This window comes from Myripristis murdjan, chromosome 1, assembly GCF_902150065.1.
Source record: "Myripristis murdjan chromosome 1, fMyrMur1.1, whole genome shotgun sequence".
Classification (NCBI taxonomy): Eukaryota; Metazoa; Chordata; class Actinopteri; order Holocentriformes; family Holocentridae; genus Myripristis; species Myripristis murdjan.
This window is the reverse complement of record NC_043980.1, coordinates 10,715,656-10,843,052: the sequence shown is the minus strand read 5'-3', so window position 1 is coordinate 10,843,052 and position 127,397 is coordinate 10,715,656. Positions and strand designations below refer to the sequence as shown.

The following is a 127,397-nucleotide window of genomic DNA, read 5'->3' as shown; positions in this document are numbered from 1 at the left end:
CATATACACTACTTTTGTTGTACTGTTACTTTCTGCTGCAACAACCAAGCTTCTCCTCGGGGATAATTAAAGTTCGTAATCTAATCTTATACAGGGAGGTGCATGCAGTGCAATCACAGCCAGGCCCATAATGCTATTTTCCCAACGTGGAGCCGCCATTTGCCTCTAAAACTGCCTGATAGTGTTACAAACTTGGTAAGTCATTTATGTAGGACATATTAAAATTGTTAACGGAGGTGACAATCAGATATGATAGAGATAGGCCAGTAAAAACTGAATGTTAGATGGTCTAATTTGGCTGGGAGACTATTTGCGAGGTAAAACAAAAAGCATAGGGTAGGTGCAGTCACCTAAATGCAGCTCCAGCCGGGCCTTACACGATGGAAATCTGTTACAATGTCACAAACATCTCCCTTTGTATAGCCTCCATGTACTAACTGAGTGAATAAGACACTAAGGGAGGGCAGAAACCACCCAATCTTTTAAAAAGAGAGCAACAGACGGAGCTTGATGGACTTTGGTACCTGCCCTATACCGGCAATGCCTTTGAACAACTTTGACTCTCTCTCTTTCTCTTTGTTGTTCTTTACCAGTGAGACAGCAGAGAGAGTGTAAACATGGGGACAAAAGACAGAAAAGTGCACGGTATGTCAACAGGAGGGCAGATAGCAAAGTGACACTGAGAGGTAACAAAGGATAATCTGTCTGTCTGAATGCGATTGGGTTTATCTGTGCATGTGGTTGTTTGCTGTTGTCGTCTTCTCCCTACTTATCCAGGGAAATCCTGTTCTCCTTCCCGGCTGTTATCGCACCGTGCTGCTGTGATAAGCAATTCCCTGCACCCAAACCTGGTTGGTAGGAAAATACAGCTGGGGAATTCTCTATCCTGCTGGAAAATTGAATGTGTGTGTGTGTGTGTGTGTGTGCAGGGCTAAGAGTCCACAGAGGGAACCTGAGTATTAAAGGATGATACCAGTGATTTGGACTGTTTGGCCCATTTACTACAATTTACCCACATTTCATGCAGCAACAAATATTTTGCACATCATGTGGGGGTACTAAAGACTTCAAAACATATAATCAATTTTTTTTTTTTTTTTTTTTTTTTTGGATGAAACACCCACCTTACACAGTAATATTTGTTGCCATTCCTCCGGGGCCATTTTCATGCCAAACTTCAACTCATGAAAACACAACAGTGCTGCTGCTTGTAGGAAAGTTAACATAGATGACTTTATCACAGCACTGGACTACTGTTGTGAAGAAAGTGAATGGAGGTGAATGGAGACAGACTGCCTGATGAAAAGTCAGAAAAATGATGGTGGAATTCTAAAATAAAACTTCTTGCTTTGAGCAAAGATTAGCAGAAACGTTAAGTATGGTGTATAGATTTTGTAGATATTTGGCTAAAAATGCAAACTTAGTGGTCTGCTCCTTATAGGGCAACAAAGAGACAGAGGGAAGGAGAAACAGCAAGACAAGAGATGTCTGCGATATGTCCTGCATCCCCTGATGTTGAGTAGGGAGGGTAGCATTTATACATGGCTATCAGATGGACATGTTCAGTTTTTTTTTTTTTTGCTATTAGGATTGGGCGAGATATCAATATTATATCAATATTGTGATTAGAGACTAGATCTCTGGGACTGTTTATGAATGTGTTATGTGAAAATACCAACAATCATCCCCACAATATTAATATTAAGGTATTCAATCAAAGATGTTGTGTTATTTGATTTCGTCAGTGTCGACCTGCTATAAGCGCTATCTGCACACTGGGTCCAAATTTGATCTTGATTGTATTTATCGTTATAGTAATAAAAAACATAGATCAAGCAAAAAAAAAAAAAAAAAAAAAAAAAAAGAGAGACATGATTTGAAATCTATGGAAAACAAATCACATCAGGGCCGATGTCCCTTGTAAGATGATACTTTGCTTAACTTGTTTCTGTGCTTTCAGAGGCAGGACTTACAAATGAGTTAATATTAACCTGGAAGTGTGTGGAGCCACAGCTTGTGAGCATATATGTACCACACATACACACACAGATATTGCACATGTACTTATACACATCTGTTTTATTTTATGTATTATTCCTGTTTTATTTTGTGTATGTATTTCTTTCTTTAATGTTACATTCCCTTGTGCTGCTGTGTCAAACTGAATTTCCCCTTCGGGGGATCAATAATGGCACATCTTATCTTAATATACAGTCATACTTCACTTCTCCCCCTGAAATTTAGTCTATTTATATTATCAAGTCCGGGGATGTTGACAAATGGCATTAGCTGCTTAGGTTTTAGTGAACTGATTTTTATTGCTATTGCACATGACACAAAAAAGCCTTTGGAAACTGACGATCAGATGTTCAGATATGTACAAACTTCACCATAACCTGAAACTGCGACCGCAAACTGGTTTCACGTCAGCTTGCATCCTGCTTCCTCATACATACATAACACCTGTAGGACAAACACCAGGACAAAAAAAAGCGGTGATGGTGTGCAGGATGTGTACCCTTGTATTCGCCTACCTGTCTCGTCGTCTCATTAGAGCCTCAGCCAGCCTGGAAGATGCTGATCACTGTCTGTGCACACACTCTGTGAATCTATAGGTTTCAGTGTGAGGTATGACAACATGGCAATATGTGAATTAGTTGAATATGTAGGGTTCGACATTTATACATATATTTTTTTGGTAATAACATTATTATAACATGAACTAGTAAAGGCATTTTTTAAGTCATATAAATTGCTCAGCCAGACTTTGACATGTTTACTGCACTTTATATTTTGCTCAAGTCTAACTCTGACTCATAGTCTGCCAAACAGGAAGCATTCTCAATTCAGACCTTATGACAGCAGTAAAGTGCAGCCACTCCGGTATTGCTGAGCCCCCCGGATACACTTTCTGTTTCAGCGTATCACCGTTTTTTTTTAATTTTTTTTTTTTTTTTGGTCCCCCTGTCCCATCACAGCTGTTCTGTAATTCAAGGAAGGTTAAGGGAAACGAAGACAATGCTTCATTCATTTTCACTGCATTTTCACTGGAAACTTACAATGCACAGCGTAAAATCCAGCTCACAGATAACTTAAGAAAAAAAAAAGAAAATCTGGATAATATGCATTGACTTGTTGTTTTTTTTTTTTAAACTGCAGAACAAGCAGCTTATAACAGCTAACAAATAGGATGGACTCTTCTGTTTCACATAAAAACATCATCAGGCTCATCAAAAAAGTGGATACTTCTTCCTACTCCTTTTTCGAACAGGATACACTATTGTTTATCTGTTTCTCTTTTTGCTGTCTTTTTTATCTTTTGTATTTATATATGTAAAACAAACATATATATATATATATATATATATATGTTTGTTTGTTTGTTTGTTTGTTTGTTTGTTTGTTTGTTTTGTTTTGTTTTGTGTTTGTATATTTGTTCGAAAATAAAATCATTCATTCATCATATATTGATCACACACCTTACAGTCACTCTTTAGACGTGAGGACATTAAATACAGAGAAGGCAGGTTACCATGTGGCAGCAGTTTAGTGCTGACAGGTTTCATTGACAAGGGAACAAAACAGTTCTTATCTTAATTTTTATTTGACAGAGTGATGAATAAAAACCCCAATGAATATTAGCAGCAGGTAATTTTGACGGACAGGAAGCAGTTTCACTGATGGACGTGTCTGCAGAGGACAGCAGCCAGTCCTGCAATGCAGCCTCACTGTTAAAGCAGAGTGACACAGAGCTGTGTTCATTCAAGAGCCCCCCTTCCCTCCACACATACACACACACACACACACACACACTGCCCTGGCCAAGAGTATTCCCCATGGGTGAGCGCACACACACACACACACACACACACAGTAATGCAGCAGTGTTTTTGTGATATCTCAGGCTTGAGGGGAAGGAGGAGAGTAGAGCAGAGAGGGGCGAGATAAAGTGCATTCCAGTCTCAGTGCACGTCCTACTGCGTCACACCATACACACACATACACACACACACACACACACACAGACACACACACACAAACACTCTCTCTCTCTCTCTCTCTCTCTCTCCTTCGATCTGACTCATTCTTTCTCTCTCACCCCCCCCCACACACACCTGACCATCTATCCATCAACTCGCTCGTCTCTCTCTCTTTCTGCTTCCCTCTCCTCCTCAGCTCCCTCTCTCGTTATCAAAACTTTGTCATTTCTTTCCTAACTCTTTTTTTTTTTTTCAAACTCCTCCTCCTCACCCACCTCCATCTCTCTCTCTCTCTCTCTCTCTCTCTCTCTCTCTCAGGACTCCTCAAAATCACCACCATGCCGTCAGTTCTTATGCAACCCCAGCCCCGGTTTCAGGGAAATAGCCCTGCAATGCAGCACAGTTATAAAATAGCAGTGGCGTTACAGCAAAGCAGGGGGCTGCAGTCAAGACGCCTCACTCATTCTGCTGCTGCTGCTGCTGCTAAATGGTGCAAGCATGTGTGTTGGAGTGTGTGTGCATGTGTGTGTGTGTGTGTGTGTGCACCTGAGAATGGAAATTATGTCCAAATGATGCTTCATTGATCACAGAGCTTTTCTCTATGTTCAGTTCAGTTGTAATGGCATGACTGTTAATCAAAAACAGCCAAGCTCTCGCATTCACATCATATTAAGATGCCATATTACCTTATTACACAAGAGTACATAATTACCAACATTATTATAACAGCTCCAAAATTAATCTACCTATATGGATGCTTCCTGTAATACTGGAACTGCACCTTAACTTCAGACTGTCAGGCTAAACTAAAACGTGGTGATTTGTTAGACTGCATCTCAGACAGCAGTGCTGATGAATATTGATCAGACAGGCAAGGCAGCTTTATTCATAACACCTTTCATATACAGTGGTAATGCTTTTTCAAAAGAGCACACGTGTAACTCGCACAGATTATTCATTACGCTGGCAGCTTCACCACTCCTGCTCACTGACTCTGTTTTCAGCGTTGTTGCCTGGTTCCCTGGCGTATCCGAGCGGCAGCCTCAGCAAAGTCAAGGTGACCATATTTCCAAAACGAGCGCCTCCGGTCCACGTTTGATACTGACAAATATGCTTTTTTATGTGCCTTTCACGGACTATTTTTTAAGCATTACCAAAGTCACCCTACGTGTAGATGCTACTCCCGCACAAGCATGGTTAACGTATCATATTTTATCGTGTAACTTGACATGTGTATATATATATATTTTTTTTTTTTGCTCTTTTTTTGATCTACCATTTATTTCCTACTCTATTATGACTGTCGCTGTAAACATGTTTTTCTACTCCTCCTATGCATCTTATTAGTGCTCTTGTGACAATTTCGTTTCCCGTTACATATTAATACAGATTTCTTTTTTTAAACTGATGCTCAACATCACTTACGATTGACAAAAGTATAAAGATTCAAACGCCAAACCTTTTTTTTTATTATTTAATATTTATTTCAACTCATGGACAAAGAAGACGACAATATTTCTTACAAATATTTAAAGCGTTAAGACAATAAAATATAAAGTAGTGCAAAGGAGAGAGATACAACAAAACGAAACAAACCAAACAAAATCGTTGTTCCCTCACGAATACAAGGAATTTAGTTTTTTGTTTGGTAAATTTGCATTTGTCAACGTGGAATATGGCAAGAAATAAAAATTAAATGAATAAGAAAATACGCATTATCATCTTTGTTCCTATAAACACGGCAACCAAATATCACGTCTCCTTAGTAAAGAGTAAAACCTGAGAAAATGCTGTTAAATATAAAAAATATTAATATCTTTCCACGGGCAGACGAAAAACCTTCAGACAAGGCGGGGTGTCTACCGCTAACTTTAAAGTGTTTTATTTTGAAGGAATCAACGGCCATACATCCGGTCCGCCTCTGTCTTTGTGCGGCAACTTGACGCAGACTGCGAAACGGTGCGGAAACCGTTACCCCCGTTGTGAATTAACGTTAGCTGGTGAGGGAGTAAACGTAGGCAGCACTCAACATATCACTATATTCGTAGCAGGACGTAAAACGCCATGGTTTTGGCATGAGATGAGGAAGACGTCCCCTGGATAATTCAAGGTAACGCATTTACGTTACTCTGCTTTCTAACCGTACGGCCGCCGAGAGGCTCGCGAGAACCGTTAAGTTAGTCAACGTTACCCGGCTAACTTAGCGATAGGCGGCTAACGTACGTTTCTGTGGTCCGGTAACAGATTGAGATGTTAGCGAACAGCTGAATCAGAAAAAAAAAACTTACCGCACTGACTCGGGGGAATTGAATCGGTCCCGCATAAAACCAGAATATCGCGGTGGAATCGTCCCCCAGCCGCTAGCTAAAGAGACAATGTTGGCACAACTTTGTTAGACCGTTTTCTAACTTCAGCTAATGTTAGCCAGTTAGCAGGTTAGCCTCGCCCCCGCGGCCTTTATATGATCATCTCGGAGTCCCTGCTTCCCGAGTTGCTCTCAGCAGTGCAGTGAAGTCTCTTTGTTCAAGGGAATGACATGAAGCAAAACCAAAACATACAGCAGAAATCAGTACTTTGCGCGACGAGAATGAGCATCGGCTGTATGAGCTAACATTAATCGTTGTGTTTATGTGTTGCACCCCTAGGAGATGCGTTTGTACACACATTTCATCAGAGTATGGTTCATCATCAGATGCTATGCCTCCGCCCTCTAAGCGTCATATCTCTGCAACTCGGGCATCAGACGGTGCGCTCGTTTAGGGGCCCACGGCAGGCATATAGCGGCTTGGGCGGTGCTTGTAATGGACCCGAACCGGGCCGCAGTGTTTTTTTCTCCCCTGAGATCAGATGGAGAAATTATGACCTAATTGACATGCATCAATTATCTACAGCCTATTACTAATCTTAGCCATAACCAATGTATGCGTAACCCTAACCTTCACCTTAACCTTAAAGACGATGCCCTCCATACATGATATTTTCCTTCATTTTATGTTCCAGCCAGGTCACTAAGGTCACTCCGCAGCTTTTAAATGTTCTGTATGTGTCCCATAAAGTGCTGATGAGGCTGGCCTCTGTTTTTATGGTCCTTAATTGGGCCACGCACCGCCCCTGGATATCAGTATGGCAAGCTGGCTTGGTATTTTTAAAAGGAAACTGAAGATCTAGCTTCTCCATCTGGCTTTTATTTTGGAGTTGTGCTATAACCTCAGTTTTTCAGTTGAGTCACTGGTTTTCATATTTACTTGTGTCCTTGTGTTTATTGTTTTTATTTTACTTTTATTTATTTTTGTGTTCTTTTAAACTTGCAGTGTGAAGCAGTGAGTTGAGTGGAATAATCCAAAATGACCACTGAAATGACTTCACCATCTTTTGTGAGGAAAAACCAAAAAAAAAAAAAAAAAAATTGGCAACCAGACTGTACTGATGTCAGACTCCTGCCTGCCCTGCCCTACGGAAACCTCTTAGTCACCACAATGAAATCCACATGGCAGACAAGTAGAAGTTGACCATCCACAATAAAAATGTATCACAAGACATTATTTTTAAACATTCATAGTCAATATCTGTTACTTTTCCTAATTTGTCAAGCCAGAATTCATCTATAGCTTGGGTTTGTTGATGCAAGTTTGATCTAAACGTAATAGCCCACCCTGATTATTCCCCCACAACTGCAGTAGTGTGGTACATTTCACAACATGTAACAGCTCACTGTCAAGAAGTGAGGACACCTATGCTCCTCATATCATTGAAGTACAATGGTGATAACCAGCCATTGCTCATTTATTCAAGAACAGTCTGCTTCGACTTTTTTCTCCTGCTTATGTCACCACCATTGATAACTGTACTACACTGGTGTTTTGGTCTTTGCTCATTTACTGCTTCTGTGGCGTACTTGTGTAGATGTTTGAATACTTTTTCCTGCCCTCCAGGAAGCTATTGTTTTCCATTGTTTTTTCTTGGACCAGCAGAACCCTGAAAGTCACTTAAGAGGACAGTCTTGCATTGTGAACCTCCTTCCCATGGGCATATGTACTTTGTGGTTGGGTGGTAGCTTTTGTGATGCAAACATTGATTTGAATTGTCTTGAATTGATTTGAAATGTCACCTGCTGGTGGGATCATGTAGGATCAGTCAGTCTTGCTGTCATAAATGTCATAGCATTCCTGGATGTCCTCCAGCATAGGCCATCAAGATAACAAAAAAAAACTTTAATAGTACACAAAAAATGCTGTGGAGCTTCTTCCTGATAAAGAACACTAGATGGTAGCATTTCGTTAACAGTAGAAGACAGTTTTTATATTGCTGGGTTGTTGTCAGAGTCACCCAATTAGACATACCTGTACAAGGTCATAAGAAATATGAGTGGATGATAATTATATTGAGATCATGATTGGACAAAAGGAGATGAGAAGAAAATGCCAAAGCTTAGAGCACATATATTTAATCAGTTGTAGGGTGTTTTAGTTGTTTTTTACAATAGCAATTTTTTTTGCTCACAAATTTGATCAAATGCTTCCCACCTTTTCAACCTCTGCACACCAGTCATTGGCTGTATGTGAACCAAGCAGTCAATATCTATCTATCTATCTATTTATCTATCTAGATAGATAGATATAGATATCTATCTGTCTATCTAGATATATCTAGATATCTATATCTATCTGTCTATATAAATAGATAGATATATTGTAATTGTGCTTGGTGAAAATGAGGCTATATGAAACTCTGTTAGACCAGGTTTAGGTCTTTTATTTGGCTTTGTCATTGAATCCTGTGTGCACCAGGATATTTATGCTGTGTCAACAAGACAGTTAGGCAACTCCAAGTTCATACACAAAGGTTAAGGTTTATTTAAGTAGTCTCAGTATTGACCTTCCCACATGTCAAATATGTGTTATTAATCATCTGGATTCTGGAAAGCCATAGGCTAATTATTTAAGAAATTCAGTAGAATCATTATCAAATGAGGAACAGCCTTCTTATCACTAACTATATTGACTTGTCACTCTAAGAATTTGTTTTCCCCACTTCTCAATTCTCAGGAATCAGATGTAGTATATATATAGTATTTGACATCATAGTGTTGCACTCTTAATATCTATCAGCCTAAAAAAAAATTGTGCGCACTCATGTCTGTACCATGAAGAAGCTTTTGTGGTTGCTGTGAGTCAAAACCTTTGCAAAACTTTTCTGTTGGGTATTTCCACTCTCTTACCATTTATTGTCTACCTCTCTTGACCTTTGAAGTAATTTTTAATTTTAATATTTTATTTAATATTTTAATATTTTTTTGAAACCAGTTTCTGTCAAAAGCCTGTACTGTACTGTATTACATTTGAATCATACAGTAATTTAATTTGTATTTGGAAAAGCATTTGCAAATACAATTAGCTAATTAGTCTCTCCTGAGTTATGGTCAGCACATAAGGTTGGTACAGAGCCGGGTAGCCAGTAGATATGCCCACCGGATATCTGCACTTTACTGAGCGTACTCTTCTAGTTAGCATTGTTATCAGATGAAAAAGTGCCTTCCAATTGCAAAGCCATTTACATAGCAAGATGAGAGTTAGTTAAGATTTAGACAGTTTATACATAAATGTACTAACAATTACAATGTCTAAACAAATGCCTAGCATCTTTTAAGAAAAGATCATCTGTAAAGCAGCCCAATAGAAATTAGTATAATTTAGCTGCACTTAACCCCTTCTCAGTGTCAATACAAATATCCTAGCCTGCAGGCAGGACTCCTAGCATTCCAGTGTTTTACAGGGGCACTTTTTCAGAGAAAAAGAGTTTGCTCCCAGACACAGATAGTCTTTTCACTTCAAAGCCTGAGCCCTGTAGCTTTACGATATGTATACCCTAAGTACTTAGTTTAGCAAATAAACAGTCATTTTGTTAAGAATTAAGAAGTATATTTATGTATTCATCAATGACAGATGGGTAGTCAGCCATTTACTGATAAGCTGTTTAAGTGATGTAAATAAATATGCAGTCTGCATCTCTGATGCATTAAAATCTGAACAAATGCAGTAAACTCAATATGCACGTGTCCAGGGGATGCACCCTGTTTTGTCCCTGATGATTCTACATTGTGAACAAGTCCATGTTGAAATCATAGAAATAAACAAAAGAAACTATACTGTTGACTTTTGTCCATTTTCAGTTTATCCACTGTTATTCTTCTGCGATAAAAGCGAGTTGATGAGAAAAGAGCTGCTGCACTGAGATCTCTACTTATCAAGTACACCCGTCTTCCTGCCCAAAAGCCAGGTAAGCCCTGCCTGTGAGCCTTAATTCGGCCTCAGGCCATGGTTAACCCTGTCTGGCCTATGGGTATTCATTGGGCCATCAGCACATGGAAACTGACCCTGACATAGCCCCATCTATGTGCAATCAAAGACCAGAAGTGACAATGGAAACACAACTGGCCTTGGCACTCACAAGCTCGCCCACATTTGTAGCAAGTTGTTCTGACCACTGAGGTGAAGGCACACGCAGGGTGCAGTGTCCTTCACCAGAGGGAGCAGAGTTCAGCTGGAGAGTAACTGTGTCTCTGTATTTGTGCATTTTTGCATGTGTGGGAGTATGCATGTGGGGTAGAGTTTGAGGTTTCCTGAACACAAAAGATAGCTATAAGAGATGGCAGACAGAACTAAGGTCATTACGCAAGTTCTTTAAGGCAGTGCAAAGGAAAACATTCACCACAGAAGAGAAGGGGAGAGAGACTGAGTAATTGTAATTAGTTTTACAGAGACTACTATTGCAAAATAATTCATGATTTTATAAGGAATAAAACATTTTAAATTACATTTTTCACTTTCACTTAAAAAGATATTTAAATGATGATGGTGTGATTTTTGTTGGGATCTGTACCAATCAAATATGTTTTCTCACATCTAGAAAATACAATTTGTAGGCCAGGACATCTCTGTCCTACAATGCACTACAATGTTTTGTCACACATTTTACCTTTGTCAAAAAATTGCTACTCCTGCAATTTGGATTTTGCACCTGGCCATATTGTAATTTCAATCATTTAGATTTATTCGAAATTTATTTATTTATTTTGATTAATTGTTGAGACGTAACACTGATTAACACTGATTAGCCACACTTCTGAAGACCATTCTGTATTGCAACCCAGAGTTTAAAAAAAAAAAAAAAATGTGGCAGATGAATGTAGGCAGCATCATGTTAAATAGGTTTGTTAAAAGATGACCTCTCAGCTGTGATCAGTCAGATTCAGCGATTTGGGGTCACAAGGGCCCAGGAGTTGTTCTAACCAATGAGGTGGGCACAGAGTGCAGTGCCCTTGCACCAGAGGGAGCAGAGTTCAGCTGGAGAATAGCTGTGTGTCTGTATTTGTGCATTTTTGATTGTGTGGGAGTATGAGTGTGGGGTAGAGTTCAAGGTGTTCTGAACACAGCAGATATCTAAAATGATAGAACTAAGGTCATTTTGTGAGATTGTCAAAACAGTAAAAAGGAAAACCTTGACCACAGAAGAGAATAGGGGAGAGATTGGAAATGCTGAAATTGTTTAAAGAAAATCCATCTGTATATTGGGTACCTCTGTGGTTACCCTACTGTGTGATTGAGAACTGGAGCATGCGGATACTGGGGCAAGGGAAGTGGAATGGCTAAGAAAAAAAAATGCAGTGTATTGTATATGTAGACAGATGTTGTGTTTGTTCATCAGAGGAAAACCTTCTATTACAGTCTTAGTCAAATTTCATGTTTATGATAAACATTTCACATTGACTGACTCACTTAATTTTCTTACTATAACATTTGATTAACCTGATATACTGACACACATGGTATTGTGTTTATTAACCCAGAAACAAACTATTAGCCAGCATAAATAATGTTTGACAGGACTAGATCAACTCAGGCTAACAGCAGCCTGTAAACAAACAAGTCTGTTAGTGATTGATTACACAAATGTGTGAGCAATCAATAAAAATCAGTCATTTCTTTATAGCCATCATATTAGGGGCTGACGAGACTTTCCGTTTTTTAATGAGAGGCTTATTGGCAATCTGATTTATCCATCTACCCCTAACTGTATTTGCAGTATAAACTCACTTATCCTGTAGATTAGATCTTTGCCAAAGTCATTCAGATTTCTCTATGGCATTTTCCTTCCTTATGCCAGGTTGCTCACATCACCACCACACCTGGTCTCTATATCTGTGACGGACTTCATGTAGCAGTAAACACTGCCTCCGATTCACTAGCCAGCCACAAGGGGGAAAAATGTATTAATATCAATATAAGCGATGTAAGGCCTGATGCTGAAAACTTGTGTTTTCAGATGCCTGGCACATAGTTGCTTCTAATTAAAGATACAACATAAAACTTAAAGGACAATGGGAAGTGACTTTGGGAGTAAATTTTTTTATTTTTAATACCTTGCAATCTTGTAATGTGCCATCAATAAACTGAAAACAGGATGTCAGTGTTTACAAATTTGCTGCTGTTTAGTTTTGATTTGTCATTGATTTGTCTTTTCTGTGCGTGAAGTGACCAGTGTTTCATTTTGATTGTATGATGTCTCAGTTATTTGCTCTTTTGCAAACCTACAGTGCATTATTACGATCAGGGAGCTGTATTTCTTTCACAATAGTGTGGCTTTTGCTATTTGTTTGTATTCTGTTTCATTCTATATTTTTTTGAAATTAGGATAGATCACACAGGAAGCACGCACCTGCTGTGTCTCCTGTCTAACTGCAGTGTGTTCTGCATGTATGCAAACTTGTACTGGATGTACTGTAGCCACTCCTAGCAGAGATGCTGCATGTCAGATGGGAAGCCACATTTCCTCTTCCCTCCCTCTCAGCCAATCAGAATTGAATGCAAATGAGCTCCCTCACAGCACCTCCCCCCAGCTCTATGTCACCCTCCCTCTCTGTCTTCCTTTCTCTGTACGTCTGTCGCTTTGTTGGCTTGGACTGGGTCTCTGTGATTCAGGGTAGCGAAGCTGTCTGGGGTAGAGTGAGATATAGATAGATATAGGATAGACGGATTGTTAACGAGAGGAGAGTGATTTGGCTGGGAATCCACAAAGGTGTGGGATGGAAAAGCATCCGGGGTTTGTGGTCAGAAACCCTCATGTGAGTCAGATGGCTTTTTTCAGTGTCCTCACCCTTTCCTTTTTTTTTTTTATCTCATATCTCTGCTCTTCATTTTCTCTCTGTCTGTCTGTGTATCATTGTCCTTCCACTTTCTCATTTAGTCTCTCCTTCCTGCATGCTTCCCTGCCCCCATACCGTAGTGCTGGCTGCTGATGCTGTCTTGTGATGCTTGATTAGACATCACAGGGTGTGTGTGAGAGAGTCTGCGAGACAGTTTGAGAGAGAGAATGGGTGGGTGGGCACGCTGAATGCGGTTTACGCTAAACCACAGGATTTAGCCGTAAGAGTTTCTGGAATTATGATTATTTTGTGGTGTGATGTCTTAGCTGAGAGGGTCGGAGAAAGGCATGATTACAAGGAATGGGCCTTAAATGCTTTGTTTCCTTGTTCATATTTTCCTTTGGCTGTAATACATCATCAGGATGTGCTACAGACACGTAGCACACCCTGAGTGCATTGCCTTCATCCGGAGGATGGACTGGTACTGTTTTGTGTGGCAATACAGCATATTTCTTGTTTCATTCTTGTAATAGGAAACATGCTTCTGAAACAGCATTTAGGCCATTATGGTACAGTAAAACTCTCCATTAAAACCTTTGCCAATCAAATTCTTTAAGTCTAACTTTGGTATTAAGAAAAAGTTTGGCAAACTGATATAGCTGCCTAACTCGTTTCAGCAGCTGTGAACTGAAAATGAGATCACATAATCACTACTTGCTATGTCATCACCTACAGGGCTAATAAAATACTCTAAAATACGCTATCTCTGTATCTATCTCATATTTAGAACTGAATTGGGGTAAATTTCCACTCCTTTCCTGGAGTAAAGACCATGCTAAACACCAACCTGGCTAGTGCACTGAGCTAATGTATGGCTACTCAAGCATTAGCTTGCACTGCTTCTCTCTGCAGTTTTGGGTGTTAAACTTTTTTCTTGACAGTTTTGCCTCTTGTTAAGGTCGGGCAAGACTACATGATTTTCAAGATAAATTTGGCAGCGAATTGAGATTGGGCAGAGTCCTGGGTAGTCCAGGGAAGTTGAAGGTATTCACTCTGCAGAGTTGAAGCTGTAATATTTGATTTCATTGGGCCTTATCTTTCCATAATTGTTTAGTGTGTGCATGCCCACATATCAAATCTTGACAGGAATATTCAGCACCCAATGAAAATTGTGAGTTTGCAGAGGGAGGAGGATGGAAAACAGAACCTTTGGATTCACCTGCTGTCAGATTACCACAGGGTATTTGACTGTGGACACTTAGCATGCTCTGTCAAACTACTGATCACTGACGTTAACTAGCTAGCTAACGTCAGCTATCAGACCCTAGTGCACGCTACTTACTAGTTGTCAAGCATAAACGCACATGCACACACACAAACACACAGAAATTGAATGGGTAGAACCGGTATAGGCCTTTGGTTCACAGCAAATTAGTACATTCAAGCAAAAATACACATCCATGCTCATGATACTGTCCTTTTTTTTGAATTTCCTTTCAGGGATGAATAAAGTTTTATCTACCTATCTATCTTTTTATGCATGGTACCTCCATAGCACAGGCAGTACAAGAGCTTCAGACTGCAGCTGAGTCCTTACAAACTGCTCTGCTGAATTAAAATTATTTTTAAATGCTGAGAAAACAAAGTTCATGGTCCTCACAAAAGCAGTTGCTTGATGATTTTAGCATTTTCAGGTGCTATGGTAAATCCAGTGAAAGGGTACTTTCAGTGAGCATGCTTTTATTTAACGTGCATATTGCAAATGTAGTTAGGAAGCTTAAAGTAAAGATTTTGAATATCAAATTAACATTTTTTATTTCATGTTTTAATGATACTAAAACATTTTTGCTGACAAAACCTGTTTAATGGAAAAAGTGTAATATTTATGTATTATAACATATAGATAAGAAGTAATGTTAGGAAGTTAAACAGATCATAACTCCCTCTCATCTATTTTATATTGCTGTGAAAACATAAAAAAAAATACTTTAAACAACTGCATTTATTCACTACCAAAAACAGAATTTTTCAAGACTACATTTAAACACATCATGAAAACATAATAATGTGTATTTGCCTAAAAATAATTTTTTCTCAGTCGAGCTTGAAATGCACCATAATGTAACTCAATGCAACCTTTGCAGCCAGTTATTACAACAGTAACATCAACAGTTGTACTCAGCCCCAGCAGTGGCAAACACAGGTTCTCGTCGCTGTAGGTCCCAAAGTTTACACATTTTCTGCCATGTTCTACACGAGCCTGCCTCTTCTCACTCTTTGCATGTGTTGTCTCTCCCTTCCTCCATCTTGCGTCTATTGTTTGCAACTGACGCTGTCAAATCACTGGTTTGTGTCACAGTCATTGTCTTCCATGTGCTTCACAGTCTGTTGTAGAGTTGTATACAGCAAACTTGTAATCTCCCGACTCGGCGATTGCAAGATGGAAGATGGAACCACATCTTGAGACGGTGGCCACTTACAATGTCGTTGTCGATTAGGCAGAGATAAATTAATCAGTGTGATACTTGGCACAGGTGTCGCTCACTTGGAAGAAGCAAATCGTTTTTGACCATATGTCAAATACTTTTTTTTTTTTTTTCTTTTTTTTGTCTCCAGGAGTTTAGCTGGAAGTGGATATAGTACACATGGTGGATTTAGAAGACAACAGTAATTCAGTCAACAGTGTCAAGAGAGGCTGTAGTGAAATAAGTACAAGAATGTGTTGCACGAGCTGTACAATAACCAGTTTTCAAACGGGTTTAAACTTACATATTAAACGTCTTCTGTTCAGCAATGAACAGAAGTAAGGGGTTCAACCTGTCAGTTGAATTACAAAGGATAAATGGTATTGTTATCACTATGCTCCTGCAAACTGGGCAAGCTGCCAGTGACGCAAGTTCAGATGACGTGATTTCAATCTTGTTCGTCAGGCTGTCATAAAGTGAACACCATTCCTCTCTGAGTTATTTAAACCATTCAGGAGCCTCTTATGTGTATTAAGAGTACTACTCATTCAGTAAGTTTACTTGATCATTTGTCTGACAATACACAAAACCTTTTCGGCCATCCAGCCTTCATCAGTGTGTACAATTGCAAGGGTACAATCCCTATTTAAGTAGGCCAGGGAGGTTAATAGGTGAATGCACCAATTATTGTGACTTAATGGAGAATGCAATCACATAGAATCTCAGCGTCAATCAACGCTATACATTGAAACCCAGTTTATGGCATTGATTGATTGATTGCAAAAGTTCTCAGTCACAAGCGTTCCTGGGAGCAAATCATCCCTACTATTCAGCAGCTGCGCTGGCTCCCAGTTAAGTACCACATTCATTTCAAAGTCTTTCTCCTGTTTATAAATCACTCCATGACTCAGAATTTCTTCATTCATGCCAGTAGGATATAGAGTTCTCAGATGATGAATCCAATTCCATTCCATTTTTTTTTTTTTTCTTAAAAAGATTATCACCTCTGTGGTTGACCACACATCTTCAATCCTAATATTTTTCAGTTTTATGTCCATGTTCACAGAAATGTTGGGGTGCAAGTGATATTATATCTGCTCATGTAATGCCATGCCTGTGCTCATTGATCCAAATTTTTACCTTTTGAGATGTTTGAACAATAAAATACTTATTTCTTTGACGTAATAGTAAATAAATTACATTGGTAGTGTTACAGGTAATTAAGGACCTGTTTTTGTACTTCTGTGTGTATCCTTGAATTTGTCAGCTTTCACCATATTGCTACGAGGTTTATGATCTACAAGGGAAATTTCCCATGATAAATGCCTTGGGTCTACCCGCACGTGAATCCGCCTTCACAAGATGATCCCTCCGACTTCTTGACCTTTTGTATATAAACAAAGGAGGCTGCTTTAAACTGTTAACTGTCCGGTCAGATGACAGAATATAGCCTACCAGTGTTTTGTGACTAAAGATTTAATAATTGTAGGTTAAAACAAAATTTACAGAGTTAAGGTCTTTCTGTTTTGTTTTTCTTGATGGATAGGTGTTTCCTCTGTGTTTTGTTAACAGTCTCTATTGTTGAGTGAAGGCATGATTCTGGATAGATCTTTACACTGAACCAGTCAAGCATGTTTTTACTTTGCGAGGTGAATTAATCTTCTGTACTACAGAAGCGTGTAAGCCTGTCGTTTACTCACAGGTAAGCTTCTTTTCAGGGAGAATGGATGGTTGCTCTCGAATCTCAGTAGATTGTTTGTTAGTGGGACTGTTGTGGTTATTTTGTCTTGATCTCCTCCAGATTCTTAGCTCTATTGAAAAAGAGATTGATTTGATCTGTCAATTTAAATGGGAAAGTAAACTTGAAAGTTCCTTGTCATTGCCTGACCAAATCATAAAATTGTTCTCAGTAAATATGGAAAAATGTTGGTCATATTTACTGTAAAATTTTTTGTTGTAAATCGTCTTTCTGGCTGAGCCATACTGTTGTTGATAATGATTATTGTCAAATAGAGGGACGGTTTTTATTCAGGATATATAATGTTTATACATATAGCAGTGTATCACATGGCTTGGGTTTAAAGTCATTAAGATATTTCTTAAACAAACGTTTGGAACAGATAAAGTTCATCTTGAATAAAATTATCTTCCTATTTGAGAATTATTTCTGTCAACAACAATATGGTTCAGCTATGGATTTCCCTGCATGTTCATACGCATGCTTTTTCATGGGCAAGTTTGAGGAACATTGCAGCTGGGCTGGCTGAGAGTTAAGAGGAGAGGGAACTTGGTGGCAGTAAATCCCACACACTGGGCTATGCCACATTACAGAACAGGTATTCTATAATTAAATCCTATACTGACAAATACCTGACTCCAACTTGTTCTGTGGGAATGTTTAATATATTCCATCCAAACCAGTCTGACTTGTTTTCTGATATGTGAAAACAATACTAGAGATACTTGGGTGCCAGGACCAGCAACATTATGCTTTGTGGAAGCCCTTGTGATTGCCATGCTAACCGTCAACAGTCATGTCAAGCACATAGTTGAGCTATGGAGATTGTTTTAAAACTGCATAATTTAGATTTTTACCTGAATCAATTCTGTGATGTCGCGTAAGCCAGCAGTTGGCAGTTGGCTGTGTGTTACCATGGCTGTTAGTAAGCTCTTGCCCCCTTTTTGTAGAGTCTGTCAAGTAGTTGTAAACTGACAGTGCAGAGTTTTATTTTATAATCGCAACATCTCTAACAAAACCAGTCTGTTCTGTTGTAGTGGCAATAAAGTATCGGCGTATCAGAAGTAGGCCAATTTTTAATCCTTGCCCCTGTAGTCTATGCCAAAGAGTTCATTGTTATAGTCCTCATAAATAAATTACCTGAACGAATCACATAACTACAGTTTAGATGCTATCACGTAGAAACCTTATTCTATGGTGAACGTACAGGACCAGATTGGTTACAGAGACCCATAAGCAGAACGAAATTCTCGTTTCTTAATGATGTCCCAGTTTTTCTAAATTTGAAACTAGCTCCAACTCAGAACTGGTTTTCAATGCCCATCCCTAGCTGAGTCTTGCTTAGAACATAGGGTAGCCTGTTGTCCGGAAAAGGGGAATTACGCCCGGTAGAGATCTGCAGTCAACTCAGTGCACCCTCTACACTTAAGTCCTGTGAGCGACTGGAGAGCAGTCCAGGCTTTCACTGCCTTCCACCCAGTGCATGCTGGGATAGGCTCCAGCTGCACTGTGACACAGAATAACAATAAGTTGGTAAAGACAATAAATGTTTGACCAGCTGGTTGTGATAAAGATTGGCCTGGTCATGAAGTCTCACTAGGCGTGCATTTTAAAACAGCTCAGGTTTTAGTGAAAGCACTGTTCACTCTGTTTCTCAGAGTAAGATATTTAGATCAGGGACACAGGAGAACACTTTAAAGCAGTATACCACAAGTGTTTTATAACTTTCTTCACACACTGACTGCCGAAGATGGTTTGCACCCTGACTGTAGTGGAAATCAGACAGTAATGGTATCAACAGTTGACCACAATGACCTCTCTTTTCTGATATTTGTTGTAAAATTAGTGCTCTAACTCAGTGAAATTGGTGGAATTTTATATCAAGATGACCCTTGCCTTTGTACCCCTAGAAGTGCAAAGAAAATAAGTAAGGCTGGGCAGTTAATCAATGTATGATCAAACTTGCTTTATGGCCAAGTGCATTATGCAAGACCACCAGTTGCAATTTTTAAAGGTAAAGCTGTTTATAAATGAAGTATTGTGGTGCTACAGAGATGCTTTGGCCTACAAATCATAATCTCCAGCTATAAGAAAACATGCTTGTTTGATACAGAACCCATTTTATTAGTATTTCCAGTAAGAATTAAAATAAAAAATAAAAAGCACCACACCAAAACTGTGACTCATTTCTATTACAGTATTTCATATCAATATCTCAGTATCATACGGTCAGTATGATTTGTTTAGCCTGTCATTCAACCGTAGAACTAACCTTGACAGAGTTAAGGTTAGTTCTAGGGCGTCACTGGTGAGACCAGTGCACTCTTTCATTAGTGCTTGTGGACATAGCTGTGCCCGTTTGTGCCTGAACAGCCAATAAATTGCTTTTGTAAACTTTGTCCTTGTTTCCAAGAGCTTTGAGAGATCTGTGACTTTGCCCTGCCATGTGCACAGTCCCATGTTTGAACTGCTGGAGGAAAGTGTGTCTGTATAATGTGTCTGATTCATTTGACATAAAACGTATTTTTTAGCTTAGCTTTGTTTTGTTTTCATACCACAGCGCCTCCATAATAGGAAAGTCCAAGTGAGTATGAAATGTATTTGTGTCTTTGCATTCTATGTGTTGGGTATCATATGCTTTCCAAAGCATTAACTACTTGTCTCCACTCTTTTCTGTTGTCTTTCTTTGTTTGTTTTATAGGAGCTGTACTACCTGGCAATGCAGAGGAGTAAAGAAAAACTTGAGAGGAGTTTGATGGATGAGCAACAGCAGGTAGGACTTTGTGTCTGTGTGTGTAGCGCAGTCGTTGGTTGTTTAGAAGCACACTCGCATGTGTAATCACACAATAAAATGTTGGCGTGAAAAACGTGTACATGGTAGTATTATTTCAGTGGAACGTAACTTCAGGAGTATAAAAAACGTTGAGTATTTTATTTGAACGGACCATTAAATTCACAAGAAGTAGAAATAAAAATGACCAAAAAATTACATTTGAGAGAATACATATTTGCGAGAGAAAAAGAGAGCGAGGCAGCAAACAGAAAGACATCTCAGTGTCTGTCAGGTGTGTTGTGCGTGGGTTCCTGAGACTAGACAGTTTTCACAGCAGCTGTTTTGAAATGAAATGGCAAATAAACACAGGTGTTGCTAATGACATTAATTAAGGTTCTACTGCTCCAAAATGTCTGCTATGAAAAAGGAGAGGGAGAGCGCGTGCGAGAGAGAGAGAGCGAGAGAGAGAATCAATTAGATAAAGGTATCAGTGGTTAGAGGAGGCATAGCTGAACATTTTGTATTTTTATGTGTATGTATGTTGAAAATTGTGGGAACAGCTTGACAGTTGAAACATTCAGTAGCAAGTGTGTGGAAGTAGCTGAAATCAGTGCAGAATGACCAGTTACACTGAACTGAAAATGGCACAAACTCAAACAAATGCTCAAAAACTGAATGAGCAGAAAAACTCTCAATATTTTAATGATAAATATGTGTGTTTGTTTGAAATTTTGAAAGTTTACACAGGAAAACAGCTGTTAAATTGTGTAAAATGGCTTAGCTAATGAGTGTGTATGAGAGAGCTGACATCACCCCTTCAAGACAGACACAGTACACACCCATTATAATCTAGCTCTGTAAAAGTTTAACTGTGATTTCTCAAAAACTTAAAAAGATATCAAAAAGCTGCATAAGAAGTTCATATGTATGCTTTGTGTAAGCAGCTAAAGTAATAATACAATATATAAACATACACATGCATTAAAAGTGTTATGCATTGTGTGGCAGTTTGGAGTAGCTTGGAGTAGCTTAGGATTTGCTAAGTCCCTAACTGTAGCTTTTTTAAAAAAAATCTGAAACATGTATATACACTACTCACAAAAAGTTAGGGATATTCGGCTTTCGGGTGAAATTTCAGGATGAACCTAAAATGCATTACAACCTTTACAGGTGAACTTAATGTGACCTTCTGTAAACTTTTGAATGCACATGTCCAACTGTTCAGTGTTTCAGTACTTTTTGCACAAGTTGCTGTTCTCTAACAAGGAGTTTAACGGCAAAATTCACATCAGGTGTTTGATGCTCCAGCTCATCGAGGTCGTATCATTAGGGAACGGCTGCTGGAGACTGGGGTACCTCAAATGGAGTGGCTTGCACTTTCTCCAGACCTGCATCCCATAGAAAACCTATGGGATCAGCTGAGTCGCCGTGTAGAGGCTCGGAGCTCTGTACCCCAGAACCTCAATGTCCTGAGGGCCGCCCTTCAAGAAGAGTGGGATGCCATGCCTCAGCAGACAATAAGTCGACTTGTGAACAGCATGAGACGTCGTTGTCAAGCTGTAATTGATGCTCAAGGGCACATGACAAGTTATTGACACTAACATTTTTTGTTGTGGTATATCCACCACTGTTGTTGGCTTTTGTTTCAAGAAATTGTTTGAGATGAGGAAATCACCAGTGTATGCTTCTACTTAAATGCCCTACTTTCATGATATAATATCACTGTAGCGTGAACATTTTATATTTTCCATAAATTTCACCCAAAAGCCAAATATCCCTAACTTTTTGTGAGTAGTGTATGTTGAATTAATCATCTTATCAAACGACAGAAAACTGCTCACCATTTGGTGACCACAGTCACCAAGAGACAATAGACAATAAGTTGACAATAGACAATAATGGTCTATTTGTGCAATTGTCATCTTTTGCAGTGGTGCATCATGTGCTTATGGATGCATGTGTATGATTTCTGTGTATTAAATTCAGATAACATTTATTAATGTATGTGTGTGTGTGTGTGTGCATGTGATTATTATCTCCAGATAATGCAGTCTAAGAGGAAGCTAAGGGTGTGTGTGGCGACATGTAACCGAGCAGACTATTCCAAACTGGCCCCCATCATGTCTGGGATCAAATTCCACCCTGACGAGTTTGAACTGGAAGTGGTGGTACTCGGTTCACATCTCATCGACGACTATGGGTAAGATCAACTGGTAGTCCTCTGAAAAATTAACAAGAATTGTTAAATGCAGAACCTTTAAATCTAAACTCTGTTACATAGTGTGTTTTTTGTAATAAATTGGGAAAATAATAACTCACTTCCTCATGGTCTCTTGTATCATCTGTTCTTTTGCCTTTGCTACTATTTATTTGCTAGTTTTTCTTGGCAGATGTTACACATGTTCAGCCGTCCTGGTTAAGGATACATGTATGACCTATTTCTACTTAATTAGGTTTTCTTGGGAGTTTTCCTTGTATGCTGTTGGGGGTCTAACAGTAATGGTAGTGGTGCAGGTTATATAAGGCTTGAAATGTCTCACACACTAGAGTCTGGATACCTGAAGGGATCCAAAGGGTCAGGTCAGGCTTGGCTTGGGTTCAGATAAAAGTCTGCAGCCCGATCTGCACTCTAACACACACACACACACACACACACACACACACACACACACACACACACATGCAAGCAGACAGAATGATTTTGCAACTATGGATTTAATGGTAGCGAATAGAATTGTCTATTTGACTTGTTTTATGGAATACTTAAGCCTATTTCTAGTATTTCTTTTTTCACTCATAATTCTTGTCAATTCTCCACCTTATTTAAGTGTTTTTACGCAAACTATTTCTGACCTTGTTTTTTTCCTTTAGTTCTCCTTCCCACACACACACTGACTTCTCAGATCTCTGAGAACACACATACTGGCTCCGCCCCAGCTCTATCTATCTTTCTAAGAATGGATATTTATCATTTGTTTCTTCTTTCTTCTTTCTTTTCTGTGCTTGTTATTTTACTTTTCCACTTGGCCTCTATACAGGAATACCTTTCGTATGATTGAGCAGGATGACTTTGACATCAGCTCAAAGCTCCATACCATAGTCAGAGGGGAGGATGAGGCAGCCATGGTGGAGAGTGTTGGGCTGGCGTTGGTCAAACTCCCTGATGTCCTACAGAGGCTCCACCCCGATGTCCTGATTGTCCATGGCGACCGCTTTGATGCCCTTGCACTAGCAACTGCTGCTGCTCTGATGAACATCAGGATACTGCACCTGGAGGGAGGAGAGGTAAGGAGTAAGGGGTGAACAATACTATTGATTATTTGTGTGTGTGTGTGTGTGTGTGTGTGTGTGTGTATATATTTATACATACATACATAGATATAGATATAGATATAGATATAGATATATAGATATACACTAATGGCTCATGACTTGCTCATGGACATTCCCAGAAGTAAATTCAGGCCAGTCCAGCAGTGTCAAGCCTCATGGTGGTTTACAGCACTTGAGAAAATCCTAAACTTGAAACAGTTTTTACATGAGATTTGTTTCTGAATAAAAATACAATTTGTACTTGGGACTAAAGTTTTGGCCATCACTGTAGTTATCTTTGGATGTCTTCTCTCCCTCTCCCTTCCCCAGGTGAGTGGCACAATTGATGATTCAATACGCCACGCCATCACTAAACTGGCCCACTACCACGCCTGTTGTACACGCAGCGCCGAGCAGCACCTCATCGCCATGTGTGAGGACCATTCTCGCATCCTGCTGGCTGGCTGCCCCTCCTATGACAAGCTGCTGTCAGTTCACGACAGGGAAGACTACAAGGACATTATCAAGTGCTGGCTGGGTAAGTGGGTAAACAGACACGAGCAGGAAGTGTGTGTGCGTGCTAAAGTGTTTTTTAAGGACTGTTGAAACAAACCAAACGTGTAAACATTGTGCATGCTGTACAATGCCATTATCAAAAATGTATTAATAAGTACTGCATTGTGTATGTGTGTGTATTTGTGTGTGGTGTGTAATGCCTTGTCTTGCAGGTGATGAGGTGCGTGAGCATGACTACATAGTGGCTTTGCAGCACCCGGTCACCACAGACATCCAGACCTCCATCAAGATCTATGAGCTGATGCTGGATGCGCTGCTCTCCTTCAATAAGAGGACTCTCATCCTCTTTCCAAACATTGACGCCGGTTAGTTAAACCTCCTCAAATCTGAAGTTTTGTCTTTCTTCTTCTTTTTTTCACCCTTTTTGTCCGTAGATTTTTTCTTTTTTCTCCCATATGACTATTTTCAGAAATTGGAGTAGGAATCACATGCTTAAGGCAGCAATAATAAAATTAATAACAACTAAATTCCTCATGTCAGGATGGTGTTGAATTGCTGCTCTCTCTGCATTGTGCTGCAAGAAAACCGAGTTTCACTATTCTTGGCAAGTCATGCCAAACCCACGGGAGGATAATTGAATTGGAATTTCTTAATCCCTCAAAAGAATTCCAAGCAAAATCCACCCTGCAAAAAAAAAAGTGTTTTTTTTGTTTTGTTTTGTTTTGTTTTGTTTTTACTGAAAGAAAGTAGGGAAAAAATGTACCAGTGCATTGAAATCTGTTTTGAATGAAAATCAGATTGCTTCAATTGTTTGATGCAAGATTAATTTCCTTCTTACTATTGGAGAGATTTGAGTTATTCTTCTAAAAAAAAATAATAAGAAAAAAGTCAAAAAGTCAGTTAGTGACATTCAAATGTCTAGCAATAACACAGTTTGGTCAGGCGAGACAAATTTATTGAAGGTAAGGAAAATTCTTGGTTGACAACAAAGATTAGTGAAGATGAAGTCTCTGATGATGGAAGTCTTTGGCACTTAGACTCAACAGGGAGATTTTCAAGGGGCAGTAGCTCCACGCAACAGTGTAATAAACCCCACATGGAGTACAGACACTGGTATTAATGGTGACAGATGAATGTCATATTTAGACATCTGCAAAGACCTGGAGGTGATGGGGAGGAGAAGGGACAGCCCATGCCCAACTGCAAGCACAAAGAGAAAACTTTTTTTTTTTGTTTTTTAAGATGGAAGGATAAAATCAAGGTGTGCTGGTATGCTACTGGATTCATGTGAATAGCTGACGTGAACAGCAGCTCTCGCTCAGTGACAGCCCCAGACAGCGTCAGTGACATGCCTGAGAGAGTAAATGGCAGATGACAATAAAACATAACTATGGCATGTGCAAAATCCAGTTTTCCTGATTGAATTTTCACTAAAGCTCCACCTCTGTATTTGGCATTTTGTCATGTACTGTGTCATATGTACTTTTTTGGCAAGGCAGAACAGCCTCTGAATCAACACTCATACCTTTAAGTCACCACTAATACCCCCTAACATTTGAGTTATAGGCAGTTGACAGCTCCCCATATATACATATGGGGATTATGATGTTTTTATTTGTCTTTCATGTACAGGGATCTTAAACAGAACTGGAGGTGCACCAAGAGCACCTTTAGTCTCAGGATCAACACTGATCCAGTTCCCTTGTACTTGTTTCAGAATTAGAAAATGAATCTCATAAAATTTTGAGACTTTGAGGAAGTGCATATTGGTGCAGGGTAAAAATTTTGAACAGGATGATGAACATCTTCTAATGTGAAAATACTGCCTACTGCTGTTTATGAAGCCACAACCTCTATTATTTAGGAGAGGAGTCTTTACTACATTATGTTTTATTATCCATAGGCCACCACACTGTCCACCATACTTTATCTGGCCACAATCTTTATCTGTTAACCTGTTTTTCAATAAGCAGTTTGTATTTGTACTTGTTTATATCATCTAGCTTATTTTATGTAACATGTTTTTTATTTTGTCATGATTTTATTGTTGTGTGTAGGTCTTTGATTTATTTTATTGAGGATTGTATTATATTATTTTTATTTATTTTATTGAAGATTGTTACACAGTGGCCAGTACATGATTTGATCAAATCAATTGATGCATGTTTTGCTTTAGTTGTTCTAAAAAACAATATTTTCCCAATTTTTGATATCTGCTTCCCGACTCTTGTCCTGCCCCTTCTCATGTGAACAGGAAGTAAGGAGATGGTGCGTGTGATGCGGAAGAAAGGCATCGAGCAGCACCCCAACTTCCGGGCGGTGAAGCATGTACCCTTTGAGCAGTTCATCCAGCTGGTCTGCCACGCTGGCTGCATGATCGGAAACAGCAGCTGTGGGGTACGAGAGGCTGGGGCTTTCGGCACACCAGTCATCAACCTGGGAACGAGACAGACTGGCAGAGAAACAGGTATAGGCTAGAGAGATAGACAGATCCTGTTGGAAACAAAAAGCAGCGTATATAGACACATTGCTCGATAATACAATGACAGGCGTAGACGGGGTGGAGGTGGAAGAACTGATAGTGACAAGTGGAAAAATAATGACTGACATCTGTACCTGGCCAACCTGTTAGTCAAAGCTAGTGAATGTAACCTCCTATACAACTCTGATGGAAGATTACTGCTACCTGATCTCTCCAGTTTCTTTGTGGCTCTGTTTACACTTCAGATAGAGCAAGAAATTGGAAGACAGGTGTGGATAGACAGGAGGAAAGAGACAGGTATGAGATAGTGAGACAGGCACTACTCAGAGAAAGCACTACAAATTTAGTAAGGTGCGGCAATGCACTGACGTGGCACTTTTGAGTGCTCTGCGTAATGCTTAGCATATTATTCAAAGGCAGTATGTATCTTCATCATTGGTCGACCTAAACTAAATAATTACTACATAATAATTTAATGTTTATGTAAATGCATAAATGTTTCAGCTGTAGTAAATGAGAACAGCTGTGGAGGTTTGGAATTGGTGATTGTTATGTCAAATGAGTAAATTTTGATATTTTGTAGTTAGTATTTATTGCTGATCAAGTGTGCTAGTATTAGCATGCCTAAGACACTGGCAGGGAATCAAGTAAAAGTTAAATAAGTACAATTAGCTACAGTAGATACAGCGAAGAAGCACAAGACAAGAAAGAAAGGAAGGGTAAACACCAGCAATGAACTCTTCAGGACTCCAGTGAAAAAAATCATTTTTTCTGTTTCCTCCTACTGAAGGGGCTCTTCTAACCTTTCCTGTTCTCTCAAAAAAATGACGTCCTTGTCTTGTCCTTATATATTTTATTTTTGAGAAACAAAAACATTACATGTTCTCTCCCTTATTATACTTCTGGGTTGAAAGTCCACTCTGCTTCTATCTGTTGGCGGCCAAAGCATTTACTTCTTTCTGAACATAAGAAGAGGATTGTCGGGTTGTGTGAAAATTTTCTGCTAAAGTGTTCATGGATTCACAGACACAATACAAAAAAAGACTGCCCTCCCTATCCCCTCATTGAATGTCCTGCCTTTGCTTGTGTATCTGTACCATGATTACATCATCTGCCTCTCTACCAGGTGAAAACGTTCTCCATGTGAGAGATGCTGACACTCAGAATAAGATCTACCATGCACTAGAGCTGCAGTTTGGAAAGAGATACCCCTGGTGAGACCAATCTACAGTTTATCTGTCTCTCTGTCTGCATTTGTCCTCTGTTTCCACGTCCTTGAATCTATCGATCCATTTTCTCAATGACTATTCAGGTCAGAGTCACAGTTGCAATAGGGAAAACAGAGCAACACAGATGTCTGTTTTTCCCAGGAACTTCCTCCCTATTTTCTCCCCTATATGTTCCAGGTCTTCTCTTCTTCCTCAGTTGTTGTTGTTAAAGATGCTATGTGGAGCATTTTAACTTCAGCTAATCATTGATCTAACTGACTGAGCTTAAACACTGCACAGTCTCAATCAGTATCAATTCAGGTGGTGAAAACAATGTTTGTTGTAATGTCTGTTACATTGGCCTATTGTGTTTTTTTGTTTGAGCAAGGCAGGGAAGACTTTTTGTGCTAACCAGAAATGTATATGCAACGCCTTGACTCACCACGTCTGGGGGCGGGGGTAGGAAGTGGCTTGAAAAAAAAACAATGGAAAGAGGGGAGGGGGATTGTGAGGAGGCTACGACCTAGCAAAGGGACCTTTTGCATTGCTTTGCCTTATGTCACTTTTATGACTATGATGTTACTATGCCTTCCTTATCCAAACTAATAATTGATCACCAAAATAAGACTTTCTGCACCAGGTTTGTCCATGAGACACAGGGCCAAATCATCTGCATGCATACTGTTTGCCACACAAAAAATATGGCCTATTTCATGTATACACTTCTATAAAGTTGAACTTTTCTTATCATATGAAAGTTGTCTACTCTTCCAGGTGCAGCATATCTCCAAGTATTCTGCCCTCTGTCTATATTGTAGCCAGTCCCCATTAACTGTGATGACTGTGTTAGCACAGTTTGCAGCTGGTCTCTGTCTAGTTTGCAGTTTTAAAGATGTGATAAAGTGGGCTGGGAAGTACAATTAAACAGGGATGTGTGTCTATGATAACAGATTACCGATTTTTTTCTCGGGCGTGGTAACAATTCTACTCACAGTGACAGTTATTGTCATCACTGATTGAGATGCTGCCCATATGCCCATATATGTTTTAGCCCATAGAGGGAGATGCAGGGCTGTTGTGTTAAAATTAAGTTCATGATTAATTAATTCACTTTCGTAGAACAAAGAAATGGCTGTCGCAGTATAAAAACTGGTATAATGTGAACACAATTTTGAATTGTCCCAACACATATGCCTCTCTACCACCAGCTCTAAGATCTATGGCGACGGTAATGCGGTGCCTCGCATTCTCAAGTTTTTGCGGACCATCAAGTTGGACGAGCCCCTCCAGAAGACTTTCTGTTTCCCTCCGGTGAAAGACTCTTTCTCCCAGGACATCGATCACATCCTGGAGACACAGAGTGCGCTTGCTGTTGACTTAGGCGGGACCAACCTTAGAGTGGCTATTATCTGCATGAGGGTAGGCAACATGAACTCTCACATAGACAGACACAGTGACAGATGCGCATTGGTTTGATCATTTTGACTGCGCTTGAAATGTCTGATCTAAATCAAGGCTAGGAGGTGGCTCTAGGCACAAGCAGTCACATGGGTTCTAAACACAGTAAAAGGACTGGCTTGAATACCTACAAGCTGTAATACACACACCTGTTATGCACATAAAGGACAGGTGGTGGCAGTAAGACCCTGATGAGGAAGTTATCTACTGTTAAAGAAAGGATCATGGTGATAAGCAAACCCATGCTATGTAGAGCAAAAGATCTTATTCAAAGCCCACAAAACAATTTGAAATGTCATCTCACGAGTGTGCATTATATAAATCATTTTGTTTTGTCTGTTGTTTTGTTTTTTTGGTCTAAAATTGTCAGTTGCATCTTGAAAATATGTGTTTCATCCCAGTTTTTTACAACGGGTATTGCCTCGTCAACCATTACTCCCCGACTTACACACAGCCATGATTAAATTTCCCTAGTTTACTGAGTCGCAGCTGAATTGTGTCATTCATGACACATTCTAATTTGTCTATCTGAATCTTGGACGAGGCTGCCTGCTCTAAATGCTACCAATTGAATATACTGGGTAGCCATGTCTCTCTCACAATATGAAAATCTGCAAGAACCGACTGCCTGGCTAGGCTAGTAGTCAAGCTTTACAAGGACTACAAGGACTTTGTTTAAACAGCAAACTTCAGCATGTGAGAGAAAGCTGAAATAAATTATTCATGTATGAGAAAATAAATAAATACAATTAAGTTTATACAATTAAGTTTAAAAAAAAAAAACCTGCAGCACTCCTTTAAAAAAGTAACAGTTTTATATCAATCTGTAATGATAACAAATTGAGAAAAGCAAGCCAAGCTTAGCAACTGTAGAGCAGCAAATGTTTGGCAGGATAGTACACATTCCAATTTCACAACAGCGTTCAAGTTCAAGTCAATACAATACATCAATAGAGCAATTCATCATCATAGTAAAACAAGTCAATAAAAAGAAGACAATAATAAATAGTGATGTTGAAATGTACACTGTCAAAATGTTATATTATAAACAGTGAGAATTAGTTCCAGTATAGTCTGATGGTTGCACTCTCTCTTCTGCCATTCTCCTCTTTTTTCTTCTTTAACACTTTCTTCTCCATCCCTGTCTCCCACCACTGTCCAGGGTAACATAGTGAAGAAGTATACGCAGCCCAATCCAAAGACCTATGAGGCCAGGATCCAGCTCATCCTACAGATGTGTGCAGATGCAATAAGGGACGCTGTTGTCCTCAACTGTAGGATACTGGGAGTAGGTATGTGCATACACACACCAGTACTCGGGACTAAAGGTGTTTGGGATGGACAAACTCTTCAGTCTTTATTTAGTTATTCTACTCAATGCAAATCAATAGCGGCTGCAACCTTGTTTGCACTGGGGCTGAAGATAGCTGCGCCTGTGAATTGTGTGTTTTTATGCAAATAAGCACTATAGATGACAATAACAAAGTAAAAGGACCACATCTAGAATTTTGGACAGTTTACAATGACTTGGGGACAGTTGAAATTATTTTTCGGCATGATTCCGGGGGGAAAAAAATTGTCTGGAGCCCACACACACACATACACACACGTACACACACACAGTGTATCTCTCTGTCTTTCTCAGTTTTTTGAATCTCATTTTTAATGTCTAGTACTGTTCTCTTTATTTCCTACATTCATCTTCTCCACAATTAATCATACACTCCGTCTCTCTTTTTTCTCTTTTTATCCACATGCTCCATCTTTCAGTAATATTATATTTAATGCCACCATTTACTGTACTCCTTTCTTTGCTGTATCCTGTACCTAGGCTATTTGCCATTGCTGCAATGACAAAATTTTCCTACAAGGATCATTGAATTTGCAACTTGCAGCATTGTTTATCTAAAATTCCTCATTTCCATTCCAGGAATATCTACAGGCGGACGTGTCAACCCCCAGGAGGGTGTGGTCCTCCACTCCACCAAGTTGATCCAGGAGTGGTCCTCAGTGGATCTGAGGACGCCCATCTCCGACGCTCTGCACTTGCCCGTCTGGGTTGACAATGATGGCAACTGTGCTGCGCTGGCAGAGAGGAAGTTCGGACACGGCAAGGGGGTGGAGAACTTTGTCACCATCATCACTGGAACTGGTGAGGAGTCAGGATACGTACGATTTCTCCTTTCAAAACTTGGTTATGATTTATTTCCAGTTTTTAATTCCATATTTATTGAGACGGTAGTCTTATTTTGCCATACTCCATTTCCATTCAAATTCAACTTTTTTTCTGCCTCCCTGCTGTTGTTTCCTGTTTTGCTTGTTTGTGCCGTTTGCCACTGCCAATAAACAGCAAACAAATTACATGTAATGAATTACTGTAATCTAAATATAAAATATGCTAAGAGACAAGCTCCTGGAAGATTTGCTTGATATTAATGCAGACAACCATGAAAAAAAACTAAGACACTCTGTCTTTGAATGAAACAGTATGTTTTTTTTCTTTGAAAAAGGCAAGTAAACAAATCAACGACTCTAAGTCTTCTTCAAGGTCTAACAAACACATAATTAACTGGAGTTATATACCAGCTGTGGGTGGCATTCAGTCCCACAATTTAAGGCTTTGTACATAATCCCAAGAGGGCGCAAAATCAATAGTATTGCCCCAATATATACATAATTGCCAAAGAAACATGAATGTAGTATAAAATGTTAATGTACATTAAATTAATGTACAAAAATAGTTGGTCACTTATTGGTTTATTAGAGACATCGGACTTGTGCAGGTGATCTGTATTTGTGGACATGGTTACAGTGACCTTCCTCTGTGTGTGCAGGTATTGGCGGAGGGATTATCCAGCACCACGAGCTGGTCCATGGCAGTACCTTCTGTGCGGCCGAGCTGGGACACATCATGGTTTCATTGGACGGCCCAGAGTGCATGTGTGGTAGCCGAGGATGTATTGAGGCCTATGCATCCGGCATGGCCCTGCAGAGAGAGGCCAAAAGACTTCATGACGGTGAGTGTGTGTGTGTGTGAGAGAGAGAGAGAGAGAGAGAGAGAGAGAGAAACATGCAGAAGCTCAGCTGCACACTTGTGACTGAGAGTGTCTGTCAGCTACCCAGGGTGTCTGCAAGTCCCAACAATACACCCAGAATCATCTAAAATCAAGGCCCTAAAAGTTTAAAAATACAATTAATTTTAAGCTTTAATAATACTTTTAGAAGGTTTTGATTTTCACCCTAATAATAATAAGATGTGGTATGCTGTGTATCCTGTAACCTGTGACCTGCATGTTGTGTGTGCTCCAGAGGATTTGTTAAAAGTGGAGGGGATGGATATGAAGCTGGTGGAGCCGGTCACTGCAGTCCACCTCATCAACGCTGCCAGACTGGGAAACTCAAAAGCTGAGGCCGTTCTCAACACAGGTCAGGGCCCAATGAAACAATCGCACACACTCACATACTCACACACACAGTATTCTTCCATGTGACTCTCTTCTGAAGTTTATTGTATTTCTTAGGTTGTGACAGAGAGAGCAGGGAGAACACAATTGGTGATGACACTGTAGATCCAAACAAGCAATGATAATAAACTGCTAAGGATATTTATCTCCAACAATAACGCATGTCTCCATTTTCTGTGTACCTTACACAAACTGCTGCTGGGGCTGTAATCTTATTGGTTAAAATCCGATTGGGATAACTCAAACAACCAGTCACCTGAAGGAAGCGGTGCTATCTCTGTCCGATCACATTTTTCACACGCACATGCACCACTGCAGTGTACGCTTGCTTCCCCTCCCCAGAATACTCTGCCTAGCCTACCTTAAATACAATAATTTCGTTCAGCATACCATAGCTATAGCTGGCCAGTTCCTACTTCCTAATTGCATTTACCACACTCACAAACATGCATGTGGGTGGAGTTTGTATGAGGTACTGAATCATATGTGGATACTGTTTGAGCTTCTTTCAAATTTATGATGACAGTCTGCCAACTCTAAAAAGTTACCTACACAATCTTTAAGTAAAAAGATCCCCTCTGGTCCCATAAGAAATATCACCTTGTTTTGTCCTACCCACCCACACACCCCCAGCCCTGACAATCTGACATTGAGGCTTTATTTGTATATCACTTTGCAGTATTCAGTTCAAAGTGCTAAATAGTTAAAAGCAGAAGCACATGGAAGCAAGGTCAATCAGTGTCCATCCTGTGAGCGGCTCATGTATCACTGGCTGTCCACAGAATAATTAAACTTTTGTCTCTTTGTCTTTTCCTCTTGTTCTCTGCAGCATCCACGGCTCTAGGTGTGGGCATCACCAACATCCTCCACATGGTCAACCCTTCCCTGGTGATCCTGTCTGGTGTCCTGGCATCTTACTACCAGGCCCCGGTGCAGCACATCATCTCCAGCAGAGCTCTATCCTCCACCCAAGGCATCAAGATTGTCAAATCAGACCTGGAGGAGCCTGCTTTACTCGGAGCAGCCAGCATGGTGTTAGATTATACTACTAGGAGAATATATTAGAGGCCTTCAACTCCAAGGGCAACAAAATCCGCCTGTTTTACTGAGGGCTGCTGCCAACAAGACAACTGTGAAAGTAGAAGTACTCTTTGTACTGTTCCGTTAAATTCACAGGCATATTCAGGAAGACATCTTGAAGGCAATTTGAAAGCTCATGTGCTCATATTAATATGTGAAGGTTTGGCAGCAAAATGCTTAGAATTTGATAGAGTGTTCACTGAGGAACACTGATGAAAGACGTTTTGGTGATGGTGCCCAGGTGTACAAGAATAATGGATATTCTCTAGCCAGTAAGTCAAGTTTTCATGCTGAAGCACACAGCCTACCTGGATCCATGATGAGTGCGGTGCGGTTAAGGCTGCAATCATGACAAAGTAATCACATCCTAATATTTAAGACTGTTGACACCGCAGCAACCACCAAATATGTACAGGTCGGCACTGTTAACACTGTAACCCCCCCACCCCCACCCAAAAAAACAACAACAACAACAACAACAAAAAAACAAAAACACAGAAATATGCTCTGTTAATGTACAGTGATGAACCTATCCACTGTGCCCAAATCATATGGGCACTACAGATCCACGATGCCGCCCCAGCAAACTGCCATAAACACCCTGACACACTTTACACTGTGGAGGGACCATTTAAGACAACAGATATCTTAAGACATGGGGCCCTATTTTAACCCTTTATTAATTTTAACAAATGCAACAAACAACGCTAAGCACTGTGTCCAAGCACGCGGTCAGTGTGGACGAATCCAAACTCCCTCACTGTCCTAGTTCATTTGTCCGCAGCGTTGCCCACATGCGCTAAGCATAAAGGGGTTGCATGAAGTGTAATACACGAAGATAAACTATCAATTTCACGAAATTCATCATGTAAGTGGACTAAGATTCATTACAATTCATTTTTATTTATTTTTTCCTTTTTTCTTAAAGTAAAGAATGTAACCAATGCAATAAAGAAAATCCAGCCCACAGCCACAAACCCTGTCACAATTAGTCATAACACTGCTTGTGACAATCTTTTTGGCAGGCCCACAAAAATAGGGCCCCCAGTGTTCAGAGATATCACCACAAGGGACTGAAGTCAGCATCATGACTGTGAACTTTGTATGGACCCATAGAGTATCAAATGTCACAGGCATCTGAGACTGTTGAGGACATCTTTGAATTAAGATGATTTATTGGAATGCTTGCTTATGTGAAGCCCCTGGTTTCACTGTGTGTATCACATACTGCAGCTGATGTAGCCTTACATTTGATCTTCCTACAAAAGGTCCCTCTGTTTGGTAGACCTGACCCCAGTGACTAATGTGCTTCCAAAACATTAATGTTAGCTTTCACGCTGCTGTTGACTGACATGGGAGAGTTCTGTGGAGAGGACCCACATGGAATTACATTTCCCCTGATCCTATAGAGAGGAACCCAGCCTGACAGAGTGACATTTAATTCATTTTACTTTAGACATTTTGTTTTATATGATGCAAGTGCTGCTTTGGAGATTTTTTTATTTTTCATGCCACCAAGAAAAATATGTGGCTCAGACACACTTTGTGTTACATGTCCTGTAAACATTCCCAGTTTATAATATAGCAGCAAATGCTATAGTTCACTCACTGGTCAGAGAATAAACAAATATAGTATATCCTGACACTATCACTCCAAGGTACATTTTTATAAAATTCTACCATATGATGCAGGGTAGTGTAAAGCAGATACTTAAATCATCCACTGGTGAAAGACATCAGGATTGAAAGTCCAGGTGATGTCACATTACATAATCAAGATTTAATAAAGGTGTAGAGCTGCTTTAAAAAAGCAGCTTTCAAGGACAGTGAATACACTCACCATCTTCATGCTGAAATGGCCAATACGGGCAGGAAGCCATCCTCTGTTCTGAAAGTATGGCTCAGTTTTACGTATATCCTTGATTAGAGGAGAGGTTTTAGATGTGAGAAGTTTTAGCTGTGACCAAAATATCGATTAAATATGATCTCTTGCCATATCGTTTTAACCCCTTAGTTACTTTCTCACCCTTTTCTGTTGGTCTTGATGTATAAAATGTACAAAATGTTCGCGAAATTATGAAACATCTGAAATCACTGCAAAATGTAAATGTTAAATTTATCTTATCTGTTTCAAAATGGAGAATTTCATGTTACATTTATTTGTTTTTTGTTGTTTTACGATACTATTTAAAGTAATCAAGTGCTTTTAAGAAGATATCAGGTGACGAGAGTTGAGTTTAAATACTATACATGCTTATTATATGCCTTCAAGAAAAATGATTATTATTGTAATTATTATTATTACCATCAGAAATGTTATCTGCTGCACATATTACAGTATGTGACCTATACATCATCTCATACAATTTGGGGGATTTTTTTAAATTATTATTTTCATTATTATAATTATTATTATTATTATTTTCATGTTAGTGGTTTATTTGTGCAAGTCCGTTTAAACACATCAATGCAATCATCTACATGTAAACATTTTTTTAACATGGGAACAATTTTTTTTTTTTTTTTTTCCAGACAAGTCACTTGAAAGCTGCTTTATAGCGTATAAATGCTACTGACAATTGGGTATACATTTTGGTATATCCTTTTAATTTGAATTAAATATGGAAATCTATTTTTCATAACTGTCATAATGCACCCTAAGACAGAATACCGTTCTATTTTACTTTAATGTTTACAGCTGAAATAAATGTGAAACTCATGTTGGCCACATGTTGTCAGGCCTTGTGACAGAAGTTCACTCAAAGAATTTAATAAATGCTTCCAAAGAATCAGAGGATAAACAAAGGTGTGATTAGGGTGATGGTGTTTCAGGGGGCTCGATATCGCAGTTTCACATCGGGGCTGCAGCAGCTCCACATTATAAAATGATTCCGGTGTAGTGCCTACTGTTTGAATATTGTTCTGTTATCATATGTCACATCAAGGGCCCATTCATTGTCAGTCCAGTTAAATCAATTACATGAAACTCTTCAGTTTACTTTTTTTATTATTGTAATTGTGGGGTCCCTTCTTATTCTTGCAGTCTCATGCTGGTCTTATGTGTTTATGTGCTCAATCTATGCTGAACATAAATTGCATGTTTACTTGCATGTTGCTTTTTTTGTCTTTCATTTTAATCATTCCTCTGTTAGTTATAGATTTACAGTTTACAGAGAGTAAACTGTTGAGATCATAAACAAGTTTGGAAACTGAATCAAAATTGAATTGTTTTGATTCATTTTTGTTTGAGTCACCGCAACACAGATTTCTGGGACAAACTGTGCTGAATGGTTTCCCCTAATGGTGACAGACAAACAGCGACATTGTAATGCCTTATGAATTTGCACCATTATGTTAAATATCTAACCAGTGAAGCTACAATGAATCACCTCAAGTGTTGTTTATTTTGTGTTGCAGAAGAACAGACGTGTCTCTGTTTGCCAAGACTTTTATGAGGGGCTTCTTCCAAAATGACAGTTTGATCACTGAAGAGTTTTAGATGGATGTGAAGACTGTGTAAACCTCATTCCAGCAACTAGATCTGAACCCAGCTGCATTCTTGGAGTAGATTGTGGAGCAGCACTTTACATGTTGTCTTTTAAGGTGTCACAGTGAGGAATTTCAGCTGTTGGAACAGTGCCAAGTCCCTCCAAAAGAATTTGAATCTTTGCTAAGTCACATTAAAGCTGTTCTGGGGCCCAGTACCTCGTCAAGACGTGTAGTGTTGGTGTTTGGTGTTATTTATTTCAGCTGATACCTGGATGTTGAAGAGCTGCTTTGTGATCAGTAATACCTGGTAAATTACACAGTGAAACAAGATGTCATGCTAGCATATAAATTGCCACTGTACTGCAGATGTTCCCTCATTTGTTCATTTTATTTAGTTCCAAACTGGTATTCCTGTTGTTAGATGCATGCCTTGAGTCAGGTGAGTGTTAGTAACCTGAACCTGTCCAGACCTATTAATAATTAACTGCAGCAGGCCTGGACTCCTTTGGAGGCTGTTCCAGGTCTTTCAGTTGTGAATTACACCACGCAGGATATGAGTCAAGGCTGGAGGTTTCATTAGAGATGATCAGGGACTGTCACAAACTCCTGATAAACCTTGGAACTCAGAATATAATCTGCAAAGCCTTGGTTGGTTGCAAAGGTGCTTGTGGATTAGTTCAGCCTTTTTCATGCAGTACACAAATCCTTTGCTCATTGACCCCTAAATTTGATTTGTATTCTGAGGGGCTGTCACCCTTCTTCAGATTTACTTAAGCAGTGTGTGTGTGTGTGTGTGTGTGTGTGTGTGTGTGAGAGAGAGAGAGAGAGAGGGGGGGGGGGGTGTCACATAAAATTTCACAAAATTATATTATACCTTATATAACTTATATTTAAATGCACTATAAATGCATTGAATTAATCCATTTAGTAATTAGTATTATCCTGGAACCCTCCCTCCCTGAGCAACACATCTGTTTTCCTGGTCAGGGACTGCGGCTTTTTTGCAGGAGATCATGGGATCCGTACGTATGAGTTGAAGAGATTTCATTGGTCCAAGTCTGAGGCAGCTAATGAGCGATTGGTTGTATTTAATGCCAATCACTTACCGTGTTTTCTGAGTGGCTGATCATTCGTTTCCGCTTTGTATGTCATTTTTTTCCCCAGTCCCGCCTCCCGTAGGGCTAATCGCCTCGGTCAACTGATACACCTGCTCAGCCTTTTCACTACGGCCACGGTTTTTACACATCTATCCCCCTGTAAGTAGATAGAAAAATGGACGATTTTGACATGCTGAACGCACCTGCCGCCGGCAATGGCGTCGGTTCAGAAGAGGACCCCGCCGCGGCGTTTCTAGCCCAGCAGGAAAGCGAGATCGCGGGGATTGAAAACGACGAAGGCTTCAGCATCCTGGACGGCGGAGAGGTCCCCTCGTCACTGGGAGACACCAACGGTTAGTGACCGCCGCACAAAACGGAGATAATTACCCTCGGCGTACATGTACCAGTCTATCTGTAAACCCTAGCCAGCACGGTGTTTAGTGAAGGTTGGCCGTTAAGGTTTAATTGAAACGGGAGGTGATTATTTCCACGCCAGTTCACGCTGGCTGAGCTGGCAAATTAACGTTAGCCAGAGGGGGGGTTTGCTAACGGTTGTTAACGTTAACCCTTAGCTAGCTGCGCTCGCTAGCCTGAATTCTCCGATTCTGTCAGCTGAAACTGTCTGATGTATACGATGGAAACAGCTAGGAATACATTATTAGTGTTGCCCAAGTGTTGTTTCAAGCTAACAACCGACTTCACCAAATGAATGGGAGATAACCTGCAGCATTAGCACGGCCCTGTTATCTGGTACCTATCAAGCTTGACAGTTGGCTAAAGGAGCTAAGCACAGCTCTGCTAGCCCAGGCAGCGGCAGGCAGAGGAGAGGCAGCTCCTCACCTTTGACCAGGCTTTCAGCTGCTTAGCTTGCGATGTGGCTTCAAGGAAGTGAGTTTATTGAGTAATTTCCTTAGTAAAAAGTGCTGGCTTGTCAGATTATGTAATAGGGGTGGTGAACAATCGATTCACTTGAGTATTGCGATTTTTGAACGATTTTTAAATCGTTTTATATATTTCAAATATTTTTATTTTCGTTTTATTTTCTGAATGATTACTGCATCACTGGTACCAAGCGTGTCATGCTAGGTTGTTGAATAGATGGCAAGATATTGCTCCAAAGTTAGGCAAAATTTTGACCTCCAGATGTCTGAATGAAAATGGGTTCACTGGGCACTCATGGGTCTCCCCTTTTGTAGACATGCCCACTTTATGCTAATCACATGCAGTTTGGGGTGCAGGCCATGCAGGCTTTTGCATGAAGCACAAATGTGTTATTTTAGCCTATTCTAAAATTATATATTTGTGCATACTGGGGCCTAAACAGTCTTGGAGTTGCATTAATTTGGTTTGACTTGATAGCTGAGACTCTCCTGGATTCAGTGAGACCAATTTTATTCATATGAGTTGATATTAGTCCACAAAGTAACCATTAACTGTAGTGTAGCCATTTTTTGAAACTTGATGCACTGTATAAAATTTCCCATTTTGACCTTTAGGATAATTACAGCCTCATGAAACCAGATGTCCACAAACTAGATGATAATTCAAAAAGCAAAAATCATAATAAAAGGTAATATTAAATTGCAATACTTAAGAATTCCACTACATATCAAATCAGCACCCAAGTATTATGATAGTATCGAATCAGGAGGTACGTACATTGTCCCAGGCATACTATGTAACACAATTCTGTGTAGACTAACGTTAGAACTCATTAGCCACTCATGAGTGATATGTGTATTAATGTTGCTTTGTTTGTGGCCGTGATTTGTTGTCTTTGAATAAGTCGTAAAAATGGAAATGTATCCCTAAAGACAGTTATTGGTAATTGTTATCTGTTTTTCTTTTGTCATATCAGCCCTCCGTCTGTGTTTGCTTGATTTGCAATTATTAATCAAGTGTTTTTTTCCTTGTCTCTTTACAGATGGTGCTGTCAACGGAGAGCTTCATGGGGTAAAACTGTTTGCATGTATAACCATCATGCTTGTACATTTTCAAATTTCCTAGATCTTATTCCCTCAGTAATACTGCTGTGTTACTCTGGTAGGGAGGGGTGATCTCTTGTTTCTGGCATAAAACATGTTGACAGTGTAAGGGCAGTCTCTTGGCAACTGTGTATGAGGTTTGGGGCTGTGTGTGTTTCTTTCCTCCATTGCATTGTTCTCATCATTCAGTGATGAGACATTTTCTACATTTTCTAAATGTATAATTGGGAATATTATGATGTTTAGAATGGAACGCTGAGAAGTTCTCCCGTGTTATTTCCCCAGTTTTTGCTTAAAGATACAGGAAACTAGGACTGTAGCTGCTCATTGTTCTCTTTAGTTATCTTATGTGATTAAGAAAGACTGCCATGGTTTGAAAATTAAGGAGTAGTAGAGTGGAGAATGTCTTCTTATGAAACTGGCTTGTTTTCCCAGAACCCACATCTATGTTTTCAGCAGGTGGGAGTATTCGGACACAAGCATGTGTGATAAGACTTGGAAAGCAAATCAAAAATCTTCGTTCATTACACACTGAAAGCAGTATCTTCCCTGTAGGTTTGGTCCGATGTAAAAAAAATTTCAAACTGTTTAGATATTAAGGCAAAGACAGGCTTTAACGTTTGCTGCATTCTCACTGTGGAAATAACAACAACACATTATGTTTCCATCAGCAGTGGTGCTCAGAATGATTGAAAACAGTTTTTACAACTGTGGGCTCGAAGAACAGCTCTAACTTCCTCTTTCCTGTGCTGTCATTCCAGCTTTACTGACTTTTGCACTGTCAGGGCTTCTTCCTGGCAGCAAGAGCTTAGGCAATCAAAAACCCCATTGGGCTGGGTTTTATATGGTTTTGGTTTAAGCCTCAGAGTGCTTAAAGCTCTCTTTAGAGGAGCAGATAGAAGCCTCCAGGAATAAGAGTGAAACATTTGCAGGAATAGCTGAATTACAGATATATTTGCAGGTCCAAGTTTTTACCAACCTAATCAGACTATAGGATGGGGGAAAAAACTCAACACAATCACTGATTATCTACCTCAGGATAAATAATTCAGTCAAAGCAGTTAAAAATATCTGAATTACACAATTTGCTGTTACCCTGCCTATCATTGTCTCTCTTGTTCATCAGGAAAGCAACGGTCCATCAGACGCTTATGCAGCCATCTCCAATGCAGACCGGCTGCAGGCTGAACCTGAAAGCCTGCGAAAGTGGAGGGAAGAGCAGAAAGACAGGCTGGAGATGCTCGGTGAGTACAGACCAGTGGAGTTTTATAAGGGAGAGTGACAGACCACCCTGCATCTTTTAAGGGCGCCGTATAAATAAAGATTGAACCCCTGTATCTGAACATAAAAATTGATAGCCCTGACATCTGTCCCAAGAACAGGATGTTTGAACTTTATGGGAATTTTTGGGTAGTATTTGCATCTGTTCATGAAGGTTATGGTCATTTAAAGAGCACAAATGCAAGACTAACTCTCGCTTTGCAATCTTGTCTCCTTCCTGCCACTGTCCTCACCCATCCTCCCATGTCTCTCTTCACTTCTGCACTATTCCCATCCCCACTCATCTCCCTCTCCAGACGCTAACTCTCGCAAGCAGGAGTCGGAGTGGAAGGAGAAGGCCAAAGTGGAGCTGGAGGAGTGGCACACTAGGCAGAACGAACAGCTGGAGAAGACCAAAGTCAATAACAGGTACTGGCTTCAAACAGGGGGAGACAAGGGACACGAGGATGAATGGAAGAGGAAACAAACAAGAGAGGGCAGATGTTACCAAGAATAAGGGTAGGCTGGTTTCATGTCAGTGAAGACAGGAATTTAGAGGGCATAAGAATGAATGGAAATGGAAACTTGTAAGAATCACATTCAGGACTGAAACAGGAGCAGACACAGAGTTTAAAACATTATATTATCTTCAAGGATCACAGCTACATAAAAATATGGACAGTAAGACAGTGCAATATAAGGAAAAATAACAAAGACTGTTCAGGAGTTGTCATAAGTCAGCACTAGATACTTGACCTGTATGTGAGAGACTTTATGTAAGAATGAATTGAAATGCACTAGCTAGAGGGGGAACACTATACCATTCATATGTAAGAATAACAGGTCGTAATGGTGAGTAGAAGTGCACAGACTGTCAGAAACACATAGTAATAATGAAATACTTGTTACTTTCTGTGTTCACACCATATTGTTATAACCAGAATTACAAGCCTCCCACTACGAAAAAACGTTAATGTTGTCTCCTTACTCATTTTTGCGATTTGTAAACTCGGGTACTTCTGCATGATTTCTCCCACTTTGTCAAATCTTCTGCATTGGCAACATTGTGCAGCAAACACGAAGTTCATCATGGAAGTGTCATCAGTAAAAATACTCGTTATAGGTCCTTAGACGGCCTGTATAAGCCTCTCTACACTCTTACACATGTTTGCACATGTTACACAGGTTAGTATTAGCTTTTAGCATTTGCTGTTCATCTGTGAATCTTGGTCATTAGCTGTGACATTTCCACAGCGGTTTGAACAAACACATAAGCACAAACCTGGGTTGGGGTGTGGCCCTTGTGTTTATAAGCTAATGTTGACAAGTATGATGTGTCAACAGAGCAGAGCAAAAGGCAGATTAGATATACGCAGTGGACTACATGGCATTGCATGAGAGGAATGAACAAAGAGACAGTAGACAGTATACTGTTGGTTCACACTGTCGTGAGAAAGTAGAAGAGGCTAAAGGTAAGAATCAGGAGGACATGTTTTTATCTGATTTATTTTTAATAACATTATACCGTAATTCCTTAGATCAAGTAGAAATTCATATTCAGTCTATTTATGTCTCCACTTTTAAACCTGTTGCTCACCTTGCTCTGGACATCCGCAGGTCCTTAAAAGTCTGAAAACAATTGATCAAAATTTAACGCTTTAACGCTAAATTATCAAAATGTTTAAATCAGGTTATTCAAAGTGTTATTGTTCCGCCGCTCAGTAACAGAACAAGAGTCGTTTCAAGTCCAGTAAGACAAATGGGATGCAGAGGTAGGGTGACACCACATGTTCCACACCAAACTTGTTACTTTAGTGTAGAGTGACACAGTGACATGAGTGGAGAGGGATAACCAAATGCCTCACTTTGATATGAGGCCTGCTTTGGCTAGCCCTTTCCTATCCATTGTTGGCAAATAGACACATTGCTTTACTGTCTACCTTTTTAAAGAGAGCGGTAATTAAGCCATATATTTGAACTGAGTGTTAGTTATGCAATGGAATCCACATGAAAAGCACTGTCAATATCTTCAACATTATCTTGCTCTGGCCGGTGAGTTTCTCAACTCCACTGGCTGCCCCGGTAGGTAACTGATCATTTTGAAGAAGCCCTGTCCTAATGTGAAATTGAATTTAGCTGTGTATTTATGAACAAAAACAATGTAAATAAATTTTGAGTCGTACCTACACCTTGTCATCAGATGGACGAGTTTAATTGCCAAAATGCCTCACTGAGAACGTAGCTTAATGGCTTCACCACCGTAACAGTAGCCTTGCTGTCCTATCAATAATAAACTACCAGCAGCCCGGGCTGAAGACTCCTCTAACCCCTTGATTCCACCAGGCTTGGCTACGGCATGGCCGCTAGAGCTGACCATGGCCACTCTAGACAATGTTTATGATTCCACCAGACACGCTGTAGCTCGTTTCAGAAGCACATGGGGCTTGAAGCCGTGCGGAGGATGGAGTAAATGCATGTCGCAGATGCAGAGTCATAGAGCTCCACCTGATGGTATTGAGGCCTAATTCAAATTTGTGGATGGGGTGGGGGGGTCTGCTTGAGGGAAAAGTGTCATGACAATTTAATACTTTGACGTAGAAGGTAAAAACAAATAACTGACAAAAGGGTGTAGCTTGCTTGGAGTGCTGCCACATTTTATACCGAAATAACCAATGATGTTGATTTTCCAGTTTCATTCTTACGAAACATTGAAACCTTCAGGAATTCAATTCACATGTCACTCTCTCAACTCTGAAGTATTTGCTTTGAGCATGGAGTGTTGATTGATGGGATCGCCATATAATGAAAGATTTAAGGTAAACCAGTTTGTCCTGTTTTGAAAGACAGCTGCCCTTCTTTTTATTACTGTGTAATGAGCCTGTTTCCATTCGGAGCCCATCCAAGACCTGAATCTTGCATTATGTGGCTATGGGCAGTTTTTGAATGGCAACCTGTTTTGCTTGTGTTTTCATCCTCTCCTCCTTTTTACCGCTGTCTCTCTTCTCTCCTGCCTTCTTGCTGCTCTGTCGTTCCGGTGGATGTTTGTCCAGGGTGCTGGACGAAGACTTCTACAAGCAGCCCTTCTCTGAGCTCATTGGTTATGTGTATGTTGCTCCAACTAACATCCTCCTTTTCCTTTATTTTTGTCTTTGTTAATTTTCCACATTTTCGTCAACTCCCACCATCCAACCATTGACATTCATCTTCTCACCAGTTAGCCTACATTCCCCTCCCTCTGTTTCAGCCTTTAGTTTTTCATTTGTAACCACTTGGATGCCACTGAAAATTGTAAACACTTTGGCTCATTTATTAATTAATTTGTTTTGTGTAAGTTGCAGTAATAGTTTTCACCCCATTTGTCTGCATGTTATTTGTGAGCCGAGGCCTATCAGGCTAGTTGAATATTGTGAATGTCTGCACGTCACTACACCGCCATCACTAAGCTCTTTCATCACTCACATCTGTGGGAATCAGTTTTCATTCTATCATAGTCCTTACCATGTTGAATTCACTCTGATTATCCACTTTGCTAAATATTCGGTTTAGTTTCCCATGTCATTTCACCAACGCATTTTGCAAATGTTTATTATATGTTTGAGTTTCCAACAGTTAACACTTGATTTAACAATTGTTTGAACTCCCACAGAAACAGTGTTTTGTTTGTACTTTAGTCTTAATGAATATATGATTTCCCCTAAATGAGTTAATCTATGTTTTCCAGTAGTAGAAGTTTGCTTATAGGTTTGTTCGAAGCAGTTGTGTGTCCAACTGGGTTGAGTCATGATTTCACTCCTCTACAATGTGCAGGGTTGGCATTTTTCAAATGTCCTTCCTCTTAGTATCTGTCAGACTCATTTTCTTTGCCTTGCTATGCAGACACACGCGCGCCAGCACACACACACACACACACACTTTACTGAAAAGCCTCTCACTCGCCAAATTGTGCGCTGACATGTCATGAAAACAAAGGAAATCTGGCCCCGTCCTAGTTGAAGGCAAGTTTTTCAACTGCTGAAAGGGTTTCACAGGCTGCCACTGACGTGCCACTAGGAGGATCCTGCTCTTACTATATTCATGACATTATGAAACTCATGACAACTGTGAAACAATAACTTGACAGAAAACAACAAGGAATCAGTTTTTAAGGAACAAATAGTCTGACCATGTTTAGTAAAGCAGACAGGACGCAGATTCTTTTCACTAACCCTGGTCTGTATTAATATAACAGTGAGTGTGCCATGCAAAGAAAATCTGTCATTGTATTGTGAGAAAACTAAACCACTAATAAGTGTGTTTAAGAATTTAATATGTTTTAGACCGTGATCAGTATTACAATGATAGGTGCATGAACATTGTAGTATCTCATTATAGTATGTCTCAAATGCCCATAGTTTTTCTTTATTGAATATCTCTTTTCGCTTTAGAAAAATATATTCGTCCTCCGAGTACACCATTATGTGTCTCAATTTAGCATCAAACAGACTTAAAAAGTGGGTTGTGAAGCCTGCAGACGTTTTGACTTGTGATATTTGTGAGTTTGAGTCCAGCACATAGCTCTGTCAGCCCGTTGTTACAAATGAAGTGTGCAGTGAAGATGTTATTGATGCCACCACTGCCCACATCATGGACACACAAATGCCTCAAACTGAACTGTATTTATGCTGAAGTAAGAATGTTAGCTGCTGTGTAGCCACTGCCGCCGTCTAGAATGACATGCAAATGTTGCCTAGCTGGCTATCCAGTCACCTTAGCAGTGCAGCCTTTGGTTTTGCCATTGGGTTTTACTTGGGGGTGTCCTCCAGCATGCATTGAGGTGTCCATGCCTTTTGTTCATTAAACATCAGTTTTGACTAGCATAGTCAAGTAGTAGTAGTAGTTACTTCAGAGTAATAAGAAGAAACACAATTTTTCACTTTCAAAAGCTGTAATCTTAAATTATTTAATTTGAATTTGTGGCATAATTGATTTTTTTTCTCTTTTTCTTTTTTTTTTTTTTAGCTATGAAGTTTACCATTACTTTTTCATTGTACTTATTAATGCAAATTAACTTCAACAACTATGTAAATATGGTTTTATGTTGCTTAAGCCAAATACAAAATACCTTGCAAGACTTAAAAAAAAAACAAAACAAAAAAAACAATTCAGTCAGTTGATTATAAAGTGATAGTATTACTTTATTGCAGAATAAGAATACTTTATGTGCACACCTCAATGCAGTCTTGTTAGTTTGTCTGCAGGATTTCCCAGATACCAGTGATGCATTTGTTTAAACACTCAGCATTTTCAGTGCGGAATCACTGAGTCACACCTCCTCCTCCTCCTCCCTCCTGCGGGTGTGAGTCTGTGTCAGGGGTCGTAACGTCCTTGTGTCTGACAGCAGGATAGCCTGAGGCTGTGTATATGTAGGAGGACATCCTCTGACCTAACCAAAGGCTGCACACTAAGCCCTTTTTAGAACACTTAGGGGTGGGGGGAGGAAATTAAAAATGTTGCTTTTGCATGTTTGCTTCTGACATCTGCATTTAGCTCATTTTTGTTATATTTCATTTCATCCCCTCCCTTCTCTATCTCTTCTATATTCTGACTTGTGAAACTGTTTCTCCCTGTTTTCTTTTCCTATGCACCTTAAAGCACACACATTAACCATCCTTGCTACCGCCTAGACCAGTTAAGTAAAAATATAAAACCCCAGAACATCCAAACAGTGTTTTAATTTTTGTCAGGGGATAGATGTAGAAATGCCTGTATTAGATAACAATGTATTGCCCAGATCACTAGACTAGCTATGACGAGTAGCTAGATCCACTGCCTAAATAGAAATTGGGTGTAATGTCCCTTCTGTGATGTTGTGGTCCTTCTAGTCCCGTGTGTATTTGTAGTTGGTTGTGACAGTGAATGTTCATTGGCTTCTCATTCCCATTTTGCTGTGTGTACTGTGTTCTAGTCAGTAGTTGGATTTGGGCTGGGGGGAAGGGACTAGAAAAATCCTACTAGCAACTTGAAAGAAAAAAAAAAAATCCATGGCAGTGGAATTGTTACTGTCTGTGTGGGTGGGTTTGGGTGAGGGCTTAAATTTGTTTAGCCATAATCTGTGGCTTGCATCTCCAAATGTCTTGTCTTATGATTGTGGCACTGAACCATGTTTATTTAGTGTCTTTTATCCCCCCATTATTTTCTTTATTGTATTTTCATTTCAGGTGTTTGTGTGGTAAGCCCTCTAGTGTAAATGTACCTTTTTTATTTATTCGTTTGGTTTAGTAGTTAGCTAAGAATACCTCAACCCTCGCCAAGAAGACCTTGATTACTCCCGAGATTTAGACGCATCACGTCAAAGTAAATTCTTTCAAGCATTTTCTAGTCTTTGCCACACTTCAAAATGGCCTGCTTTCCAGCCGCAGCAAAATGCATGGCAAAGGCCCATTAGTGCTTCCGGTTCTTTTGGGCTTGGTTAAAAAACAGAACTTGCCACTGTTGTTCTTTAAATCAAGGACAAGTATACAGACGAGACTGGCATCCTTATACTTGGATCTTGTACAGCAAAGAGAACTCAGAAGTAATGAAACCAAAGGGGCAAGTTGAAGTGTATGGGTGTGGGCAAACGGCCCTCCCCCAGTTCTGCACAGAACTGCATTTTTAACCAACCAAAAAACGCTTTCCGAACTCTACAGTGACTTTTTCAGCTTCAGGGTTTTTCTGTTTGTTTTGATTTCTCACATTGGTGTTTTAAAGCTGCCCCCCACCATTTATTGTTACAGAGAGTTGGGAAAAAGTAGGTGTAGTATGTATCCAGAGTTGGGGGCATGCCACAGTTAATAAATCTGTTGTAGTTTATGTTCCTCTGTGAGTGCAGAGGCAGATGGATGTTTATTTCTGTGTGGTGGTTGGACCGTCCTGCCCTGAGGTTGACTCTGCTGAACCAACAACAAGTTCCATTGAGCCAAGAAACCTGCTGTGAAGACTGCTCTGCCTGTTTAGGTTGTAGTAGTTTCAAGTCATCTTGTGGAAGTTTACGCTTGTTCAAGTACTTCCTCCCCAAATTTTAGCCCTTTGCTTAAATTTTAATCAAGGCATGCCATAATCAGCACTGAACAGTCCAATCAGCAGTGCCGGATGTCCTCCTACCGGAACAGATGTGTGTTGGTGATCAGCAGAGGGCTTTCTCAGGGCTCTGTGTGTAACTATCGTCCTACTTCTTCTTCCCACTAACACTCTCTCTCTCTTATTCCTTGTCCTCTCCCCCTGCCTGTTTGTAGGGCGGCTGAGGAGGCCATGATCTCAGATCTAGATGAGAACAACCCCGGCACAGAGTGGGAGCGGGTGGCTCGGCTCTGTGACTTCAACCCCAAGTCCAGCAAGCAGGCCAAAGACGTGTCCCGCATGCGCTCCGTCCTCATCTCCCTGAAGCAGTCCCCACTGGTCCGCTAGGTAGCCAAGGCCGGCCAGGACCATCCTTCCATATCATCCTGTATCACCACATACCGACCAACCCGTTTACCCCCGTCTGTATTCTTGAGGACAAGGGGTCTTGCCTCCCCCATCTGTTCACATCCTATTACCATGCACCGCTCTGTTGTGTTTCTGAATGTAAGGATATATCCCTTAGCCCCGCCTCCACCTGTCTCTCCCTGGCAGTGCTGTAGAGATTAGCCTTTAAGCCCCAACTCACCATCTTGTGCTCCCCTTGAGGGTCTCTACCTGTGTGCACTTCCTCCATGGACCAGTAAAGACCTTGCAGTTCTTTTTCCCTGTTGTTAAATGTCAAGGCCAGTTAGCTCCACATCAGGTCTTGTGGTCTGTTGTCTAGTGTTACACCCCTCCTAAGGGTAAGGATGGAGAGTTGGGACACTCAAAGGGAAGGGTTGATGGGTGTTTGGGTACAAAATGACTCCCTGCATCCCTGGGCCTAAAACTACACTACAACCCGCCTCACAGGGCAGCCAAACAGCATCATTCTCACATCATACTCTGACCCTTAACTTGACATCCTCTGATCCCACCCCTGACCTCCTGGGGTCCATCGATGTTGTTGAATGGTTTTACCCTTCCTCAGCCCTCCATCACCTTGTGTTTTTTTTTTCCATCATAACAAAAAAGAGAGTATATACAGATTTTTTTGGTTTGTTTTGTTGTTATTTTTATGGACCAAACTCTGTAAAATGAAACTCCCAGTTCAGTGTGTGTACTTTGAATCTTGTATGTAGAGCCGGCTTGTGGCATATGGTGTTAAATTTTTCAATCTATGCATTTCCTTTTGAAAAGCCTCTCCCCTCTCCATTCAGGAAATGAACAAAGTCCAGTCATTACAATAATAGTGACCTGTTTGTATGTGTGTTAAACTACAATGGTGTGTGTATGTACTCTATGCGTGTACCTATGTACATATACAGAAGGCAATATATATATAAATATATAAATACAGTACACAAAAACATTTGTCATTGAAACTAGACAACTGTGGTTTTAAAGAACTAGATGTTAGCCAAGTGTTGCTTGATCATGCGTGTTCATCGTCCATTTGATTTCAATATCAGTAAAAAGTGAATGAAACTTAACTCTCTGTCATTCTTTCACTGCAAATCAATACAAAGTCATTCTGAGTGATCACCCTTATCCTATGATTTTTCTTTCTAATAGGAATGGTTTCCTACAGGATGATGATGCACTCATCCGCAGGGCATGAGGGCTCACTGACTAGTTTGAATAGAGATGACAATTATGGAAGGCTCTCTGTCTCCTCTGCCGATAATGTGGGCTTCTACTGCTGCAGTCCTGTCCAGAGTGAACAGGAGGTAACTGGGCAAAGCGTCACTATGACTTTGTCAAAAAAGTGTCCCCTGTTTGATCAAAGTGCAGTCGGCTTTATCACCCAGTCCAGTGAGTGTAGCAAAAAAATATATATATTGCAGCTTTTTGACAGTTCTGTGGTAAATGAAAAGGATTAATCAAGGAGAGGAGGCATTCTGGCAGAGGGGCAATCCAAGACAGGAAGCCATCCAGCAAATATTCTGGATGCATCACTGTCATGGCAAAGGACAGCAGGCCAAAACTACTGATGAACACTGGTGGTGTTGATTTCAGAAGCTAAACAGCTGAATGCACACTGGTAATTTTACTGTGCAGCTGCAGGAGCATCCATCCATCCATACTTTAAAACAGCTGAGAGATAACTTTACACCTTGCACTCATTAAGTATGCATATATCTATATGAATAAACAAATAGTCCCCACCCCCTCCCCTCTCACTCCCTCTGCCACTTGGTGCAGTGATGTGGTTCTGAAAGTGCAGGAGGCTTTACAAATGCATGTTATGGACAAATATATGATCCCTGTCTGAGGCCTTAATCAAGAGTAAGGAAAAGAAACTTGGTCAGAAGCAAACGGGAGGAAAACAGGTTTTAAAAAACACTGCATCAAATCTTTGAGTTTAAGCAGTCAGACAAAACACAGACTGGCTGTCAGTTGAATATCAAAATAAATGTATGATAGTCTGAGAGCCAAGGCTGCAGAGTTCACAATCTGTCACTCACAGCCTTGGAGTGGCCTTACACCTCCAAACACTCTGGGGCAAAACCTAGAGCGAACACAAGCGCCATCTAGAGTTCAGTCATGAGCAGTACAGAGAGCTGCAGAAATATGCCGAGGAGGCCGGGATCTTCTACACCGCCTCAAGAATGGATGAAGTAAGGAGGGTACTTCTTTCTGTACTTTATTTAAGAGCCTAGAGCACAACAGACAACTGTATAAAAAAAAAAAAAAAAAAAAAAAAAAAAAACCTCAAATGGCAGAGGAGTTCCTCCAATGTGCCTTTCTTCAAATTCACCTCTTCCCCTATCAGGAGAAGACAGCCAAGGTTAGAGTGCATTGTCATATCTGCAGAAAATGGCTAGACTCAATAATAAAGTTAAGCTGAATTTATTAAAATAAATGCAGCTGGCCCATAAACAACCAGTTAAGTATACTTTAAAGGAATACTCCAATATTTTGGGCAAAATACCCTTTTAGCCAGTACTTACTAACATGTGCCTGTCTACTTACTTTTTTACTTACCTGACAGATTCTGACAGCTTCAAAGTCGCTGTAAGGTTTATTTTTTCAAAATTTTCACTTTGACAGAGGAAAACGACTCCTATAGACTTTAAGTCTTTATGCTAAGCTAACATGAAAGGCTACCACATTAAGATCGCAAAGAAAATGATCAAGGTGGCAAAGGTAACAAGTCAATTTACACAGAGAAATAGTAGTATAGTATAGTATAACTCTCACCACACATATACCACTACGATTCCAGAGCTACCTGAAAGAATTCCCTGATATTCCCAGTGGATATTCCAGCCATGAATCTGGGGCTCCACAAGGAACTGATCTGGAATACAACCAAGTCATCACATTATGTCAAAATGAGGTCTAAAATGTGAAGAAACCAACACTAACATGTAATCACGGGCTTCCAGTGGCAGGTCTACTGACTCTGTGTGTATTCCATATTTTCTTAATTCAGTAATTTTGCAGTCATTTCGCAGCCGGTTGTCTTTTTCTCAGCTCAGTTAGCCTACAGCACATCACACCTTACCCCCGACCATTTCTCCTCAAGCTCTGAAATGCTGTGATATCACTGCTCTGCCAGTGATATCAGTGATAAATATGATTATATATATCAATGTGGGAACAGTTTAATTGGGCCTACAGCCACATGTGCACGCTCCTCTGCCATCCACATTGTTACTGTGGCTGTGTCCTTTTCTTGATACACTGATTATAGAAAATATTTATCTGCAATGCTTCTTTCCACAATGTATGACCAACATGTCAGTCACCTAGTGAGCCCACAAATGTGATACAGAAGGGTATTCTGCAGTGTCTCCTGGGCTTAGTCGGACTGACAGGTCTGTGTAGTGCTTAGGTGTGGCACACAACAGACCGGTGTGTGACGAAAGCAGGTGGAGAGAAAGACAAGACAACGAGGCTCCATTTATACACAGGAATGCGGCAGGTAGCTCCCATGTAATGATTAATATTATCCTAACTTCTCAAACTAGCTGAGAGGACCACATTCCATTTATAAACACAGGAATCCAATTTATAAAACAGTCTAGTCTTGCACTTTAAAAGATAAACACAGTGTCAATGAATGAATAAAATAAAATAAAAATTAATTAATTAAAAAAAAGCAATTGTGAGGCTATATATTCACCGCCAAATTGTTTATAATCACTAATACTATTAGCACAGGCAATGGATTGTCACTGACATTGTTTTGTATATAGAACTACTTGATGTATATATAACTTATTTTTACTTATTTTTATCTATATTGTAATTTATCTTTTTTATTTTTTGTTCTTTACTATTACATGTTTGCACTAAAAGGAGCTGCTCTTAATCTCATTGTACATGTGTATAGTGACAATAAAGGCATTCTATTCTATTCTATTCTATTCTATCCTATTCTATTGAATGAATGAATGAATGAATGAATGGCTTATTTCAAACAGAAGATCTCATCAATTTCTCTACTCTCCATACCTAAAGAAATATTTGGCAGCGTGACACCTGAATGAAGAGGCTTTTTTTTTTTTTTTAATGTTGAATTAAGAAACCGGAATTCCACGTGGCCACATCACGGAAGTACAACCTATTACAACTTCCTGTCGGCTGGTACAGCAAGTGACAGTTAGTCGCCCTGTCTCTCGCTCGTTACACATTTTGGCCAAAATAATAGCCTTTAGCCGGATAGTAATACTTGATTTAATATTTGTGTCGCTGTCTTCCGTCTGTCCGTCACCAAAATGCCGACAACATTTGAGCTGTGTCCCGGCAGGATGATCGGAGGCTCCCAGCCGTGCTTCATCATCGCTGAGATTGGACAAAACCACCAAGGAGACATTGAGATCGCTAAGAAAATGATCAAAGTGGCAAAGGTAACACATCAGATCACGCACAGAGATCGTTTCTAAATGGCATTGTAATGCACCAGTGTTTGTGCAACAGACATATCAACGACAAGGTTAAATACACAGTTGTTTGCAGCAGTAAGGCACCAATTTGTGGATAAGATTTGATGGAAATAAATGCTGTTAGGAAGATCACTTGTGTGCCGAAGTAGCCCTTCTTGTCCACAAATTCATAATACACCGAAAGTGCAGTTCTGTGATTGATATATTTGCAGATAAGTAAGGCAATGTGAAATTGATGTTTTTTGGTATGGACACTGGTATAAGTATCTCCATAGGAACCAACGGGGCGTATCGAGGCCATGCTGCTGGTATTTAAAAAAAAAAAAAAAAAGCAGCTCTTAAGAAAGCCCATGGTTGAATTTGGTTCATTCATTGCAGTAGCTGCTTTAGGACAGACAATACACCTGGTTCATGTTCATGTTATCCACTAGTCTATCTTATCCACTGATCTACAAAGAAGAGCGAGTTGCTGGCTCTGCGTCCCTGCGGGTTCAACACAGTCAAATGATACACGTCAATGAAAGTGAACCAAAATCCAGAATAGACGAGTTTTGCATGTTACCATTGATTTGATATACAAAAACCCCATGCTACACTCAAGCCTCGGTCTGTTTTTGGCTATGGCTGATAACCTTAAACCACAACAAACCACACATGCCTGTCTTATTAACCAAGACAGGCACGTTGGCTCCGTAGGTCAGCCTTTGGCTACACCTGCTGGAGTTTGAGGTTTCAGTTTCTGCCTTAGGCTACAAGAATCTAGAGAGGCCTGTCTGCATTCCTCTGTCCACATGACTTGGACATGACCCTTTATATCCATAGAAAACCATCAGCCACAGCAGGACTGCTTGAAACAAATGATTGCAGCCATCTAGAGAGCGTCATTGTTAATTTTTTGTCCACTGTTTTTTTTTTTTTTTTTGTATTTTTTATTATCTTTTTATTTGTTTTGTTTGTTTGTTTTTTAAGTAGTTGTTACATAATTGTTTTGCATTATAATGTAATGTTTTGTGTTATGATGTTATAGCCTATTTACTTGTGTGGATTCCAGAAAGAGTAGCTACCTTGGTAACGGACAATATGGAAATAAATAAATACATACATACATAAATACATAAATATATAAATATAATTTAGGGGGGTCTGATGACAGCCATGAGTACTATGTTCTGTCTGCCTGTATGTGGTACTGTATGTAATACTTCCATATACCCTTTAAGCATGGTCAAGTTGCCAGGTGAGTGGGTTTAGGTGGTGGGGAGCAGAAGCCTCAGAAGCTTCACTCATGCACATTATAGACAAATGTATGATCCCACTCTGAAGCCTTGGACTGAGGCAAAAAAGCTAAACTAATGACATATTTGTGTTTAAGCAGTCAGACAAAACACAGGCTTGTTGTCAGTTGAATATCAAAATAAATGTTTGATAATCTGAGAGCCGAGGCTGCAGACTTTAATCTCTGTCACTCACACTCCTATCCAACCTAACAGGACTGTGGCGCCGACTGTGCCAAGTTCCAGAAGAGTGAACTGGAGCACAAATTCAACAAGCGAGCATTGGAGCGGCCTTACACCTCCAAACACTCCTGGGGCAAAACCTACGGCGAACACAAGCGCCATCTAGAGTTCAGTCATGAGCAGTACAGAGAGCTGCAGAAATATGCCAAGGAGGTCGGAATTTTCTTCACCGCCTCAGGAATGGATGAGGTAAGGAGGACACGTTTTGGTGAACATTTTTTATGGTACTTCATGCAATAGGAACCTTTAAGGTACCTTAAACTGATATCTTTATTTCCTTCCTTAGATGGCAGTGGAGTTCCTCCATGAGCTCAATGTGCCATTCTTCAAAGTCGGCTCTGGAGACACCAACAACTTCCCTTATCTCGAGAGGACCGCTAAGAAAGGTTAGACAGTGATTTTATCTCTGGAGAAAGGGCTAGACTGAATAAATATGTTTATGTGTTTATTAGAATAAAGAGATGATAGGGTTTGGGTTTAGTTAGTGTTCAAACTGTCCTACTGCTTATACATATTCTGCTTTCTTCTGATGATTTTCTAACTGGTGTCATGTGCCAAAATAATATTAAATTGTATTGTGTTTTGTTTTATTTTCTTGAAAATTTTGACTAGTAATGGAAATCTGACAGAAATCTATACATTGTGAGTAGATGCAAGAAATACCAAGAGTTAAACAAAGATAATTAAACCTTACAGGTACTTATTCCTTTTTGACCCTCAACTGACTGAATATAAAATCAAGAATTTGACCCAGAATTTGCCTTATGTGGATTAGCCAACAAGCCACGAGCTCCAGGTTTACCTTTGATCTGTCCAATTCACGCTGTCTGTCATTATGAATCACGTTGTGTGTGTGTGTGTGTGTTTCTGTCTCAGGCCGTCCCATGGTGGTGTCCAGCGGGATGCAGTCCATGAAGACAATGCGTCAGGTCTATCAGACGGTGAAACAGCACAACCAGAACTTCACCATCTTGCAGTGCACCAGCGCCTATCCTCTGGAGGCGGAGGATGTCAACCTCAGAGTCATCACGGTGAGGAAACAGGTTCAGCTGTACTTATACAAATGAATTAATCTAATTTCATTAACATTTTTTAAACCTTATTTAAAGAAAAGTTGTAAAAGTTTAGATAGACCCTAACCCTAGATTGACAGATTGATTTTTTTATTGTCCTTTAAGGAAAATTGTTGCCGCCAATCTGTACAGCGGTAGTGCGATACAGGCAGTGTCATCGCAGCAGAGCATACAGTAGTAGTTAAATACTTTTGCAGAGCAATAGATTTCAAGAGTTTACACAAGATAAAGTCACTTGTTTGACTAAGCTTTGGTTTTCAGTAGGAGTAGGAAGTACTTTTAGTATTTCAGTCCCGCTGTACTTGAGTATTGAGATAAGAATCACCATGTAGATGTTATTATTATTAAACGTGTTTGCTTTTACTTTCTAGAGTTCCCAGTTTAGTACCATAATATAACACTCTTAAATTACAGGAATACCAGAAGGAATTCCCTGATATTCCCATTGGATATTCCGGCCATGAATCTGGGATCAGTATTTCAGTGGCGGCTGTAGCTCTCGGGGCCAAGGTGCTGGAGCGGCACATTACCTTGGACAAGACCTGGAAAGGAAGTGATCACGAAGCGTCCCTGGAGCCGTCAGAACTGGCAGAACTGGTGCGGTCAATCCGATTGGTGGAGAGGGCAGTCGGCACCGGCCTGAAGCAGATGCTACCCTGTGAGAAGCCATGCCACGATAAGGTGAGGCAGTCCTGGGCGACATTTTCCTCTAAAATCATCAAAGAACATCAATAGTATGGCAGAATACCAAGATAAAACCTTTTTAAAGCTGTTGTTGGGGTGATTTTTTGGCAAGCACACCTCTATAGGAGTGCAAGAAGACATCTATATACTCCAGTAAAAGCATGGGAGTAAAGTGTATGCAGGTTAGTGAAGCCCTTGTAAGGTGAAACAGGTAGCTGATCTACACAAATCTTCCACTGACGAACGGAGCAAAATTCCTCAATCACATTGTGGTTGAATTACCCTGGCAAATTTCTTTTTTTCCCCAACTTCGGTAGCTCTCCTGGTAGAGTACATACCACATATTACGAGTCCTGAGTTTGAATCCGGCCCAGGCCCTTTGCTATAAGTCATCCCTTCTCTGGCTTTCTGGTCCCTCTCTACTGTCACTATCAAACTAAGCAGAAATGCCAAAAAAAAAAAAAAAATCTGTACATTTTTTTTGTTTGTTTGGCAAGCAGCATAAGTCAGCACACCTTCACAGGAGTTCAGTAGTTGTCTCTTTTTTTTTAAAGGACACCAAGAAACAGAATTAAATAAAACAGTGCAATATATTCTTTGATCTATAAGTAAGTTAAACATAAGTAAACAAGTTAAACAGCCTGATGCATTATAGTTGTTTCCTTGTCTGTTTAACTTGATTTTTAATTGAAGTTCTACGATATTTGGCAGGAGCTTGACTTTCCTGGTTGGAAAGGAAAAGGTGTATTTGTTCTTCATCCAGCAGACAAGGACATAAAAAGCAGTCCTTGAACACAGTCTCTATCAAGTCCCTTATTGTCCATAACCTAAGTTATGGACATTTCTGGGTTGCCTTTGGTAGTCAAAAAGAGCCAAATAGTAAAAGTCACATTTCCCCATTGACAGGACTAAACTAAGTAATCAGAACACAGATCTGACAGAGACATCTATTGATATTATATCCAAATGCAAAATACTGGAGTGCTGTGTTGTCATTTTCTGCTGAAATGTCTTGTCGAACACTTGATCATCTCCCCTTTAAGGATCTCTGGCAAACATCTAAACCTTCTTCGTTGTGGTGTCCCTGTCTGTCTTCTCATGCTCCAGCTGGGTAAGTCAGTGGTGGCCAAGGTGCAGATCCTCAGAGGAACCGTCCTGACTCTGGATATGCTGATTGTGAAAGTGGCTGAACCCAAGGGCGTCCCGCCAGAGGAGATATTCCAGCTGGTTGGTAAGGCTGTGACGGAGGACATCGAGGAGGATGAGAGCATCACACCGGAGATGGTGGACAGCTACGCCAAAAAGGCCAAGTGCTGAGGACGGTGCTGCATTTGTCATACGGCTCAAAAGGGTTGAAACTGCACTTAAAGATAAGATGAAGGTTTTGTGATTTCGGTGGGGAAACTTTGTCGGGAATGAGATCAAGATGACACATACAGTACAGCAGTGTCATGGTGATCCCCTTCAGTGCAGCTCAGATCTCTGACATTGGAAGCAAATGGAAATGTCACACAGATGTTAACACAGCTGATGTTTAGTCTAATGATGCCCTGGTAACAATTCACAACATGTAACCCTTGCTGTCCACAACCCATTTATTTAATTTCCCCAAACACAGTTCATGGGGTTCCTTTTGAAAATTGTTGCTAGAATAGATTGATTTGTTCAATAAACTGTAGTTTCAAGACGGAAAACGTAAAATGTTCTAGCAAGCCCTCGGTGCAACCATCAGGAAGTGGCTGGCTGATGTTAACTTCTTTTATCTCAGACTTTCTCTTGCATCACCATTAAACATCTAGAGAGAGAAACATGTTTTGCATTTGAAAAGTTGAGAGGACTGCTTGAATCGAATCCTCAGGCACTTCAAAGTCCTCAAACTTTAAAATCGTGCTTTGATGAAAGTTACTCAATGCCGCCAATTCAAGGCATTTTACATTTTCTGTTATAAAATTACAGTCTTGTCTGCTCTTCTGGATGTGGATCACACCAGACCAGCCAGCTCGCCAACTGAGCTGCACTCAACAAGTTTCCAGTTGATTCCGTAAAAACAGAGAGCATCTGAAGTGGAGGAAACTTGTTTATTATTTCAGGTGTTAAGGTTGCATGGATCATGTTTAGCTTTTCTAATTTTTATTTATTTTTTTTTTTCAGTTTCAAAAAACACAAAGATAAAATCAACAAACATGCAAAGAGCACTTAGTGCATTGAAGACAGCTGAGATGTTTGCCAGCTCCTCGCTGCGAGGAGAAAGTCTTTGAGTTTACCTCTAACAAAGAGAGGATGGTCACATTGTCACAACCTGAACTGGGGATTAAAATTTGTGTCTACATTTTCTGATCCACAGTTCAGCCTTTGATGATTATGCCCCTTCTCATTGAAGAGACTCAGTTGCCATGAGTACTTCCCCATCTGAAGTGCAAAAGTGCCTGACTAAGAAACTACATGAACTGGTATGGAAAGATACCTCGACACTGTGCCCTTAAACTGTTTGTGTATGGGGAATTGTGGGGGGTTTGTGTTGATTTGCACAATTACTGTCATTTTTTTTTCCTCTTCATTTTTGCTTACTATTCAATATGAAATGATGGCTGATGATTATGTGTGTCCCATCTCTGTCAGTAAAGTGATTTTGTTATATTATGGGGAGGTGTACTGGGTTTCGACCAGAAATAAATGTAATGTTGCATTAGAACCACTAGATGGAGCTGTGTTTTATCTTTAGTTCACAGTTAAGCCTGTCACAAGCTGGATTCATGCAAACTGGATGTACCTGTGATCACTTCAGTAAAACTTTCCTTGCAAGAGAGAGGATGTAAGTGGTTGGAGGATGCCAAACCAAACAAGCACATATACCCCAAAACTACCACAAAAAATGTCCCTTGTTTGTATTTGTCTCCCATGCCTCATGCTTATCATGAATTAAGTAATTATTTAATGGCTTGAGTATTTTGAGAGCAGTAAATCAGAGGTAATAAGAGATTACAGCTGGCAGTGTAAAATCTATTGGAGAATTAAAGCGGCTGCTGTTCCACTACTACTCCACAAGGGGACACTAAAATATCTGTACTTTTTTCAATAGAGCCAAACACCTCAGTGAACACACCTCTCACCTTTACCTTAGAGTTTTATAGCTACCGACACCAGACCAACTGTAAAATGTCCCAGTTTGGAGAGGTGTTATCGGAAAATATTTCCCCATACACAGTAATGGCTTAATATCCAGAGAAGCAGCCAGGGAGTGGAGCTAATTCTCTCTCTCACACACACACACACACACCTGGCTTGGTTTGTAGGTAGATCTTTCTGTCAACAATACAAACAACAACAATAGTCATAATACAATTTTATTTATATAGTATTTTTATTCACAGAGTTACAAAATAATTTAGGGAAAGGAAAATACCTATCCTAGTGTGCGCAGCTCACAGCAACAATAAAGGGTGATGTTGAAGTGAACACATGAAATTAACTACAGTCATTTTCATGCTGCTGAAGTTATTAAAAATGTTTGGAAGCTAATTCAAAGCCTATCTCAGACTAATGTCAGTATTAGCTAATTAGATGTTGTCAGCTAATCCTAATGAGTGACATTGTTAACCCTTAAACTCAACTCCTCTGAAAACTTTTTTTTTTTTTAATCAAAATCTGGAGCCACAGGGTTATTTTCAGAATACTTTTATTCATCTTGTTGTGAAAACAGAAGTGTTGGTTCCCAAACATAAACAAACTCTTCTGCTGATGCAGTGACGTCAGTGAACGTGTACGGCTGTTGCCGTTGGCAACGTAAACCACCCAAAAAATACTCTGATGTGCTGTGAACCAACGGCCCATGTCACTTCTACTCAATTTAATCTCTATGCCTCTGATAAAGTACTACTGATACTGCTGATACGGGTACTACCACTAGTACCACTACTGCCATTACTACAGTAGTTCATCTGAGGCATGGACTCCTAGTGCACCCTGGAAAACAGCTAGCAACACCCAGGGAACCATCCAGAGCACCCTAGCAACCACCCTAGCAACCACCTGGAACATCACAGCAATCACCCTGGCAACCACCAATTAACACCTCTAAAGCAGCACTGCCGTCAACTGAAACACCATAGCAACCACTCAACAACATCCTTGCATCCACCTAGAACACCATAGCAACCACCTAACAAAACCCTAGCGACTAACCATCTCCAACACCAGCGCTGCATGCACAGCAGCATTGCTCCTCAGTGGGACTGACTCGGCTGAACAGTAAGTCAGGTCGGCCCCATTACAACACGCTGTGGAGCTGAAATCAAACAAAACACCAGGCTGAACCGTAATCTGCTGCAGAGCGCTGAACTGGGAGTGATGCAGCTCTCTGGGTCCAAGGATTTTCCCGAGATTATGGAAAGTTGTCTGTCTGACATGAGTCTTAGTCTTTTAGCTAATTGGCAGCTTAACAGGAGAAACACACTCCTCCCACAGAGTGACTGGTAGCTACATTACCTATTCTATTCTATTCTATTCTATTCAAAGACTCATTAGATAGATCTCAGATTATCAGCGTTGGCCCTGAAGGGTCTCTCTCTTAATGGGTTAGAGAGACAGAGTGAGTGAGAGGCACAGAGAGAGAGATTATCAGTGACCCTGAGGGGTCTCTCTCTCTCTCTCTCTCTCTCTCTCTCTCTCTCTCTCTCTCTCTCTCTCACTCTCCCTAACCCATTAACATTCATATATAAATATAGCAACAAACCTTGGCTGCTAATTCAGGTGGTAGTTGGAGCTTTGGGCATTAAGCTGTTGCTAATCCAAACCTCAGAGAGCAACATGAATACAACAATCTCTATTTTCATAGAAAGCAACACCCTGCCTGCAAAAATAATTAAGGTGCACTGCTTTCGGTTTGATCTATAGTTGTGATGTATGTTTTTTTTCTTCATATATATATATACATATATATACATGTATTGTTATGTGGCTGATGTATTCAACAATCAGTCAGCAATTCCCAGTCATCATTTCTTTTTGTAAAATAAAATTTCTTAACCTAGAGCAAGTCAGATGCTGTTTCTTCTGCATGACAAGGGGCTTTATCTTCTTTCCGCAGGCAACACACCTCGGCCTGGTGAGGTGGGCTTGACTCATTATGTAATAAGTTGAGCCTTTTGAGGCCTTATTTTAGCAGCTGTGGCCTCAATACAGAGCTCTGGGTCAAAACACGTCTCCACCACACCAAGCATTCGGTCAGGACGAGGATGTTGCTTCATTGTTTCAGCACACTCACATGTTACTGTATGAAACACATGAAAGATGCTGCTATTCATACAAAAGTAATGAGTAAAAATAACACATTGTTTGTTTTGTGTTATTTCTTCCTGTATGCAAACAAATGTGCACACACCTCTGAGATATTGCCATGTTTTTTTCTGTCATGCTGAATATTTTTCATGAAAAACTTGTCATTTTGGTTGTTACATGATTAAAGAGTCACTCAAGGCCAGGTCTCTCTTGGAAAAGAGAGACCTGGCCTCGCAGTGACATTCACCTGGTTGAATGAATGTGAAAAAAAGGAAAACTAATCAAAATCATCAGAAGACATTGTGGCTGAGTGAGTGAGTGCTTCTCACCTCAGTTTATTAGCTTCAACCTCATAACTCCAACAGTATCACTTAAAGCACAGAGAGATGCTCCACATGAGGCAAAATAAATTTTTAAAGATGCATCAAATGACTTTTACTGACCTCCATCAGTGAGCAAACAGGGACTGCAACTGTAAATAACAACACCCAAACTCCATGGAAATTTCATGACTCCCTGTTGATCAACAAATGTGTAAACCCCCAGAGATATAGGAAACTAAAGTGCATGCTTGGTGTCTTTTTCAGATTTAAATCATGCTTTTCTCTTGCTTCACTTGCAGAACTGGTTTCTGTCTATTCCTGCCACAGGGTAAGAATGTCCTTTATCCTGACTCATTATATCAAGAGCTACATTACAAATATTGGTTAAGGGACCAACATTTTACTGTATATTTGCATGTAGGATGCAGCACTGGTGTAATTTTCATTTCTGAGGCCATGCCTGGTCAACCGATCACATGCACCAAGCTAAGTTTCTGTTGGCACGTACAAGGTACAATCTGAAATCCAATAGATGGCTAAACTCCATCAAACCAAGTGTTTGTACCAAGAAAAGGAGACGGTGCCAAGAAGAGTTTATTTTATTTCGGTCTGTGTCCTGGGATGAGCTGCAGAACACTCTCACACTCAGGTCTCTCATGTTGTTGGTGGATTGTGAAACGAAATTAATGGCCTTCACAGAAAGATTTTCTTATGTCGGGTTATAATTTCTTGTTTTTCTGTTTTTGTTTTAATTTCATGTTTTAAATTTGTTTTTCTTATTGATGCCTCTTTTTTGTAAAAGAGAAACTTCAGTATGCTATGGGGCATTAAAAATCTGGTTTACTTCCCCTTTTTTTTGTTGTTTGATGTTGTTGTGAAAATGATCCAAACATTAAAAAGCAATAACATGCAACATCAGGTTGAGGGTGGTCAGTAGCTTTAAAAAGGCAGTACACAGTTACGATGGTTCGTTTGATGTCAACCAAGACAGATTTTGCTCACAATATGTCACAACTGCCTGTTTCCCCCCTTTTTTTTTTTTTTTTTTTTTTTTCAGGGGAGCTGCCTAACAAATTGAAATTTCATGTTATTCCTACAGGCCAAACATACATCTGAAAATCGTGTAGAGCTACACAGTCTGCAGGGCAGCTACAGATCAATCCATAACACCCTTCACACTTTACAGCTACACAACTTAGCCGTTCACACACACACACACACACACACACGCTCACATGTGTCGATGTGCTACATAACAGAACAAGTCAGGTCACTCAAACTCACCTTCAGGACGCTGCTGAGGCTTACGGCTCTCACATATAAAGCCTGGCTTGGCTTATAATGTGCATGGACACACACACACACACACACACAGAATATGCAACACTGCAGAACTGCCAAATCACAATTTCATTGTCACCATTGCTTCATTGCAGCCATTGTAAATGCTTTTGTGGTCTTTGCAAACCCTTATTTTACTTGGGACTTCCATGGAGAAATAACAGCTACCTGCCGTACAAAACAGCTACATACATTTATTATTTGTGCAAAAACTGTGCAGCTGAATGTTTCGGGGCATTTTGAGCATGTGGGCTCAGTAAAGTAAGTGTCAGTAGGGTTTATTATTGTGCTACAAACCAGCACAGCTGAAGGATTGTCTCCTGAAGGGCAAGTGTTGCACCCAAAGCCAATTACAGACAAGAGGAAAGTGAGAGACAGAAGGCATGACGTCACTTCCAGCAACTGGCTATTTATGATCTAAACATATGATGTAAGTTTAAATTTCTCCACTGCAATTCTGCAACTGGTATGGTATTTGACATTTGATATTTAGAGACTGAAAGACCGAGATCATGCAGCTTCCATAAACGGCCATGTGAAGTACAGGGGAAAATCCAAGACACAGTGAAAATCCTGGATTATTTAGTCTAAAAAACATGTAACTACTTTTAACACTGTAAAAAAAAATGTATGGCCAATTTTCTGAATTTTAATCTCAGTAAAAGTATGCAAGGTTCCTTTGTTGTGTTGGAACAAAGTGCACGTTGTTAAAGAAGGAAAATGTTTCTCAGACACCTTATTCTGAAAACCCCTGATGTCCTCAGTTCCAAAAGAAATTGTGTTAAAACCAATATACATTTCTGCACCAGTGATTCAAGGAAATGATGTCATGTCAGCCCTGTCCACTGAACTCTGCTGGATTATGTCGCCGAGTAATTGGGGTGGTTTTCAAGGGCTTGTGCAGCGTGCTATGATCTGATACAAGGCCTTCAGCCCCACCCCGATATAAGCTTGTTGTGTAAGACCGACTGACTTGGGTCAGGGGATGGAGAAGAAAAGTGTGTCTTTGTGTGTGTGTGTGTGTGTGTCATCTTAGTGAGTGTGTGTCTTAGGTGAGGGGGTAACAAAGTGGGGAATTAAGGAGTGAAAGAGCAGAAGAAAAGGTCAAGGAAAACAGAGAGAAGACGGGATCTGGAGGCTTTGTAAAGAGAAAAAGGGGGAGATAATTAAATAAGAATTAGGGATGCAGCAATGTTTTTTTTAGGCCAATACCAACATCTGATACCTTCCAACCCATAACAGCTGATGCCAACATGAATGTCTATAGGAATCATATACAAACGCAGGTGCAAAACGTTCCAGAAAGGCTTGTTTTATAAAATAACAAAATAACAAAACAAACAAAACAAAATACCATGTTAATTTTTCAGTGTTGCCAGTTTTAAATTTGTTTTCATTTTACAATCAGCCAAATATCAACAGTAAAAATAATACTGGACTGACACCAATGTTGTTTTTTTTACAGCTATTATCAGCTGAGTGTGAGAGTGTGAAAAGGGAGAGAGGGAGAGATAGGAGAAGATGAGAAGAGATAAAATAAGTTAAATGAGATTAGATAAACTGAATTGAGATAAAATAAGATAAGATAAGATGAGGCAAAATGAGATGAGATGAGATAAAATGAGATAAGATAAAATTAGATGAGATAAGATGATATGACATAAGATCAAATGTGATGATAAGATAAGATAAGATAAGATAAGAACTTTCATGTCCTCACATAGGCAATTTAGTTTGCAGCTTTAAAAACTAAAATTGCAATTTATCTAATTCACAACACTTATTCCGTTCAAGACATAATGAAAAAAACAAACAAAAACAGTTTAAATAAAAAATAAATAAACAGGAAAACATCAAACATCGATGATTCATTCTGAGGGGAGAAAAGAATGTCTGGCTCGATTCGTCTTGGCATTACCAGTACCAGCAGATAAGACAGTATCAGTGCACTTTCAATAAAACCTCTGAGACAGGGACAAAAGGCTGAGTGACAGAGAGAGAGAGAGAGAGAGAGAGAGAGAGAGAGAGAGAGAGAGAGAGAGAGAGAGAGAGAGTGAAGGTGGAGCCTCAGTCTTTGGCTCTTGACTTGGTGTCTTGGAGCTCCACCTCTGCTGAGGGAGGGAAATCTCACCGGGGCTTTACCGTTCAGACCTTCAGACTAAACACTGCGCCCTCGGGACCGTCTCACTTGGCATTCGCTTTACTGGAATATTCTGTGAGAGCGACCCAGCCCTGTCCACCTGCTGCCGGCTGGACCCTCTGCTCCTCAGCGGGAGACTGCAGAGTGTGGTACGGTGTGACTTTGTGTGACTTTTAGATGTGATTGTGCTGCGGTGTGTCCTCAGTCTGGAGTTTCAAAAGTTCAAGAGTTTCATTTTGTGCAGAGTTAGATTTGAAAAATATAATTCATGGTTGTGTCCAATAATTTGCATTGGTGTTCAGTAATTTGAGAAAAGCATGCATTATTTGAGATGAATGCCACGGTTTCACCATGCAGGTTGTCTTATTGTAAATGAAATCAGTGTTGAGTGATGTTCATGTTAAAATTTTGCCTAATTCATGCCTATTTATTCTAACTTTTGTAGCTCTCAAATTAAGTCAGTATGCACTTTGTTGCTGTCTGCTTTTTGACTTTGTGCAGTGCCAGCAGAGTGCAGAGCCTGAGGCTAATCTAAGTATATCTGCTCAGGGATTAAATAGCTTCCTAATGAGCTTTCACTAATGTCAGGGCTTCACTAAAAGGAGAGCTTGCACTGAGGTTTCACAGCACAATGTCAAGTAGGCTGCTGTTTTCTGAAAATAAACTATTATGTCTTAAGGATTGAAAATATTTACTGAAATTAACATTTTAATGAACGTCTGATGATCATTTATTGGTGTGCTTGACAATTACGGTGCTGTCAAACTGATGCAATTATCTCACCCAAGTCAGCGCATAATCCTGGCAGCAAAGGAATTAAAGCATTTAACTTCTGTAACATTTTAAGGACATGTTTTGCAACTTTTGAAAAAGGATTTTGATTTAAAATGCCTGCGCCACAGTCACATAAAGACTGATGGCAGCTGCAGATTTAACAACGTTTTATCATCCCAGCAATTTATTGTGGTCATCATTAATTATTCATCTGAGTTGGATAAAATAACCTGAGTATGAGGTCACCTCATTGCAAATTTATGCCATAATCACGTTGCTGCAAGTTGACGTGATTTCGACCTCACAGTCCACGTGACTTCAGCAGCATGTGATCATTACCCAGTAATTAGAAAGGACACTGTATTTTAAAGCCTATAATACAGGTTGAGGCTAATGAGTCAGGACCAGTGTTTGAAAAGCTGCATCTGGACGTGACAGAGGTTTTGTTTGAGAAATAAATTGTATTTTTATCTACTTTAATGGAAATCCGACAAGGGGAAGGCTTGTAACTGGACAAATGCAAGGTGTTTTTCATTATGCAGCTGAAAAAAACTTGAAAAGTAAACAGTGTATACTCTTGCTCATCAAGATGTTTGTTCAGGTTGGGGTTAGAGTTAGTAGTGTACTCCTGAGACTGTCTTCATTCATTCATGATTTGTTTGGTTTATCTGGGATTGTGCAGGAACATGTTTTTCCTCTCCTCATGAAACTTGTCTCTATCTCTTGTCTGTTTTTCATCTGTTGTAAACTAACATAGCTACTCATTCTCTGTCTCTTTCCATCTCCCTGTCTTTCTCTATCTTTCAGTGACTAATATGAGGAAGCCTTTGAATGGGCTAGACCCTGGAATCAGACTGCAGGTCTTCCATTGTATTTAGACGGGGGAGCAGTATGCAAACCAAACGGTGAGCTGCCACCGCCTGTCAAACCCCCGCCCTCATAGCCACCAGCACCTCCAGCCCAGCTTTGGGGGGGGGGATTGTCCAGACTCTGCCTGAGAACCAGCGCCAAACACAATGGATTTCATGCTGTCCATCAGTAGTCACAGTCAAGACAAGATGGATCCCGGTCAGGCCTCCGGCGCCGCTCCCCCTGTGGGCCCTCACAGCAGCTGCAGCAGGCACCACTACCAGTGCATCAGGAGGAAGCTGCGGCCTGGACGGATCCTAGGCTTTGTCATCAGCCTGATGGCGGTCTGCACAGTCTGTTCATGGAGTGCCTTTACTCTGGCCACATCGGCATTCGGCGAACTGGAATCAGCCGACGATGGCTCAGCAGAGGCGTCAGTGCCCCAAAGAACTCTTCTCCAGCACCACAACCACTCCGCCCTGGCAGAGGACACACCTGTGGCCATGCGCTCTGCAGGTGAGATGAATCAGGGGGACTACCCCACGGACTACTTCACCCTGGAGGAGAGACGCCAGGGCTATGTAGTGCTTCATATGTTTGGCATGTTGTACATGTTCATCGCCTTAGCCATCGTCTGCGACGAGTTCTTCGTCCCCGCACTCACTGTCATCACAGAGAAGCTGGAAATTTCTGACGATGTAGCAGGAGCCACCTTCATGGCAGCCGGCGGCTCGGCCCCGGAGCTCTTCACCTCTGTCATTGGAGTCTTCGTTTCCCACAGTAACGTGGGCATCGGCACCATTGTGGGCTCAGCTGTCTTCAATATCCTGTTTGTGATAGGAATGTGCGCTTTGTTCTCCAAGGAGGTGCTGAACCTCACCTGGTGGCCTCTATTCAGAGATGTCTCCTTCTACATCATTGGCTTACTCATGCTCATCTATTTCTTTCTGGATAACCAAATCACACTGGGGGAAAGTATAGGCCTGCTGATGTGCTACACCACCTACGTGACATTCATGAAGTTCAATGCCAAAGTGGAACGCCTCATCAAGAGCACACTGGGCAGCAACCAGGTGGAAGAGCTGGAGGCTCCACCAAAGGTGAGGCCTCTCACATTTCTGATCTAACATGCAAGTTAGCTTGCTAACCATTCCCTCCTCCATCCATCCATCCCTCCATTATCCATTCATCCACTCACATCATCACCCTGCAAAAAGAGCACACCCATCAATCGCCAATCAAACTTCAGGTGTTTTCTAAGCCCTGGAATCACAACCTGGTCAGGGTAAAAAAAATAGCCTGAAACTAAAATCTAAAAGGTGAATAGATAATTTCTTATATTTTCAGAGCATAACAATCAATCTGATACCAAGTGAAGTTTGGTGGTTTCAGCACTTGAAATGAGTTTCTGATTGTGAAGAGAAAACATTTTTCAGCAGGGAACATTTTCCTCGTCTTTGTTTGTGTCTCTTGGCTGGGATCTGGGACAAGCTTTTGTCTCTTCCAGTAAATGAGACCACGGAGGGCAGCGGCTGTGGTCGCTGACCCCAAAAACAGCGCTGCTCCATTTCTGGTAATCTGAGGTGTTACAGAGGAACACAGGGTTTTACAACAGAGCAGGAGGAAGGATATCGGACAGCCAGCATCTTGTCAGGCTGCCAAACCCTCCTCAGTTCCCCTCAGGGAGGATATAAAGATTTGCCTTAACCTGTAACCTGTGCTGCTCGGACAGTACCAGACACAGAGCCAGACCGGAGCCTGTTCATGCTGACTAGGTCTACACGAACAGGCCTCCAACTCCACCTGCTCCTTTTAGAAACAAGACGAGTCCAGCAAGACTCTCACAGTCAAGGAATGATGTAAGGTCCGTGAGCTGGAGCCATTTCACTGGAAACTGATCACAGATCTGAAGGAAAGAAAGACATTTTGAATTTGAACAGCTTTGAATGTTAAATTGTCACTACATGCACCCTGCATATGGCTTTCATTTGCAAGTGTTGATGACAGCACCGATCTAGCATCACTGATGTTGTGTCCAATCGCCATCATGTTCAGTGATGGTACGCACAAAATTGTCAATGATAATTTCAAAAGTGTAAAATTCAACATGATGCCAGTGGCTACAAAATTCATATCAGTCTATACCTGGAATAATTTTGAACAGCTGCCTCATAGTTGCACAACCTGAATGAGTGGACAACCAACTTTCCAATCAACTGGTCAATTCCACACTTGAGCCCTTAATCTCAGGTCTTTTTTAACCATGTGATCCCATTCTGAACACAATATTCTAGACAATATTCTGTCATATCCAGGAGAGTTTATTAAAAGAAGTTCATTAGGGGAATCGTCAGATGCTGCTCTTCACGCTGAATTCTCTTTTCATGTTGTTGTTCTATTCTGAAAAGGGCAGCCGGACATCAAACAGGCTTGAGTTGTGGAATGGCTTTCTCGTGGTATTTTGGGCAATGGAACCCGTTGAAACGAAAGGAGACGGAGCAGTGAAACCAGCCAGGGACAACTTGTAAAATCTCCTCAACCTTGTCAGTGCACTTCCTCTTTTAGCTCCTCTCGTCTTGCTCCTGATATCAGGAAACTGGGCAGAGTTTCTTGACATCTGGAGCTTTGGTACGGCCCGTTGGACCGAGGCCACAGCTACGAGGGCTCTGACGCTTCAGGTCAAGGAGCAGTCCGTGCAACATAAAACTCAGCCTATGAGTCTTTGGTTCATCCTTTATCGCGATAGACTGCATTCATTATGAGAAGTCTAGACTGCATTCATTGCTCATAATTATGCCTTGAGCACCTGTTTGCAATGTCAGGGAACATTGAGAACTAGTGTGAGGTGTTGTGAAAGATGCAACTCGCAGCACTAAAGTTAGTCTTCTAGACCAATAAAGCAAGAATAAAAGCATGTCAATATATAAATATATATTATAAATGTAAAATCTGTGATTGTATAAGCTAGGGTTTGGGATTTCCGCTCTTTCCAAGGAAGTCGAGCGAATGATAACACACTTACTGATCACTTCATGTCAGGCCCAGCACACAGGGAAAAGACAGGGTGCTGCCTAGTACTCGGTTTATAAATAACAGGATGGCATAGAGAGAGAATGAAGCTGCATGAGCACAATGGCAACCTACAGTCAAATAAATTGTCCTCTTTGCCTGTGCACACAGTTGGAGGCGGACCTGTTGCTCTCTGATGTTGTAATCTCTTACGAAGCTCAGGTGGATCCTGCTGAAGCCACTGTGGGCTGGTCTTAGAGCAGCACACCTGCAGCCTAGCCTGGCATCACCCATTAGCAGCTCCTCAGGGACATACACCATGCAATCTACAGGAAATTTATTTATTTATTATCAGTCATTCCTTATAAAGATGGAAATAGTCTGGCCGATGCTGCTCTCCATGAGAAAAATCAGTTGGACTGTGCGCAACTCTACTTTCATGATATTTGAAGCAAACAAAAGTTGATTCCTGTGCTAAATTATTTTGGATATAAAGTGTGCAATGTGAAGTTTGCTGATCAGTCATTTAATCTTAAAAAGATGCACCAGCTCAGAATCTGTGGTTTCATTTTCACCTTTTAGGACACACAAGTTTACCACCAGTGTATGTAGCTTTGGAGGTCATCTCACTTGTATTTCATGGTGAAAATTAGTGACTAAGTTAATGTTTGTTGGTTAAGTGCTCGTGCACTCACGTGAAAATGGAAGTGTGTTGAAAGTGAAACATCACCACAAGAAGGAAAAATCAAAATCAAAAAAAGTTTTTCTGACTTTTTTTTTTTTAGTGGGTTACCTGAGTAACTGTTTTAAAATTGTCTCATTTCATTTTTTTGACAATGATATGGTTTGGAATCAGGTTGCTCAGCTCTTTTTACTTCCTTTAATTTAATTCAACAGTTTCTTTTCCATTTTTCTGGGTTTGTTTTATTTCCATCCACTTGCAGACAGTGAAGGCCTGGCATGATGACAGACATATTTAACAGGGAATTTTTACCCGACCTGAAGCTGAGTCATCTGTCCTGCAAAGTGTATCTTAAGTTTGAGTCACTTGAGGGGAAATCGACTTCTTTTTATTCTCTCACACCTGCAAACTCACACATTCAGGTGCCCATTAACCTCTACCAGTATCACTGTTGCCTTTCTGGGAATTGGCTCCTCTTCTGGCCGCCTTACCTCGACTCGGGAACAGCTTTCTTCTTTCTGTCGTCCGGCACTTGATGTACGACTTGCTTGCCCTCATGTGTCAGTAGCTGCTAAATAATCCCCCAGGTTAATCCTCTCCAATCCCATTAGAGCCACTAAGAATAGACAGCTGCTCACTGGGGGAGCAGGAATCAGCAGATCACTGGATGAAAAGACGAAATGCTCCCTTTCAGCCCACAGTTATATTCATTACTTTTCATTTTGTTCATATTTGACAGCAGACGCTGCTTGAAATGTTTTGGGCAGTAGATTTTTTTGCCTGTGGTGTCTGTGCAAGTAGGTGAGAGAGCAAGAAGAGATGCTGGTTTGCTTTATGATCATCCTAAAGACACCAATCCTCCCTGATCCCCTTATCAACTGCTTACCTGCAGTGACGACAGCAAACACACCGGACAGCAGTCTTCACAGTGTCAATCACTCTCTGCTTCTCTGCAGCTCATTTGCATAACATTCAAATTCTTAGTGCAATTACAAATATCAGGCCTGGATCACTGTGACCTGCAAGAGTTTTGTGCCTCATCAGCCTCTGACTGATGAATGAAGTTGCCAAACTTAAACTGTGGTTCCTTTGTGAAAAGAAAAATGGTCCAGTATCATTAGAAAATGTAAATCCATGTTATATGTTACCAATTATAATTTTCCTATTGCGCAACAATGATGTAAAAAAAAGTGCAGGAATAAAAACGGGTTTTAATGCTCGTAGTTCAGATTATTCATTATGAATATTCATGATGCAGAGTGCAGATGAATCTTTGCCAGGTTTTGTTCACTTATCCAGTGAACGTGTCCTTGTGCTATGATGATGCCACTTGTCCTCAGACAGACTGCTGAAGAATAGGTTTGCTCTGATCTAGGGTCAGAGCAGAGCTTAATTCTTTGGGATAATGGGAAGCTTAATCTCCCATGGGACCGAAAAAAAAAAAAAAAAAAGATCACCTTATCGTGTCCAAAAAAGCAGCGGTAGAGCTGCTGTTCCAGAAACTTCCTTGGTTAAGGTTGATGATGAGATGCAGCATCTCAAGAGGTGCATCTTGTTAATAAATTTAGCAAATAATTTACAGCTAATATCAATCAGTTTGAGCCACAGAAATCAGACACCCAAAGGGAATGAGCGTCTCTCTCCTTTTTCCTCAACCACAACGGCTGTGGTGCCTTTAAGCAAGGCACTAAAGCTCCAACAGCTCCAACAGAGCTGCTCAGGAGCAAACTGGTGGTGTTGGACGGTTCCCAGCTGTGAACGGATGTATCTCACAGAAGAGGCTGCAGGAAGTTGTTGAAAAAAGCAACAACTAAATAACATTAAAAAAATAAAATAACACACAAAAAAATAAAAATAAAAGCAGGCTATTTTCAGTGACGTGAATCCAGAACTGAAGCTCTCCTCGGCCTCTTGTTTTTTGGGTTGTCGCCAGCCAGCAGTGTGTCTGACAGATCCACTGACCTCCAAGCAGCTTTTTATTGCCACTGAAGACAAAGGTGATAGATAAAATGAATGCAAAAGAAAATTATGAACATGCAGAGAGTGAGGCTGTGAATGAGCCTGTGAACACGGTGACCTGTGAAGGTTGCTGCGCGAGTTCACACGCAGGCTTGGAAATTACCGTTCTAAAAGTGGTGATCTCTGCCGATTAATCCTGGCTAAGTCCCACAGCTTGGACAGTCAGGTGGACACTGCAAGGGAGCGACAGAGCAAGGACAGGAGAGAGGCGAGAGGTGATGTGGCGGTGGCTGAGTGTCAATCGACGCCGGCCGCATCAAAAATCACAGGAAATGTGATTTATGTTGCACATTAAGTACAACAGTGTAACCCAAAGTGCTGAAAACAGATCAAGGCCCTGAAGAGGAAAACTAATGACAGAAACAAAGAAATGGGCATAGGAATGTGAGAGGTATGGTTTCAAAGAGTGCAAAACATAAATGATATACAAAAAGCAACTTTTGTTTGACCTTAAGAATCATAACAATATGGCGTGGAAAAATGAGTAAATTGTAAGGAGGCGAGTAATCAAGAGGAAAGGGAAAAATTAATGAATGAAAAGTGAGAAGGAGAGAAGAGAAGAGAGGCAGAGACAAAGTGATGCAGATCAGAGGAGAAATAATTTAGTGTGATGTATTTGATCATGCATTAGTAAATCTGTAGTTTCTTTCCATGAGATAACAATGGGTTGTTGATTCTCAGGTGCATTTGCTTTGCAACTGGCAGCAGAGAGCAGCCTCTGTCTGAGCAAATAATTTTACCAGCACCACAGGACTAAGTGCACATTTAACTGAAAAGTCTGAAGATCAAGGCCCCTTAAATTATATCAAAATATAAATTTGAGTTATTTAGCCTCACCCAGGACTCCAGTTTGATGAAATCATCCTGTGCGGATGGTGTTGTCGCTTTGTCCCACCAGATAAAAGCATCTCTTGGGCCCAGTTAGCACTGCATTTTATACAATATGACAAATTTAAATGTACCAAGCTGTAATGTAAATAAAAAAATGTGAAAAATCAGTGAAGCTGAAATATGCTACCAACACAACCACTGTCTAGCTTTCACCAAATGTCCATAAAATTATGCACTGACACTGTAGTCTTATGCTTATATAATATTATGTTTATGGATTTATTAGTTCCCAATAGGTGATATTTGTACAATATATGTGCTGCATGTGTGTGTGTGTGTGTGTGTGTGTGTGTGTGTGTGTATGCATTGTGTCCACACACACACACACACACACACACACACACACACAAACACACGTGTGGAGTGTATTTGCATGCATTTTGAGAGAGAAACACAGAGCAGTGTGGCACAAAAAAATCCCCTTCTGATTTCTGATTTTGTGAGTGATACATTTATGAGGATAAAACTGACAAATACAATGTTTGGTGTGAATATTTTGGTGTGGGGCCAGCACCTGAGGCCTCGACGGTCTTTATTGCTGTCGTTTCTAGACTGGGATTGAGACCACTGACCTGGAACAGCAGCTAAATCCAAACTGCATTAGAGACTAAAGAGGACAAGGCAACAACTTCAGAGCAGTTAGGTAACTCACATGAACTCTCTGCTCTGCCCTCAGGAACTGTTTTAACTCCGCAAAGCAGCTCCGAGACAGGAAAAGGACTCACTCTTGATTATTTTATGTGTTCGTTTTTGTTTGTGGTGAGGAAGCAAAGGTCAAAGGCAAAGGTCCCCTTATATGAGCTATCCACTCTGCAAACGTTCAAGAAGCTAAGGCCAGGCAGCAAATGCATGTCTATGCTTTGTGAAGACTGGCTTTGTAAGACATCTTTCTTTCTCAGATCACCTTTTGTGTGTCTGTATCAGTTTATATTCAGCCCGTCAGAGTCGCTGGCTCTGATGTTGCTGCCCCAAACAGACTGAGAGAGGATATGCATCATCTTGCTGCACACATTAAAGGACTGATAAGCTTCCTCAAGAAGTAGAGTCGGCTCTGTCCCCTCCTGTAGATGGCCTCAGTGTTACAGTCTAGTCCAGTCTGTGGAGTCTCTGTAGCCGTCCACCGCCTCTCCACCTCGGCTCCCAGGACCCGGTCCTCCTGAGATCCACCAGCATCTCCTCTGTCTTGGTCACATTTAGGAGGTGAAAAAAAAAAAACAGTCTACCAGTTCCCTGTGTTCAGTCTCCTGTCCATCACTAACTCCCCACATCCCCACAGACAATATACACACACATACACAGACACACACGCAACCGCAGAGTCATCTGTTTCTGAGAAGCCAGTGAGCCACAGATGATTGTACAGTATTGAAGTGTGAAACCAACACAGAGCTGGAAGGTGCAGAGTTACAAACATTAAGCAAATGAACACTGTCCTACTAGTTTCAAGAAGTTTCACTTTCTTGACTGTCTGGACTTTGCTGTGATAAATGGATCTTGTCTTGTTTCCTTTTTGGATATCTAAAATTTAAAGCTCTATTTATAAGCCTTCTATAAGCAATAGCTGCTCTTTTTAGCATTCACAGGTTAGTTTTGCAGTAACATCTAAGCATATGTATCCAGGTTGGGGTTTAGAGGTGGTAGGTTTTAGTTTAAATGAGTTAGTTTGCTACATTTGGGTTTTTGATGGTTAATTTTTTGATGATTTTTAATTTGGGAAAGGTGCCAGCCTGCTGCCTGCCAGGTGTCAGCAGTCAGGAAGAGTCAGAGAGTTTATGACTGAAGAGACTTCAGCAAATGATATTCTGTATTCAACAAACAGAGGAATCAGTAGCACTATAAAGACAAAGATCAGGGCACATGTTGCTGTGGAGGGGTCACAGAGATTAATCAGCCTCATCCTGTTTCTCTGCATCTGTCAGTTAAATGAAATTCCATTCACACGTGTTTTACATCCAAGATGTCTGTCCAAGATGAGAAACATGGCCGAAAGAAGTTACAGCAGATCGTGAACAAAACATTAAGATGTAGAGCTGGCATGTTGTAAGCATGCAGAAAAATGTTGAGGCTGGTTTCTGTATAAGACAATTGTCACTATGAGGTAAAAAACAAAAAAAAAAAAACAACAACAAAAAAACGTGCATCTCCAAAATGATAACTTCTCAGGAATCAAGAAAAGCAGTCGTGTTTTTAATCCTGCAGCTGATGCAAAACAATAAAAATCATCAAAAGTGGTGTTACAGGGTTTTCACCTGGCGACGGTGAACTAATTTATTTTTGGATCTCTCTCCTTCACCTTCACTCCATCTCTCTCACTGCCTCCTCCTACTTATAGCCTGTAAGCCTCGGTGCAGCAGATGCTACAGCAGACTATTAGTCTCCATGTGAGCATTAGCCAGTATGAAGCTAATGCCAAGCTGGCTTCTGCTATTAGGGCATACAGGGCTGCTCAGCAGTCACATGGCCAACTCAGATACAAAGGCACTCCGCTCCTCCAAACATTTTTACCTGCAAAGTTCACATCCCACAGTTGAGTCTTTTAATCAGTTGATGAGAAGTAAATTTAACTCATAAATGTGCATGATGTGGTCCTCTGTGAAAACCACGGATTAGACCTTGCATCTTTTAAAAGGCACCGCTTCTGCATTTTAGAAAAAGGGTCTTGTTTTAAAATTAATGGCCATATCTTTATCCTGAGCTTTGGTCAAAGTTTGGTGGGAGCCTTTATGGTGATGAATATTGCTCTACCTTTACGGTGCCATGTAAATCCATGTAAATGGTTGGTGTAAAACCACAAACATCACCACAAACTAGCAGGTTTTTATCCAGCAGCAGCAGCGATGAAATGCCTGTGATGGATCTGCTCAAACATCTCTGGACTGGAAATGCTTGGCATGTGACTACAGGTGTGATAAAAAAAACAAAACAAAACCTAGAGGCTTCCTGTAGCTGCCATAACAGCAGCAGGTGTCTTCTCCGATTCAGCCTAAATGGATTATCTGCTCAAACTCTGAGATAGCTGACATGAAAGCATGTCAACAACAAAACCCTCCACCCCTGTGGCCGGTGTTTTTGTGACACTCTGTGTTTCCACACTGAGCCATGAGTCTGAAATCAGTGCAATGAATCTGCAGGATGTCTTTGTGGTGGAGTCACACTCAATAATATGAATAAAATGCTTTGTGACTGTGACTCTGTGAGAAGAGATTACAGAAAGTGAAAGTTTGCAGTGCATTCGCTCACTTTCCCAGAGTCCCAGCTCGCTCCATGAAATGACACAGAAGAGTCGTTCTGAGCTTAAATGAATACTTTTATTCTGGATTTATTACCCACTAAAAACAAATTATACCAGTGATTTCTCCTTCTTGTTGTACAACTTACCTCTCCCTGATTTATTAAATTACTTCACTTATTCTAAGAACTTTATTTGTGTTGTTGGTTGTGAATAACCCTAAAAAAAATTGTGATTTGCGGATCCACCACAGATGAGACCGTATGACAGCATGGGATTTTGTTTTTTACAGACGTTCAGTGATTTTTGGTGGCTACGTTAGGGTTAGGTTCAAATCTTTCAGAAAAAGGTTGACAGGATGCATTTAAATGAGCATCTAATATTTCTGATGGATTACGTAATCTGTGGTTTTAGAAAACTGTTTACTCTTGGTTATTGGTTCAAACTCAAAAATGCAAGACGGCCAAGTTAAAACCCATGCTGTTTATTGTTGTTTAGTGTTTTCCATTTGTGGCAACACCATTATACTGTTTTTGTCCTCTGAGGAAATGCTGTGCTGGGGGTTTTAGATTAGAGCACGCCTCCTCTGTCTGTGGGATCCCAGTCTCCATTTGGAAAGGGTCCCAGGACCTCTCTGGCAAAGTCCCTCCCTCCTGCTGGGACTCTGGAGGAGTAAAGGAGGAGCGTCCTGTCGGTGATATCGGTCACATCAGGATACCGAGCAGGAACAGTGTGAATCCAATGCTGGAGCACAAACAATGCACTCAGTCTGTTTTTTTGGTATATTTACATACATTTGGCACGGTTACATGGTGACGGCTGAAGCTTTGGTGCTAAAAGAAGAAGCACGACTGTGGATCAGTGTGTGAGGTCCCATGAGGCAAAAGGAAGAACAGCTGGTTAATTACAATATAATTTATGACACTAGAAATTGTGACAATACAAACGAAATTATTATCTTAATACTGGGTTGTAATCTCACCACTTTGAATTCACCTGTTTGTCAGTGTGTTAGGAGTTGAGGTATGACTTTCCAAGCAATTTAACATTTAACACAATAATATCTTTTCATATACAGAAACTAAAATACATACTAATTACCCGTCACTGCGTGGGTTACATTCCTCCTCCTGTCCTCCTGTCCTCAGAGTCTGTACTGTGGACGCCAATGAAAGAGCAGCTCTGTAAAATGACATGCAGGAATGAAACGATGTGATCTTGAAATTTAAAAAGTGAAAACGCCTCTGAGTTGTTGTTGTTGTTGCACCTGCTGTGCGACTGTACCCCCTCCTTCTCTGCTCAGCTTCAGCTTCAGCTTCGTTTTGGGGTTTTGGCCACATGAAGAAGTCAGGATTTCCCAGCGTCCATCTTTAAACTGAGACACAAAAATTTATTGTTGCACAATTTAAAATTCATTTCAGTGATTTAGATCAGAGTCTGGTGACGAGACAGGGTGTGAGTTCTTAGAAACTAGAGACAGGCTTTTGAATTTTTGAACAATGCAGTGCACACACACAGTAGAATGCACCTTTAAATACACTCTAATGTCTGAATATATTGTCTCTATTATTATATTATTGATATCATGAAATATGTGTATTCTTTGCATGATACAGATGCCAAGTGGAGACGATGAGAACAAACTGATGGTGAGTTGACTCTATCAACTGTTTAACATGGTGTATATTTACTTTAACCTGTTATAATGCTGGTTATTCTGAAATATGTTTAAAGATTCATTTTTATTAGGTATTACTGCACATAAAAAGGTGCTAAACTGAGTTCAAGCGGGTTTGTATGCCCTTACAAAACACTGTGTGTGTGTGTGTGTGTGTGTGTGTGTGTGTTCCCAGGCCAAACCAAGGCTGCAGAGGGAAGGCAGCTGTGCCTCTCTACACAACTCCCTGATGAGAAACAGCATCTTCCAGCTCATGATACACACACTGGACCCCCTCAGTGGAGAAGGTATGGGTAAACACACACACTAGCACTCACACAGACACACACACACACACACACACACACACACACACACACACACACACACACACACACAGACACACACACAGACTCACACAGACACAGACACACACACACAGACTCACTCTCTCTCACACACACACACACACACACACACACACACAGACAGGCTGACTTGGTGCTCTGCTGACTGGGTTTCAGGAAGGTTCAAAGAAAAGGCATCGATCCTTCACAAAATGGCCAAGCAGAAGTGTAAAGAAGACGGTGCCAATGGTGTAGGTGAGTGTTCAACAGTGAGCTGCTCTGCCGCGCTGCGCCACTGTGACCACTTCTTTTGAAAATCCTCTAATTTTTCAGGGATACTCAAAGTCCGGCCCATGGGACACTTCTGGTGACACAATTTTGAGTGGCCCCCCAAGCAATCAATCAAAAATAAAAATAAAATGGTAACACTTTACAATAAGAGTACAACAATTAACATTAGTTAATGCCGTAATAAACATTAAGTAACAGGTAACAAACATTAAGTAACAGTTAACTAACCGTTAACTAATGTGTCTAAGAATCATGTACTAATGCTGTTCATGCTAAGGTATTAATTTATATGTTATTTAAGGGTTATTGTAGCTATTATTAACATTAGTAAATGCCATAATAATCGTTAACTAACAGTTAATTAACCATTACGGCATTAACTAACGTTAACTAACGTTAATTGTTGTACTGTTATTGTAAAGTGTTACCAATAAAATGATAAAACACAAAGTAAGAATATTAAAATTATTATTTTTAAATTGTAATAAAGACATTATCTTGTTATCATTAATTACATTTCTGGTATATAATTAATAACTCATCTAAACAGGCAAGACTGCCCTCACTTCAGTGTTAACCCCCCTGACAGCAGACAGACGGACAGAAAGCTACTCATGTACATTTGTTGTTCATGTGAAAAGTTGTTTGTGTTGAATGTGCAAATTGCACTTACAGAATTATTCAATATTGAGGAAAAATGTGGCAAATTCATTTGATTACAAACTGCTGTGTCGTGGACATAATAGAAAAGCCAAGCTATAAAAGACCATCATTAATGTGGTCATTTTATCAACTGGCCCCTGGCCCCTTGCCATTTTCCAAAAGTGGCCCCCAGGTTCAGGTATTTGAGTATCCTATCCCTCTAATAGTTCCTCTCTCTCAGCAAGAACCTTGCACATGCCGCCTCCTCCAAATGTGATGTGTACTAACTCTCAGCTCTGATCACCACGTCGTTAGACTCGGAGGTTGTTTTTCTTATTCCAGAGTAACTCGTTTTGTGAAAGTGTCCCTCACTCTGTCTTCCTCCCTGTCCTCTTCCTTTTTTAGCAGCCGATAAAAACATTCCTAACAGCACCAACGTTGCAGTGGAAGTCACGCCGCCCATGAACGGCAGCATAGGAGGGGCTGAGGTACGGCTTGTTTCTCTCACAGCAGGTCATAAATTCACCATTTCTCCCACTTTACAGCTCAATATGTCTTTTTTCCTGTTTGGCATGCATTTTAACACCAGAACCATGGCTTTATGGGCTAACACTTTACAATAACCCTCTATAATAAATGGCAAATTGGTAGATAATTAAACTATAGTAAACAGTTATTTTATGGTTGACAAACAATGAAATCGTTTATTGCTGTATACACTATATTATTTTATATACTATAATAAGTATTTGTTAATGATAGGTAAACCTTTAAGAAATCATTTGCAAAACATCTACAACATTACAGTTGGACCACTTTGTTACTGTTTAATAATTGGTTTATAAACCGTCTGTAAATGTTATTTGAATGGAATAAAATGGAATGAAGTTTTATTAATTATGAATGTACTATTTATTATTACATGATGGTTATTATGAGGTGATAGTCCTTATTGTGCTCAGGTCATCAGATCACAGAGTTATTTGGCTCTGCAAAAAGAAACAGACGGAGCAAAATATGAAAAGACTTGACTCCCTTCTGCTGTAAAACATCATAACATTTATATTCAGTTTGTCCAGTTTGCAGCCATTTACAGTCACAGGCAGCAAAACCAGTGTACAAAATGTATAAATATTGATCTGTATATGTATGACGATACATACGAAGCTCTCACTAAACGGCTCAGCAGTTACTCCATGCTGGCTTTTTCTTTTTCTTTTCTTTTCTTTTCTTTTCTCTCTCCTCCTCCCCCGTCTTTTCCTCAGCCTGATGATGAGGAGGATGAAGATCAGCCCCTGAGCCTGGAGTGGCCCGACACATTCAGGAAACAGGCCACCTACCTGGTCATCCTGCCCATCGTCCTGCCCCTCTGGCTCACACTGCCCGACGTCAGGAGAGAGGTGACACCTTTATTTTATCTTATGCACACACACACACACACACACACACACACACACACACACACACAGCATATTAGCATATTACTATGAATAGAGTGTAATACAATACAACATTACAATGTCATATATGAAAACAAAATATCACATGTATAACACTTGACTGATTGATCAAGGTTATATTGTTTCTTTTCACAGACCTCAGTAAGGTTCTTCCCCGTCACCTTCCTCGGCTCCATTTGTTGGATTGCGTTCTTCTCCTATCTGATGGTGTGGTGGGCTCACCAGGTACTTCACATGGACACACACACATACACACACACACACACACACACACACACATACACACACCTTAAAGCAACAAACAGAAATGAATGGAAATCGCATCTTGTTTTCCTAGATTTTGATTATCGTAGCTTTAATGCATGTCACAATGTCTCTGCCCATTTGCTCTGGCTTCATGTGAAAGTTAAACATGCAGCGCGCGCACACACACACAACGCGCACACACACACTGCTCTCTGGAGGTGTCCCTGACTCCTCCCCCATCCCATCGTCTTGCCTTTCACTTTCTCTCCTCCTGAGGTCTTTGTCATCACAGTGCAGCAGTCAGGGTGCTGAATGTGTGACCATGGCAGCTAATCCCAGCTAATCTGCCTAGAACCACAGCCAGATCAACCTGTAACTCTAATCTGCATCACACGAGTCTTGCTCTACTCCTCAGCAACCTTCAACTCTCATAACCACATATTCAGTGTTGGGAAAGTTCACTTTCCACATGAACTAGTTCAAAGTTCAGTTCACAAATTTTAAAATGAACTAGTTCAGTTCATAGTTCATAGATTCAAAATTTTGAACTAAGTTCATGGTTCCAAGAATGAACTAGTTCATAGTTCTTTTTTTGCCACAGCCCATAGAGAACCACAGACAGCAATTATTAGGCCCATTTCCACCGCAGGAACTTCGGGGTAATTTTACAGGGCCGTGGCCGTTGTTGCGTGTCTCCACTGTCAGAACCACCCCGAAGGAGAGAGTTCAGGAACCTTTACAGGGGCTAAAAAACGGCCCTGCCTCGGGGTAGGGACTCTGAGCGGCCCCGAAAAAACTCCTGGGTTTACTCACGGCGCGATGTGATGTCGACAGAAAGCAGGCGTCCCTAGCAACACGGCCAACACTACCAAGCTAACGCTAACGCGCTAGCTAACGTTAAAAACACACTTTTTAGCCGCCATCTTTAGGGGCGCTAACGTTAGCTTTAGCGGACGTTTGCTAACGCTAACAACAGGCTTTTTTAACAACACACATTTTGATGCCCCGGTCATGGTCGCGCAACCGCCCGGTAACTTTACAGGAACCTTCCTCCTCCTCGGCCCTCTCAGTGGAGACACGGCAGGTGAGAGGGCCGAGCCAGAGGACGTTCCTGTAGCAGCTCCTGCCCCCCAAATACTACCAGGAACATTTTGGTGGAAACGGGCCTAATGTTTTTTTTTTTTTTTTAGTAGCGATGCTCTCTTGTCTGGTTGGGGAATTGAACCCTGGTCTCCTGCATGGCAGGCAGAGACACTAACGGCTCTGCCATCAGGGACTAACTAGTGCTGGTGCTGCTTTCGTTTTTGTCCATGCTCCGTTTGATGATGTATTTGTTTGTGCGACTGTTGCCAAGGATACTGCAAAGATACTGGGGGGCCAAGATGGCTGCGAGGTAGGAAGGTAGGAAGGTAGGAAGACGTGTGTCGTTCAGGTCGTCAAGGGGTTTTGTGGTTGACAAAAAATAATGTAGGTTCAACCTCGTAATTTTTGTACTTTTACGCCACCAACATATTTTTTAAATGTGAGAGATCAAGTTTTGAATGGGAAAGGGAGGAAAAGGAAATGGGAAAAGGAAGAAAAGCAAGCAAGTTTCTCTGAAAAGTTCGTCAGTTATGTCAGTTATGTCGCAAGATGGCACCGCAGCCGCGGTAACCATGCAAGATGCTGATGCCAATCCAGAACTTTCAATCACTGACATTTTTGAACCCCTGCCGAAAGACGCTCCAAAGAAACCTCCTCTGAAAAGGTCAAAGACTGACGATGGTGACGGTAGTATCTCTGTCAGTGAAACACGATGAAACTTTTTTTAAAAATCTCCGCCATTGAGAAAACCACTGAGTCTACCTCACAAGATGTGGCAAAGCTAACCGCGTCAGTCAGTCAACTTACCCTGGATGTTAACCAGCAGAAACCAAAGGCGGCAGTAATGGAGAAGAAGATAAAAAAGCTGCAGGACGAAAATAAGTCTCTAAAAGCAAGCATCGCTGAGTGTCATCGCTACAGCCGATCCATGGAATAAAGGAGGAAAATGAGGAGGACATGACATCCAGACCAAAGCCATCGCCATCCTGGGGAAGACAGTACCATCCATCCCCTGCGATCGCCTGAAGGAGGGTGTTGGCATCGTTCATCGCATCGGTCAGCGGCGACCAGAAGGGTCGGCTAGATCAACCATTGTCCTGTTTGCTTTTCGACGGAATCGAGATGCGGTCTGGAAGGAGGCAAAAGGCTCCAGGTTTCTTCGTGACAACAATCTCAGGATAACCGAAGCTCTGTCCACAGAGGATAAAGCAGCAAGGGAGAAACTTTGGCCGATGATTAAGAGAGCGCCTTCATTAACGGGAGAAAGGTGGACATTCCGGAGGAGGAGCTAACAGACTGACGTTAGTGATGGGTCATTCGCGAGCAAGTCGATTCTTTTGAACGGCTCTTTGAAGTGAACGAGCCAGTTCCCAATTTCCTTGTTTTTTGCTTTAATTCACTCTGTAGAAGAAGTCATAAAGCATGGGACTGCAGTATTATTTCAGAGCTGCCATTTTTTTGTTTACACTTTATTTTATTGTTTACAGAAAGTAAGCTAAGTCAAGGAGCTGATCTCCTGTTTTGGTCAAAGCAGCTCAGGTGTACAAACATTAGTATTATTATTGTGAGTTTTCAATCCAAAATGTTCTTAAAATTTGCACTGATATTGTTCTATTCTAATATTTGAAGTTGAAATCTTGTTTAGTTTTATTAACCCACACCTTCTTAGCATCCAGTACAGTCTGATACCACCCTGTTAGTGTCATGTGTAATGTTTAGGTCTTAATGGGTTAAAAATAAATAAATATAAAAATGAGCCAGTCTTTTGAACGGCTCTTTGAAAGGAACAGATCCTCAAGAACCGGCTCCCTTCAAAGAGCCATAAATCCCATCTCTAACTGACGTTAACTTGGTATGAGAGCCTAACATTAATAGGCTAACGTTATTGTGCTCAAGCCTTTGAACTAACATTACTGGTATGCAGACGTTTTTCCATGTTTACTTTCCAGGTATGGACTTTGTTAGTTTGGTGTAACGTTAATGTTAGTTTCGTGATGACGGACATCAAGTTGGCTAGAGCCAGGCTAATCAAGCACTGTTTTTTTTTTCTTCTTCTTTTCTCTTCTGATTATCTCAAGTCCAGTTTAAGGCGTTTGATCCACCTACATTGTTTCTATGGGTTTAACCAGTTCAAATAGTTGTTAATCACCACCTCTCCTAGGTGCTCTTTCTTTTCAGCGCATCGCTAGGTTGGTGCTTGAGATACAGGTATTCTGTTCCGTTCTATGGATTATCTTTTTAATTCTCTTAATGTTTTGTCTTTGAATGTCAGAGGTATTAAGGATATCACTAAGCGTAAAGCAATCTTTTGTTGTGCAAAAAAATCTGAGGCTGATTTAATTTTTCTTTCAGAAGTTCACTCTTGCGAGTCAGACACAAAGTTCTGGAAATCACAATGGGGAAACTTAGCTTCCTTTAGCCATGGCTCTAATCACTCGGCCGGGGTAGCTATTCTCATTCATTAATTTAAAGGGGATGTTCTTGAGTCTATGGGCTCTAGTTTCGCAGACCAGGCGAGGCGGGGGCGTAGTGCAGATGCGCTTCGCCAACTGGGTGTGGCCAGGCGGATTTTCCAAGTTTGGCACGCCGTTCTCGGTGGCGCAAGTACTCCGCCGGTAGGAGGAGGAGAGAAGGCGTGGAGTGGGTTTGACACAGCCGATTCACATGTAACCAATCAAATGAGCCCCTGTCCTTGCCTTTAAAATGCGCTGCGTGAAGGCGTAATGAAAGTTTACACAGCTGACATGGAGGTCCATTGCCGCAGGCGGAGCGGAGCTCAGGAGACTGGCGCGGAGCGGAGACCGGCGAGCAGTGCGGACACGTCACCAAAACCTCACAGGCAGGCTTCCGGAATGTCAGACACATGAACAATGCAATAAATACCGAAAAAAACACTATTCAATGCTACGATCACAATCAGCACATACATATATCTCCATATCAACTGTCCCGTCACAGCTGATGTCAGATCAAAGGAGATTGGCACCGTTTGTGCTGATTGTGAGGTTTTGGTGATGTGCGCCAGGCAGCCAAACTTCCACTGCGCCGGCTCCGCTCCACCTTGCGCTGAAAGTAGATGTGGTTTCAGATGGCGAGCTTTTGGCGCACCTCGGCGAAGCCTTTTGGCACGAAACTGTCACTGCGCCAAGCCGAATCTGTCGGCACCTCCCCCCGCTGCGCCGCCACTCCCATCTTGGCGAACCTCCGCCTGCGAAACTTGGACACTGTCCGCCTCGGCCGTTTCGCCGGTCGAAACTAGCTCTGCGCGGGGTTCGCCTCACTGCGCCACCCCGCGCTGCGCCGGGAAACTAGAGCCCTATGTCTTCTAGTGATGGTAGATGGATTGTATTAAACAAGAAAATGCCATCTTTATCATTTGCAACTTATATGGTTTTAACTCTCATGCTTGTAATAAGGTATTATTTGAATGAGTAACCTTAAAATTGAGAGACCTTAACAACAAATATCAAGATGCTTTCTGTATTCTAGGTGGTGATTTTAACGAGTGGCCGGATGTCACAAAGGATAGATACCCTCCTAGTCCACTCCAAACTTCACCAAGTGGTAATCTTGTTTCGTTGCTTTATTCTAATTTCTCTTTGACTGATGCATGGCGTTTCTTTAACCCTAATGTCGAGAAATTCACCTGGTATAACAGAAGTTTAACTTTAAAATCTAGGATTGATTTATTTTTAATTTCCTCCTCTTCCCTCCAATTTGTAAAAGAAATTCACCATCAATATGCCCCGTTATCAGAACACAAACAAATATTGTTAAAGTTAGGTACAACCCAAGAGAACTCTGGTCCAAGAGGGTACTGGAAGTTTAATAACTCTTTACTAAACGAAAATTTACTTGATGACACCGTCAGAACTCCAATCAGTGACATTATAATTGAAGGTGTCGACAATAATTATAGAGAAAAATGGGAGTTTTTTAAATTTAAGGTAAGGTGTGCCTCTGTTAAAAGAAGCAAGGAATTAAAGAATGAGAAAAGTAGCCAGGAAGCTGACCTCTTACTCAGGCTTGACAATCTTTTAAAGAATAATGATCTTACTTTAGAAGAAGAACTTGAATTGAAAGAGATTCAACTTCAGTTAGATCAAATCCACTTAGACATAGCAAAAGGTGCTTTTATTAGGGCTAGAGCCCGATGGCTAGAAGACGGTGAGAGGAATACCAGTTATTTTTTTGCTCTTGAGAAGAGGTGTCGATGGGTTATCTGTTGAATTTTACATCAATTTTTGGGATCTGATTCAGAATCCTTTAATTTCCATGTATAAAGAATGCATCAGTCAAGGAGAGATGACAATGAAACAGGGAGTTCTCTTATTCCCAAGCCTGATAAAGATCCTTTATTAATAGGTAATTGGCTCCCTATTACACTTCTCACAATAGAATAAAAAATTCTGGCCCTTGTGTTTGCTGATAGAATAAAGAATGAGCTAGGCTCCATCATAGCAGAAACTCAAACAGGATTTGTGAGAAATCGTCATGTTAGCTGTAATTTAAGACTAATTTTAGACTTGCTGGATTATGCGGATGCTTTCAATTCAAAGGCACTTATTCTGTTTTTGGACTTTTATAAAGCTTTTGACACAATCAAACACAATTTTCTTTTTCATTCTCTTAAGGCATTCGGTTTTGGCAATAAGTTTATTGATGTGGTCCGCATGTTCTACAATGATATCAATAGTGTTATCAGTAGTTCTGTTATATTAAATATGAATACTTATAGCAGATTTCACATTAATAGGGGGGTGAGACAGGGCTGCCCCATTTCTTGTTTTGTATTTATTATTGACAGATTTACTATCCATCCATATTCATAACAACAGATTGTTCAAAGGGATTTCAATTTTTGGGAAAGAACATATGATTTCTCAACTGGCAGACGATACCACCTTTTTTTTTTTTTAAAGGATAAGAACCACCTAACTCACTCTATTACATTGATGGAAGACTTCTCCAAAGCCTCAGGTCTAAGACTGAACAAAGCAAAGTGCGAAATTTTGTCTCTGCATGACTGTGAGGACTCTGAGATAGATAAAATCCCTGTGAAAGCATCTGTTAAATATTTAGGCATTGTGGTGACGAAAAATCCCATAGCTAGACAACAACTTAATTTTTCAGTTAAAAAAACAAAAAATATATTTAACCTATGGCTCCAAAGGGATCTGTCTATAATAGGAAGGGTTCTCCTGTCTAAAGCAGGGGGCTTATCTCATTTTGTTTATCCATCTCTATCTCTCTTTGTGAAGGAATCTACCGTTTCAGAAGTAAATAAGATATTTTTAGATTCTATTTGGAAAAATATGTCTCACAAACTCCAGAAAAGGGTGCTCGCAAACTGCAGGGCAGAGGGAGGCGTTGAAGCTCTGAATTTTGCTGACGTTGTTAACACATTTAAGATTACCTGGTTAAAAAAATGTCTTAATAATCCTGATTCTACTTGGTATTTCATCCCTAATCACATCTTCAACAGGATTGGTGGTCTTCACTTTCTTCTGAAATGTAAATTTTTGCCCAACAAACTACCAGTCAAACTATCTTTCACCAGCAGGCCCATCTTGCTTGGAAGTTGACCTATGTCCACAATTTATCACCTCAAAAAGCCTTCCTCTGGAACAACTCTGATGTTCCATTTGTTTTTTTTGTTTTTTTTTCTTTTTATGATACTAATAGATGCTGATGCTGTTCACTTTGTGAATTTTGATTGACCTGTTGATGTTGTTTACAGAGAAAATGAATGTGTTCTTGATGTACAATCTAATATGATTGAGATGTTTTCATGAATGTACATGAACGTTAAATGACCTTTGTATTGTATGCAATGAGTTTAATAGAGACAAAAAAAAAAAAAGGACACTGCAAAGAGAGGATTGGACACGGGGTCAAACATGGTGGTAATGCACATGCGCAGTAAAATCTGTTCTGCATTTAGTCACCCTCTAGAATTGCAGGTCAGTTTACACTGCGCATGTGCAATCCCCCTGTTTTTGATCCCGTGTCCAATCCTCTCTTTTCAGTATCCGAGCACAAAGTTATACTGTGAGAGAGCGCCGTTCACTAACGCCAGAATGAACGCATTCACGATAACGTTCATCAAGCGGAAATACAGTTCGTTCAGTTCACGTTTGCCCAAAAGAGTTCATGAACGGTCGTTCATTGAACGCGTTCAGGTACAACACTGCACATATTGCCATCTTTTTTTCATGCTTCTCCTGTATCTGGTGTCCAGTTTGATCCTTTTTTTTAACTGTTCAAAGGTTCAAATTTCCCTCACGACACTAAATAGCGCAGCATTTTAAGCGACTTGTTCTTTGTTCTTCCTCTCAGGTTGGAGAGACTTTCTGGATCACAGAGGAGATCATGGGTCTGACCATTTTAGCAGCAGGCACTTCAATTCCTGACTTGATCACCAGTGTGATTGTGGCTCGAAAAGGCCTGGGCGACATGGCTGTGTCCAGCTCTGTGGGCTCCAACATCTTCGATATCACTGTGGGGTGAGTCCATCGAAAAGCAGAGACAGTTCCAGCTTAGGTTTTTAGGCAGGAGGATAGGTTTGACATTTTTAAGCCCAGAGCAGCAAGGCGAAGTGTCCAAAAAATACTGCTGCACCCCAGTCCATTATGTACATGCTTGGCAGACGTGTAGGGGTCCAGAAGAGGCTCAGATCAGGTACAAGAGACACCTGCACGCTGCACTCACCAGGAAAAAAGTTATTAACAAAGGTTGAAACACAAAAATAGAAATTACCCATGCTCAAATGAAAAGGGGGAGAAAGTGCTCGGTGAGATTAACATGACAAACACTTCGATCATGAGATCATCATCATTGTCATGACGCACCTCAATTTATAAGCTCCTCCAAACAGTCAAGATCCATAAATCTCCTAAACCACAGCCAAAATGATAAGAGTAGCCCAAACAAAGGCTACAATAAATAGACCTATTCCACATAGAAAAACAATACATACATGAAGAACATCCAGAAAAGCAATATATAGAAAAAATGTACCACATGAAGTAACTTCTTGTTTCTAAATTTGGATAATATATCCCACTACACATACCAGAGGAAAAAATAACAGCTATAGCATGTATTGTATATTAACCCAGGTCACATTAAAATATTGACTCCCTTCAAAAAAAAAAAAAAAAAAAACTTAAAAAACTCACTGTACAGTCGTGTGTAAATATCATTTTTGTATTCCTGCGGAACAAAAGGTGATAACCATATTTGGAACTACTTTTTAAAAAGACCCAAAATAAATAAATAAAACCTGTCAGAAAGCACATATTGCAAGCTGTTATTTCGGCGGACAGTTGAAAGATGTTTTTGACCGCACTGTGAGTTTTGTCGTCACCAAAGCTGGCAATGAGGTTGAGCCTGAGGTCCCATCATTTACATGACTATAAATGATGGAACCAATGATGGGAATGATGGGAATCAACATTTTCTCAAATATGTTGCCCTGCCAGTCGGCCAGTCGGTCCAGAGGGCTGCAAGATAGTGACGTTTCCTCTAGCGCCACCAACAGGCGCACATGTCTCAAAAACTGCTTTAGCATTACCATGAAGTTTTGTTGGCTAGATGATGAGACTTGGCACCAGCAGGCCCAGCGAGGCAGATGCATTAGAAACAATGAGCTTGTTTCTGTATCTATCCTGAGAGTAAATGATGTTTCCCTGTTTCTCTCCTCCGTCCTCCGTCCTCCCTCCCTCTCTGTCCTCCTCTCCCTCCAGGCTGCCGTTCCCATGGCTCCTGTACAACATCCTCAACGACTTCAAGCCGGTGGAGGTGAGCAGCAACGGCTTGTTCTGCGCCATCGTGCTCCTCTTCCTCATGCTGCTCTTCGTCATCATCTCCATTGCATCGTGCAAGTGGAAAATGAGCAAGCTGCTGGGCTCCCTCATGTTCTTGCTCTACTTCATCTTCCTCATCATCAGTGTCATGCTTGAGGACAAGATCATCATCTGCCCCGTCACCATCTGAGACAGAATGGGACAGGAACAGGTGTGAGGCGGCTCACCTGTTCACCGAGTTCATATCAGAGCACATGAACCTGCTCATACAGAGAGAGACACACTGCAAGGCAAGAGTTTAATATCAGTCTCTGTCTGTCTCTCTCTCTCACACACACACACATTTACACACACACACGTACACACAAATACAGACACACACCTAGACTAGAAGACTGCACCCTCTCACACACACCCATATATGTATACATGTGTGTTCATGTGTTTGTATATGTGTGTGTGTACATACATATACAAACATATACACAAACACACATATATATGTATGAAGCTATGCTTGCACACTCACACGCAAACACATACATACACGCGCGCGCACGCACACCCTTCTCGGCTCCATTTGTTGGATTGCGTTCTATCTGATGGTGTGGTGGGCTCACCAGGTACTTCATATGGACAAACACACACACACACGCACACACACACACACACACATATTAATGCAGTTGCACACACACTCCCACCATTCACACACCCACAGCAACAAACACACACATACGAATGTAAACACACACACACACACACACACACACACACACACACACACGTGACACCTCCAGGGGCAGAGCGGCCGGTCCCTGTTAAGACGTTTTATGAAACAAACGCCGGACAAGCCGTGACAACATCACCCATGATGGAGATTACAACCAAAGATCACCGAGGACATGTTGCTCTGTTTTTTTCCATTCAGGACTGTGTTGCAGTATTACTAAGACAAACTGTCATTACTTAGGCACGTGCACTGTACTTGAAGAAGCTTCCCAAACACAGGAGCTCTGGGAAGATCCTGTGTGTTGTGGAAGTATTTTAAATAGACATTTAGACTCCAATTCAAACCTGAAGCTGTCCATCTCTTTACGTTGTCCCACCATATGTATGACTTTACAATATACAGTATATGTCACATATGTGACCTTTTCCCTATTCTATGCTGATATGCTGACAGTGAGTGTGTTTTCACACACAACATATTCCAGATGCCAGCATGCATTACATATGAGGCCATATTTGGCTCTAGTTGTTCATTAATATTGTTATAATGTCCCTATCATGAATATTCATGTGTACATGAATATTCTGGATTCTATCAGGGAATTTGAATGTGCACAAAAAAACAGAAAAATAGAGAAAAATAATAACGGCAACAGAATAATCATAACATGCCCCTGTACCCCTGTTTGTATCCCAGCTACCAGGCTTCATATTATGAGCTTCTGAATGTGACCTTCTTTGCTCTGTTTGTTTTTACATGCACCACCTTATAGACAGATTATCGGAGCATCCTCAATAATATTTAACAATTAATGTGCATGTAAAACCCATACTAATGAAAAGATCAGAGGAACACACTGGTCCATGTCCACAGTGTTACAGTACATGCACATGGGTGGTGAGCATGTGCAGGCTTTGGAGAGCCAACTATCATTTAGAATGATGGTGGACTTTCTAAAAAACCAGTAGTCTCCATTGTATTTTAACCAAGAAGGTGTTTTTCAAAACTGTGTATTGGTAAAAGGGGTTGTTAAACATAAAGAAGAAGTGACTGGGTTTCTTTGGTAATGTTTTGATGTACAACAATTAATGTATAACATATATATGAAAGCAAATGATAGTAATTTTTTTTTTGTCTTGGACTTTTTATTGAGTAAATGTAAGACTTACGTTTCTAATGCTTGGCCCCTAACCCAACCCCTGTCCCTCTCCATCACTGCAAGGCCTTCCATATCACATCCATTCAAACAGGCCTATTATGTATTCCCAAAGGTCCATCTTTGCTACTGTATGTTCACTTAACCACATTACTGTACTCAATGTGTAGGCCTATGCTTTATTCAAAAAAGAAAAAAAAAACATGCACAAGGTGAGATTTAAATGGTGACAAACGGTACTCTAGTTTAACCCCATTTCTCTTGTCATTAACTACATTATACCATGGTGCTGTAAATCTCTATGGAACTTATATGCAGTTGTGAACTTCAGCTAGCAGAATAACCATGAGCAAAACACACAGCGACCTGGTCGTTAGGGGGCTGTCGATCTGTTGATCAGGTCTGATCAGATATCCAGTATATAACCTGTCCATAATGTGCATCTTAGAGGCCCTGCTTAAATTAAGGTTGTACAGATTAACATTTCAGATATGAAAGCAAACTGTCTTGATTTTCTGATTTTCTAGGGGTTTTTTGCGCACAGAAGCCTGTATTTCTCAAATGGTGGGAAAAAAAGAAGGATTTTATATCAATTTTGCCCACTAACCCCAAACTAATGGTCCAGGCCCACACTGTTCGTTCAATCCTATTGGTTGGTATCAACACTGACAAAGTGGTATTGGTGCATTGAAAATGTGAAACACCAGTTGAACAGTTGCTGCACAACCTGAGTGAAAAGCAGGGCTTTGGAGAAGATTTAAACACCTGGCAACATCTGCACGCTGTCCATTTAACACTGGTTATGAATGTCCAGAGGAGCTGAGTTGTTATCAGTGTTTGAGCAGCCCTCTGCAAACTGAGAAACAAACAACAAGCATTCAACAGCGATCACACTGCAGCAATACATGAAGTCTTTCACTGCTAGTTTGTTTGAGTATCTGTCAAGCACCTACCTTTAATGAAATATTGCTAAATAGATATTTTATGAACTGATCATTCATTATCCTTATGTTGCCTGCTTTCTATGTACAATGAAGCAAGTAGTTTTGGATGTGGGCCATATTCTGTGCTCACAGCAATGTTCAACCTACTCCATCGGTCATGGAGAAATGCACAATAAAAGTACTGTAGAAACCTCAAATTAACACCCTGTTTTTGTTTTTACTTGTTCGCAGTCTTAGAGATGAAGCATGCTGTTGAGTTTAAATAGTGCTACCTTAGTGAATAAATGGGTAAAACTAGTGTACTGCCTATTTTTAAGGGATTTTTTATACAGTTTGCTGCATGGAAACCAAATACTCTGCAGGATGAGCAGCTTTACTCCGGTATAGTTGTTGCATTTGCATTATTATCAGTGAATATAATTATCAGTGACATCAAACTCTTTCCTCTTGTTTTTGTCTTATCGATGAAATTTTAATTTCATTTGGATCTGCACTGGCAGGCTTCCCAGTAGCACAAACACAGTTAGTCTGCTGTTTAACACATCTCACTTTGTCATGTCTGTGCAGACAGCAAGAGGTCCAACTGATTTTACCTGTTTGGAAAAATCAGGTCTATACCCCCAAAGGCTTAAAAAAAATGACTTTCTGACACTGTGTGAACCCAATCTATTTTCATTCTTTTTTTAAATGATTTTAAAACATGTTATTTTCTGTAATTTGGCCCTCCCCCTTCCCAATCTCTCCTTTTGCATTGTCAAAAATGTCAGTGTTATATTGTGTAAGTGATGTTTGTGTATAAAATATTTGTAATCTGTAATGCAAAACTTCCATGAAAAATCTCATCCTTCTATATAGGCTGTACATATTAGTCAGCGCTTTGTTTGCACATTTTAAATGCATCTTATATTCTCAGGCTGCAGTTTCAGTTTTAACCTCGCTACACAATATGATTTATGAACCGTGTCTGGATGGATCATCTGAATGTCAAAAATGTGTGTATGAATGAGTCGCTTTAGAAACATCTACAGGTACACAGAGTTATTCCTCGACCAGCTGGGATGCCATGACAAAATGGCAAACACTTTTATATTTACCTTAAATTGTGCAAATAATGGAATCACATTCATGTACTACTTGAATCATGTATAATACTGTGAAAACTCATATCATTCCACTCTGTATAAAGTGTGATAAAATAAATGAAAACTCAGATTTTCAGTATTGGTGTTGATGGTCAAACTGCCTGTTGCACCAGCCGACTATAACCGACTGGTTTGTTTAGGACTCACTGTTCAGTATTATAAGAAAGAACAAACTTTAATCTCATTATTCATGTGGATTGATTAATGTGGCGTTAGATTACAGTCTTTGGCCTGTTTAGCAATTTCCTAAATAATGTCAAATTGAAAAAACAGACTTTAGAGCAACTCAGAAGCTTCGTTTTTCACACAGTGTATAATGTGGTCTTGAAATACACATATTCATTTTTCCACTTAGACGGAACTAGGCTAATGACTCCCATAGAGTTCAAGTCTTTATGCTAAGCTAACACAAAATAAATACACATACGAAAAAAACCACTGGATGTACAGAGGTGAAAATGGTATCAAACATCTTGTCTCAATCTGCGTAAGTCTGGAAAAGGGTATTTTGCCCAAAATGTTGGAGTATTCCTTTAACACCACTGACTACAGTCAATCTTATTATCAACTGACCTATACTGGCTTTTATCTCACTTGTCAAACAAAATTTATTTCTAAGTGTATTTCTTATGTTTCACTATGTATGGTGTACCTCAAGGCTCGATTCTTGGCCCACCACTGATTTCTTTCCATATGCTGTATATGTTACAGCTCATCTACAGGACTCCGTTAAACTAAACAACACCAGTAATTTTGCAGAATTACATGACTGTCTATTTCAACTACATTTAAAGGTTTGTCGTAGCTTACCAAGTTTGGCAAGTGACCAGAAAGTTTATACAACCACAGGAAAGCTCTGGTGACCGTTGGTTCAGTCTGCCTCCCTGTGGATAATGAGCTTCTTCACAAGACCTCAAAGAATTATTTTCAACAGTTTCGATCCCGGCCTGGTTTGCAGTGTCATCTGTTGGATGTTTGGCTGCGGCAAAGACACAGGCATCTCTGCAGCGGCACGTGGACCTCTGCCACGGTCGGAGCAATCCAACAGGGATTCAAGAGACACCTGAGGACAGGGAATAAACGAGATATCCACTACCTGTGTGTCTGCCACTCCACTTTTATGTCTGACAGCTGAAGACAATCCAATCACAGACACTATGTCGCTGTCTGGCCGTGTCTGTCTGACTGACTTGTCAGTCTGCAGTTCACCATGCCTGTCTGTCTGCCTGTCTGTCTGCCATTTCCACATGGTCACTAACAATAGCTATATACAACATGACAACACAACACCAGTCCTCAAACCTAATTTTGTGAACAGGCTACACCCCTGTCATCCAGCCAGCCCACAGTCTTTGGTGTTTTATTTTGTTATTTATTCATCTCATTACCATAGATGGCCAAGAGAGCAGATGAAAAAAAGAAACATTCATTGTCAGCTGTCCAGTGATGAGAAATATTTTTCGATAGCTACTCTTTCAGTACATTGGTCCAGGAATTCTGATGAAACCTCAGGGGGAAAAAAATATTGGTCAAAATCTGTGATGTACAAGATCCCCAAAGATGCAGTAGGAATCTTTTCACTGTGGCGGCTGTAATGGCAGGAACAAGTAAAAGCTTTAATTTTTCTCCCATCTAACAGGACAGGCTTGAGGATGACTATGTTGGTCAGTGTGTCTGTCTGTTTATTTAATATATCTCAAAATCTATCAGGTGGACTGCCATGACATTTGGTGAGCACATTCATGCCCCACAGAGGATTAACCCTGTCTATCAAAGTGAAAGTATGACCTTTTCTCTATCCCCAGTCTCACACCAAGATTGCCATATTTGGTGAGAACATTATCCATTTAGCAATTTGACCAAATAATATTGTGTCATTCATCACTACCCCACTTTTTCCCCAATAAATTTTGGAAGTCTCTAGGGAGCATATCCTTCCCTTTTCTCAGCTTCTCCATTTTACAAGAAGTATTTGTATTGAATTTAGCCATTCACATAATCTCCTATGCAAGCGGTTATTTCCCATTGTAGTTCACATAAACAATGACAGCAATATAAGTTCACTCAGGGCTTTTATTGTGAAGGGGCGGGACTAGGCGGATAGGAGGAGCGAGTCAAAACCCGGAAGCACGCAGCTGTCGAGATGTTGTGTAACGGCGGCGGTAGGGTGGTCTGTGCCTCCCAAGACAAAAGAAGTGTGTTTTAATTAGTTTCATTTGTTGATCGCCAGCTGAGGAGGCAGAATGGAGTCGGTAGAGTCGGCGGAAGTGGCCGGTTCGGGTCCAGATCCGGAAGTGCCGGCTAAAAGCCAACCGGCGGAGCTTTCTGCGGCGATGCGGGCGAAAATCGAGAGGAACCGCCAGCGAGCCTTAATGCTCCGGCAAGCCCGGCTGGCGAGCCGCCCTCTGGCCGCCGGAGAGGGCGCCACCTCGGCCAAAGTGTCCAAGACCATCGACTCCGGAGCCGGGTTCTTCATCGAGGAAGATGAGGACGGAGAGGAGGAAGAGGGCGTCCAGAAGAAGGTGGTGCATCAGCCAGGTGTGTGTGTGGGTGTGGGTGTGGGTGTGTGCGTGCGCGTGCGTGCACTTGTAAGTAAGTGAGGACCAGAATACATGGGGACATTTTTGTGGGTCCTCACAGCTACAAAGGCAAATTATGTCTTATTGGGTCAGATTAGGATTGAGATTAGAATTAGGGTTTGGCTAAATTTAGGGTTAGGGTTTTGTTTTAGGCATACACTGGGTAAGGAAATGCTGTAGAGGGCTGTAAAATGAATGGAGGTCAATATAATGTCCTCACAAAGATAGAAAGTCAAGTGTGTGTGTGTGTGTGTGTGTCAGTGATGACTGGAGTGTGAGGAACACACACCTGTGCGCTCTGAATTTGGCACCCAGGCCTTTGTGTTGTCTGCTGCTGCAGCCTGCAGACAGACATGCAGCTAGATCAGCTGATAGGGGCATTTAAAAATGTAGTTAAGGGTTTGAGGGCAAATTCTGTCTGAATTTGTAATTGTTTCCCTGGCCAGGCCCCCTTCCTCTTGTCTGTCTTTAAAGACAATGTGAAATGGCTCTCCAGGTTTGAAGCTTTAAAATGTGACAGTGATAGATAGATAGATAGATAGATTTTTATTGTCATTGCACAATCATATATGTATAATAATGCAACGAAATTACGGCTCAGTGATGTGTGGCCTATCAAACAAAAGGGTTTCTATTTTATATTTTATATTTTTCGCCCTGCATAAAGATACAGTTCTTCCCTCTCAGGTAAAAATGGCCTGTGCTCCTCATTTTTGTGATTAGCCTTACTTTTTCCTGACTCAGCCATGGCGATTCAGTTAGTAGTTAGTCTGGCTAACAAATATTTGCATCTGTGCAAGTATAATTGCATTTTGATTAATCAGAAATATGTTTTAAATGTGAAAAAAAAAACACAGAAAACCTTGAACACCGATAGAGCTGCCCCAAGTCACATCACTGAACTCTTAAATGTGCTTTTGTCTGTATAATGAGAGGTTTATGCACTATAATGTCACAGTAATATCCCTCTCTGTGTGTAATTACCTTTGGAAGAATGGGAGCTCTGCTGGCCCAACACCTCACGAAGACACTTTATGTTGGTTTTTCCTTTGTAGTCTCAGTGTGTGTGCATGCTGCTTATGGTCATTTAGACTGAGTAGTAGCTTGTGTGTGTGTGTCTGTCTGTGTGTGTGTGTGTTCTACCTCCAGCTCCGGTAATCGAGCCAGACTACCTGGTGTGTGACGACTGTGACAAACCCTTCATGGACTCTTATCTCAGCAACAGCTTTGACCTGTCTGTCTGCGACAAGTGCAGGTACACACACACACACACACACACACACACACACACACACACACACGTGCATCTCTGGACATCTTGTACACAATATATCCCATAACACATAATGCATCATCATCCTTGAGCCTGAAAACTGAACAATGTGACAAAGAAAGAAAGTAACAAAGTAATAAAACAAAGGAAATTAAATGAAAATGAAATAAGATAAATGTCATGCCAGTTTTGCTTTCTTCTGCTGTATTATCTTACTTGCCTGTCTGGTTAGTGACAATAGAGGGATCAGACACACTAAAACATTTTTTAGGCGATGATAAATTACATGTTTTTTGAGATAAAAGACAATAAGACAACACATTCCCTCCTCTTTAAAGTGAATGTGTTGAGCTGCTTTTGTTTCAGGCACTAAATCAAAAAATAGATGTAACTGGATGTTTTGTTGTTCAGCTCCATTCCCAGTTCATCTCTGCTCTCTCTGTCCAGTGCGTTGAATTTTCAAACTAGTGCGTTATTCAGAGTGGAACTGAAACCGGGGCACCGTCACGCTTTGACCCACATGACAAACATATTTTGTTTAACAAACATTATTTGATCTCATGTCCCCAAATGTTTCATCTCCTGTGATGCTCTTTCTTATTTTACCCATCTATGTGTAGTCACAGAACTGCTGTGTTCAATCAAGAATAGTTAATTGTTGTCGTTTACTCTATTCTATTCTATTCTATTCTGTTCTGGGGAAATGTAAAAAATCTTAAAAAGTCTTAAATTTGGTGTAATGAATTTTGCAAGTAACTCATTCATTTCCAGTGGATTTTGCATGTTCTCTGGTAATTTTTATTTCATTCTCTGCAGATTTAGGTGTTGCTTGATTCTCATCACGCGATGGAAAATAGAATAAACAGATTAACAGGCTGGTCGTCTTTTCCTGTCAGAGACAATGAGAAGCACAAGCTGGTGTCCCGCACCGAGGCCAAGCAGCACTACCTGCTGAAGGACTGCGACCTGGACAAGAGAGAGCCTCCACTCAAGTTCATCCTGAAGAAAAACCCCCACAACTCTCGCTGGGGAGACATGAAGCTCTACCTCAAACTGCAGGTACAGACTGGGAGAAAAGGGGGGGTGATGTCTGTTCCAGTGCCATTCTATTTCTGTGACTCCACCGTTCATGGATCAGTATGATTTCCTTGCAAAGGTATTCTGTGTACCTACATTATGTGTGTGTGTGCTGCAGGTGGAGAAGAGGTGTATGGAGGTGTGGGGCTCGGAGGAGGCTCTCGAGGAGGCCAGAGAAACGAGGGAGGAGAACAGAGAGGTGCAGAAACAGAAGCGCTTCAACAAGAAGGTCAAAGGTTGGTGTCCTGTTTGCTTCTTGTTTCTGCTGAAAACATCTCGACTTGATGCTCAAGCGCTGCCACAGTGGAGCCATGTGGAGAATCTCTCAACTGCAGCTTGAATTACTGATAGCTAGAATAACATCTCAGGTAGAATTTCCTCTAAATATAAAGCTTGATCTTATATTATGTTATTGATAAATTAATTGCTGGTGCAGGTGTCGTGAACTGGTCGTGCAGACAGTCAAACGAATGACGAATTAAGGACTGGACAAACTATAAATGTGTCCATGGTGTGTGTGTGTGTGTGTGTTCATGTGCCAGAGCTGCGCAGGGCGGTGCGAAGCAGCATGTGGACCAAAAACACCAGCGTTCACCAGCATCAGTACGGCCCCGAGGAGGTGGTCGACGCAGAGGAGGACCTCTACAAGAAAACCTGCACCACCTGTGGACATGAACTGACCTACGAGAAGATGTAGATTACACACACACACACACACACACACACACACTGGCTGTTACAGGCTTATTAAATTGTATCCATAATGCTGGATGAAGGTTTCTGTTGCTTCTGTGGGGAGCATCTGAGATCCAAACCCATCAAACTACCTCTAAATGGAAACCCTCAAGCAACTTGTTCCCCTGGATCTTGAAAGTTTTTTTTTTTTCGACACGCTCCCATTCATTCCAAATGTCTTTTTCTCCCTCATCTGTGCTTCTCCTCTCATTTTTTCTCTCCGTTCTCCTCATCACATCCCTAAGTCTTGTTTGTAAGCAACACAAAGGGGCCATACTCACTCTGTTGAACGCATTGATTTTTTCCTTTTTTGAACACAGTTGTAATTTCCATCTGAAATCCCAGCGCCACCCAAAAATGAGAGGTTTGTAGTGCTGATAACTTTACTCAGACTTACATTTTTAGCCACCAACACATCGCATTTCAGTCTAGTACTGTTGCTATAGTTTCTGTTCCTTGAACGTAGCTCAAGTAAGGATTTCCTAATATAAAAATTGTAGAAGGCACTTTATTGAAATTTGAAAATTGTATCTAGCGTCAAACCGGTGATTTTTGGGGTTGCAGTCAGTGACTCAACTGCAGGTTAGCCGAGCTTTGCTGCGTTTTAGAAACATGAATCATAAATAAAAGAATGGTTACTGTTGAGCTCTCTTTGTTTTTGTGGTGGACATACAACTCACAGTTTGTTTCCCAGAGGAATTCCTCTTTTCCTGTTTGCCCCTCCCCATTATTTCCTTCGTGTTAATATTTTGAATATCACATCTGTATTATTAATTTAAAGGTCAGCAAGGGTAGGACAAAACAGTCCTCAGTGCGATACCTACTATGACTCATCAAATTCACAACTTCTGTTATGATGTTTTCTGTCTCATTTGCATTTGTAGCATTACAATTAAATTCTCTTTAAAAAAATAAATAAATAAGTATAGTTTAATGCATAGGCTGCACTTCTAAAGAAACTCCTGGAGTGGATTAATTTATCAGTGTGTTTATCAGGGTTTGCTCTGGGGATGTGCTGTCACCAACACCTTTTTGTTTTGAATTTTTGTACAAAATCCATCATCCAAACATGTACAGCCATGTTGCTTGCCATGACATAATTTTATTCCATGTTGTGGCTATGGGTGGTTGCACCTGGTAGCAGTAAAGTTTTTGGGTGGTGTGCTGAAGGCTCCCGAGACCAACGCTCCTTCTCTTTTGTGTCATAACTGCGTAAATGTAAATATGGTGCCTCAAAATTGCTTGGAAATGGTGAAGACATGCAGTATCAGACAGTGGCAACCCTGAACTACTATTTTATGCTATTTAATATCAACAATGAGGAAATAAGCTTCATACCAACTTCATGATGATGGTGCTTGTATCACAGTGTACGTTTGTGTGAACAGGAACAACTTGATGTGATTTCCTGGAATGACAATATAAAAATGTTTTTATCTTTGTAATAGAAGTTTTGTGTGTATATTCTCACTGTTTGACTCTGTCTTCCTGACTTTATTTGCCCTGAGAAAAGGCACGACTCTGGAAAAAAAAAAAGTTAAACACATAGCATTTAACTTTTAACACATTTTCATTTTAGCAGCCGAGCTTCTTTGTGTATTTTGAATGTAAGAGTCAGACCTATAGCCCAGCAAACTGAAAGATATTAGCAATTTAATCCATCAAATCCACCATCCCAAGCAGTTCAAACGTTTTTGTTGACATTCTCCAATTTGGCATCACCAAGCTGGTTTCCCTGAGCTTAAATATTTGACACCAGTGCTGAAGAGCCTCTCCACTGGAGCCCTCGAGGGGAGTGCAGTCACATCTGCAGGCCCCGCCAATCAAAAGAATTAACATTCTAATTAATAGAAGTGCAGAGCCTTTGGGGCGCCTGGTGGCTTACCCCGGATAAGAGAGCACACCATGTACCAGGGCTCAAATCCAACCTCAGGTCCCTTGCTGCATGTCATCTCAGCTGACCCCAGGGGCTCAATACTGACAAACAGAATAATACTTGACCAATGTTGCTCATGTAACTAAAAGCTCACTAAAAATAGATGAACCAAGACAGAAGAGATGACAGCTAAAACTCATCTGCCAAACCCAACACTGCTGTTGCCTTTTCATCCTGAAGAGCACTTCTACAAACCTGATTTAAGGGGAAAATAAAATCAAGTCTTTGGAGATCTCACTGTCAAGAGTACAGGGCCACAAACACCATGGGTATCACAAAAATATTTTATTTAGAAATGCAACATTCATCTGAAACACACATCCTTGACAGAGCAAGATATTAAAATTTAAATGTTTTCTCGGCTTCAGAGGTCTGGAAGACAAATGCATCATCTGTGGTATCCACCTTCAGTTCCTTGATTTCATCCTGAAAGAAAGCCAAATTAAAAATCACCTTTACATGCTGTTGTGCACAAAGTAAAATATAACAGATTTAGTATAACGAATCATAACTTCAGAATTTGGACCCTGAAAGACCCAAAATAAATTCAGCCACTCACATCATTGAAGAACTTTTCTATGAGATTATGTGCAGCCTGATACACCATCTCATTGTCATGGTTCTGCAGCATCTCAATTCGGTCCAAACCTCCCAATTCTTCCACCAACAGACAAAGTTTCTCCGTCTCACCCAGCTTCTCTGCTGCCTGGATGAGGGCACCACATGCAGCACTAATGTTAGCATCACACAACTCAGTGGTCTGCAGTTTACGGTCTCTGGTCATCTGCATACTTTGTTTTGCAACATATTGGAGAGATTGAGACTGTCAAAACTAGTCGAAATGCAACATTAGACTCCCTGGCACAGTTCAGATACAGACTAGCTTACAGGGTCTACGAGTAATCTGGAGAAACCTCACCATGAAGATGTTGTTGATGGCATCCAGGATCACCAGGATGGTTTTGGCATCTTTGACCTGCAGCAGGTTGATGATGGCCTCCAGTGCTCCACCCTGCACCAGCTGGACCACCTGCTCCACAGTGCCCCCGCTGGTGAAGTTTGTGACTGCCCACACTGCCTCCCTCTGAGTCTTGAAGTCTCCCTGAGAGACAGTCGATAACATGGATTATTCCACTTCTGTCTCATTTCTGTCAGTCAAATTCAAACTCAGATCCATGCAATTTATTCATTAGACAAAGTTCAGTCTTAAAAACACTGATGAAATGCTTTAAAGGCAACATTTTTAGTACAATCCATAGATCTGAGGGCCAATGCTTTTCAACTGTACATTCTGAAATATACCATCTGAGTTGAGAACAAGCTTCTTAGACATGTAAACCTCACGTAACATTTCTTAATAACCCAAGTCTAATGTAACCGCTGTACTCACATTCCTGAGTAGCTCTACCAGTGGAGGCAGCAGGCCACAGGTGATGACCTGTTGGATTTGCTTACAGGGTCCTGCTGCAATGTTGGACAAGGCCCACGCTGCTTCCTTCTGCACGCTGGCCTTGGGGTGCCTCATCACCTGAGGCAGGACTGACAGGACGCCAGCATCAATCACCATCTGGGTCTGCAGGTCTGAGCCACTCACGATGTTCCCGATGGAGCGAAGAGCTGGGGTCTGGAGGTTTAGAGACCAAGTTCAGAGTAGTTAGCTTTAGGCTAGGGCCACACAGGGGAATTTTTGGACAATTCACAACAGATTTGCCTGGCCTGACAATCAGGAGGGCAAACTACATTTAGGAGGCTGATCAGGTTTTACAGATTCATCAAGAGCCAGTGAGAGAATCTGTATGACCTTAAGACTTGGATTCAAATCTAGGCTGCATGATTAGGTCTGTTTGAAAACCCCTCAAATTAAAAGCAATCTCCCTCTTATCACAACACTCCAGTTGGGTGAAATCTGGAGAAGTTTTACCAGCACACTGAGCTCCTCGTGGCCCATGAGCGCCACAAGACGAGGGACAATGCCGGTTCTCACTATAACGTCAATGCGTTCATTGGAGCCATCTGTGAGGTAGGAGATGGCCCAGCATGCATCAGACAGGATGTCCTTATCACTGAGGTGGAGCAACTGGATCAGAGAGGGCAGCATCTGATGAAAATGATAAAGTTTCAATAAGTCAACATGCTGGCATTAGTGGACAACTTAATGTTACCAAAGCTATCTGTGGCACTGGGTCTCAACCTTTTTGGCTGCAGGCAAAAAAGAAATGCCTATGATCCAAGTTTAGCCGATTGAAGATTTGAGGGGGACAGTTCATTATTCAGGAGCAACACCAGAACTGGTATAATCCAACGATAACCAAGATGTTAAACTCTTGGAGGGTCGAAAGCACCCAGGTTTAAAGACCCTATGAAATGGGCTTACTTTCTATTTGATCTAGTTCCTGTTGAAAAAGGATGTTTAGGAAGGACAGTCTGCAGGGAAGGGTCGTTCACAAGTGCAAACCAATAGGATCTCCATTTGGGAGATACAATTTTACTTGAAGTTTGGATGAGAAGATGCTTACAGATCTGTGATGTTTTATTGGTTGAAATTTACACGCACTACTGCAGGGTGATTTCACCATTTAAAAAAAAAAAACGGAGTCATGCGAGGTCATTTCATGGGGACTTTGTTCCTTTACCTGCTGGACTGCAGACACAGCTGGAAATGGGTTCTTGTTGCGGCACAAGTTAGACAGTGTCCATGTCAGGTTGCGCAAGTAACCCACCTGGATGAAATGAAAGTAACACGATTAGAGTAAAATGTCCATTGAGGTCAGTCATAATTTTAGTTGATACATCCAAGCACATGGTCAGCTTTGTAACAGAGACTGGTAACAGGCTTTTCCTGGAAGGTTCCCACATGCTTGAATATTTTGATAACCCTGCACCCCAAGCTGCAGAGGCCTGGCAATGTATAGATGTCAAGTGCAGACATGACTGAAAACCATATTGGGGCAGTTTGAGTAGGCCTAAATGGACCAAGTTAATTAAGTTCACTGTTTAATTGCTTCAATATCAACTGTTGACCAATTTTCCCCCTCACACAAACTGCTGTTTTGAATAAACTGGAGGACTGGACCACTAAAGTTTGGTTGCAACTCACTGGTGTTTCCGGTGTGATACGAGCCAGCAGGGCAGGGATGACATGGCAGTCGATCAGAGCATCTCTGTACGCTGGACCATCACCTGGTGAAGAAGTTTCTTAAATACTGTGATTCAAGAGTGAGCGTTTCATCCTAGGAAGGCCAAGCTAATTGATTTGTGACCACTAACTGATGCATGACAGCTAAGAATTATGAAACCTGTGCCCATTTACAAACAGAACTTTAATCATGCATGCACATAAGAGATTATTCAAGGGTCAGTATCACCTGATAAGCTTTAAATTCCTTGAGCACAAATAGTGACTGAATTTAAACTTCAGTGATGTGAAACCTTCACACAGAAGAACTAATGCACCTCACTTTCAGCGAGAGACATTTTCATGTTTTTTAATTCATGGCATTATACTCAGTGGAATGTCAAGTGAGTATCCATCTATTAAAAAAAGTTCAGGCCAAGTACCTCAATATCCAGCAGGAAGGCAACTTTTACAAATTTGCAGTATGGGACATCCCATGCTTGGCACTTACAATATGACCAGCCAGTTTAAGCTATCCTTTACCCAAAACAAATCTCATTTCCATTCTTCCTCTGTCATCTTCTTGTGGTCTATTGTGTTCATTGTCAATCATGTAAAAATTTTATTTAAAAAAAAAAAAAAAGTATGCCACTATATTGATTCGCCCATCAGTATTTTACCTGCAATGTTCCCTAGGGCCCAGACTGCCTGCTCACTGATGTGCAACAAAGGTGAGGCCAGCAAGGAGATGAAAGCTGGAACTGCCCCATGCTCCACCACCTTTAAAAATAAATAAATAAAAATAAACAGACAAGTTGTGTTGAGCCTGACACTCAAACCTAACTTTGGGTTTCAAGTTTTTAAGGTTTCATTGACTCTGAAAGTTAAATGGTGGCATTATACCACTCATGTTTCATAGACAAGCCATAGATCTACTTCATATCAGCAGCCTTATTCACCTGCTGTGTGTGCCAGGACGTCCCAGAGGCGATGTTGGTGAGGGCCCAGGCGGCTTCAAACTGCAGAGTTGGCTCGTCGTCCATACCCAGGAACTCCACGAAGCGGGACAGCAGCCCTGCATCGATGATCTCCTTCAGAGGAGGGTTACGCTCCCGAGACAGCAGCTTCCTGAGGAGAGGCAGGAGCAGTCTGAGTCACTGCAGTTTTGTCATGTTTGAGGATGTTCAGTTTGGTTCTCTTTTATGTTCACAATTCATTTGTGCCCATTCAAATTCTGCCAAGTGAGAATGTTTGATAAAGACACCATGAGGACTCAGTTTCATCTTAGTATTTATTAATGTTGAGAAATGAGGCACAAAAGAACCATCATTACATTTCTCCCATCAGGTGTCAATCCCTTGGGACGCTTTCATTAACAGGAATAAACTGAATAAATTACAGCAGCTCACCTGGCAGCCTGGCAACCACGAGTCTGAGACTCCCTGGAGTCGCTGTTCACTTCTTTAATTATATCCTCGATGGTCAGGGAGTTCACCTATTTAACAGAAGGAGGTGTAAGGTACAGGTTGGACAGTTCTGACTAAACTGCGGGAAATTAATTGTGAACCTTCTCATCGAGGACGTGGTCAGGCGAGAGGGCCTCCTCATCCGGCAGAGAGGACAGAGTGATGTTCCTCCTCTTCAGAAAGTTTTCGTCCTTGTGGGCTTTACGCAGCTCCACGCACTCGTTGATCCTCTTGTCACGAAGTTTCTGCAAAGATGGGAAACACAACGTAATGGACACACCGTGCGCAACAGGCTTACCAAACGTCATGTCAACTTACCGCTGGATCTTTGCCCTTGTTTTTGAATTTGGAGATGCGGTCATCAGCGACGTTCTTGGTGGGCATGGTGGACCTCGAGGTGGACGCGTAAAAACTCCTTGACTGAACCTGCAACACACTAGAAAAAAAATCTACTGAGGGAGTTTAAATATCATGCCCATTCTCATTCAGGTGAATCTGGTTTAGAGTGATTTCTGTAACGCCCCCATTGGCTACCACTGAATCACGTGCACCCGTGCGCGCTTCAATCAACCAACCAGCAAAGAGCATTAATTGGCTTTGGCAATTTATTGGCTTTGGCGCACTCACCTTGCAGAAACCACAAGTTTTATTGTTATAATAGACCTTAAAGATGAGGCAAGAACATCACTGAGACCATGAAATAATAAAAGCACTAACAATAATAATACCAACAACAATGTCTCCATGCAAGCTGAGAGTTAGTAATTACTCATTACATAGGAAATGTTATCAGACACACACATCTGGACAAATGGCAAATGCACAGAATAATTTAAAACAATCAAAACAAAATCCTTTAAGAAATATCTAAAGAGGTAATAATATACACTAATTTACTAAACACACTGTGGTTCATTAACTTGATGCATCAGAATCCAACAATAAACCACTCAGTGAGTCAGTGAGTCAATCAGTGTCACAGCTGATGTGAACACAACTTTATCAGACGTAATATTTACAGTGGCTCTGATGAGAAACAAACAAAAGGGTTGATATTGTTTGTATCAGTTTGTATTACTGTATCTGCAAATGCCATGTAGCATCTCTGACAGTAGATGGCAGCATAATATAGCTGGAGCAGTGTGTGTGTGTGTATCACCAACCTCCACTTACTGATCATAAGGCGAACAATCATCATTATGAACAAAAATGTATTCTATCTCTGCTCTTGTTCTTTTTCTTCCTTTGAATTTATTAAATTTAACATTAAATCCATAGCATTGAGCTTATGCTATGAGTTTATATCATGAAGACTAGAAAGACAGTCAACTCTTCTCCTTAAAAAAAAAAAAATTGATAACTTTGGTAGGTGAGGGAAGTGCTGAGAAAGGCGATGATAAACAGATAAAGTGAGCGAGAGATAAAGGGAGAGAGATGGAGAGGGAGAAAAGAGATGGAGAGTCGTGTTCCTCTCCAGCAGTCAGGAAGGGCTGAACAATAACCGCTGAACTGGAGGTTTCCCCCGGCTGAGTTACAATCATTTCCTCTTGATAACACATGCGCACACACACACACACACACACACAGAGAGAGAGAGAGAGAGAGAGAGAGAGAAAGAGGCCCTGTAATGCACAAAAATGTCAAACCCGAGTGTGAGCATTCAGGCTCATACAAAAACACGACTGTACATACACACCTCCTCTAACCTCGACAGCAGGTTGTGACCTTTTTGATGGTTATTTCCCCAAACGCAGCACTTCTCACACCCCAACGTGAGAAACCTGCCTCGCACACACACACACACACACACACACACTTTGAGTTACATCTTTATTTATTCAGTGGAGGGCTTCATTGGGTTACACCTGCTCTTTGTCAGCTTCCTCCTGTTTTATCTCCATACATGTGCACACACATGACCACAGTCATTAAACAACTGGGGGGGCAGTTGGGAGTTTAGTGCCTTGCTCAAGGGCACGCTGACCATAGCTATTGATTTAGAGGAGCGTGTTGCTCTGAATTTGCCAGCAGGACAAGGATCATCTCAAGGTGAAGAGCATCAGAGGAGAAGAAAGCAGAGGGAAGAATAAAAAAGGCTCAGTGCGTTTTTAGTGCTTTCCTTCTGACGCCGGTGGATAAACAAGACAGATGGACGATTTGATTCGCTCTCATGTTCTCTGGCTATGTTTTATTAAGGAGAGGTCAGGGTGTCCTTGAGAAGAAAGCCACGTCTAAATATGGGGTCAGCTGGCTGTAAGCCTTTAAAAAGGGTAGTTTTATGGGATTGTTGCTTTATTAGATACAGAAGAGAGAGAGATGGGAAAGATGAGAGTGAGAGAGAGAGAGAGAGAGAGAGAGAGAGAAGGAAAGACACCTTCCACAAATTGCAAAAAAGCTCCTTCTTAAGCATCTTAATGTCTCCATTTTAACAAAACATGTCGTATTATCCACTCAGTGTCTCTTTATCAGCTCCACCTGTACAGTTCAATGCAATTCAATACAACAGCTCTGCCATAAATCCTACCTTTTAGGAAAGCTCATAATGTTCAGTTTTCATTGACATCATGGAGAATGTGTAAATTTAATTCTGTGTTTATTATTGAGGCTGTAGTTTGCAGAGGTCTTGTATTGAACTACATTAAAGTGAGAGGTGTTTCTAATTTTTTGTCCTCCCTATTTATATACAATGAGGGGGACAGAATAGTGGAAACAGCTCTCAATAAAACGCAGTCCAGTCCAACAGCAGCACTAACTACGAGCTCAATGCCAAACATAGAATTGAATGAACACCTCTATTACTGTGACAAGAAGAAAACCTGAGCATTATAGGCAGCAGAAAAGGAAACTTTATGGCACAACAGTTGGATTGGATTGTATTAGATTGTGCAGGTGGACCTAATAAAGTGGCCACTGAGTGTATATCCAGGATTGAATTTCTGCTTTTCTTAAAATCAAATGGAAAAATGACAAAATCCCTGAAATAAGTTATCTCACTGCTGTGGCTGATTTCACTTGTTTCAAGCAAAATACGATTTCAAGACTAGGAAATGAGTAATGAGACGTTTTTGCTGTGTGTTTTTGTGTGTGTGTGTGTGTGTGTGTGTGTGTGTGTGTGTGTGTGTGTGTGTGTGTGTGTGTGTGTGTGTGTGTGTGTGTGTGTGTGTGTGTGTGAGTGTGTGTGAACTGCTCCTGTTACCCGTCAGATCACCCTGCTGACCTTTCAACCCGGAAGAGTTTATGGTTCCTCAGAGACGCCCTGAAGGGTGCGGAGCCTTTCTGTCCTCCCTCACTGTCTCTGACTCCCTGTTCGCCTGAACAATGAGAGGTGATTGGAGGAAATGCCACTGTGCAGGTTCAGGGCTTTCAAACGCGCACACACACACACACATACACATGCACGCTGGCAGACACACACATGACCTCAGACAGACACCTTAACATAGACAAAACATGCACATTAACCCACATACTGACAAAAACATTTCTCGTGGCTGTTTTATTTCGCAGCAATACTGATGTGAGTCTTCATCCCACAATAACATCACGATCTTGAGTTTCGATCTAATGTTGTGATTGGCTGATGTGTTTTCAGGGTGTATCGTTAATGATGTCCATCAGTATGATGTGCTTCCTGCTGCTGTTTGCTGACACGACGTCCAAGACAAATTTCTCTGCAGGGAAAATAAGGTTTGTCTTCTCTTACTACGTCATATCTTGTCAAAAGTTTACAAGAATTTGTAGCACCTTTCCTAACTGTGCCGAAACTAAATCACACCAAAAGCAATGACTTGAGTAAGCAAAACAGCAGCAGGCGATGTGTCAGGTAACTGCTTTTATATCTGAGGTCTCAAAGCAACACGAGGCGACTAGCAGCAGTGTTAGGGAGTAACTAGTTCCATTAATTAAATTACAAAAGAAATTTAACTATAATCCGTTACAGTTACTGAGAAAAATTATATTAAATTACCGTTACTAATCAAAATAGTGGTGATTATGGTGGGATTACATGTGAATATATTCTTTTTGGTGAAAATCCTATATGTAGAATATAACGTTCATTCTGTTGCTTTGCATCTTTACGCCATGCAGGGATGCCCTCTTTTGGCAGATTTCCAGACAACACCGGTCAGCAACACACTCCGTTCATCTGGTTGTGTGTGCTCTTAAATTTTGAGCGATGTTTTTGACTGATTCTCCTGTTTGAATTTGTACCGCCTCTTATCTGCCAATCACATCAGTGAACATTGTCCTAAGCAGCCGGTCTGCCTCTGCGTCTGCCAGGCCTGAGACCAGCCGACCAGGTCAGGGTGGGTTGGTTGTTTGTGATCTGCAGACTTGTGATTTGTCTTGTTGGTTGTGCTTAAAAAGCAAAACATTGTGATCATAATTCAAGTTATACTGAAGAACTTTTAATAAAGTCAGTGTTTAGCACTGTTATGAGGTTTACACAGCCTTGTTTCAATGTAGGATTTGTCCTGTTCAACACATTTGTTAGTAAAAGTAATCAAAAAGTAATCAAATGTAATAGGTTACATTACAGTCTTTTTACAGGGTGACTAGTAATCTGTAACCTTGCACATTTCAAAATACCATTCCCACCACTAACTAGCCGACTAGTCATAAATAGATAAATGTTTTAGTCAAGTGGCCACCAAAACTACAAGGTTACTTGATAAGATGACGAGTGGAACAATGTGGGAAAAAAGTTTAAAGATAAGAAAAGACTGTGTCCTACATTCTGCATCTGTGAGGAGGAACACAAGTCAAAACTCAGCGATATGATTAGATGGACTCTTAACGAGATCTCTTAAATGTGTGTTAAATGTGTACCTTTATGTATTCAGTTTACCTTCTATTCCTTTGCAAAAATAATTTTACTGTTTTAATCTTCATTTTTTCACAAAAGCCCCTCTAAGGAACAGGTGCTGCAAACTGAAATCCTCTACAAGAGACTAAGATGCTTGCACTGGATGGCTGTTTTCAGTTTGTCTATGTACCTTGTATTGGTCCCTATCAGATAAAACATAAAATAAATAACAATAATTGTCAAAAAAAAAAAAAAAAAAAAAGCAGCTTAATCTGCAGCCTTATTCCTATTTAGGTACTTGGTAGTCAGATATTGATAGGTGTTTCTGTCGTTTTGTCTGTCCGCTGAGCACAGTGAATGCAGACAGACAGGCAGGCAGACAGACAAATTCTGACACCTCATGCCGCCCCCCCGTCCCTCCCTTTCCCTCCCCCCCCCAGCCCATCTCTTTTATTTTCCTCTCTCTCCTTGGTTCCCAGATCAACTTGAGGCATCCATGGGAAATCTTTAGTATTGATTCTGCTGCAGTGCTGCGTCAATATGTAGACACACACACACACGTACGCACGCACACACACAATTTGTCCTTTCTGCATCTAAAAGAGTGAAGGGATGTTTCCACTGACATCGCCGTTGAAAGTGTGATGCTGAAGACAAAACCTTATAAGGAGATTACCGTGTGGATGAGGAAAGGATCAAAGTGCATGTGTGTGTTTGTATGTGTGTTTATGTGTGTGTGTGTGTGTGTGTGTGTGTGGGACTTGCATATATTTGACAGAAAATACATGGATTGTGGTTCACATTTGTCCGGTCAAGTGTATGGTCTTGTTAATACACACAGTCACATACGCTCGCCCACCACACCCACAAACACAAACATGCTCAAAACACAAATTGCAACAAATGATGACAAACAGTCAAACACGCAGTGCGGGAAAGACAAAGGTGTGCTTTGTCTGTCCAGGTAAGTCGGCGGTTCTCAGATATCAAAGCAGCGGGAGAGAAGAAGAACCACAACAGGATGTGGGTAAGAGTGACAGACAGACAGACAGAGAGAGAGAGAGAGAGAGAGAGAGAGAGAGAGAGAAAGAGAGAGATGAGGTGGGAGACGTGGGGGGGAGAAAATATGAAACATATCAAAGATGCAGGGAATTTCCATTGAGAAAAGAAGAAAAAAGTTAGAGTCCCAGGACCAGAAACTGATATCAGGCATTCTTCAAATTCTCAGACACAAGCACACAAATGCTTAGTTTCCCTAATACTACCATCACATGCACATGTTGTCATGCCTCAGGTATGGTTATCATTGCTTTTCAAACACCACTCACTCTCTCTGTCTCTCTCTCTCTCTCTCACACACACACACACACACACAAACAGCATGCCCTTCCCTCTCTCCTTCTCATTCTTCATTCAGGATTGGCGTTCAGCTCCAGTCTATTAAAATTTCATGCTGCTGTTCCGATACCTGCCTATCAATACCCGACACGAGACACACCTGAGGTCCAATCCATCATACTCAAAACTGACGAGGCTATTCTGAGGTGTGTGTGTGTGTGTGTGTGTGTGTGTGTGTGTGTGTGTGTGTGTGCGTCCAATAGATCATTTGTATCTGCTGACAAGGCCATAGTCGTTGGATTGTGTAGAAGGGCCTGTCTGCTTGTCCCAACAGCTGAGGAATCGAAATAAGTCATTTATCATTTCTCACGGACACACACACACACACACACACACACAAACAGTGGTGTACAGATATACCTACATTACCCAGAAATCAATATTTACTGTTTTTGATGATGGGATATATATTTTTTTAAATTAAGTTTAAAATTACATTACCAGACACAGATTCAGGAGAAAAAGGTAGAAAATTATCATGAGTAAACTTCCACATACTCCACGTAGACACTTGTAAAGCAAGAAAAGAGGAACAAAATGTTTCGATCGCACAAACATGAGATTTTTTTTTTGTTTCTATGTAATTTTTCTCTGATTTTTGAGGATATTGTACATTCACGACATCTCATATCCTACTGTATCACCCGCAGCACCATGGATAGCAGTTTTTCTCCAAACTAGCAGGAGCAAGCAAGGGCAAGTACTTCTCTAATTATTTGTTTGGCACCTGGGGAGCCAGCCACAGGTCTGCTGCATCCCCTTAATTTCCCCTGACCTACTTAGAGCCTCTTTAAGCCAGGAAAATGAACAAGGAGAAGAATCTGCTGCTAGCCCAGGATGTCGGGCTGTAAGTGAACCCCAGCACAATTTTAGGAGCTCAACAAAATATGCTGTGGAAGGCTCTTATCATCACATTGTGGATTACTTGACCTCAAACCCAGAAACAGACCCACAGACTTTGTCTTTGTCTGTGTTTCCTCTGCAGGTGAAGTAAGGCCACCTGAATCAAAGACACCCCAGCTGATAAGAATTCCAGTCTTTCTCTCCCTCCGTTCACCAGTTCGACAAAAAGTACCTTTACTTTACCATTACAGCTGTCCATCACTCATGATGCCAGACTCAGGATCAACAGGAGCTGCTGCCAAGGAACTATGACATATTCTCAGACACCCCAGGACCCACCAGAGTCTGGCAAAAAGGTGAGAATAAGGCCAGACGTAAAGAACATGCTGGACATTTTAGGTCTTCAGATCTTGGTTTTAGAAGTTGAGGAGCTCCTGGTTTAGTCCCAGTGTGACAGCACACAGGTTTTGCAATGATTTCCTCAAGTTACATGACATTTCATTGTTTGTTGCTTATCTTATGCCCAGAATTAATGAGTTGATGAGGTGGTCAGGACCTGCCTGGTTTATTAGTCCCCTAGACTTTATCAAGGAGCAATGGCAGCAGTCCACAGGAACACTTTATAGCAACGTGTGAATTAAGTCCATCGTCGTTGTGAGTATGAGGCCATCTGTCTTGATGATGTGACGATCCATAACAACTAGAAAGACCACCTGACCCAAGGAGAGGCAGCACTGGAGCTCTCTGAAATGCCAGCTTGTTTGGCACACCAGGAAATTATTTACCTGGGATACAGGTTTGGCCAAACCAAGATGAAGAAAGAAGAGGATCACTTTTTGCCCGGCCTCATCTACAAACCAAGAATAATGTGATACATTTTGGAAACGTGATTTCTGAAGCTTCAGATTTTCCATTTCATTTCCATGTTGAACTTGTGTGCTGAGCTACACAACAACACGTCAGTACTGACACCCTGTCCAGGAGGAACAAGTGCTTATGGACCAGGACTTCCTGCAGCGGCTTGGAGCTGGGAGAGGCTTTGTACATTGTATGCCAGTGCCATGACATCACCCTGAGCACCACAAATAGCAACTTGCACTGGGAAAAGGGAAGAACAGTTTCCCTTACTTCCCTCACTTACTTGCATCTCCCTGCATATTTATTTCAAAGTTCTCATCTTTAGCCTTTTCCTTTTTTTTTTAATTCCACCCTGTGCTGTTTTATTCCTTTTGATGTTTTATTTTTATTTAATGTGTTTCAAATGTTCTTCTTTATTTATTGTGAAGCACTTTGAGCTGCAATTCTTGTATGAAAGGTGCTATACAAATAAAGTTTTATTATTATTAATTTATTATTACCCAGTGTGCATATGATAAAACTCCCATTCAGCTGGGACAAGAAATGGGAGACTGAGTTGGTCCTTCAGCTGGTCGTCCTCTCTCCAAGGAAGACGGAGCGACCACTGCGTCTAGGAAAGCTGAATGAACCCCAAAAAAATGTGTGTATATGAACCTGTGAAATTGTATCCCTATTTCCACTCCCAAAACACATTTTTTCACCTCAACTTTCATTTTTGTACGAGCGAGCTAACTTGAAGCCCGACGCAGGACGAACTGTTTGCTGAAAAATGGAGTTTGAACGCTCAACACCCTCTAGTGGTCAGAAAAATATCTGCTGCAGCTTTAATTGACTGGGACTATGCAAAACTCAGTTGGAGTTTTGCATAGGATTTAGTTGAAGAGATAATTTACCTCCAGAGTCCCAGGACAGCAGACTGATACAACAACATTTGATACAAAGACGCCACACACAAAAAGTGAGATACTGCTGAGAGAAAACAAGATAGATGCATGATAGGGACTTTTTGCCACAGTTACGACTGTTTGGGAATGTAGTAAAATACAATAAACACCTCACCGTATAGCACTTCAGCCGCTACAGTCAAACTACTATCGGCAAGCAAGTGTGACGCTTGTTTTAACCCGCCTGTGAGCTCTCAAAGGAACAGCAGCGTTTCAGCAATTTGGTGACATGCAGTAAAACGAAAAGCGACAGTCACAGACCGTCTGCGTGGAGAAAAGACGCTGATGCACCCGTGCAAACAAAGTTCCACATCCAGAATAAGTGGGAAAATGCACTGATCAAAGTAGATAAAATGGACTATCCTTTCAGTCTGAGCCTGAAACACGTATGGTGCCCCAGTAGCATTTTTTTTTTTTTTTTCAGGAACACATAGCCCAGAAGAGACTGAGTGGCATTATCTGTGGATCAGCCAAGCCCCCTGTAACCAGAAAGGAAATCAAAGCATCGGTCTGGAGCATGGGAGGGAGGTGCGGGGGGTCACAGAGATGTATGACTGAGAACTTCAAAGGTGAACACAGAGTTCACACAGATAAGAAGCCGGCTCAGACAACAGGACAAAGAATCGGAGCGCTGATATCCTCTACAGAGCCCACATAGACGACGACGGTCTATGATCCATAAATAGGAGAGAATTGGACACACATACATACACACACACACACACACACACACACACACACACACACACAGTGGAGGGCCAGCAGCAGTTCAACAATAGCATCCTTCATCCTTGGTGTGTGTTTGTGTGTGTGTGTGTGCGTGGAAAGCCAGCTGGTAAGCAGACAAGAGAGCGGGGTTCTGATAGAGAAGGAGAAGGGGTGGGTTAGGGACAGGTATCAGGTGTATCTGGGCTAAGAGGCCCCTCACATGGCCATCCTATTCACCCGCTGCCCAGGCCTGGACAAAGGCTGTGGCTCTGCGCTCGGAGCTGGGCGACAGTCAGGCCAGGTAACACTAGAAGGCCTTAATGGCTCCAACATGAAGGGGAGATGATCAGAAGATTACAACATGAGTTGGGTTTAAAAACAGGTAGGCGCAGGTAGTTTGGGAGGTTGGACGCGGACATGGTGTGCTGTGGCTCCAACCATCAATGCAGTCGACTTCTTCCCACAGCGGCCATTTTGAACACTCGGTCAGAGACACTGTGATTATTGTTGTGTGAGTTTACAATGGGAAAACTTGAAGCACTAAAGCACTAAAGCAGTATAAGACACTCTATCAGCCAATCACACTCTCAGATTTTGCGTTGGCCTGCTGGACACTGCAGAACTGATAGAGGTAAAAAAAAAAAAAAAAAAAAAAACAACTAAGTAATGTATGAATGTAATCTATGTATCTGTATTACTCAACTACGTGCCTGTTATCACAGTTTATCGCCATCGTGGTAATGATGAAGGCTGCCGCACATCAGAATATCAAAATCCTTCTGTGTCTTAACAGCACATGGACACAAGCCTCAGTGAGTGAAAAATACTGTTTTTCTGTGGCACTGATGCCCTTCAGACCAGCTTTTATCACTCCATGTTGCATCTCGTTTGACAGTGTCCCTAAATATGAAAAGCAAATTATAACACATATGCCGGAACGTTAGAAAATACACATACACACAGTGGCCACTTGATCAGGTCCGTCTGTACAGTCTAATGTAGTTCAATACAACAGCTCTGCCATAAATTCTACCTTTTAACAAAGTTTATAATGTTCAGTTTTTGTTGACATTGTGGAGAATGTGTAAATTTAATTCTGTGTTTATTAATGAGGTTGTAGTTTGCAGAGGTCTTGCAGAGGTGTTTCTAATTTTTTGTCCTCCCGTTTATATATATACATGAGGTGGACAGAATAGTGGAAACAGCTCTCAATAAAATGCAGTCCAGTCCAACAGCAGCACTAACTACGAGCTCAGTGCCAAACATAGAAGTGAATGAACACCTCTATTACTGTGACAAAAAGAAAACCTGAGCATTACAGGCAGCAGAAAAGGAAACTTTATGACAGAACAGTTGTATTGGATTATATTAGATTGTACAGGTGGACCTAATAAAGTGGCCACTGAGTGTTTATAATAGGTATATTTGTTTAAAAGGGCAGGAACAAACACTTTGTGTATGCTATCTCTGAATTTCATTTTTTCTCTGGCTAAGCACGTAAACCTTGTCCGACCTAGCAACAGTAACTAAGGGTGGCGGGACTCGGTCAATTATCTAATTAGCTAGCAATGTTGAGAACAGTACTGGTTGAAGTTGTATTTGTTTGTCTGCATTGTCATTTTGGTTCAGTATAGAGAGGTGCACTATACTCTGGATAAAATTTCATGTGCAACTAAGTGACAGTCTGGAGAAGAACAAGAAGAGTGCCAGTCACCTTCAGGAAAAGACCTCGTGTGACTTTTGCTGAGCTTCATACGGTGCAGCTTGTGCGATCACGACGACTGAATGACAGTCAGCAAGTGTCTTAAAATAGGAGAAATGTCTGATTCTTCATTTTCTTCAGTGCATGGTTGAAATTGTTAATTGTAGATTATAATTTTGTTTCTTTCCGCACCTCACAGCTCACCTCAGTCACATGTCTTCCTCACCACACTTTTCCTAGTTTGTCCATTGACCTTGTTTTGGCTGGGACACGGCCCCTCGCTCACCAAAAAGAAAAATGAAAATGGAATCCAAAGACTGTTTCAAGGCGCAAACAGTCAAGGTCACGCAGCCTTCGCCGCGTCTGCCTCACGTCTTTTAGTGGCCTTGTGCAAAATATTTCAAATCCTTAGCAGCGCATGAAATTTAGAGAAATAACTAAGCTCCAAGATCAGAGAGGATTTTCTAACTCACATAGATAATTACTGGTAAAGAGAACAAAATACCCGAGGGGAATGTCTCATTCTCCCACAGTTTTTAATATACATCTTCCCTTTTATGTGCATCTGCTCTTCAGGATCTCACTGTTTACAGGACAGCAGTGAAGACATGACTCACAGACACAAAAAGAAACCTATGGCAACAATACTTTAGCCAACACAAAAATAGATCTACACATAAACACATAAACCAGAGTGTGTGTGTTTACCATGCAAAGAGGACATGTGTGTGTGAGTGTAGGTCTGTGTGTTCTTTAGAGCCCGGGCTTCCCCGAGCAACAATTGCAGTTTGGTTATGAAAGAAAAGATGTGTTGATAATTCTATTGTTCTGTACATTTTACTGCAGACACATACTGCAGGAGGCTGAATCTAAACAGTAATTACCATACCTGACTGACACAAAGACAGACAGATGTGTGTGTGTGTGTGTGTGTGTGTGTGTGTGTGTGTGTGCACAGACCCAGTTTGACAAGTATTCGCAAATGACTCTATGTTTATTTCAACCTATATGACTTTCCTGTGATTGTAAAGCTGAGAAATAGAGCCCGGGACACTACGACGGTGTACTGGGGTCACTGTAAGGAGGGAAAAAAATTACGCAGGTTGGGGGCGGAGAGTAATATTCTGAGAAAAAATCTTCAAAATTGAAGTCGTAAATTTACATGAAAAAAAAACAGATATTCTCTGAGATTCAAGTGTTAAATTTACAAGAGAAAACTCACAAATTTGCGATAAAAAACTTGAAAATTCTGAAATTATAAAATCACAACTTTACAACAAAAAAAAACACTTCTTACATTTATCTTTCTTATACTCTTATAATATGTATAAAGGAGCCACCTGGCTTCATTTTGCAAGGTTGGATCGGCCACACACTGCAGATGCTGCAGACGCTCACCGTGCATCACGCCTGCAGATGACGATCTCATCAAATTATTTGCAATTATTTGTAATCAATATCAGTGAGTTTTTTTGCTTTTGAAACAACCCAAGTCACTGCGATGTCTCTTCAAGGTGTGGATGCTGATGATAATATATGACTCTGGGCTAAAATCACCAGGATTTCCTTGTTACTAAAGCCAATAGTATAATAATAATAATAATAATAATAATAATAATAATATAATGAGTACAATGGTGAAAAGTATAAAACTATTGTTCCAAGATTTTTTCCTCAAAAATTTGACTTTATAATTTAAGAATTTTCAAGGTTTTTATCACAAATTTGTGAGTTTTCTCTTGTAAATTTAGCACTTTAGAATATCTGGGATTTTTTCATGTAAAATTATGACTTTGATTTTGAAAATTCAGAGTTTTTTTTTCTCAGAATATTACCCCGTCTCCCACGACTGCCAGTATTTTTCTCTTCCTACAGTGACCCCAGCACACCGTCGTGGCTCTGCAAATCCACCTGACTTTAATTCAAGTCAGGTCACGTTACGTACGTTACGAGTGTGTGTTGTTCTGATTGTATCTATGAGTGTATTTTACTTTTTTTACAGCGTTGTGTGTTGTTTGGACTTTTATTTTGTCTTGATGTACCTTTTTTTCCGTACCATGTGTCCCTTAAAAAAGTCAGGTCTATGTCAGTGGTAGTATTTGGTGAAATAAAGTGTAAAAATGATTGTTACTGCACTACAACAGCAGCAACTATGAACAGGACTAGTACTCATGATAGTAATACTGATAAAAACTACAGTTTGGATGAAGGTCAGAGGTTACGTTCAATTTTAAGCACATAGCAATATGAGTTCACGTGCGGGTATAGAGCAATGGAACGAATTGAAATCAATAGATTGTTTGAAGTATACACAGTGTGCATGTGTGTGTGTGTGCGTGTGTTTAAATGTGTGTGATGCTGGTAGTTGCATTTCCCCTCTATGTGGTGAGTAGGATGGAAAAGGTAGAGACATCAAAGAGCCATGGAGGAGCGAAACAGCTGGTCAATGTGTTTGTGTGTGTGTGTGTGTGTGTGTGTGTGTGTGTGTGTAGTTGAGCGTGCATGTGTGTATGTGTATGTATCCGTGTGAATGCACCTTCAAAAGGGACCGTAGGTGTGCCAACCCACCTGACTTCAAGAGTCAACATGGGGGCGCACACACACTCACACACTCAAACACACACACACATACACACAAACACACACACACACACACACACACACACACGTTGACATAAACCATATTGAGAATGTTAACTTATTACTCACAGGGACTCCCCCCACTCTCTATCTGTGTCTACTGTTTCACTCTTTCTTCCCTTTTCACTCCTCTTTTCCCCTCTCTCTCTATCTCTCTCTCTCACACACACACACACACACACACACACACACACACACACACACACACACACACACACACACACGCCGCGGCAGATATCAAACAGCACAAACTCCACCTGTCATTTTGTCTTTGTATATGCGTGTGCCAGCATGTGTGTGTGTGTGTGTGTGTGTGTGTGTGTGTGTATCTTGTCAGCGATTAAAGCACTCTGAAGCAGAAGCCAAATAAATCACCCAGCTCTGTGGAGGTTCAGGGGGCGGGCTGAGTGTGTGTGCATGCGGTGAGTGTGTATGTGTATGTGTGTGGGGGGCAAGCGTGGAGGGGGGTGTTACATGTCCTGACAAGCCCAGACTGAAGACACCTCAGCTGGGCAGCAGCGGCTGGGATCCAGCCTCTGTGGAGGAGAGAACCAGGCTGGGGCTGGAGGGTGGAGGAGCGCAGACGGATGCATCGTTCAACTGTGGCTGGAAATTTCTGCTCCTTAGCACTTCTGTTGGACAGGAATTTGGTGGGAGTCTTTTTTTTTTTTTTGGTGAAGGATTTAAAACATTGCATCCCTGCGTCACAAGAACAAGTCACTGCAACTACAGAGGATCAGGGAAATTTGCTGTTTTTTTGTTTGTTTTTTTCACCTTCCTTTTCAGGCCAACCTAAATCTTTATGATGTAAACTTTTTTATTTCACCTATGGGGGTCCACCAATGTCTTCCTATTCCCTCAGTGGATTTTTGATTCAGAATGGTAGCAGCGCTCTGTCATATGAAATAAATAGACACATAAATAAAGAAAGAAAAAGAGCTGCTTTATCTTTAGTTATTATTATGAGGTCCATCCTATGTTTCCAAAGTCTTGTGTTCCTTCAGTGTAATATTTTTAAAAGTATTCTCTCAGGCCTAAAGTAATAATTTTCATATAGATACCCAATTTCCCCTGGGGGATCAATAAAGTATTTCTGATACATGTTAAATAAAAAAAAAAAGGATAATCTGATAGTATCAGTGAATAATATCTGAATTGTGTTTATAGTATAGCTGCTTTTAAATATACTCTCTTATTCAAATGTCCTTTGTATTAGCATTACCAAACATTACGTTGGCATACATAACATAAAACCTTGAATCTTGGTATTCCCTTAACCCTATAAAGCCACACGTGTCATATTTAAGACATGATTGTTTTCAGCCTTGAACATCAACTGTACAGCAAATTTTTACTGAAACATCGATAGGAAAAATTACTGAGTTGATGCAATGTGAAATTACTGAACATTTCATAACGTTTTTGTTTGTAAAACTGTGAAAGCGGCCATCTCAAATTTAACACAGCAGGTATATCGAGGTCATTTTCACCAAATTGGTCAAGATAATAAAAAGATAATACTAAATAATGGAAAAAGTGTTATTTTCTGTGTTTGGAAGGAAACGTGTTCTTTTATATGTTTGGAATTACCAATGTGTTAAAGAATTTTTGTGTTTTATGATGTTTTTGTTTGTTTGAAAAAAAAAATTCAAGCACAATTGCCTGATGTGCCAAATATGACGAAAATTGAAACTCATAGTTGGGAACTGATATTTGAAAAAAAAAATTTTGGCTGTTTAGTTGGACCAATAATGGCTTCAGTTTCAAAGAATTGGAATTTTAGGTCAATTATTTGATGCTTCAGGCTTTACAGGGTTAAATTTCCCCCTTAGGTAGCTGAAAAAAACCTTTTCCCCTGTTGTTCCACAATGTTCATGTCATGTTCACATTCTGTATCTGCTGGTGGCAGCATTTCCTTTAAGCTGCGTTCTGCTCAAGATGCCATCGTCTCATGGCTGCACCCTTACATCACTCCAATAGAAAATATCTGGATGTGGTACTCCGTCATTCAACAGGGAATATATTTGGTATCTTCAGAAACCCAGGGACCGCCACCAGAATTTAAAATAAAACTTCTGTGGGTTTGAACAAAGCTCGGCCACCCATGGGTGTGTCAGAGCCGAAGAGGTTAAGCAACACACACAATCCTATATGTGTCGTCAACATGAAATGGAGAACAATGTCTATAATGTCCTCGTGTCCCATGGTAGATTAACAAAAATGCATGATCTGAAAATGGTGCATGAAATAAATCCACTGAGGGAATATTAGACCCTGTGAACGTAAAGATTATCCTATTGTATCACATCAAACTCAAATATGTCTATCCTCACATAACCTCCATCAGATTGCTACCGCTTGATGTTTACTAAGGATTTACATGTGAAAAGACCAATGCCGGCTTGAAAAGGTGAAGAGAACATCCTGCTGTCAGGCACGAGGCCAGCAGTGACTTTACTTGTCAGCCGCTGCGCCGGTGGGTCCCTCTTCATCTCCTGTATCTGTTGCAGATACACAACAGATGACGGGCGACGACGCTGGTGATGTTGACGCAGTCGTACGTCCTAATTGTGGCAGTGAAGCGTGTGATTTATGGTGTCGTTTACGGCCCCGTGAAGCGATATGGTAAGTGACAAGGAGGAGTGAATGGAGGCTCTAAAGGGGGTGAACACTGCCGTCTTTCTTTTCCGGGGGTTTGTCAATGAAGAGCGAAAATATGATACGCTCCACTCAAGAGAAAGAGGGAGAGAGAGTGTGTGTGTGTGTGTGTGTGTGAGTAAGTGAGTGCATGTGCTTGCTTGCACCACTGAGTGTGTGCATTTGAGGTTTATCTAAGAACACCCTGAGCCGACGACGTTGTTTACCTTTTGGCAGGTCATAGCTGCTTGGAAGTGGTTTGGTGTACGCTTGCACACGCAGACACACACACACACACACACACACACACACACGCAGAATCATTTTAAGAGAGCAGCAGCCAGGAAAGGAAACTCCCTGGCTTGGAAAAGGCAGAGATCACTCATATCCTGATCTTCTGATAACAGCAGCTCTTGTGGTGTTTCATATGTTTCCAATTGCCATAGTGACTGTCTGTATTTGCTCATGAGGACAGCTGGGACGATACAGCGAAGAAAAGCATTCCATAGCAGTGTAGCCTTTTGGTCCGCACACACACACACACTCACATATACACACACACACACACACACACTCACACAATTGCCTGTCCAAATACTGTCCGTCACCTCCGTATGTCGTAACGCCTCAGGTATGGCTACTGTCATCACACACACATCTCTCTCTCTTTCTTCTCTCTGTCTCTCCCTCTCTCTCTCTCTCTCTTCACCCACAGCGGAGGAGAAATCATCAGCGAGGCAGAGGTGAGGATACACACACACGACCGCAAAATGAGGGGATGATGGAGTAACTTGTGTGAGTGTGAGAAGGTGTGTAGCTGTGTGTAGCGGCTGATCACAGCAGGCCCAGTGAGTAACACAGTCATTAGAGCAAGAGCTCACACACACACACACACACACACACACACACACACGCACACACACACGTACTTAAGCAGTGATATATGACGAAATTGTGCGTGAGAGATTCCAGTGGTGTTGAATAACTCGTCCACTTTTTCAGGATTTCTTCTCGCCTTTTTTAAAACAGCAGGTAAGATACATAAATGCATGACACGTTTTAAATATCAACCCAGTCGCCAGAATAAAATATTGCTATTTTACATTTCTGCAAGCCAATAAATACATTTAAATGCCAACCTTTCTTCCTTAGCCACCAAAACGACCTGGTTAATGTTAGGAGAAGATGAGCTGAAGGCAACACACACACCGTTTGCTTCGTGTGGTGCAGGGAGTCAAAGTCGCCAATGATCCATTTCCAAAGAAACAAGTTAAGTCCCACACACACTCAAGAGACTTAAGTCGCCACCGGATGCTGATTATTCTTAATTGTTTAGATGTGTACTCGGGTGTGTACTCCAAAAATATACCATATGAAGCATCTTACGCTTGCAATGATGAGGTGTTTATTTCTCCTCAAAGTCAATATTTCCGATAAGTTTCAATTCAATCAAAAATCAAATATACTATAACAGTAAACTTCGGCCTTAACCATGCGCCACCTAGTGTTACAGGGGAATATTGCATCTCATTACAAATCAAATACATGTTTCACCTACAAGATCCTCTCTCAAGACTTCTTGTAACCAAACGTCGATTAACTCCCCCAGTTTAGACGGAAAAGGGTGTGTGTGAATTGACTTCTTTCTTTGGTTAAGGTTAGGAGAAGGTCACGGTTAATGTTATGAAATGTTCTCTAATATTTGCAAATATTAGCTAGTGAGGGTTAGTGAAAAACAAACACAGCTTTTGCTTGAGACTCAAACCCGGGTAACTTTTTTGTCTTGGCACCGTAAATATTCAACTTAACTGGCAAAAAAAAAAAAAAAAAAAAAAAAAAAAAAAAAATCAAAATAAGAAGCATTTTAGTGTGAATGTTGTGACAGTGTAGCCGAGAATAGTTCCATACCATGTTAGGGCTTTATAATACAAAATTAAAAAAAAAAAAAAAAACAAAAAAAAAACATGATCTGATAATATGTGTTCAGTAAATAATATCTAAAAAGAATAACACTCAAACACAAAACCCATTTTAAATTAACATTAACAAAACATTGACAAAGTTCATATTGGCTTTGGAATGAGCAATATTAACCATGTGCAACACAGTAAGCAACATAAAAAGAAGAATAATGTCCATTTCATCTCATATATATTATCAGAATTGATAATATGAGTGTGTGTGTTCATTAATATCTGGAATTTTGTCTGGAAATGGAGGAAATATCACACCCTTGGAATATAGAAATGCTCTCTACACTGTTAGATTTTGGCGAGTCAGTGTTGTCCACCTGTAATGGATCTGCTGTAGTTTTATTGATTATATGTTGTGGAAGTGATCAATACTACACCGGTCGTCTATGGAAGCCTTTAACCTGAACATTACACCAGAAACACACCAGCAGTGCAGAGTGTCGTGTACGGGACCAACACACTTAATATCTGCAGTTTTGACCCGAGGGCAGCTATAATTTCTAATATTTTAACGTATTGACGACATGAATGTTTTCATTAACATTTTCATTTTCACTCCTAAGAATGAAATCCTAGGGCTGATATTGAATAGACGTACGGTTTGTTTTTGCATGAAAATTGGTATGAAAATAGTCATATTGTCAGATGGTTGGTCGTGCATCAGTGGAACCCGCGTGTGTGTGTGAGGATTAACGTCTCATGTCAGCAGTGACACGTTTCATGAGAGAGCGATGAATTAAAGCAGAGCTGAAGGTTAAGTCGTGTTATGCTCTGAAAACCTGGCAAGACTTCAGCCTGACCCCTCCGCTATACCTCTCCCAGCTAACACACACACACACATACATAGACACACACATTCTCTTGAGAAAAGGTATCGTAAAACTTCTCTGTCAGTCTTTCATGTGTGAGACTTTCAGAGCTGTCACACTAACAGGAGGAAACCACCGCGCTTTGATAGGCCCATTGTGCTGTGCAGACTATTTAATCTGCACATAGGGAGTGTGCGTGTGTGTGTGTGTGTGTGTGTGTGTGTGTAAGTAAGTAAGTGTAACTTCAGTCAGAGTCAGAATATTGAACAAGTGCGGGAGATGTACATGAATTTGTCTTATTGCACAGACGTATGAGTCCAAACAACCGTGAGGACAATTTTTTGAAATATTGTTAAAAAAAAAAAATCCACAGCAGAAAAATTAGTGTTTTAACAATCACTTTGTGTATATGGGATGTTAACAGGAGTGTATCTGCATTCCCAGGGCTTTACTTTCTTCAGTGTCAATTTTTCACACACCATTTTTAACCACAATTTCAAATATTATTTCCAGAACATGTACTATCAGAATGCTAGAATGATATTAGCCTGCAGACACAGTTTTGTTAATTACGTTAGTGAACATTAGTGCATCAAGCATCAGGATAACCATTTATCCTCATGTAGCTGACAAAACGTGTTAATACATCATCATGTACTGGGTCACGGTAACTGCCATTCATTTTCATTTATTTGTTGGCAGAAAAATGTAAATGTAAATCTATGAGTTTGTTATAAACAAAAAAAAATAATAAAAATCTGGGCTTCACACAAAAATTAAAAAAAAAATGAGTTATTGATGATATTTTATCAAACTGCTCTCTTTCCACTTTGCCTCTCTAACTTCATACATCATAATTCACATAAAAATGTTTGGACTGACACCCGGTTGTTGGCAAAGGACGGCGTTTCACAGCACATACGGGCAGTCTGGCACACACGGCACGGAAACAGCAGGAAGTGACATGAATGTCAGTGGCATCCAGCACAAATGCACGGTGCAGGACGCGCAGGAGCCCACACATCACTCGGCAAACACAAATCGAATCATATCACACGAAACAAAATCAGAACACAGAGCGGGATCGAATTAGAGAGAGGGAATAAAGGACAGAAAAGTGGAAGAAGAGGAGGTTTGGAGGGGCAGCAGCTCAGTCACACAGAGGACGTAAACCCAC

At 40.8% G+C, this 127,397-nt stretch overlaps 6 protein-coding genes across 11 annotated transcripts; 5 read left to right on the top strand and 1 right to left on the bottom strand.

Annotated features, from left to right (window-relative positions):
* The first annotated feature begins 5,928 nt into the window (after positions 1–5,928).
* Positions 5,929–37,334, top strand: gne (glucosamine (UDP-N-acetyl)-2-epimerase/N-acetylmannosamine kinase). Of its 3 annotated transcripts, XM_030060127.1 has the most exons (15): positions 5,929–6,090; positions 10,150–10,256; positions 20,027–20,098; positions 22,141–22,298; positions 23,137–23,383; positions 23,741–23,948; positions 24,139–24,291; positions 26,181–26,393; positions 27,535–27,622; positions 28,825–29,035; positions 30,237–30,366; positions 31,005–31,226; positions 31,909–32,091; positions 32,384–32,500; positions 33,368–37,334. In XM_030060127.1, the coding sequence occupies exons 3-15, from the start codon at positions 20,045–20,047 to the stop codon at positions 33,601–33,603; spliced, it is 2,220 nt and encodes a 739-aa protein (XP_029915987.1). In that variant the 5' UTR covers positions 5,929–6,090; positions 10,150–10,256; positions 20,027–20,044; the 3' UTR covers positions 33,604–37,334. The 3 variants fall into 3 exon arrangements, with proteins under 3 accessions (XP_029915987.1, XP_029915978.1, XP_029915969.1); XM_030060118.1 differs by lacking the exon at positions 10,150–10,256; XM_030060109.1 differs by lacking the exons at positions 5,929–6,090; positions 10,150–10,256 and adding an exon at positions 12,823–13,101.
* A 937-nt stretch (positions 37,335–38,271) lies between these two features.
* Positions 38,272–50,001, top strand: clta (clathrin, light chain A). 2 transcript variants are annotated; one of them, XM_030060160.1, is made up of 7 exons: positions 38,272–38,557; positions 40,129–40,157; positions 41,316–41,433; positions 41,767–41,878; positions 44,500–44,553; positions 47,081–47,116; positions 48,703–50,001. In XM_030060160.1, exons 1-7 carry the CDS (start codon positions 38,380–38,382, stop codon positions 48,872–48,874), a joined length of 699 nt encoding a protein of 232 aa, XP_029916020.1. In that variant the 5' UTR covers positions 38,272–38,379; the 3' UTR covers positions 48,875–50,001. The 2 variants fall into 2 exon arrangements, with proteins under 2 accessions (XP_029916020.1, XP_029916029.1); XM_030060169.1 differs by lacking the exons at positions 44,500–44,553; positions 47,081–47,116.
* Positions 50,002–51,634: 1,633 nt separating this feature from the next.
* nansa (N-acetylneuraminic acid synthase a) lies at positions 51,635–59,369 on the top strand. 2 transcript variants are annotated; one of them, XM_030060148.1, is made up of 6 exons: positions 51,635–51,658; positions 54,894–55,109; positions 55,207–55,306; positions 55,797–55,951; positions 56,408–56,674; positions 57,785–59,369. In XM_030060148.1, exons 1-6 carry the CDS (start codon positions 51,641–51,643, stop codon positions 57,992–57,994), a joined length of 966 nt encoding a protein of 321 aa, XP_029916008.1. In that variant the 5' UTR covers positions 51,635–51,640; the 3' UTR covers positions 57,995–59,369. The 2 variants fall into 2 exon arrangements, with proteins under 2 accessions (XP_029916008.1, XP_029915999.1); XM_030060139.1 differs by lacking the exon at positions 51,635–51,658 and adding an exon at positions 53,076–53,367.
* A 6,423-nt stretch (positions 59,370–65,792) lies between these two features.
* Positions 65,793–91,122, top strand: LOC115366370 (solute carrier family 24 member 2). Of its 2 annotated transcripts, none has more exons than XM_030061778.1 (10): positions 65,793–65,907; positions 67,340–68,481; positions 78,828–78,860; positions 79,065–79,176; positions 79,393–79,470; positions 80,554–80,636; positions 81,414–81,548; positions 81,744–81,833; positions 89,277–89,443; positions 90,686–91,122. In XM_030061778.1, the coding sequence occupies exons 2-10, from the start codon at positions 67,549–67,551 to the stop codon at positions 90,933–90,935; spliced, it is 1,881 nt and encodes a 626-aa protein (XP_029917638.1). In that variant the 5' UTR covers positions 65,793–65,907; positions 67,340–67,548; the 3' UTR covers positions 90,936–91,122. The 2 variants fall into 2 exon arrangements, with proteins under 2 accessions (XP_029917638.1, XP_029917646.1); XM_030061786.1 differs by lacking the exon at positions 65,793–65,907 and adding an exon at positions 67,034–67,092.
* Positions 91,123–96,841: 5,719 nt separating this feature from the next.
* On the top strand, positions 96,842–101,834 carry xpa (xeroderma pigmentosum, complementation group A). The gene is made up of 5 exons (XM_030063875.1): positions 96,842–97,258; positions 98,449–98,554; positions 99,469–99,631; positions 99,768–99,885; positions 100,192–101,834. Exons 1-5 carry the CDS (start codon positions 96,964–96,966, stop codon positions 100,344–100,346), a joined length of 837 nt encoding a protein of 278 aa, XP_029919735.1. The 5' UTR covers positions 96,842–96,963; the 3' UTR covers positions 100,347–101,834.
* Positions 101,835–102,585: 751 nt separating this feature from the next.
* kpna7 (karyopherin alpha 7 (importin alpha 8)) lies at positions 102,586–107,380 on the bottom strand. The gene is made up of 12 exons (XM_030064784.1): positions 107,220–107,380; positions 107,003–107,146; positions 106,845–106,930; positions 106,395–106,563; positions 106,116–106,215; positions 105,418–105,500; positions 104,954–105,040; positions 104,242–104,418; positions 103,711–103,944; positions 103,240–103,422; positions 102,880–103,026; positions 102,586–102,746 (listed from the first exon to the last, which is right to left on the bottom strand). The coding sequence occupies exons 1-12, from the start codon at positions 107,283–107,285 to the stop codon at positions 102,660–102,662; spliced, it is 1,563 nt and encodes a 520-aa protein (XP_029920644.1). The 5' UTR covers positions 107,286–107,380; the 3' UTR covers positions 102,586–102,659.
* Between the last annotated feature and the right edge of the window lie 20,017 nt (positions 107,381–127,397).

What these genes read in the sequence shown, in the direction of transcription:
- clta (XM_030060160.1), top strand. Translation starts at nt 38,380, where the DNA reads ATGGACGATTTTGACATGCTGAACGCACCTGCCGCCGGCAATGGCGTC. An exon ending in TCAACGGAGAGCTTCATGGG is followed by an intron (nt 40,158 to 41,315) that starts GTAAAACTGTTT and finishes CTTGTTCATCAG; the next exon opens with GAAAGCAACGGTCCATCAGA. An exon ending in AGACAGGCTGGAGATGCTCG is followed by an intron (nt 41,434 to 41,766) that starts GTGAGTACAGAC and finishes CTCCCTCTCCAG; the next exon opens with ACGCTAACTCTCGCAAGCAG.
- LOC115366370 (XM_030061778.1), top strand. Translation starts at nt 67,549, where the DNA reads ATGGATTTCATGCTGTCCATCAGTAGTCACAGTCAAGACAAGATGGAT. An exon ending in GGACCCCCTCAGTGGAGAAG is followed by an intron (nt 79,177 to 79,392) that starts GTATGGGTAAAC and finishes ACTGGGTTTCAG; the next exon opens with GAAGGTTCAAAGAAAAGGCA. An exon ending in GCAGCATAGGAGGGGCTGAG is followed by an intron (nt 80,637 to 81,413) that starts GTACGGCTTGTT and finishes TCTTTTCCTCAG; the next exon opens with CCTGATGATGAGGAGGATGA.
- gne (XM_030060109.1), top strand. Translation starts at nt 13,063, where the DNA reads ATGGAAAAGCATCCGGGGTTTGTGGTCAGAAACCCTCAT. An exon ending in CTGTAGGATACTGGGAGTAG is followed by an intron (nt 30,367 to 31,004) that starts GTATGTGCATAC and finishes TTTCCATTCCAG; the next exon opens with GAATATCTACAGGCGGACGT. An exon ending in GGCCAAAAGACTTCATGACG is followed by an intron (nt 32,092 to 32,383) that starts GTGAGTGTGTGT and finishes TGTGTGCTCCAG; the next exon opens with AGGATTTGTTAAAAGTGGAG.
- kpna7 (XM_030064784.1), bottom strand. Translation starts at nt 107,285, where the DNA reads ATGCCCACCAAGAACGTCGCTGATGACCGCATCTCCAAATTCAAAAAC. An exon ending in ACCACGTCCTCGATGAGAAG is followed by an intron (nt 106,931 to 107,002) that starts GTTCACAATTAA and finishes TCTGTTAAATAG; the next exon opens with GTGAACTCCCTGACCATCGA. An exon ending in GTATCACACCGGAAACACCA is followed by an intron (nt 105,041 to 105,417) that starts GTGAGTTGCAAC and finishes CATTTCATCCAG; the next exon opens with GTGGGTTACTTGCGCAACCT.
- xpa (XM_030063875.1), top strand. Translation starts at nt 96,964, where the DNA reads ATGGAGTCGGTAGAGTCGGCGGAAGTGGCCGGTTCGGGTCCAGATCCG. An exon ending in AGCTCTACCTCAAACTGCAG is followed by an intron (nt 99,632 to 99,767) that starts GTACAGACTGGG and finishes TGTGTGCTGCAG; the next exon opens with GTGGAGAAGAGGTGTATGGA. An exon ending in CTTCAACAAGAAGGTCAAAG is followed by an intron (nt 99,886 to 100,191) that starts GTTGGTGTCCTG and finishes TTCATGTGCCAG; the next exon opens with AGCTGCGCAGGGCGGTGCGA.
- nansa (XM_030060139.1), top strand. Translation starts at nt 53,236, where the DNA reads ATGCCGACAACATTTGAGCTGTGTCCCGGCAGGATGATCGGAGGCTCC. An exon ending in TCAACCTCAGAGTCATCACG is followed by an intron (nt 55,952 to 56,407) that starts GTGAGGAAACAG and finishes CTTAAATTACAG; the next exon opens with GAATACCAGAAGGAATTCCC. An exon ending in AGAAGCCATGCCACGATAAG is followed by an intron (nt 56,675 to 57,784) that starts GTGAGGCAGTCC and finishes CTCATGCTCCAG; the next exon opens with CTGGGTAAGTCAGTGGTGGC.